Source organism: Pelophylax lessonae (genome assembly GCF_965119305.1).
Source record: "Pelophylax lessonae genome assembly, chromosome: 2".
Lineage (NCBI taxonomy): Eukaryota > Metazoa > Chordata > Amphibia > Anura > Ranidae > Pelophylax > Pelophylax lessonae.
In genome coordinates this window covers 226,803,693-226,940,650 of record NC_138769.1, presented here as the reverse complement: position 1 = coordinate 226,940,650, position 136,958 = coordinate 226,803,693, and the positions used below count along the sequence as shown (strand labels likewise).

The following is a 136,958-nucleotide window of genomic DNA, read 5'->3' as shown; positions in this document are numbered from 1 at the left end:
GGTTTGCAGGAGGAGCAAACCCAGGTATGCTGACGTGGGGCTGGCCAGGAAATATATGGCACTTTTCCACTGCAAGTACCGGCTAGTACCGGCTCGGCTCTACTCGGCCCTGCTTGGCCCGGCTTGCTTTTCCACTGCTGGTACCGCATGGTATAGTGTCGGAACGGTTCGGTACGGTACGGTATAGGTTTGCTTTTCCACTAAAGTAGTACTAAAGTTAAGTGGGTGGGATAACAACGGGGTGGGTGGGATTCTCTGACCAATCAGTGGCTAGTAGTGACTGCATGCAAAGGATTGTGGGATATGGTACCAGTTTGGTACCTGTTGGAACCACAATCGAGTAGGTACTGTTTTTTCAGAGCCGTACCGTTCGGTTCCATGCAGTGGAAAAGCAAACCTATACCGTACCGTACCGAACCGTTCCGACCCTATACCATGCGGTACCAGCAGTGGAAAAGCACAAAAGCGTGCCGAACTGGTACGGTTCCATGCAGTGGAAAAGCGCCAATAGATATTAGGTGATGGTACATAAGGACAGGCTAACCCCCCCCCCCCCCACATGCAATTTCCTGGCCAAAACTCAACCAGGCTAATAGAAATTTATTAGATCCGGTAAGATCAAGTGGTTTTAATGTTAGCTCTCACATAATTAGAGACTTATTAAGTGATTAATAACCACTTACTGGATCTAATGAATATCCATTAGCCTGGATGATTTTTGATAAGGGGGGCCAGCCCCCCCTTAATATTCACTTATTAAGTCTCTAATTATGTGAGATCTAACATTAAAAACCACTTGATCTTACCGGATCTAATGAATATCTATTAGTCTGAACGATTTTTGCCCAGAAAATTGCATGTGGGGAGCAGCCCGTCCTTATGTACCACCACCTAATATCTCTAATTTTATGTGGAATATCTCTGAATGGATGTGAGATATAATGTTAAAACCACTTGATCTTACAAGATCTAACAAATATCTATTAGCCTGAATGATTTTTAGACAGAAAATTTGATATGGGGGGGCCCCCTCATTAATCACTTAATAAGTCTTTAATTTTGTGATCTCTAACGTTAAAACCACTTGATCTTACTGGATCTAATGAATGTCCATTAGCCTGGATGATTTTTGGCCAGAAAATTGCATGTGGGGGGGGGGGGGGGAGCCTGTCCTCGTGTACCACCACCTAATATCTCTAATTTTATGTGGAATATCTCTGAATGGATGTGAGATATAATGTTAAAACCGCTTGATCTTACAAGATCTAACGAATATCTATTAGCCTGAAGGATTTTTAGCCAGAAAATTTGATGTGGGGGGCCCCTCATTAATCACTTAATAAGTCTCTAATTATGTGATCTCTGACGTTAAAACCACGTGATCTTACCGTATCCAATGAATGTCTGTTAGCCTAGATGATTTTTGGCCAGAAAATTGCATGGGGGGGGGGGGGGAGGGGGCCAGCCCGTCCTTCTGTACTATCACCTAATATCTCTATTTTTATGTGGAAATTCTCTGAAATGATATGCGATGTAACATTAAAACCACTTGATCTTACCGGATCTAATGAATATCTATTAGCCTGAATGATTTTTAGCCAGAAAATTTGATATGGGGGGGGGGCAGCCCCCATCATAAATCACTTATTAAGTCTCTAATTATGTGAGATCTAACGTTAAAACCATTTGATCTTACCGGATCTAACAAATAGCTCCCAAAATAGCTAACTTTTTGTTTGATTTTTTGATAAGGGGGGACTGATGACGGGTTAGCCCCCCCCCCCCCCCCAGCATTTACTGTTATTATTGCTACTTCTGTGTGAGATCTAACACAAACAACATTTGATCTAACCTGATCTAACAAAGATCTAACGAACTGCCTAAGTTTTATTCAAAAATTTTGATTTGGGGGGCTGACCCAGCTGAGATCTCAAACTGCCTGGTGCCCGATTTTTTTAATTTTTTTTTTTATGCTGTTTATTACTGCTTGAGCCCCCGTTCACATTGGACAGATTTGACATGTCAAGTCGCATGCCAAATTGGAGCCTATTGCGAACAACGGCACCACATCGATTCCCAAAAGTAGTTTCTGTACTACTTTTGGCGACTTTCGGGGGCGATTTCAATAGACAATTGCAAGAACCCGCACAGATGTCTGTCAAATTGCCCCTGAACTCGCACTGAAATGCGGGTTTGAAATTGTGGATTTTTGGAGATTGACTTGTAACCTTGAGATTGTCAAATCCTCAGACAGTTCTTTGCTGCTCTTTCTCTTCTCCATGCTCCGTTCAGCACACAGAGACACACAATAGAAAGGCTGAGTAAATTTTTCATCATTTTAACTGGTTGCCGGTATGATTTCTATATTATCAGCACCTGTTTATTGACAAGTGAGTTTCATTACAAATTACAGGAACATCACAAAATTGGAATGCATTTATTTCTCACAATTTTGAGAAGGTGCCAATCATTTTGTTGAGTCCATTTTTTGAGTTTTAGGCTCGGGTCACACTATTGCGATGCGGGAAAGCTGCGAATTCGCAGCCTTTTCCCGCATCGCACACGCACCCCCGGCAGTTCACACTGCCATATGCGATACGCTGGGGGTGTCAATGTAATCTTAACGACACCCCCAGTTTGATCGCATATCGCAGTGCGATCGTGCAGTTCGCACAGGATGGGATCGCACAAGTGTGAACCGCTGTGCGATCCGATCCTGATGCGGCTGCAAAAATGCCTCCTGTGCGTGTTTGCACCGGGTGCGATGCGAATTTAGCCATACAAACTGTATGGCTAAACTCGCACCGCACAGCTGATCGCATGTAATGTCGGAGCAGTGCGCTCCGACATTACATGCGAACCCGGCACTCGCATGAGTGTGAACCGGGTCTCAATGCCTAAACATTTGTAATTGCAACAATTTTCTGGGTGAAGTGGTGTAATATCTGACCGAAATACTGGGGTGCCAATATTTTTTGCCATGACTGTCTATAGACTCCTATGGTATTAACCACTTCTGGACCAGAAGGTTTTACCCCTTAATGACCAGGTAATTTTTTGTGATACGGCACTGCGTTAATTTAACTGACAATTGTGCGGTCTTGCAACGCTATACCAAAATAAAATTGATGTCCTTTTTTTCCCCCACAAATAGAGCTTTCTTTTAGTGGTATTTGATCACCTCCGCGGTTTTTATTAAAAACAGCGACAATTCTGAAAAGAAAAAAAAATTCATTCCTGGACCCAAGCAGCTCGATGCCTTAGGCTAGCCCTGGCTCCAAATAATATAATTCACCACGGTGCACCACCACCTCTCAATGCTGCCCCTTACCTCAACAATTTACCTACACAAAGGTAAGGTCTACAGCACTTGTCCCAGTAATCTGGGTATTATTCTCCACAGATTTCTTCCAACCAGCTTGTATTAGGTGTGTATCACTTTAATGACAAAGACTTCATTCCTCATCAATGCAGGGAAGTGAATAGACACACTTTCATGGTGTAGTATCAAAATATTCTTGCATTTTATTAAAATAGGTTAAATTGATTGTAAATGATCACCTTTTAAAACAACCCATTTCATTTAAAATAGAAATGAAAGGCAAAACATTTTAGTATAGTTATAAAAAAAAATATATAAATACCTTTTTTCCCTTTGTTTATAAATTATCACATTCCCTCTGTTCTCAGCTGCATAAGAGCTGGGGGAGGAGAAGCAGCAGCACACTGAGCTTCCAAAGGAATGGCTGGGGGTGTCAGCTCACTGATCACTGGAGGAGAGCAGGCTGAGTTCCCAGCAAAGCTAGAGAACTGACCACGTTGTGCTCTCCTGCTTAATGTGGTCAGTTTTTAATAGGAAAGCAGAGGGACTGGCAGGAACACCAGGGATTGTACACAAAGGATGCATACAAAGAGAACAGGATACTTTCTTATACAAGTACATGGTACTGCAGGCATATACTGTATATAAAATGTTGGGGTAACAAACACTTTAAAACCACTCACAATTAAATTGCACTTGTGTCTTTTTTTCAACCTGACTAACTGCGATACTTGTATCATTCAGTGCACCAGATAATTCACTTTAGGACATCTATGTTAAAAACGTCATTGCCCCCTAAGGATGAACATAGCCATGATTCTAGGACTTGCAAACATAAAGTTGAAAGGATAGTGAGGAAAACACTAGCCTATTTTAAATGCAGATAAGATATTGGGGAAATCCTTACCAATGTTTAAATTTAAGCATGCCCCTACTGTCAGAGATAAGGTGGTTAGATCAACATTAGATCCCCCTTAACAGACCACCCCTTTTTGTGCACAAAAAGGCTTTTACGTGTGCGGCAAGTGCTATGGTGGCAGTAGGACCACTGAGAATCAAAAGAGGAGGAAGACTTGCATTTCTGAAGTCACTAAGAAAGAGTTTGAGATCAGGGACTGTATTACTTGTGATGCAGGAGGGGTCGTCTACTGCATCAGGTGTCCTTGTGGGATGCAGTAAATTGGCACACCAAACGCAAATTGTCCAAGAGAATTCAGAAACATGTATTTAACATTTCCATAGGGTACAAAAAACATTTCCTTTTCAAACATTTCTAAAAAAGGCTCATAGGGACCCTACTAGTCTTCAGTTTTGGGTCATTTAGAGGTCCAAGGATCACTGGAGGTGTTCTAATATAATCAAGGTTCTTAACCAAAATGAAGCTAAATGAATCTTTCCTATGAAAACTTTGGCACCCCTAGGCTTGAATTTAAATTTGATCTAGATTGCTTCATAAATGACTTTTTCTATATATTTTATTCATTTTTATGGGGTGTTTTTAATTTTTTTTATTTTTATTTATCTTGGTATAATATTGGTTTATGGCTGGGGATCAGGTACGTATATACAGTGTCCACTAGATGGAGCTCGTCAGATGAGAATAAGATAGTTAGCGTTCTCACTATGTAAGATTTGTTACGTTTTAGGATGTAAAATGTATTGTGTCCACTAGATACTGTTTTATAATTGTTCTGATAGATTTCTTAATATTTATATATATTTTTTGTGTTTGTGGGATTATGGTATTTATGTAAAAGGATGAACTTCCACGGGATATATGTTTTCTCCCTTTTTTGAGCTGATTGCAGTGGTGTGATGTGCAGCCTCTTATGTGATCTATATTTTTTTCTTTGCTCGAGCTGGTTCTCTTAGTTCCAAGTTGAGGGCTTTGATTTAGCAATATAACTTTTCTCTGGTCTGCATTCACGGGCCCAGTGGCAGCTAGTGAGTCATGGTGGTTGATTTACTAAAGGTTGATAGACTGTGTACAGTGTGCAGTTGCACTCTGCAAAAGCAGTTACTCCAGAGCTTAGTAAATGAGCAGAAGCTCTGCTAACTTCCATCATCCGATCATGTGCAGGCAAAAATGCTGTTTTTTTTTTCTTTTTTTTTTCTTGCATGTTATTGGGTATTCTTTGCAAAGTGAAGGTTTACTTCATTTGCTAAGCTCTGGAGCAACTGCACTTGCTTTGCAAAGTGCACAGTCTATTTGCCTTTAGTAAATCATCCCCATGATGTCTTATGTGTGGCCTCTAATGTTTTTGATCTGGCAAAATGGCCACGGTTGCTTAGTGATTATATACAATAGGCATGCATAAATATCAGTAGATGTCAGGACCTTCTTTTCCTATGATTAGGTCACTGGTCGTGTGACGAAACGTGCCAGATGGCAGGGCCGCGTGATGTCATCGCGCCTGGAAGTGTAAGTTCGACCATCTTAAGCATCTCTGCAGGCTTGTTTATCCTTAAGTAGGCAATGACGTTTTTAACTTAGATGTCCTAATGTGAGTTATTTGGTGCACTTGGTGATACAAGCGCACTTTGATTGCGAGTGGTTTTAACCTATTTTAATAAATTGCGCGATTATTTTGATACTGCACCAAAAAATTCTCTCAGTTCTCTCTCCTACATTCATGAGAATTGGAGTACTTGTCATTAAAGTGATACACACCTAATACCAGCTGGTTGGAAGAAATTTGTGGAGAATACTACCCAGATTACTGGGACAAGCGCTGTAGACCTTACCTTGGTGTAGGTGAATTGTTAAGGTAAGGGGCAGCATTGAGAGTTGGTGGTGCACTGTGGGGAAGGATATTTTATTTGGAGCACGTTTCACTCTGGATACATATTATTTTTAAAGAAAAAAGACAAGGACACTTATTTAACCATTTAAGCCCCGGAAGATTTTACCCCCTTCCTGACCAGGGGGTATTTTGCGATTCGGCACTGCGTGACTTTAACGGACAATTGCGCGGTCGTGCGACGCTGTACCTAAACAAATTTGGCGTCTTTTTTTCCCCACAAACAGAGCTTTCTTTTGGTGGTATTTAATCACCTGTGCGATTTTTTGATCACGCGCTATAAACAAAAAAAGAGCGTCAATTTTGCAAAAATAGCAATATTTTTCACATTTTTTTATATGAAATTCCCCCCAAAAAAAATGTAAAAATCAAAATTTTTTAACATTTTCGGCCAATTTGTTTTATGCTACCTACGTTTGGTAAAAAAAATCGCAAAAAGCGTATTTTGATTGGTTTGCGCAAAAGTTATCGCGTTTACTAACAAAGGGAAAGATTTTTGTCATTTTTGTTGTTTTTTTTTAACGCGTAATGGCGGCGATCTGCGATTTTTTTTTGCGGTACTGCGACATTGGGGCGGACAGATCGGACCCTTGACTGACATTTGTGACACTTTTGGGGTTACCAGTGACATTTCTACAGTAATCAGTGCTATTTATATGCACTGTTACTGTAAAAATACCCTGGTAGTGAAGGGGTTAACTTTATTTGGGAGGGAGGGGCTGTATGTATCCCTAGGGGCGTGCTTTCTACTGTGATTGGCTGTGGCTTGAGCTGTAAGGACATTGATCAATGGATCTACATACTAGATCCGTGTGATCAGTGTCTTTACAGCGAGGAGAATGACAGGTGGCTTGTTTACACAAGCTGCCTGACATTCTCCCTCTCCCCCGCCGATCGCCGAGTGACCGGCGGACATCGGGTCCGCTGGTCACACGCGCGGGGGGGTCCGTGACCACGCGGGAGCGGGAGCGCGCCTCCGGCGACGCGCGCTCGCTCCCTAGACCCTCACAAGCTAGTGACGTAGCCCTACGTCACTTTGCCTGTGAGGGGCTGACTGCCGACGTAGATCGGCGTTAGGCAGTCGGCAAGTGGTTAAAGACTGTATTTATTCTTTTTTCACATGCACATGGAGTGATTATTTTGCACTTTTGATAATTTATATATATATATATATATATATATATATATATATATATATATATATATATATATATAAAATTATCAATTTTATGTTTTTTCATGCCTATCTCTTAAAGCACCATTTGTCTCACATTAAGTTTGGTTGCAAAGCAGAGTTACGGGGATATATTTGTGGTTGCGCTGCACTTTTTTTTTTGATTTATTGATTCATGATGTCATTAAAAAATTACCTTTTAGGTTAGTGCGGAGAGGTTTCTGTTTACTAAGGACCTTTAGAATGAATATAGATTAGCAAACACTGAAACATTTGCACCATTAATAGTTCACAAAATATAAAGCAAAGCAAACATTCAATCCATGAACTGAAAGAACTGAAAAATGAGCTGTAAGACAGGTGTTGGGGTATTCTCTTTGTCACTCTAGCCAATGTTTTCTTAGTGCAAATTGAAAAATGTATTGCATAAATACCTTCAACCAGGGAAAAGAATGCTTTTAAAGTATAGCTAAAGGCAAAACTTTTTTTTTTTTTTTTTTAAGATTTGGATAGAGTGAAAAGGGGATTAGAACACCTGTCAGTTTAAATTGTGTTTGTGTCCCCGTTAAGGAGATTCACCCTCTCTGTTTATCCTGTGTACTGTTACCATTGAAAGTGAAAGTAAAAGAAAATCCTAAACTTTGGGTTGTCCACCAGAAATGTTTTAGAGTGGGTATATTCCTCTTGTGCCCTATCAGAAAAAAAAAAAAGTTTTGCCTAAAATTCTACTTTATTTGATTGGGATGGAGGACAGCAGAAGCAGCAGAAGAATTTAAAGGCAAAGGTAGATGGTTTGCCAAGGAGAAATTAAAAAAAATGTTTTTCCGGGAGGGCACATTAGCAGTGGCAAGCTAAGACTACAAGCTAAATACCCTCTAGTAAAGGGTGATGAAGCATGAACAGGTGACATGGTTTGCAGGTACAGCTGAACCCTGCACTCCTTCCTCCTCCCCTAAATTTACTATTTGAGCCATGCCTCTGTGCTTCCTGTTTGCCAGATTATGTGCTTAGTTGCTACTGCTACACTGCTTCCACTACTTGTGTACCCACATTTGACTGCTGATTCACTGATCCATTCTTATTGCTTTCCACTTTAAACCTGATACCTTTGGCTGCTGACTACAGCTTGATTACTAACTACGCTCCTGGCATGGCCCTTTCAAGTAGCAAATTGCAGAGTTGCAAAAGTTTGGTTTTATTTACCAAGAAACACATTTCTGAACTTCAAAATGTAGTGAAAGGTCAACAAGTGGTAATCCATGATCCACAGTGACAACTACTGGATTTACGATACTGAGACAGTGCCACTGTGGACTCTAATGCACATATTCCTCTACCACCTAAATTCAATGGAGACTGCCTTTTTTATCTGGGTTTTCTTAACAAATTTTCTATATAACCTTGTACTTCTATATGAATCAGAGAAAAGGGTTTGTTGTATGGGCGCTTCCGTGGAATACAGCAGGCTTTAGGTGAGACACTGCACTTCGGCAGCACTGGAGAGGAGAAGCTGCTCTGAAAGTGATAAAGATAAACAGACAAGGCGCCTCTAAGTGCAGTAGGCTCTGAGTATTTATTAGGTTAAAAGCATAAAAACACTCACATTTGGTAAGTATGACATGGGCATAGCAAAGATCTGTCTGGAGTCTTCCTATCCGCTGTGCTGAGTGGTTGCAATGGGGACATCCGGTGATCTGCTTCCTGTAGATGTGTCCTTTCGTCTGTGTCTCAGCCTGGTCGGCATGAGATTTCCTGAAGGCAGGGTGTGGACGCAGCGGCTGGTGTCCAATAGAGCGGGTGGTGGGCGGTTACATGTTTCCCTGGAGGTCTGACGAAGGAGCTGAGCTCTGAAACATGTAACCGCCCACCACCCTCTCTATTGGACACCAGCCACTGCGTCCACACCCTGCCTTCAGGAAATCTCATGCTGACCAGGCTGAGACACAGACGAAAGGACGCATCTACAGGAAGCGGATCACCGGATGTCCCCATTGCAACCACTCAGCACAGCAGATAGGAAGACTCCAGACAGATCTTTGCTATGCCCATGTCATACTTACCAAATGTGAGTGCTTTTATGCTTTTAACCTAATAAATACCCAGAGCCTACTGCACTTAGAGGCGCCTTGTCTGTTTATCTTTATTACTTCTATATGAAACCTGCTGTGTTTATTTCAGAGAGAAAAAAACCTACTGTTTATTAATAACCTCCTGACTGAGAAAGCCTTGGCTTGGGTGTAATCCTGGATGATCTTGAAACTTATGTAACTGTAGTGAATCACGTTTTTGATGATCCCAACCATTTTGGTACTGCCGAGGCTAACTTGCACAGTTTGAGCCAGGTAAACACTCTGTTGTTGAATACACAGCTGAATTTCAATATTGGAATGCATTTACCACTTGGAGTCCAGCAACTGTAACGCTCCTGCGTTTCTTATATGGTGTGAATTTTCAGCTGCAGAAATAGTTCCACGTCAGTAGTCATGTAAGAGATATGCTGAGATACCATTCCCAACCTCAATGACTCATCATGTGTGGAAGGTCTTATTTCAGCCAGTAAATACACACAATTAGCAAGCTGGTTCCTAGAGTGACTTTATGTATGTGGTAACACAATGATGAAGGTTGAGGGATAGGTTGAGTGGAGGTGGTAGGTGATAGACACTTGAAGGTGAGACAGTAGCAGATGGATGCAGGAAGGTTTAGCAATGTTGTATGGTAGCAGATGACAGAATAGCAGGTGGACATACAAAAGAGATCAACCCAGTGCAGAAAAGTAGCAGTAGTCTCAAGAGCTAGCAATCTAGTTATGCAGATGTGATAAACAGTCTTTACTATGCAGAGCTAGATAGTGTAAGCTTAGTATAAGTTTATAGAGAATTCCCCTGCGGGGTACTTAGCACTATTAGCGATACAGCCGAAGGGTGGTTCAGGAGAGGCGGATGATCCAGTAGCGGGATACAGGGATCAGCGCAGCGAGGTTCCGTCAGCGAGGTAAGCTGGCAAGCATGGAAGCTTCAAGCAAGGTTAGCATCCAGGTAAGGGTGTTTGAACGAACACATGTGAGTGAGAACCGGCGATTTAAATAGCCATCTAGTCCGGCGCTGGGTGATGACAGCTCCAGTCTTAAAGGTGTATGCGCACCTTTCCAAAAGTAAATGGTGGGGCGCATACACTTGTGGAAAGTGTAATTTAGGGTACCAAAGGTACCGGAACATTACAATACCCCCCCCTTAAGGCCTGCTCCTGAAGGCCTCTGGAGCTGGTTTGTCTGGGTATCTCGCATGAAAATTGCGGATTAATCTAGGGGCATGTATGTCAGAGGTGTTTAGCCAGGTGTCGTCTTGGGGCCCATAGTTCTTCCATCTAACCAAGTACTGAAGTCTTCTTCTGTAGATACGAGAATCCAGAATCTCTTTTATCTCGTATTCTTCTCCACCTTCAACTTGTACAGGAGGGGGAGGTGGAATATTAGGCCTTATTCCTTGGTCCGGAACATGGGGTTTCAGTAGCGACACATGGAAAATGGGATGGATTTTTAGGTCCATTGGCAATGTAAGCTGCACTGCAGCTTTTCCAATAAGTTTCTTGATTGGGAAAGGTCCCAAGAACAGAGGTCCAAGCTTTTTGCTAGGGATCTTCAGTCTCAAGTTTTTTGTTGAGAGCCAAACGAGGTCCCCGATAGTATACTGTGGAAAAGGTCTTGTACGAAGATCATAGTACTTCTTTTGTTGACTGTGAGCGTGTGCAATGGTAGTATTTAGTAAACCCAGAGAATCCTTTATTTGGGTAAGATAGTCTGAGGCTACTGGGTTATTTGAAGGAAGGATGCGTGGAGGGAGAATAGAGGGATGGAACCCATAGTTCAAGTAGAGCGGACTCTGCTTGGTCGTACTGTGGGTTGCGTTGTTGTAGGCAAATTCTGCCAGGGGGAGAAGATCCAACCAATCATCCTGTTGGTAAGAAGTGTAACAACGTAAATACTGCTCGATGCATTGGTTGACTCTTTCAGTCTGTCCGTTGGTCTGCGGATGGTAAGGAGAAGTGAGCTTCCGCTCAATCCGTAGTATGTGACATAGTTCTTGCCAGAATTTAGAAATAAATTGGGATCCACGGTCAGACAGAAGAGTTTTTGGGATACCATGTAATCTGAAGACATGTTTCATCAGGAGTTCTGCCGTTTGTTTGGACGAAGGTAGTCTGCGAATAGCAATGAAATGTGCCATCTTTGTCAGATGGTCCACTGACACCAAGATGGTATTAAATCCTTTGGAAGGAGGCAATTCTACGATGAAGTCCAATGACAAAACCTCCCATGGAGTTTGGGGTATTGGTAGACTGCATAGTAGACCGGATGGTCTCGTAGTGTCAATTTTGGACCTGGCACAGACATTGCATGAAGAGACGAATTTTTGTATAGATGTTTTCATGTCAGGCCACCAGAATTGCCGAGAAATCAAATTGAAAGTCTTTGTCATACCCATATGTCCTGCCATAGGCACATCATGCGATAATTCCAAGATCCTGGTGCGTAGGGTAGGTGGTATGTAAAGTTTGTCGTTGTGGTAGAGGAAGCCTTCTGCATCAGTATTTAGTTGTGGTGGGGGTGAATCCAAACTTATACCATGCAGAACCTCTTCCTTCAAGGAACGGACAACTCCAATAATGCGTTTGTGAGGTATTATAGGAACGGAAGGAATTTCAAAGTAGTTTTCTTCAGTTAGTCGTGACAGTGCATCCGCCTTTTTGTTCTTATCTGCAGGTGTGTAGGTCACTAGGAAGTTAAACCTTAGAAAGAATAGTGACCATCGTACCTCTCGATGCGAGAGAGTTTTGCTAGTCTGAAGATATTGGAGGTTTTTATGGTCCGTGTATATAATTATTGGTAATTGGGTGCCTTCGAGTAAATGTCGCCAATTCTCCAGAGCCAATTTTATAGCAAGCAGTTCCTTTTCACCCACGGGGTAATTTATCTCGGGACTGCTCAGGGATTTAGAAAAAAAAGCGACTGGATGAAGTGGTGAAGTGTGGGTAGGTCGTTGGGAGAGTATTGCTCCTACTGCCATGTTTGACGCATCTACCTCCAGAATGTATTGGAGGGATGGGTCTGGATGGCGTAATATGGGAGCGGAAGTAAACCTTGTCTTTAACAAGTGGAAAGCCTTATTTGCTTCTTCTGACCATTTAAATGGTATTTTTATGCTAGTGAGCTGTGTGAGGGGTCTCACAATAGCAGAAAAGTTTTTTATGAACTTCCTGTAGAAATTTAAAAAACCCAGGAATCGCTGTAGCGCCTTGCGTGTAGTTGGTGTAGGCCAATCCTGAATGCAGGATATTTTACTCATGTCCATCTCGATTCCTGTTTTGGATATGATGTAGCCTAGAAAGAGTACCTCATCTTTATGGAACAAGCATTTCTTCAGCTTCACATAAAGATTATGTGCAAGCAATCTCGATAATACAAGTCTTACATGTCTTATGTGTTCAGACAGGGTCCGTGAATATATAAGTATATCGTCCAGATATACCACAACACAGACATCTAGTAAGTCTTTAAAAATATCGTTTATAAATCGTTGGAAAACTGCAGGGGCATTGCATAGGCCGAATGGCATCACAAGATATTCGAACAATCCGTATCTAGTTCTGAATGCAGTCTTCCACTCGTGTCCATCACGGATTCGAATGAGATTGTATGCTCCTTTCAGGTCTAATTTTGAAAAATAGGTAGCTCCACGCACCTGCTCAATGAGCTCAGGGATAAGCGGTAGAGGATAGCGATCTTTTATTGTGATAGCATTCAATTTCCTGTAGTCGATGATAGGTCTGAGACTTGAATCTTTATTGCGAACAAAAAAGAGTCCTGCTGCTGTGGAAGAAGTGGAAGGTCTAATAAAACCTTTTTCCAAGTTCTCATCCAAATAGGTTTTGAGATGGGCAAGTTCATCCTGTGAAAGAGGATAAACATGACCGAACGGCAATTTGCTATTTGGGAGTAGATCAATGCTACAATCATAGTCTCGATGAGGAGGTAATGCTTGAGCATTTTTCTCAAGAAAAACCTCAGAAAGATCCTGATAACATAGTGGTGCAATCTCATCTGTCACCACAGACAGAATCTTCCCGGAAAACGGGAGGTTACACGTTTCCTCGCAATAACAAGAAGGGAAGGTCAAGGACCGTTTCTTCCAATCTATGGTTGGTTGGTGTGTGTGTAACCAGGGAAGTCCCAACACAATGGGAAAGTGGGGTGAAGGTATTAAATCGAAGGTAGAAGTCTCCCTATGAGACTCGTTAATAGTGACTAGAAGTGCTTGTGTCTGATCGGTGATCGGACCAGAGGATAACGGAACACCGGTAATAAGACTTACTGAGACAGGTTTGAGTTTAGAAATAATAGGAATTTTATTTAAAGCAGCAAAACATATATCCATATAATTTCCACAAGATCCTGTGTCAATCATGGCCTTAGTAGTAATCCTGTTCTGGTCCCACTGTAATGTCAAAAAAACAGAAATGTAGGGGTTAGTGAATGAAGTTGTCAATCCTCCTAGAGAGACATGTGAACACTCACCCATCTTTTTGTTGACTAGGGGACAGACGTTTATCTTGTGATCCGGGGATGCACAGTACAAGCAGAGATTTTCATTTCGTCTTTTGGCTTTTTCCATAGTTGATAGCGGTGGGCGTATGGTTCCTACCTCCATAGGAACGGCCAGACTCCGAGAGGAAACGGATAATGGCATTCCCATCTTTTCAGCCTTTCTTTCTCGTAGTCTTCTATCTATGGTAATACTGAGTTGTATTAATGCATCCAGGGTTTTTGGCAGATCCGCTCGGGCGAGCTTGTCCTTAACGGCTTCTGATAGGCCAAGCCTAAATTGGGTTTTCAGAGATGCATCATTCCATTCTGAATCAAGGGTCCATCTCTTGAACTCTGCGACAAAGTCTTCTACAGGCCTCCTTCCTTGTTTCAAGGATCTTAACTGAAGATCAGCAGTACTCTGCCTATTGGGGTCATCATATAGGCTAGTGAGCTCTGCCAGGAACAAGGCATAGGAGTTGAGAAGCTGGTCGTTTTTCTCAAAAAGAGAATCTGCCCAGGCTCGAGGATCGCTTGATAGGTAAGAAATAATAGTACAAACCTTAATGTGATCAGTAAGGTAGGTACGAGGTTTTAGCAAAAAAAGTAACTCACATGCGTTTTTAAATTCGCGAAATTTTTTGCGATCGCCTGTAAATACCAAAGGGGGATTTATCTTGGGGTCAGGGGACTAAGCAGAGGTAAGTTGTGTCAGTCTAATTACCTGCTGTGACAGAGCCTGATTGTCTTCTTTTAATTCAGCAAGTGCGTGTATTAACGCAGATACTTGCTGTTTTAATTGTGTCACCTGAGTGGTTATTTCTGCTGAATCCATTTTTGGGTTCGTTCAATCTGTAACGCTCCTGCGTTTCTTATATGGTGTGGATTTTCAGCTGCAGAAATAGTTCCACGTCAGTAGTCATGTAAGAAATATGCTGAGATACCATTCCCAACCTCAATGACTCATCATGTGTGGAAGGTCTTATTTCAGCCAGTAAATACACACAATTAGCAAGCTGGTTCCTAGAGTGACTTTATGTATGTGGTAACACAATGATGAAGGTTGAGGGATAGGTTGAGTGGAGGTGGTAGGTGATAGACACTTGAAGGTGAGACAGTAGCAGATGGATGCAGGAAGGTTTAGCAATGTTGTATGGTAGCAGATGACAGAATAGCAGGTGGACATACAAAAGAGATCAACCCAGTGCAGAAAAGTAGCAGTAGTCTCAAGAGCTAGCAATCTAGTTATGCAGATGTGATAAACAGTCTTTACTATGCAGAGCTAGATAGTGTAAGCTTAGTATAAGTTTATAGAGAATTCCCCTGCGGGGTACTTAGCACTATTAGTGATACAGCCGAAGGATGGTTCAGGAGAGGCGGATGATCCAGTAGCGGGATACAGGGATCAGCGCAGCGAGGTTCCGTCAGCGAGGTAAGCTTGCAAGCATGGAAGCTTCAAGCAAGGTTAGCATCCAGGTAAGGGTGTTTGAACGAACACATGTGAGTGAGAACCGGCGATTTAAATAGCCATCTAGTCCGGCGCTGGGTGATGACAGCTCCAGTCTTAAAGGTGTATGCGCACCTTTCCAAAAGTAAATGGTGGGGCGCATACACTTGTGGAAAGTGTAATTTAGGGTACCAAAGATACCGGAACATTACAGCAACACAAAAGAGTTTGTTACATCAAGGTCTTTCTGAACATAATATAGACTAGCTCTCCAGAGTAGAGACTCTTAATGACCTTTAAACTTTCACCTGATCATGTGTCCAAATTGATTTGAAATTACCAGAAGGAGAGGCTAGGAATGTTTGGAAGTAATGGAGGCGAGCGTTTTTCTATTAGTCAGGGAAGAAGTACGCTAATGTTTTTCCAGTTTCTAACACACGCGATATGCTGAACCAAAGAGATCTATCTCTATTCATGAGAAGGAGAGTGTCAGTACCAGGATTTAGGCTGTTACAAGCCTACCTAAAACAGCTCTTACTTGGAAGGGATGGTGATCTGCTTGTTTAAACCATCTGTTGCACACCCCACCAGTTCCTTTGATAGCAAAGCTATCAAGTGTGCTCTTGCTTAACCCAGCTTGTATAAAATAAAATGTCTGTTTTCACATTTTAAGATAATTGAAGTTCAACCTATTTTTACTTCTCAGTGACACCACCAACACAAAGACATTTTCCCTCCCACCACCCACTTGTGGTTGCAGGAAAAACATTTGGTTCTATGACTTGCCTAAGCCAGGGCTTCCATACCTTATTAAAAGGCATTTATTTATCCTGCAGGACAGTCACAATTTTTTCTAAGCATAATCCAAGTCAACTTGCGTTTCACCAGAGCCAATTTGACTACAGGGCTATTTGAGGGTTAATTTCTATGGATTTTGTAGTTGATTCACTTTTAACTAAAGATGTTACTTTTGTACCAGCTGCATTCCCCCTTGGTAATCATGGGATCTATTTGGTAATTGCACTCTATACAGTATATGTGTATTGTAGGCATAATTGGGAAGCATCACTTATTTTATTTATCTCTGGTGTGGGAAATCTATCTGTCAAGAATCATCTGTTTCTTTGGAAATGTCACCATGTTCTTGTTTTCTTCTTCTTTTTTTGTCTTCTGATATGCACTGACTTGTATTGTACCTGATTACCTTTCTTCTTCATTTTCTGGTTAATTACATTACCTTTATCTTTAGTATTCATCAAACATCTCAGTAGGATGGCTAATTTTCTACCAACAAAGGGGATATCCACTGCTGAACAAACTGCAGAGCTGTTGGTTCAGGAAATATTTAGACTGCATGGAATGTAGTGTCTGACAGAGAATAACAGTTTATCTTTTAAATTTATAAGAGCTTTTGCACAGCACTATGTGTTATAATTTGCCTTCTGCCTGTAATACTCAATCTATTGGTCAAACCAAGAGGACCAATTCAACTCTGGAGGAGTACCTTCAATGTATTGTCTGTTATGTTCAGAATGACTGATTGGACTATCTTCCATTTTATTTATTTATTTTAGCAAATCTTTAATACTAACATACCTATTTCAGCTCCAATTCCAGCTGTAACTTACAGAATAACTTCCTTACAGAAGTCTCGGGAGAAATTAGTTGAAGGAAGGAAACTCAGGAATATTACAAAATGGCTGCAGACAAGAGATTATAGAGCACGTCCTACTGATCAAATAGATGATAAGGTATTGGTTATCTAGTAAAAAAAAAATCTATGCATATTCAATCTTCTAAGGTGGGCCAAAAGTTTTGGGAACATTTTCAAATTTCAGCTTAAATCAATACAGTCAATCCAATCCAGCTATTGATGTACAAGACAAAGCCAATTTTTGAGAAAATTCTTGTCTCCAGAATTTTCAGGAACAAATTACAATTACTGCTTCAATGGAAAGGATATGGCCCAGAATACAAATCTTTGGAAATACAAGAAAATGTTCATGCTCCTGACAAGAGAATTTGACTTTTGATCTTAATTTTCATTTGCTTTGCTGCTGGAGAATATAGGGGGTTGAATTCTATTTTGTGGAAGGGGAACAGAACAGCTGTTGCAAGGATAAACTGTGCTGTCTTTGCAAGGTCAGTAGCTGTTGTTCTGCACAGTAGGATCTGCAGAACATTGACCTTTGCGCAGTCACATTGGAATGTAGTCAAAGTGGGAAGCTTGGCTGAAATTCCCCAGTTTCTGGTGCCAACAATGTTGTCACTAACTGCAGTGCCAACTCATGGACAAGGAACAGAAAGCGATTCACTTTTTGGAGAAAGGGTGAGAGCTCAGGAACTATTTTCTGCAAAATTGTAAAATTTTCATTGAAGATCTTAATAGAGGATGTTTTCTGAACACATGGACACAGAGTGGAGAATCTTGCTAAGGAATTGATTGTTTGATGATTTCATCCGTATATTGCAAGGCCATTAATGGTAACATAAGCAGACTGGGGCCTTTTTTAACAGCTTTCAAATGCAGGAAAGGGTAAGAGGTACGAAGGTCACACAGGTACAAATAGTCCATGACTGTGGAACAGGACAACAAGATCTTTTCAAAACATTTGACATGGTGTTCAGGTTAATAAAACAGTGGCATAAACATTAGCAAATGGTACAACTCTTCCACGCCAACTGAATCTGCGCTGGCCGGCCTGGACCCCGCCACTCCCCCTCCGGCGCCCCATTGGGAACATACTGTGCCCCGAGGGGGAGAGCGGCCGCCCGACCCACCCAGCTCATAATACCAAAACTAACCTTGAAGGGGTCCACCACCTGCAGTCCAGCAGGGGTGCCACCTGTATGTCAGGTATAGGCAATAGCCAAGAGATGCAGTGGCCGATGACCAACATTGGTCCATGAACGTCCATGTCATTTATAGAACATTTAAAATAGAAGATGAAGAAATATAAAGAAGATAGAACATACAACGGATACACATCTGGAACCCATGACACCCTAACTAAAAGAAATCATGGCCCTGCTGTTAGGCAGACAAGGCCCACTATACATTTACTTAGCACCTACCTGTAGGGTGCTACACATAAACAGAATAAACAAAAAGGCAGTGCCAGTATATGATAAACTTAGTCCCAAAATAGTCTCTGATAGAGGTACAGTGGAAAAGGTCCTCCAATCACCAGTGAGTAGGTGGAAAACACTTCATCAATCACCACGTGGTATATACTATTTCCAGAGTTTTATTGGACTGGATATTTTAAAAGAGCTATTTATACTTTTTCTTTCAAGCTTCTATTAGTGAATATGCCTTGCTAGCTTTTTTTGGCAGCCAAAGGAGTTGAGACAATTCTTCCATATGTTAGTTAAAACCGAACTCTAGCAAAATATAGAAAATCACCAGATTATTGCAGCCATGTATTCCTTAAAAAAATGATTCAATGTTATTCTAAGTGAAACTGGTGTAAGTGCCATAACCACTTCAGCTCCGGAAGGTTTACCTCCTTCATGACCAGGCCATTTTTTGCAATACTGCACTGCGTTACTTTAACTGACAACTTTGGTTTGCCCAAAAGGGATAGATTTATGGAATTTTTAATTTTTTAATTTTTTGTTTACTAGTAATGGTGATCAGGGGTTTTTAGCGGGACTGTAACATTGCGGCAGACTGTGTGACACTCTTTGGGGACCAGTGATACCAATACAGTAATCGGTGTAAAAAAAAATGCACTGTCAGAGTACTAATGACACTGGCAGGGAAGGGGTTAACATCAGGGGCGATCAAAGGGTTAAATGTAAAAGAAAAATATCTGCGCTTGGAATCAAAAAATATGTACAGTAAACTTAAAAAAGAAAGGCAGCCAACACTATAGGTAAGATTACACACCATACATATGTATCAGGTTTTCCAGGCATTGAGCCTGATGTGGGTCTGCTATTGTTATCGGTTACCTCTCTCCAGCCCATGTGAGCTGCGACCCTGGGTGTGAGAACTGAGACATTGACAACTCCGACATCTTTGTTTTGTGGTTTTATTGTAGATAGGATAAGGGGATGGGAGAAGGGAATGAGTGGGATACTCCTTAGGCTCAACTAAATACACTTTGGACTTTATCCAGGAAAAATGTCTGTTAGCGCTGCCTTGACACCAGCAGACGCTAGCCAACGCTCACTGACTCTCAGAACACACTATAACTTGATAGAAGTGCTGAATTCTCGACTTTAAGTCCAGAAGATCCAGGACTGTGGATTATAGAACTACTGACACTGCGGTACTGCAAAGTCACTGGCTACTCCCCCCAGCCTTGCACTGGCTTGAGGTAGTTTGTTGTAGGTTCCCGTATGGCTGCAACTCTCAACTGACACTCTGTGCAATCCAGAGCCAAAACTGCAGGTGCCCCCTTTAACCTTGAACTCTTCGGGGTTCACTGACTATGTACCCCCTCGGTAACTTCAGGATCCACAACCTAGGTACCTCTTTTCCTCAGCTAGCTGACACTGGATCCTAGAACCTCTTCCGGAGTGGTCCCCTCTGACTCTATGCAGGCCCCCAGGGGCAATCCTCAGTACTCACGACCTGTGTAGGCTTTCCTGGGACTGGACCCCTCTCGCTCTCCACAGGTTCTCGGCACACCGGATCCCCTCAGCTCAACTCAGCACTCTCTAGATTCCCAGGTGACACCCGAGACATCCGCTTCCTCAGACAGGAGAAGAGACAGCCGTTTAAGGCAGACAAAATAAACCAAAAAGTAGTGTTTTGCGCCAGTCATGTGCACACATAGTGTAATGAAACTCAAAATCAGTGTCCATACATGTTCCAATGTTCATACAATCAATCAACTAAACGGTGAATCCACGTGTCCAACAAAATGTATATTTGATATTTATTTGATTAATTGTATGGACATTGGAACATGTATGGACACTGATTTTGAGTTTTATTACACTATGTGTGCACATGACTGGCGCAACACTACTTTTTGGTTTATTTAGTTTACATTGTGTGGTTTAGACACTTTTAGTGTGTGCAGCCGGTCTTTATATCATTTGTTTATTGCACCATTCACTATTGATATTTTTTTGCGCTGATAGTTTTTGTTATGTATGTAAGGCAGACAAGGCCCACTATACATTTACCTAGCACCTACCTGTAGGGTGCTACACATAAACAGAATAAACAAAAAGGCAGCGCCAGTAATTGATAAACTTAGTCCCAAAATAGTCTCTGATAGAGGTACAGTGGAAAAGGTCCTCCAATCACCAGTGAGTAGGTGGAAAACACTTCATTAATCACCACGTGGTATATAAGAACTGCTCACCAGATGGAATTGACCCTCATGTTATAGAGCAGTCAAAAATGGCAGAATTCAATCAGATGTAAACATAAACAGTTGATGTGGATATGATGATAACATATGACCTCCCTCTTCTCTCTCAGACTTACATAAAAGATGATAAAATAGGCATGTATACAGCATACGGTTAACGTCTATTGTCATAGATTGACATCACCAGAGGCGTGGCCGTCGGACGTGAGCACGGTATATATACAGTATATATATATTTATATTTATATATATATATATATATATATATATACATACACAAAAAATGGACGTGATGCACCAGGAAGTGCCGCATCATCACCTGCATTCCAGAAACACAAACCGGATGTGACGAACCGGAAATGGCTTCCATTTCTGGAGCGCAGATGATTATTCTATTGCTTCCGGAAGGGGGACCATAGTTAGCTTTCCGGTTCGTCACATCCAGATTTGTTGTTCCGGCTCTTGTTTCTGGAACGCAGGTGAATGTGGCTCCCTGGTGCGTCACGTCCGTTTTTTGTGTGTATGTATATATATATATATATATATATATATATATAGCGTGCTCACGTCCGACGACCACGCCTCTGATGATGTCAATCTATGACGATACGCGTAAGGCAGAGTTTCATGTCTGATGATAGCATGCTTGCTAACCGTGGAATTTGTATACTGTATACATGCCTATTTTATCATCTTTTATGTAAGTGCAATTTTATCAATAAATACATCTTTATTCTGGAACATACTGCACTCTTATAGTCTTCTTCATTCTGAGGTACTATTACTCTGAGAGAGAAGAGGGATGTCTATTTTATCATCATATCCACATCAACTGTTTACAACTGATTGAATTCTGCCATTTTTGACCGCTCTATAACATGAGGGTCAATTCCATCTGCTAAGACTATTTTGGGACTAAGTTTATCAATTACTGGCACTGCCTTTTTGATTATTCTAAAGGGTTAAATGTGTTCCCTGGGAGAGCTTGCTAACTGTGTGGGGAGTGCTTTGACTGGGGGAAAACAAAGATCCATGTTCCTGCTTAGCAGAAACACAGGATCTCCCTCTTCCCTATAAACAGAATGGCAATGTGCCTTGTAGACATAAGCAGATTGCCGTTCTATCTCCCTCGGGAAAGATTGCTGGGTGCCGGCGACCATCGGGTCTGCCGGACCCGCTGATTGGCTCCCACTGTGTCCAATCACAGCGGGAGCGGGTTGCCAGCGGCAAACATGCGCACTCCAAACCCAGAAATTTAAAAGACATACAGGTATGTGATTTCTCACTGAAGGGCCGCCCTGCCACAGTATATATGTATGTGGGGCTGTCCGAAAGCTGTTAAAGTGATTGTAAAGTCATTGTAAAGTCAGGGTTTTTTTTTCTATTCAATTGCAAAACATATTATACTTACCTGCTCTACGCAATAGTTTTGCACAGAGCAGCCCGTATCCTCCCCTTATCACGTACCTGATCAGAGGTGCTGAGAGGGCTTCCCTTGTGGCTAAGTGCAAGGCACCCCTGGAGGTGGAGACAGGAAGTGCTGTGCCCAAAGGAACAGGGGTCGCCGGCTGCAGCAAGCTACGGTGAAGAGGTGACTGCTGTGGTAGTAGACAAGTAGTGCTTGCTGCAATGCAGGTTGCCTTGAAGGTGACCGGAGGAGGTAGCCAGGCGTGCGACAAGAGTGAGGTCAAGGTCAGGCCAAGGGGTCAAACACAGTTCATCAAGCAATAGAGGAATCCAAAGGAGCAAGTTAGGGGGTCATACACGGGAACAGCAGACTGGAGCAGAGTAGGTAAACAAGCCGGTGGTCTGAGCCAGGAGGAGAGACAAGACAGGTGAGGCAAGCCGGGTCAGTAACAGGTAATCCCCCCCCCCCCAAGGGGCAGCCTCCGGATGCCCAATTGGGCCTGCTTCTCAGGATGCTTGTTGAAAAATTCTCAGAGAAGTTTGGGGGCATGAACGTTATTTGCAGGCTCCCATGAACTTTCCTCAGGTAAATACCCTTTCCACTTAATCAGGTATTGGACCTGTCTTCCCCTCTTTGGGTAGTCTAGGATGGCCTCTACCTCATACTCAAATTCCTCACCCACCGAGATGGGAGGTGGAGGTGGATCACCCCTTCCTGAGAAAGGGCCAGAAGAGGCAGGCTTGAGACAGGAGATTTGGAAAACAGGATGGATCCTGTAGGAATCCAGTAAGGAAAGTTCGAAGGCTACAGGGTTGATTTTGAAAGGGCCAATGTACCTTGGACCCAACGTCCGTGATGGGCAGGGTAGTTTGAGGTTTGCCGTTGAGAGCCACACTTCATCCCCTACTTTCAAGGCTGGATTCTCCTTTTTCTTCTTGTCATATGACCTCTTGTAATCTTCCTGCGCTTTACGCATGGTTGCGTGGAGGGTTAGATAGTTCTCTTGGATAAAGGTTAATCCATCCTGAACCGCAGGTACCATTGCTTCTGGTATAGAGTTGGGTAAAAAAGAGGGGTGAAAGCCGTAATTTGCCCAGAATGGGGATTGGTTGGTGGTGGCATGAATAGAGTTGTTGTAATCAAACTCTGCGCAGGGCAGTAAGGCCACCCAATTATCCTGTGAGAAGGAAGAAAAGCAACAAAGGTATTGTTCCAATGTTTGATTTGTTCTCTCCGTTTGGCCATTGCTCTGGGGGTGATAGGCAGAAGACATGCAAATCTTGATATCCAAAGCCTTGCAGAGGGCCCTCCAGAATCAAGAGGTGAATTGTACCCCCCTGTCCGAAACAATATTGTTTGGTATGCCGTGTAGCCTTACAATCTCCTTGATGAAGATATGTGCCATGTCCATGGCTGAGGGAGTGCCCACCATAGGCAGGAAGTGTGACATCTTTGATAAGCGGTCTACCACTACCAGGATAGTGGAAAAACCTTTGGAAGGGGGCAGTTCTACAATAAAGTCCATAGACAACATCCTCCAAGGCTGGTCCGAAACAGGCAGAGGTCTTAGAAAGCCCCAAGTCTGCGTGAGACTTCCTTTACTTTGGGTACAGGTCATACAAGAACTTACATAGTCTTTGCAATCCTGTCTCAGGTTGGGCCACCAATAGGACTTTTGGATCAGTTCTAATGTCTTGCGGACCCCAAAATGGCCTGCCAGCTGGTGGTCGTGGAATGTTTTAAGAACCTGGACTCTGGCTTCCTCGGGTACAAAAATCTTATCCCCGTGCCACAAAAGACCTTCCTGCCTTCTAAGTGTGGGGATTTCGGACTCGGGGCACCAGGCAGAAACCTGTTCCAGGGTGGCCCTTAGATCAGGCTGGATAAGAAAAAAGATCAGGGGAGACAGAATGGTGCTGGGGGTGACAGTCTTCGGGGTCTCAGGTAACATTCGTGACAGAGCATCCGCTTTACCATTCTTGGATCCTGGGCGATAGGTGAGGTGGAAATTAAACCTCGAGAAAAACAAGGCCCACCTGGCCTGTCATAGTCTCAAGCATTTGGCAGATCTGAGATACTCCAAGTTCTTATGGTCGGTGAATATGATAATTGGGTGTGCTGCACCCTCCAGGAGATATATCCACTCCTCCAGTGCGACCTTGATGGCCAGCAGTTCCTGATCCCCAACATCATAGTTCCTCTCCGGCTGAGAGAGCTTTCAGGAGAAGAAAGCCACTGGATGCAATAGTGCTTTAGGGCCCAGACATTGAGATGCACCAACCTCCAGTATGTAGGGCAGGGCGGGGTCGGGATGCTGCAGGACAGGGGCAGAAGTGAATAATGCCTTTAATTTATCAAAAGCCTCTTGAGCCTCCTGAAACCACTGGAAGCGGCAGTGTTGGCGGGTTTGCTGGGTAATCGGGGCGATAATGCCAGAAAAGTCCTTGATAAACCTCTGATAGAAAATTGCAAACCCTACGAACCTTTGAATGCCCTTTTTGTCCGTGGGAGCTGGCCACTCCAGGATGGCAGACACCTTCTGGGGGTCCATGGCTACCCCATCAATGGAAATGATCAGACCCAAAAATTGTATAGGGTATGATCTTTCTTTTCTACAAAGAAAATTCCGGCGCCAGCTGGAGAAGATGAGGGGCGGATGAATCCCTTCTTTAGGTTTTCATCGATGTACTGGCGCAACACCTCAAGCTCTGCCTCTGAAAGTGGAAAAATCCTTCCGAAGGGAACTTCTGCACCAGGTAATAGCTCAATAGGGCAGTCGTAGGGGCGATGAGGTGGTAGTATATCAGCCTTCTTTTTATCAAAGACGTCCAGGAAATCGTGGTAAACTGGAGGAACGTCGTGGCTGGAGTCAGAGACTGGCTGGACGGTCAGACAACTGGAAGGAGACACAGGTTTGGGCATCAGGCAGTGCTGAAGGCAGTAGGGGACCCAAAGGAGATCTCCCTTCGGATACAGTCTATCTGCAGGTTGTGTTCACGCAACCATGGTATCCCCAGAATTATGGGGAACATGGGGGAACATAAAATATCAAACTTCAGGAACTCTTGATGGCCAGAGTCAGTAATGGTAAGAATAGGTACAGTCTCGTGAGTAATGGGCTCGGATCGAGGAGTGGTACCGTCGGCCAACTGAACCTTGAGTTTAAGTTCTTTAGTTTGAAGAGGAATCCGGAAGTCCTTGGAAAGGGTAACATCCATGAAGCAACTACATTCCTCAGAGTCAATTATTGCTGGGAGTTGGACCTCCCCTTCCGATACCTGTAGGGAGACATGGAGAACAAGATGAGAAGATCCGGAGACTTGATGATACATGAAGTTGTGTGGGGAAGACTTACTGGGCCTCACAGGGCAGTTGCGGAGAAAGTGTCCGGTCTCCCCACAGTAGAGGCAGAGGTTAGCCCACCGGCGGTGGAGTCTCTCATCAGAGGTCAGGGCAGAATGAACCATGCCGATTTGCATAGGTTCTCCTTCAGAGGCGGCTGGTGTCGCCGGAATAGGTGCAGGGGCAACTGGGACCTTAGGCAGCATCCACAAAGGCCGAAAGGACTGAACACATTCAGATCGCCGCTCCCGCAGGCGTCTGTCCAGTTGGAGGTGACCAGAGGAGGTAGCCAGGCGTGCGACAAGAGCGAGGTCAAGGTCAGGCCAAGGGGTCAAACACAGTTCATCAAGCAATAGAGGAGTCCGAAGGAGCAAGCCAGGGGGTCATACACGGGAACAGCAGACTGGAGCAGAGTAGGTAAACAAGCCGGTGGTCGGAGCCAGGAGGAGAGACAAGACAGGTGAGGCAAGCCGGGTCAGTAACAGGTAATCCAAGTAAACAGGAACAGGAACCCAGGAAGCAGGAAGCTGAAGATCATCCAGCAACTACTGGCTGGAGCAGGCTGGTTTAAATAGGCCACTGGGCATCGCTGCATTAGTGTGGGCGGCAGATCCAGCTCTCTTGTGGGAATTTCCCTGACACCCCTTCTCGGGTCCTTGGCCAGGGCTCCTGGCCCCTCCCTCCTGTTGAGTGCCACCACAGCAAGCAGCTTGCTATGGGGATACCCGAGCGAAGCTGAAGCTCTGTGTATTCACTCAGACATGGAGCTGCAGTTCGACCTCGCCCCCTCTCTCTCCTAAATTGGCTAACTGAGTTTGATTGACAGCAGTGCGAGCCAATGGCGCTGCTGCTGTGTCTCAGCCAATTAGGAGGGAGAGTCCCGCATGGCAGAGACACTCGTGCACATCGATGGATAGAGAGGGGGCTCAGGTAAGTATTAGGGGGGCTGCTGCACACAGAAGGTTTTTTTATCCTAATGCATAGAATGCATTAGTAAAAAAAACCTTCTCACTTTACAACCACTTTATTTGACTTGATATCAGTCTCATCTAATATCCTGATTCTGTGGGGAGCTGATATACTGGCACCATTTTTTCTAATGGAAATGCAACAAGAGCGAGAACCTGTTACCAATTTTAGTTTACTGCTCTTGTATATAGTCAATACATCCATGGCATATAGAATTGTTGTTTTAAAGCCCCATTGAAGTAAACCTTTTATACTTGGAAAAAAAGAGCAGACAGCACCCCTTACTCATTGCTGTTAATTTACTATTTGAGTAGAGGGTGTTCTCTTTCAAAGTGAATTTTCCCTTTTCAAAGCGAATCTCCACTTATTTTAGTAATGAGGTAAAACAAAGCGAACATTCACTTTGCAAAGGATACCCAATCATGTGCAAAGAAAATGTAAAATAAAATGTCTGTTTGCACATTTTTAGATAACTGAAGTCAGCATGACTTCAACTTATTCAGTTAGATGAGTGAATTTTCATTTTGTAAAGTGAATTTACACTTAGCTTAGTGAATTAGGTGATGTTGCCTATGCTCAGGCAATCTTTGCAAAGTACATTTTTTGAAAAATGAAAGTCTATTTCAAAAGTTAAGATTCTGTTCTCCTTTAGTATTTCAGAGCCATTGTGTATTCTACTGTACAGCAACTAGACAGTGTCATTCCTTTAGGGAAGGCAGCACGGCACATCTGCTATGCAAGTCTAAGCTTATCCCACCACTTATCCATTCACAGTACAGCATTTCTCTTTGATGGCGTTTCAGAGAGCCAAATATGCCAAGTAATAATTTGCAGCACTGGTAATTAAAAAAGAACACTTTATAATAATTATAGATAACTTGATAATAAAATAAAATGTGGACAATTGTTCTGCGTCATGGGAATTTTCAGATCTGTTCACAACAAAGGTTGAAAGGATGCTTTGGTAATTTTCTCTATGCAGGTAAATCACATGGATAAACTGTGCATGCTCTCTTTTAGTGTTTCTGAAACTCTTAAAAACCTTTGTGCCACTTCTATCATGGTTTCTGCACACCTAATTAGAAGCATTCAGGTATTGCCAATTCCAGTCCTTTTGCCCCCCCCCCCCCCCCACTCCTTCCCCCTTTTGAGTTCCTAGTGTAATACATGATTTTCTAAAATAAATGGTTGAATGATTTCTCTTTTGCTCTATAAATGGCTTAGTTAAATTGTTTTTTTTTTTGTGTTTTCAAAGCATTTCGTCAAGTGCTGCACCCTCTCAATGAAACAGCAAGCCAAAATTTAGTATTTGGAAGACCGTGTTTACACTACTGGGCAACAAAAAACACTAAGTATATTTTTTCGTGTATTTTACTTAAAGTGGGAATAAGCCCCCATGTATGATTTTTACCTATAATAAAGCTTACCTATAGGTACTGTAAATATCTCCTGTACGTGTACCATTTAGGGGACATTTAAACGGTGATATAAATATTACCATGGAATGTATATTCTTTTGTTAATCATTTATTGTTATCAAACTCTTATGGGTAAAGGTTTGCTTTAAATATTTCCTCATGTTTTAGACCTGCAAGTACAGAAAAATATCTGTTGATCAGCCAGAAATATACTTAGTTATTAAGCCCTGTTGTGGACTGACAACACACAGCATTTTTGTGAACGGAGTGTTGTCAGGTCTGCCCAATGTCTTTTGCTAAACTACTCAATCACTTCTACTCTTGAAGAGCTCCATAACATATTATTATTCTATAACCCTAAATAAGAACCAGGGGGGGGGGGCAGTTTGGAGATGGCCCCTTCCTGTTCCAACATGACTGTGCACCAGTGCACGTAGCGAAGGTCCATAAAGACATGGATGAGCAAGTTTGGGGTGGAGGAACTTGACTGGCCTGCACGGAGTCCTGACCTCAACCCAATAGAACACATGTGGGATTAATTTGTGCGCAGACTGCGAGCCAGTCCTTCTAATTCACATCAGTGCCTGACCTCACAAATGCGCTTCTGGAAGAATGGTCAAACATTCCCATAGACACACTCTTAAACCTTGTGGACAGCCTTCCCAGAAGAATTGAAGCTGTTATAGCTGCAAAGGGTTTGGTTTGGGTTTGGTGCATTCCACTTCGATAGATACAAGAATAAAAGAGATGAACTATAAATTGTTAATGAGATGGTATTTTGTTCCATCTAAACTGAATTGATCCAGATGTTTCATCCCTGTGTTGGAGAGAGTGTGGAGGGGAGGGAACCCATGCCCATATATGATGGAGTTGTTCTTTGATCCAGCCATACTGGAAAGAGATATTAACCGCTTCTGGACTGCCCGCTGCAGTCATACTGTGGCAGGGCGGCCCTCCTGCGCGAACCACCATAGGTATATGTCAGTCGCGCGTCTGCCCTCCCGCCCCCACTCATTAGCTCCTATTGCCGCCTGACACATGCGATTGCTCTCCACTGAGAGAGAAGAACGGTCAGCTGTTGTAAACACAGCTGACTGTTCTTCTCTCTGGAATGATCACAGAGCTCCTGTGATCCTGCTATATATCCTGCCACGCCCCCATACAGTTAGAAACACGCCCCTAGGTACACATTTAACCCCTTGATTACTTACTGTGTTAACCCCTTACCTGCCAGTGTCATTATTAGAGTAGCAGTGCATATTTTTAGCACTGATTACTGTAGTAATGTCACTGGTCCTCCCAAAAGTGTCAAAAATGTCAGTGAGGGGTCCGATCTGTCCGCCGCAATGTCGCAGTCCCGCTAAGAAGTACAGATCGCCGTCATTACTAGTATAAAATAAAAAAAACAATAAAAATGACAGTAGTTAGCAGACGCGATAACTTTTGCGCGAACCAATCAAAATACGCTTATTGTCCCAGTCTCAGGTCTTTTGCAGACTCCATCAGGTTTTCTTCCAGAATGGTCCTGTATTTGGCTCCATCCATCTTCCCATCAATTTTAATCATCTTCCCTGTCCCTGCTGAAGAAAAGCAGGCCCAAACCATGATGCTGCCACAACCATGTTTGACAGTGGGGATGTTGTGTTCAGGGCGATGAGCTGTGTTGCTTTTACGCCAAACATAACGTTTTGCATTGTTGCCAAAAAGTTCGATTTTGGTTTCATCTGACCAGAGCACCTTCTTCCACATGTTTGGTGTGTCTCCCAGGTGGCTTGTGGCAAACTTTAAACTACACTTTTTATGGATATCTTTAAGAAATGGCTTTCTTCTTGCCACTCTTCCATAAAGGCCCGATTTGTGCAGTATACGACTGATTGTTGTCCTATGGACAGAGTCTCCCACCTCAGCTGTAGATCTCTGCAGTTCATCCAGAGTGATCATGGGCCTCTTGGCTGCATCTCTGATCAGTCTTCTCCTTGTATGAGCTGAAAGTTTAGAGGGATGGCCAGGTCTTCGTAGATTTGCAGTGGTCTGATACTCCTTCCATTTCAATATTATCGCTTGAACAGTGCTCCTTGGGATGTTTAAAGCTTGGGAAATCTTTTTGTATCCAAATCCGGCTTTAAACTTCTCCACAACAGTATCTCGGACCTGCCTGGTGTGTTCCTTGTTCTTCATGATGCTTTCTGCGCTTTAAACGGATCTCTGAGACTATCACAGTGCAGGTGCATTTATACAGAGACTTGATTACATACAGGTGGATTCTATTTATCATCATTAGTCATTTAGGTCAACATTGGATCATTCAGAGATCCTCACTGAACTTCTGGAGAGAGTTTGCTGCACTGAAAGTAAAGGGGCTGAATAATTTTGCACGCCCAATTTTTCATTTTTTTATTTGTTAAGAAAGTTTGAAATATCCAATAAATTTCGTTCCACTTCATGACTGTGTCCCACTTGTTGTTGATTCTTCACAAAAAATTTAAGTTTTATATCTTTATATTTGAAGCCTGAAATGTGGCAAAAGGTCGCAAAGTTCAAGGGGGCCGAATACTTTCGCAAGGCACTGTAAGTGAAAAATGAAAAAAAGGAATATACAGCTCGCATAGGTTGATATTGTTAAAAACACAAATTTATTGTACAATAGATAAAAGTGCGCACTCCCATGAAATACTAATGGAAAAGAACAATGATGCATTCAGGGCTTTTTTCAGCAAGAACACGGGGGAACGCAGTTCTGGCACTCCCAGCACTGAATGTAATAGCAAGGGGTGTGGGGTGTGCTGGAGTGTCTCGTAATTCTGGCTGCTGGGGGATCTGCTGATTTTCGGATTGTTAGTATAGTGCTCTCGACAGCCGATTACGAATTTTCGGACGACAAAATCGGGATGTGCAGGCTATAATATTTTTATCGTACGTCAACACAACGTCCGATTTTCATTTAATTAGTACAGTTTTCGTCTGAAAAAAATCGTAAGAGCAAGACTAGGCATGCTCAGAAACGAAAGAACACATACAAAACAATTCAACACATGACATCACTTCTGAAGTTGAATTCTGTCATACGGGAATTTTCGTATGAAAGTAACCTCTTCACTTTCGATATAAGACTAGCATGCAACAAAAATTGGATGCAAGATCGTTTGATAATCTGATCGTGTGTACGAGGCTTTATGTTGCTGGTAGAGATCTACTGTTGATGGAGAAGTCTATTGTTGCCAGCTGCTGGAGGGTCTATTGATACTGGCTGCTGAGAGATCTTTTGTTGCTGCTGGGTTGGTCTAATGTCGCTGAGGTGGATCTTTTTGTTTTTGAGGGTGGTATTTTGTTGTGGGTGGTCAAATGTTGCTGTGTGGGGGGTCTATATTTTGTGTGGGGAACTATTGTTGCTGGATTGGGATCTATTGTCGCTGTGGGGAAACTATGCTGGGTGGGGTCCATTGTTGATGGGGTGTCTATTGTTGTGTGGGGGGACTTTATTGCTTTCTTGTTATTAGACAAGAACAAATTCCTTACAAATTATTTAGGATGATAAAGTAATACCTAGGGCAGTACTGGGAGGTGGGTAGGGGGTGAAACCAAGGGATGGCGGGGGCGGAGACAGGGGGGAATTCCTGGGCATATTCGGTGAGAAAAAAAGCCCTGGTTGCATTACATGCATCCAATCCGCAAACAGTCTCATCCCATCCGACATCCGACAGAAGCGTGATGAAGACATGTCAGTTAGCCCCACCCACCATGTTTCTTCGTAGTAGACTTCATCAGGGACCAAGCATATACCACACCTGTGGGATCCCCTGTAAGCTGAAAATAACTGTAGAAGAAACCCCTATCCCAGTGATCTTCACTATATTCCCGTGTCCCATGCCTAGCGGCTGCTCTGCTGCCTTCTGCACATAGGAGGTTGTGCCTCGACACTGGCACAATTCAAAGAATGCTTTGCCTGTTCTTAATAAATGCAAAGCGTTCTCTGATTGGATGAGGTGGAGGTGTGATGTCACTCCCCGACTCGCCAACTTATCCAATCAAAGAATGCTTTGCATTCACTGTGAAAATTTAAAGCATTCTCTGAATGGCACTTGTGTTGAGCAACCCAACCTCTTGTGTTCCAAATGCAGCCTGGCAGCTGCTCAGCATGGGACCTGAAAGCTAGTGGAGGCCACTGGAGTAGCTGTGTCTACCACAGTGACTTCCAGCTTCTAAATGCATATACCATACCACAGCTATAGTATATGCATACATACATTGGTCCAAGCTGGACCAATGTAACTATGTAAAATATGCCATAGCTGAAATTCAGCTTTTAAACCCAACTTTAAGTATGATAGTTTATTGGAATATTAGGTTGTTAAAAAAAACAATTTTACTTTGTTTTGTAGCAGTATGTTGCTTTTGTACTTCTATCAATTATCAAAGTGAAATCTTGCTCCTGTCGAGTACTGTAACTCTGGCTTGCTGCTGACATCACTGCTCCTCATTCTTTAGATGCCAGAAATATTGTAGTATCTTCATCCCTCTCTCAACTTGGCCATTCACAAAATGCAAAGCCACAGACGACCTTTTTTTAACAAAACTAACAGGCCCTGAGTTGGGGTTTAACAATCCCTTTGATTTATCATAGGCCCTAAACTAAATAAATAAGCATTGGATTTTTACCTTACACTTAAATTCAAATAATCCTGAAATGTAATTCTTGTCATTTAACATGACCTTAAAATTTAGGGGCATGTTTACAGTCAGGTCCATAAATATTGGGACATCAACACAATTCTAATCTTTTTGGCTCTATTCACCACCACAATGGATTTGAAATGAAACAAACAATATGTGCTTTAACTGCAGACTTTCAGCTTTAATTTGAGGGTATTTACATCCAAATCAGGTGAAGGAAGTAGGAATTACAAGTTTGTATATGTGCCTCCCACCTTTTAAGGGACCAAAAGTAATGGGACAGATTAACCATCATAAATCAAACTTTCACTTTTTAATACTCGGTTGCAAATCCTTTGCAGTCAATTACAGCCTGAAGTCTGGAACGCATAGATATCACCAGTCGCTGGGTTTCATCCCTGGTGATGCTCTGCCAGGCCTCTACTGTAACTGTCTTCAGTTCCTGCTAGTTCTTGGGGCATTTTCCCTTCAGTTTTGTCTTCAGCAAGTGAAATGCATGCTCAATTAGATTCAGGTCAGGTGATTGACTTGGCCATTGAATAAAATTCCACTTCTTTCCCTTAAAAAACTCTTTGGTTGCTTTTGCAGTATGCTTTGGGTCATTGTCCATCTGCACTGTGAAGCGCCGTCCAATGAGTTCTGAAGCATTTGGCTGAATATGAGCAGATAATATTGCCCGAAACACTTCAGAATTCATCCTGCTGCTTTTGTCACATCATCAATAAATGCAAGAGAACCAGTTCCATTGGCAGCCATACATGCCCATGCCATGACACTACCACCACCATGCTTCTCTGATGAGATGGTATGATGAGATGGTATGCTTTGGATCATGAGCAGTTCCTTTCCTTCTCCATACTATTCTCTTCCCATCACTCTTGTACAAGTTGATCTTGGTCTCATCTGTCCATAGGATGTTGTTCCAGAACTGTGAAGGCTTTTTTAGATGTTGTTTGGCAAACTCTAATCTGGCCTTCCTGTTTTTGAGGCTCACCGATGGTTTATATCTTGTGGTGAACCCTCTGTATTCACTCTGGTGAAGTCTTCTCTTGATTTTTGACTTTGACACACATACACCTACCTCCTGGAAAGTGTTATTGATCTGGCCAACTGTTGTGAAGGGTGTTTTCTTCACCAGGGAAAGAATTCTTCGGTCATCCACCACAGTTGTTTTCCGGGGTTTTCCGGGTCTTTTGGTGTTGCTGAGCTCATCGGTGCGTTCTTTCTTTTTAAGGTTGTTCCAAACAGTTGATTTGGCCATACCTGATGTTTTTGCTATCTCTCTGATGAGTTTGTTTTTGTTTTTTCAGCCTAATGATGGCTTGCTTCACTGATAGTGACAGCTCTTTGGATCTCATATTGAGAATTGACCGCAACAGATTCCAAATGCAAATAGCACACTTGAAATGAACTCTGGACCTTTTATCTGCTCCTTGTAAATGGGATAATGAGGGAATAACGCACACCTGGCCATGGAACAGCTGAGCAGCCAATTGTCCCATTTCTTTTGGTCCCTTATGGGAGGCACATATACAAATTGTTGCAATTCCTACACCTTTCACCTGATTTGGATGTAAATACCTTCAAATTAAAGCCTGCAGTTAAAGCACATCTTGTGTGTTTCATTTCAAATCCATTATAGAGCCAAAAAAAATTAGAATTGTGTCAATGTCCCAATATTTATGGACCTGACTGTATAAAGCAGTTAATGTGACTTTTACCATTTACTCTTGGTGAACCAATCACTGTCAGTTAATAGGTGTGCATGTAGAAAACTCACCTGAAGTCAATTTTTGGTGAATATCAGATTCATGTTTTAAAAAATATGCCCCTTAAATTACATTTAGATCGAAAACTTTTTCGTTTTTGGTAGAGTAGGAAAGGGGTAAACCTGGGGGGTAATTTTATTTCGGTTTGTGTCCCATTGGGGAGATTCGCTTTCACTCCCATAGACAAAACAGAAAGTGAGAGGAAATTTCACAGAAAAGGCTTTTTTAGGATAGGTGTGCATTAAAGTACAACTATAGACAAACATTCTTTTTTTATTAGAGTGGAGAGGGATTGGAACCCCTGTCAATTTGTATTGCTTTCTGTACCCTGCGTTAGGGAGATTCACCCTCACTATTTGTCTTGTTTACCATTATCAGTGAAAGTAAAAGAAAATCCCAAATTTTGGGTTGTCCCCAGAAAAGTAATAGAGGGGAAATCTTCCAATGGTGACACTAGTTTTAGTGACTTGGGATTCCCCAAAGGGATTCCCTTAATTTTCAGGGATTTCCTCTCACTTTCTGTTTTAGCTTTGGGATAGGAAGTGAAGGTAAATCTCCGCTATAGGACATAGATGGCACAAAATAAACTGACAGGGGGTTAAAACCCTTCTTTACTCCATCTAAAATGAAAAAAAAAAAATGTTCCACTTTAACCCAAACACCCTCCTGCTATTAGACTTTGGCCTTTCCTCTATCAGTTTCTCAGCACAGTTTTTTGTGCACTATACTAACTCCGCAACTGTGGAATTCCAACGCTGTGTATACAGTTTCTCACAAAAAGTGAGTACACCCCTCACATTTTTGGAAATATTTTATTATAACTTTTTATGCGACAACACTGAAGAAATTACACTTTGCTACAATGTAAAGTAGTGATTGTACAGCTTGTATAACAGTGTAAATTTGCTTTCCCTCAAAATAACTGAACACACACCCATTAATGTCTAAACCTCTGGCAACAAAAGTGAGTACACTTCTAAGTGAAAAAGTCCAAATTGGGCCCAAAATGTCAACATTTTGTTTGGCCACCATGATTTTCCAGCACTGCCTTAACCCTCTTGGGCATATAGTTCACCAGAGCTTCACAGGTTGCCACTGGAGTCCTCTTCCACTCTTCTATGATGACATCATGGAGCTGGTGGTGCACTCTTCCACCTTCCATTTGAGGATGCGCCACAGATGCTCAATAGGGTTAAGGTCTAGAGACATGCTTGGCCAGTCCATCACCTTTACCTTCAGCTTCTTTGGCAAGGCAGTGGTCATCTTGGAGGTGTGTTTGGGGTCGTTATGTTGGAATACTGCCCTGCGACCCAGTCTCTGAAGGGATGGAATATGTGAGTATAATGTCACTCGCGCCTCTGGGATATTATGTATAGGATGGAAAGCCGCAAGTTCAAACTATGGGTATAGTTGAAAAAGATGGATGATTAGAAACTCTACTGCATATATAGTGTGACAAAAAACTATGTTTAAGATGTTATTCAGGCTACCTTACCACCCGCAAATACATCACTAATGAGTTCTGGAGGGAACAACAATTTAAAATAATCCACAGAGCGTATATTCCTCATCTCCGATGGTCCCCGGACACTTTTCACCATCATTGTACGCATTGTAACGAACTCCACCCTTCTCTACTTCACAAGTTTTGGACCTGCCAGCCTATCTCCACCTTTTGGGACAAAACTCTGCGCTATGTACAACGTTATACTGGAATCCAACTCCCTAAGGATATTTACCTCCTACTGTTTGGATATACCAATCATAAGGCTTTGTCTATCCCGAAGAGCAGTTGGAAACACCTAACTGGCCACACGCCTTGGCTGATGACTTGTCTAATGATAGCGAGAAGGCTGATATTAAAACATTGGATGGAGGCGTCCCCCCCAACTCTTACAGAGTTAACGAATAGCCTACATATTCTCCGTGACATAGAAGCTACGGGCTTGCTCCTTCACCCCACGAACTCTGCCACCCGTTTCACTAAGAAATGGTCTAGCTTCCCTCCCAGGAGGGTGGCTCCTTCCATAGCATCGACCTAAGACCCACTACACTACTACCTGCAAGTGAATGTGATTGAGGATAGCACTTGGTTTCCTAACTAGTGGTGTACCCACCCGAAACCGAGTGCTATCAATAATACCTCTGAAGGTGTCTTTTATGCTTGACTTTTTCATGTTTGCCCATGTGACGCACAGTTTTCCCCCATATCCAGGTTACATATGTAGTATATGGCAAAGGACTTCTACTGTATGCCACAACCTTATTATCATTAACCTCTACCTCTCTCCTCCGTACCCGAATCCATTTCTCCCTCATACCTTTTCGCATCTTCCCATTCACCCTATCCTCCCTCCCCCCCCCCTCCCCTCCCCTCCCCCCCCCCTCTCTACAACTCTTCCTTACCCGCCTGCTCCCTCCTTCTTATTCCCCTCCTGCCCCACCCCTCCCCCTTTTTATACCACTGAAAATTTCATATCATCCCACAGTTTCTTTGCAGTTCATTCTATGCTCTGAAGTTCCTCGTGATTCTATTACATTAATTGTGAACAATATTCTGGTCGCAATTACTTCTATGTTATCACATCATCTCTGTGGTTCAATTTTTGAAATTGTTTGTAAAATGAGTTTTCTTGAACTTCAATAAAATGTTATAAAAAAAAAAAGATGTTACTACCTTGTGCCCATATAAATCATATATATTAAATGGTAAAAATATCACAAAAAACAATTACTAATAAAATTATAAATCCAAATCAGCAAAAAAACTCAGCAATAAATTCCACCATCAGTGATAAATAAAGTGCAAATATTAATCAACAATGATCTCTGGGTGAATGGATAACATCCATAAAGTGCAATGTATGTGCTGGCAATTATTCATATATTATTCCGCAATAACCATAAATAACGTCCATAAAATGCAATATATATTCACAAGAAAATGTTTTTTATATTTTTTACAAATTCATATAATGTATTGATATATTACTCTCATCTGGACTCATGGTACCACTTAATATAGTATATAACATTTTATGTACATAGAATACAAAAACATTTATAATATAATTTATTATTCCTAATAATTTATTGTCTTATATACAGGTACAATTTAAATATATGCTTCCACTCTAAGTGCATACACTAAGCACTTTTAATGAGGTTAATATATTTATATACATTCATAAGATATATGCCAAAATGCAGTAAATCACATCCCTTTAACACCAGAGGGTAGCGCAGTTTCTAATCATCCATCTGAAGGGAGGGGATCATGCTCTTCTTCAGTATGTCACAGTACATGTTGGCATTCATCATTCCCTCAATGAACTGTAGCTCCCCAGTGCCAGCAGCACTCACGCAGCCCCAGACCATGATACTCCCACCACCATGAAAGTTTTTCTCAGACCACAGGACATGGTTCCAGTAATCCATGTCCTTAGCATGAATGAGTAAAAGATAGACCATACACAATATGTATCCATTACCTGCACATATGGTTAAAAGTGAAAAAATATTGTAGTGAAAAAATTGTAGTGAAAAATTATATATTAAACTTAGCTGCTGGTTGTAGAACGTCAAAAGACTACATAACTTTAGAAATATCAGAGAGACCGGTCAGCCCTTAAGCTGAACAATTAATCTGACAAACCACGCTAAATGTGATGTGTCAGGACTATTGGGAGGCTAAAAAGGAGTCATATAAGGCCCATACATATTATTTAATACATATTGTTATACTGGGCAGCCTAGCAGCCATTTTGTCATGAGGTGAATGAAAGTTCATCTTTCTTTAACCTCTTCAGCCCCTCCCACTGTACATTTACTGCGGCACTCTGCCGCTGCTTGGCAAAGCGACATAGCCCTACATACTCCTACACAGGAGACTCTAGGGGGCAAGTGCGCGCCGCCGCCGATGCGCTCCCACCCTGCTCGTTAGCTGGGGAGCCAGCGCGTGTGGCCAGCGGCTCCAATGACCGCCGGCCACTCGCGATCTCCCGCAGCAGAGAGAGAAGGACAGACGGCTGATGTAAACACAGCCGTCTGTCATTCTCCCTGAAGTGATCACAGAGGCTATGTGAGCCTGCTATATAGGATCGCATGTCTCTGTGATTACTTCACAAGCCACGTCCCCTGACAGTTAGAGAATCACACCCTAGGGACACATTTAACCCATTGATCATCAGTACAGTTAACCCCTTCCCTGCCAGTGTCATTTTTACAGTAACAGTGCATATTTTTAGCACTGATTACTGTAGTAATGTCACTGGTACCCCCAAAAGTGTCTAAAATGTCAGTTAAGAGTTCAATCTGTCCGCCGCAATGTTGAAGTCCCGCAAAAAAAAAATCTCAGATCGCCGCCATTACTAGTATAAAAAAAAATAAAAATGACATAAATCTTTCCCATAGTTATTAAACGCAATAACTTTTGCCCAAACCAATCAAAATACGCTTATTGCGATTTTTTTTACCAAAAATATGTAGCAGAAAACAAATTGGCCTAAAATGTTAAAACATTTCGATTTTTACATTTTTTTTGAGAATTTCATATAAAAAATGTGAAAAATATTGTTGTTTTTTCAAAGTTGTCGCTCTTTTTTTTATTTATAGTGCAAAAAAAAAATAAAATTGCACAGGTGATCAAATACCACCAAAAGAAAGCTCTGTTTGTGGGAAAAAAAAGGACATCAATTTTGTTTGGGTACAGCGTCGCACGACCGTGCAATTGTCCGTTAATGTCACACAGTGCTAAATCGCAAAGTCAGATTTCTTTACAGACAATTTTAAAGTCCAGCAAAGACTGTTTTTTTTTTTTTTCTTTAAGCCATAAATAAAGAGGCCCTTTTGACATCTCACCAAGAGAAGAGTCCAGCCACGGTACCAGACCAGGTTCTAATGAGGGTGATGTCATTCTAGTCTTGTCTGAGTTTCAATGAACAATAGATTAGTATATTTTTTTTAGGGCTCATTTAAAATATGCTTGAGGAAACATTATCATCATGTATAACAATGTAACAACAATATCTTTATATCATTGATATAGTAGGTGTGAACTTTATATATATATATATATATATATATATATATATATATATATAAAATGTTGGGTAGATATGTATACCATTTTTTTTCTTATGTGTAAAGAACTAAATTGTGTCTTGAACTAAATTACCTCACTTTTAGGGTATTTGAAGAAGGGTTGGGTATTGCTGTGGTCGTAAACTTTATCCAAGCAAACATATATCTTAAAGCTAGACATTATTCTTGACAGAAAAGTGACATGAAAGTATACATCCATGAGATTTAGATTTCTTTTCTAGACTTAGGTCAAAAGGTTATCTTTGAGAAAATAATGAAATTAAATTCAATGTCCCAAATTCGTATGTAATCCAACAGTGCCTCCTGGTGATCTTCAAAGTCATATCAGAGTTATAGAAATTAAGCGAATAAGTCCCTTTTTGAGGTATTTTTTTTCATATGGAAGACAAATTCCCCACCTATTTTACAAGGGGATAAAAGTTTCATGTCCGTTAAAAGAAGAGGAGAGAATTGAACAGACCAAGAAGGGAGTGAGATGCTTTGAAGGAGGTTCTGGGACACTGATGGGTGACATTTAAAGCTGAAATTATTCCCAAAAAGTTCTGGCGCTACTCCAAGATGAGGAAGTCCTGGAATGTCCCTTCACAGAGAATACACGAAAATCTGTAAAGTTCATGTGTTGAAGGTGTATGGGAATAGCAACACTGTTCGCCCAATTCCTGATGTAAGACAGCATAGAACATGTAATGGAAATTAGATATAGGAGATGGCGCTCAGTGTGCATATAGTAACAAACCCCAATATGGACTTAGATGGGTAGTCTCATAAACACTTTATTATGATGATCCAAGGGTAAAGCATATTATGAATAAAACAAGGTCAGTCCTACCACCCTTTGTAGCCTCTGGACATTCACACCGATGGTAATGGAATCCTGTAGGAGACCGGTGGATGATGTTAAGAGCCGGTTGTCAGATGGGGTCGCAGGCAGGAGAGCTCGGTTGGTCTGATGTGCGGCCGCTTCCTCAGACCGGAGGTTCTATGTTACACTCCCTCGGCACCCGACAAGAGCCTCGGGAGTCGCGCTTTGATGACGTCACTGCACGGGACCGAAGATCCACAGCCAGCCGGCTTAGAGGAATACTAGGATGTCAGCACGGATGGGGGACTGTTTGAGTTTGCTTCAGAAGAGCCTCCCGATCGCCACAACGACATGTTTCGCTACAATAGTAGCTTTATCAAGTTGTGGCAAGAGGCGATCGGGGGCTCTATAAAGCCGAAAAATGGGCGGGGTTAGGCACAATGGCCAATAAACTGACCCCAAACAGCTGAATCAGGAAAAGCATTAAGAGATCAATGAAAAAATAAAAAATGGAAAAAAGGGGAAATAAAGGTGTAAAAAATCAGGAAAAAGGTGAAAAAATTGGAAAAATAATTAATAATTGAAAAACAATGAGCATGTAAAAAATAAGAAGTATATATATAAAAGAACATATATGACGGTATATTGAAGGTCCAGAATGCTACAGGGGGCTAACAAGAATTGGTATATCACAACTAAATGTATACGGTTATAATACCTTTGTTGTTATATATGAAACGATCTAAAAATTGATAAGATAATAAATATGTGTAAATCAATAAAAATACATATCTATATGATATCTATCTATAAAAATTATATATATATAAATATAAATATTATATATATATAAAAAAATATTATACATTTACATATACATTTAAAGCTGAGGCTACACAGCGTGACATCCCAGGCAACAGAAATAGAAGTTTGTTTGGTAAAGTATATATTTCTATTTTTCCTACAGGCAATTAATTTGCCTTATGCACCTAAATGAACCATTCTTATACTTAAACTTGTAGCATCAAGATTTTAATTTAGACCATTCTAACTGCAATATGATTGGTTTAATATTTCTTATCTTGTAATTTTAGGCTAATTTTGGCTATATTAAATGGGCCAGTTATGATGTATTCTTAATAATAGATTAACCTTATAAATGTTTATTTTATCAAAAACTATCTGGACTTTTAACAAGTCTCAGTGCATGGTGTAACAAGTTTTGTCCATGCATTTTTTTTTAACATCGTGTTGTGAACATCTGTCACATGTTTAATCTGTTAGATTTGTTGCCATCTTTTGTGTACTCTTGGTAGGCTATTAATCATATTCTAGAAGTCATTGGTTTTGGTTACCTTGATATTCTGTAATATATTCTTTGATTACATGTCTCACGTTACCTGTGTGATACATTTTATTGAATTTGTTCCACATTTTGTGTTTATTGCCAATTATATTTTTGACATTTATTCTGCACTGTTGTATTTAATATATATATATATATATATATATATATATATATATATATATATATGCACAAAATTGTATTCTTCTTATCTTCAGGTTAGTGCCACTTAAAACGAACTCGTATTTTTGTTGATTTATGGAAATAAGTTAAGAATCTCCTTATTTACAGATCTTTGCTTATTTGCATAAATAGACACTGTAGATCAGAGCAGTATAAACATTCTGACAGATGTATATGTATCCCCATTAAGGATCATACATATGGGCCGTATATATTCATATCATATGCACAGTATCCAAACCTAATACTTATTACTATATGAATCAATAAAAATGTATGTAATAAAGGTTTGTAAAGCAAAGGAAATTTTATTATTAAAGGAATTTATTATAAAAGGGGGGATGGCTCCCTCTAATGAGCATGCAAATGTTTAAAGAACCAAAAATATCTAAAAACCACATCTAGTGGCAATTAGTCTACGCTACACCTAGGAGAAAAATATATCCCCCTCTAGTGGGCATACCCGGTATTGGCCAAACCATTAAGAGTTGTCAATAATGCCCTCTAGTGGCAATAAAAAATATAAATAAAATACAAATAAAAAATGTTAAGGACAATAAAAAGGGCAATAAAATGGGGGCCAATACACCCTCTGTTAGCAAATAAGAGGAGGTGCCAATACTTCATTATAGATTTCCAATAAAGCCTAACAATTGGAACACCTTTTACACATTCAAATCAATATCCACATTTATTCCATTTGGACACAAGGTACATAATTCAAAAATCCATTCTCTCTCATTTCTTGAGACTTTTTGTTTCATATTTCCACCCCTCCAATGGGGTTCGATTTTGTCAATTCCATAAAAACCTGCCAAACTTGGATCTCTATTCTGGTGAATTCTAAAGTGATTGCAAAGACTATGTTTTGAAAACCCCTTCCTGATAATGTTTAAATGTTTATTTATTCTAATAGCTAGTTTCCGTGTAGTGCGCCCCACGTATTGCAAACCACATGGAAACATAACCGCGTAGGTTACATACGTGGAGTTACACGATATGAATTTATTGATTTTATACTCTTTCCCGGTCCCTGAATTTTCCTTTGATTGACTCCTGTTGTTCTACATGCCTTGCATCTATTGCAATGAAAAAACTCTTTCCTATCTAGAAAGGTGGAAATCCTTTTTTGGAGTGGGTTATAAACATTGGGTGCTAGTTTGTTCTGGAGGTTAGGAGCCCTCCGGTATATGAACTTAGGTCTGGTAGGAAGTAGGGTTGATAGTGTTTTATCACTCAAAAGTATCGGCAAGTGTCTTTTTATAATATGCTCAAAGGCTTTAAAGCTTGTTAGGAAGGCTAAATTACTAGTTACATCTCTCTTTCTTACCGTGTCCTTTAGTAATTCAATCAGTTTGGATAGAGGTTAATGTTTTTTTTTTGTATCCCTTTTCGTTAAATCTTTCTATCAGTATGTTGGATTGTAAGATGTAATCTTTCGTATTGGCGCAATTGCGCCTAATCCGCAAGAGTTAAAATAAACAGAGGTGACCAGCGCTATGGAATTTCAGTAAATGTGTTTTATCCTTTATCACAAAGGTGTAAGCTGCCAACAACCAACCCCGAAGGGTTAAGAAAGTGAAAAGTGTGCAAAGGATTGAAACGGCGCTACCTTATAGGTGATAAAGTGCCAAGTGTGCATATAAATATTTAAAACCGTGATACGATAAATTAAAAGTGTAGATATAAATATAAACACAAGGTGCACTGGTGATTATGGTCGATGCTGTGACCAATTATTAATCCCACAAAGCGTGCAATAATCAAGTGAACATACGCTGGTGCAAATGAAGCAAGTTAAATGAAATGAATAAATAGTGATTTTTATTATAATAAAAATACTGAATATCTTACAGTGTGATGATACCAGTGGAAAACATAAATAGAAATCCTCTTGGTGAAAAACAACCAGAAAGTTCCACCAAAAATTAAATTATCAAGTGAACAAATGAGTGAAATACAAATGCAAAAATTCTTATGGCTGCGATCACCAGTGTGCCCACTAGATGTCGCACCTTTTATACAACCTGCTGGTGGTGTATTAAATGTAATGTTTCAGGGTCTCTTCCTCTCTTAGTTCCTCAGAGACAAAAGAGAGAGAAGGAGGACCTCTTGGTTCAATAAAATTGGCTATTCAGGGAAGAAGCGGCAGTAGTAACTCACGGTTAGGCTGTCCACGATCAGTGTGGAGTCATACGTCATTGCGCCACTTCCGGTAGTCGGAGCCAGGGCCGTGGAACGCGGAAGCTTCCCGGTTTCCTCTAACACTGATCGTGGACAGCCTAACCGTGAGTTACTACTGCCGCTTCTTCCCTGAATAGCCAATTTTATTGCACCAAGAGGTCCTCCTCCTCTCTCTTTTGTCTCTGAGGAACTAAGAGGAAGATACCGAAGAGACCCTGAAACATTACATTTAATACACCACCAGCAGGTTGTATAAAAGGTGCGACATCTAGTGGGCACACTGGTGATCGCAGCCATAAGAATTTTTGCATTTGTATTTCACTCATTTATTCACTTGATAATTTAATTTTTGGTGGAACTTTCTGGTTGTTTTTCACCAAGAGGATTTCTATTTATGTTTTTCACTGGTATCATCACACTGTAAGATATTCAGTATTTTTATTATAATAAAAATCACTATTTATTCATTTCATTTAACTTGCTTCATTTGCACCAGCGTATGTTCACTTGATTATTGCACGCTTTGTGGGATTAATAATTGGTCACAGCATCGACCATAATCACCAGTGCACCTTGTGTTTATATTTATATCTACACTTTTAATTTATCGTATCACGGTTTTAATTATTTATTTATTTGCATACTTCTCACTTTATCACCTATAAGGTAGTGCCGTTTCAATCCGCAAGAGTTGTCCCTTGGGGATACCCCCAAGCCAATTTGGGTGATGGCAACTGGCTGTGGGAATAGAACTATTCCTGTCAGTGCTTTTAAAAAGGTTTTAGTATGGATCTGTCCATGATCTTTCAAAAGTACAAGGTCTAGAAATCTAGTTTGGTGCAAATCCTATTGCCCAGTGAACCTCAACCCATATTCATTAATGTTAAGATCTGATAGAAAGTTCCTAAGCCTTTCAACTGACCCATTCCAAACAGTAACTTTATCATCAATATATCGTTTGTATAGGGTGATCTCTGGGGTCTCCTTACCATTTATATTGTTGATATTTATTGGATTTATTTTTTGGCACATATCACTTTATATTTATCGCGGTTTGTCAGATTAATCTTTCAGCTTAAGGGCTGACCAGTCTCTTTCATGTCTTTAGTCTGCTTGTCTTCAGCAAATTGTTTGCAGGCTTTCTTGTGCATCATCTTTAGAAGAGGCTTCCTTCTGGAACGACAGCCATGCAGACCAATTTGATGCAGTGTGAATCGTAGGGTCTGAGCACTGACAGGTTGACCCCCCCCCCCCACCCTTTCAACCTCTGCAGCAATGCTGGCAGCACTCATACATCTATTTCCCAAAGACAACCTCTGGATATGACGCCGAGCACGTGAACTCAACTTCTTTGGTCGACCATGGCTAGGTCTGTTCTGAGAGGAACCTGTCCCGTTGAACCACTGTATGGTCTTGGCCAGCGTGCTGCAGCTCAATTTCAGGGTCTTGGCAATCTTCTTATAACCCAAGCCCTCTTTATGTAGAGCAACAATTCCTTTTTTTAGATCCTCAGAGTTCTTTGCCATGAGGTGCCATGTTGAACTTCCAGTGACCAGTATGAGAGAGTGAGAGTGATAACACCAAATTTAACACACCTGCTCCCTATTTACACCTGAGACCTTGTAACACTAACGAGTCACATGACACCGGGAGGGAAAATGGCTAATTGGGCCCAATTTGGACATTTTCTCTTAGGGGTGTACTCACACTTCCCTGCAGTTTAGACATTAATGGCTGTGTGTTGAGTTATTTTGAGGGGACAGCAAATTCACACTGTTATACAAGCTGTACACTCACTACTTTACATTGTAGCAAAGTGTCATTTCTTCAGTGTTGTCACATAAAAAGATATAATAAAATATTTACAAAAATGTGAGGGTGGTACTCACTTTTGTGAGATACTGTGTGTGTGTATATATCACACACACACACACACACACACACACACACACACACACACACACACACACACACACACACACACACACACATATATATATATGGTTCTGCTTTTCTTTCAGATTTTGTCATAGATCAGCAGCATTTTATAAAAAAGCGAAATGCCAAGAAGGAATATATGTAATATGTTAACCTTTAATGACTTGAAAATCTACAAGTTTACAAAAGAATAACAGTATAAAAATATATTTACATATATTTACAAATGTACACCAATCAAATTAGAAAGTATATATTATAACACAAATTACCCTTTGAAGACATCACATAATGTTCTTCCTAGAGTCTAAATAGTAGTACTTCATTAACCAGCTTGGAAGATCCTGCTGGATTAGAATATGTAAAATGGGCATTCCACATGTACTTCCTGATACATCAATGTGTGATTGCTTTGGATCTACAGTGAACACATGCTAAAAAGGAATCAGCTGTAGAGACAGTTTACTTCTGTGGTGGCTATGCATGCGATTCTTTTAGGTTGCAAGCACAACTGAAGTATGCAACCAGTGAGTATGGACGCTTTCAGTCACCACAAAGATAAAATATATAAAGCTCAACTTTTGTCCATCAAATGCAGCAACACTGTAATGCACAACAAACTGCACCCTAAGTTCCATAATATGTACTTAATGTGGTCAATCCACTAAAGTATAAGGTATGCAGTATTTACATAACTATGCATTGTTACCTTATTTTTACAATTGTTTCCAATATAAAGTGAAACTTTAGTCAGAAAATGAGGTCCTGCAAAATCCCTTCAGGCTAGCCCTTTTGCACATATAGCTATGTAAAACTTTAAAAAAATAAGTGCCTATACAGTTTTAAATCCAGTAATACACAGTCTCACCCTGTTCTGGACATGCTCAGTTGCTCTCCATTTTTGCCATTGTGCTGAAAATCAGAGCCACTAGAGGCCAATTTACTGGATAGCCCAAAGATTTACTGTTGCTCATGGGCTTCAGTAAGATGGCAGCCTGCGGCAAGAAGAAATTAGGAGCAATGCTGGAGGCAATTTGCAACACACATTCATTTTGGTAGCATTAAATTATTAATGTGGAATGAATGTTCCTTGCGAAAGAAAATTATTTTTTTATCAAGTTCTTAGGAGTAAGATTACACTTTGTTTTTGTATGCAATTTCTGAGAATCACCAGTTTGAAGTACACTAAAAAGGTAATTTACAGCACACACTAATTTTGTTAGCATAATTATTAATGTGGAATGTTTGTGCCTTGCTAAAGAACATTATTTTTTAGCAAGTCCTTATGGGTAAAATTCCACTTTAGGCATTTATCATTTAAGTTCCCAAAATTTACATTATACTTTTTTTTTTTTTGTTCTGTATAGAACTATATGTAAAATCAAAAATGATATATGGTGCAGTCTGTCAACAGCATTAACACAGCTATTCAGTCCCCTACACAACTAGTTTTTACCTATTGATCCTGCCAGTAGATTCAATAACTTTCCACTTCCTTTAACAGCTTTTCAACAAAAGTGGCAGGTACAGGGCTTGGGACTTGCCATTAACAGAGGTGCTTATTATGTTGGTGTTAGTTGGATTTAGGCTTCAATATATGTTTTTTTTCCCCTAAACTATATTTAAACGTATGTCTTTCTAAGACTACCTTGTCCACAAGGTGACAATGCTGTTGAGTGATTTTACTGCACAACAAACACTGCCACCCCACTGCAGGAGTGGAAAAAAAACAGATCTGTCTGTAGGATCAACATATTATAATATAGATCAAAACACCCTTAAAATAAATCATACAGCTTGGTAAACTGACCCCAGTGTATTTTGATTGACCATCGCAGATGAGTATGAGGTAGGGTACCCTAGACATAGCTAAGTAAAGCAGAACATTTTAAAAGCCAATGGTGCAAAATAAATTTGCTAATCAGATATAACCATAATAAACAAAACACCAAAGATACAGTGGGACAGATTTTACAAAAAATACCTCAACTAAAAATTCCAATAGTGTCATATAATTCCAGATAACCACTATTCAGTCTATATAAAATGACAACTGTTAATTACAGAGTCTCTGTATTGTTATCAAATAACAATATTAGCTGATCATCAGTATATTCATATAAATGTATTTTACTATTTGTTTATTCAAATAGAATAACCAAGTAAAAAATAGGTAATGCTGGGCTACAAACAAAACAGAAAAATCCTGACAAAATGTCCCGCCCTTTAGTGGATCCTCCATAAAAACATATGGATATTTTTTCCAAGTAACATTTTATCCTTTAGCTTAAAACAGCACAGCATGTAATGCAAATCCCTGCTGGGTTTCAGAAACCTTTAATCCATAAGGCTAGGTGCCAACATTTCCATGCATTTTTTGCACATTTTTCATGTGGTTTTTGTGTGTTGCCATTAAAGTCTATGGGGCCAAAAAAACAAGCATTGATCTATCAAAAAAAGCACCTGTGATATTTTCCCAAATGCAGGGCCGGGCAACACACAGGTGTGAACAGGCCTCCTAGAAAAGAATAAAAATCCTCTTGTCGTACGTTGTTGGGCAATGCATTTTAAATTGCACATATGTCAATGGAGACTTAAAGTCCAATATCAGTAGATCTGAAGCCCGGTAAGTTGAACCTTAAAGCAATGGAACATAGATCTACACTAAAGCATATGTTCTCTATCATACAGCATTAATAATTACAGCAAAAAATTATCTCATAAACATGCACATAAGGTTACATATTAACATTAACTGTACCCTTGGTGTGACTAGGCTGTTACCAACAACTACAGGCACAGTGAAGGGGCTTTGACCCTAAAGCATTGACTCCTAACTGGTGAAGACTAACATTTGACAATGATGATCTGAGAAAAGCAGCGATACCCCTTTATGATGAAGGGGCAGAGAGAATGAAAGCTGGACTGTTACACTGTGCATGTGCATGAAAACTTTGCAGCTACCCGAGAAAAAAAATAAAAATTAGGAAAGGGCTAACTCCATTTGACCACAACCTCTCTGGTCACAAGTACCCCAGTCAAGGGGTTAATGATCTGGTAATCAAACTCAACTTTACTCTTCCTAAAAATAAATTTTCCTGCTGTAATAAGTTCAGAAGCAAAATAGGCATTCAGGAAAGGCACTTCAATTTCTAATTTTTACAAGGACTAAATAAAGTGCATTTCTAAAGCAGCTATCTTTTACAGTAACTTTTGAAGGCTCATAAAACCTTTATCAACATTGTTTTTTTTTTTACAGAGTAGTGTATATTATAGTACAATTCACAGTGATTATTTTGCAAATGGGAAAATATAAATGTAAAAGGTGTTCAACACACCAGTATGGCATCTTGAAATCCCAGTTCAAAATAGATGTGTATATCTTCTGCGGGATCAGATAGCATTACAATATACAGTATACAAGCATCGTTTTTTTTTTCTCTCCTTTAAAGTCAGAAATTCTGTATTTACACGTACATTAGTGAAGGAGAGCTTTCTTGATACCTTCAATGGATCCTTTTCATTATTAACATCTGTAGACATATTTCAATTTTACATCCAGTCAACAGTAATGTTGAGACATTGGTAGACAATTGTTTATATCTCTGTAAATGTTCACTAATACTCAATCTTTGCAGAAAACTCAGAATTCATCAATGTCATAAACATATTTTGTATTTATGGACAAATACAAAACACATCCATAACTGCAAAGCCATTAACTCTACACACCACTGCCAATGTTTTTTGTTCAATAAGAAAACTCCAAAGCCTTCATTTTTTCTTATCTGAAAAAGTCATTCCATTTGAAGAAGTTTTGAGAATCACGCCATAACTGCCAAGGTTGAGATACCCAGGTTTCAATAAATCTTTTTTTTGTTTTGGCATATGGAGTATTTTAATGGCGTCCATCTGTTTTCTTTAATAATCCACTGAACAAGGATTGGTTGCAGTACTGAACACATTGTCCACATTTCTCCTCTAGGACTTTGGTTAAGGCAACGTAACAAAGAAAAATCTCTGTCCTCATTTTCCATATAGGTATGAAGCTTTAACCTGCGTGAAGCGATTCAGCGACCACAACGTTGTGGTATATCCTCAGATCATGTATATAACAGATTTTTCAAAACATTTTATTTCTTTTGAAGGAATTTCATTTTATTACCTGCAAGTAAAAGCACAGAAGTTATTATCTTTGCCTTTCAAACTGCTTAAATAAAACAGGCAAGTTTTAATCAGAAACGGAGAGCTGAGAAAGCTTACCCCTCAGCTGTAGAAAGCAGGTTTCACAGGACTCCAGTTTCAGGGCACGTGACTTAAGGCAAGCATGTTAGATCATGTGGCCTACCACACCTCATTACTATGGTCTGTGAATATCAGCAGAGTCCTCTTTTTTTTTTTTTTTTAACTATAAAACTCATTGATCTTAATGAGCCAGTGACTCTAGGAAAGATTACCCAAAACACTGCACAACCTGCTTTCTACAGTCCATAGGTACTGTACAATTCTGTTACTTTACACACCTTACAGCTTTAAACTACTTAACTGCAAAATAGATAAAATAAATAGAAAACTGGTATGTATGTACCTTGCAATTATCTTTTTTTTATATTAAAATTGAAAATTTATTAAATAACTCAACGTACAGTATAAAACACAAAAACAAATATATATGTGTATGTATGTATGAAGAATTACTATAGTTGCACTTTAAAACTCTAATAATTTGCTCTGATTTGTAGGATCATAGTGTGTATAAATTATCCATACCTATTCATCATATGGCTAGTACTGCACAGTGTAGCTGCTCTATATAAAAGCTGTAAAGGCAGCTTTTCATATCTGACAAGTCCCCTCAAATATTATTAAAAGGACTTGCTAAATTTCCAGGAATCATGAAGGGTAATATACCTTTCTTAAATTTTGACTTCTGCAAATCCTACTGTATTATTAATTATGACAGTACAGAGACATGTATACAATACTATCAGTGAGGAGTGTGTGTGGAATTAAACTATTGTCACCGTATTTTACCCATTAATTCAGGGCCTAGATTTGTGATCATCATAAATTCTAATGTCTGTTCCAGTAATGATTATTTTCTAGATTTGGTAACATGGTTTTCTAAATGAGGGAGATATAGCCGAGTAGCTATACTTGCCAAAACTCTTTGAATAAAAGATGAGTTGTAGTATTGGAGGGGAGAGAACAGACTTGATGCGTACATTTATCTATTATATTCAGGATTAAAAATCATTATTTTTTATTTTGTTTAGTCAGGTAAATATATATTCAGTCAGTATGTGGCGTGTGTGAGTCAGATATTCCAGGGTTGTATATTGGTGGTATACTGCTCCGCTGAGAATACAGACCAGAATATCAGGATCTCAGGTTGCACACACACATGCTGAATGAGTCATCTGAATGACTCAGAGGAAATACACACCTCTCCTGTCTACAACATGTGCGGAGCTACTGCTGTGCTCTGTTATTAGAAATCCCATCATGCTCTGCACACCCAAAATCAGGGGAGCACCCTGTTTTAAATGTTTATTATAAAAATAAAGTAAAAAAAATATGATTGAGCAAATAACATTTTCCTTTAAATCAAACTTACTTAAGCCTTTCAGAAATTTGTTGACTCCACTGGGCTCTGTCTCAGGAAGCGTCTTCAGGTATTCGCAGGCTCGTACCTCAAAGAGTCCTGAATTTGGAAGCACACAAAAGATCAAATAAACATAAATTCATATATTTATACATTATTATATAGAAAGTTACCGGATCATAAAACTTTCACAAATATACAGAGAACTCAATTGAAAGACCCTCCTGAAAGATTTGCCCCTAAATCCATTCCTTTGCAAAAAGCTGTAGGGTGAAGAAGGGATAAACCTGTTCAGGTTTTAGGATCTAGACAAGACTGAGGTTAAATTTAGTTTGAAAACAGTAAAATAATTTTCATGTCAAGTGTTACTCATACTACTTCTTATCACTCAAATAAAAAAACAGGATTTGCATGAGCTAGCAAGAGTTGGGATGTAGAAATTAATTCACACGTAAGCGTTGAAACATGTGATAGTTCTAAAGTGAACTCAGTGAGCACATGCTTACACAATAGTGTTTAAGATTTCATTTTTAGAAGCAAAAAGTCATTAGTAGCTCCTCATCTGCTCTCCTACGTTACACTTCATTAAAAAAAAAAAAAAAAAAATGTTCAATTCAGTTGATCAGTTGAACTGTCAAAGTAAATAATTTAGTCAAGTAAGGAGATCACTGCTTTGCCTTCTGACCCATGTGGGAAGCTGTTAGGAGGACTTTTGCTGACCTTTTGGCAGATTTTTTCTTGACTACACATTATTCATCAACGAGAGCAATTTTGTTTGGTAAAATAAACCATTTTGTCATATGAAAGCTGTTACACAAAGCAGTAATCGTATGGCAGTATCTGAATGCATTAACGCCTATTGTGGTATATAGTGATTAATTAGTATTCTAATTCTGGCTTTGGATGTTACCTGAGCTAAAATTCCTTCTAAGTAATACAAGACTGTAATTGGGCAAGGCAAATCCCTTGGTGCAAGATACCTATTTTACTATGAAAATGAACAACAAATGAAAAATAATTACCCATCTAAATTTCTGTGAAACAATCTATAGTTATACTCTTCTTGTAATATGTATGTTAATGCTACATTTTAGGTGCAAAGCCATTTGAACAAAAGCTACAAGACACCACAGGTGTTCTCCTTTACCTTTAACGACACTTTTTCGTAACTCCCGATCCTGTGTGAATCCAGCAAACATCTGGGTTTCCATAAAGAGATCAAGGAATTGCCGTACGCTTCTGGAAGTGTGCGACTTGCGAAAAGGCTCTCTTTGGAAAAGACGCTCTCCCTTCTCATTCACATACATGTGCAGAGAGTAATGTCCAACAATCTCCATAAAGAACCACACAAAGGCTTCTGATACCAGGGTGTTCAGAGAGACTTCTTCTGGGGGAGAACAAAACATAGTAAGTACATTTGACTCTTTTTGGGATAAACTTGAGTGTCAGCGTCATATCACTGTAAGATTGATTGCAGTCATATGACAATCTATTTATAATATAATTTGGTGAGGATAATATTAATGCATGTCAGGTCTAGTAAGCATAAAGCAGCAGCGGTATACTAATTACATTTTATAATAGATCTTAAAAAACATTTAAATTGACTTTCCATCCAGATATCCAGTTTCAAAATGTAAAATTGTCAGGAATATAAGAAATGCTACATTTAAAGTAATGCCATACCACTATAAACTTTAATGCAGCCTAATTGAAAGTAAAATTATCACCCATCCCTTTTATGCATTTATTGCAATGAGAACAGTTGTTAGATTAAATTGCAAGATTTAGGAGAGGGGATACTAAAGTTTTCAGAAGTACTTCTTAAAAAACAGGATGGTCACTAAACATAAGTACAGTATAAAAAGGCTGGAACTTAATGTTTTATTATAAACATTGTGTATTGGGTTTGCACCTACTAAATGGAATAAGGAGTACCAATATTATCACAAGGCAGTTACCAAAATCATTATTATTTACATATTTAAAATTCATCCAAAATGTCCACACATGTTAAAAATATTTTAAAGTATGTGGATAATGAAGATTTCAGTAAGAATTGCATATGTTCAATTATATAAAATTAAGATAATATATATCTTTAAATATTGCTTAACATACAAAAGAAACCAATAAAAATTTGGTGAGAGATAAGAGATGAAGGAGGTTGGGGCCCCTTTCCATATTACTACACACAGTGATCAGAAGTTAATGGTGATCGTTATATTTGTATAAAGATGGGAGTACCATCTAACTAATATTTATAGGTGTACAATGGGGAACATTTATTAAAGCGGAGTTCCAGCCATTTACTCACCTGTCCAACGGTCCAGCGATGCGGCCGCCGGAAGCCTCGATCCTCTCCCTCGGCGCCGGCATCACTGCTGTGGGCACCCGGCTGTTACAGTTTGCGGCTTCACAGCCGGGTACCCACTGCGCATGCGCGAGTCGCGCTGCGCGCCGTGATTGGCCGGCAATCTTCTGGGACCTCTGACGTGTCCCAGAAGATTGCAGGGAGGGAGGGAGGGGGAGAGGAGAACTTCCGCTCAGGGCGCCGCGGCGCTCCGAGCGGAAGTGGGAGCGGGTACCTGTCAAAACTAGGTACCCGCTCCCCCCCCCAAAAAATGACATGCCAAATGTGGCATGTCGGGGGGTCAGGACTCCCTAAAGCGGAAGTTCCACTTTTGGGTGGAACTCCGCTTTAAGTTCTTGTACTTTTTTTGGGCGACAGTTGTCCTGCTATTCTGTTTGCGTGATTTTACGATTTTTACGATTCCTTGGGTGAAAATCGTGGCAAAATCACGTCGCATTTGGGGTGCTATTACAAGTCACGGGAATCGCATGGGCGTCCCGCGATTTGCAATGATTCTGGATCGCGGGCAGAATCGTGGTGATTCTGCCCGCGATCCGAGATGCCTATATGTGAATGGAGCCTTAGGAAGATCAGAGTACGCATTACTGCTCACCTTCAGTGAAATTGTGATCATGATACAGGATGTCATTTCTCTGCTCTAGGATCTGGACCAGTGCAGCTTGGAGCTTGTGAGGTAAAATGTCATCTTCATCTGATAACTAATTAAAAAAAATGAAAAGATAAATATATTTGAAATCTGCATACTTAGAAGTAAAATTTAGGGTACAGGTATATGGATACCAAAAATCAGTTTATTTATATAGAACAGAGTAGGATTAAAACTGGGGTTGCCACCTCATCCCTTTAAAACGGAAAACATATTTAAGGATACGTCAAGTCAAAACTTAACTTCACGCTAAACCTGCTCTTTGCCACATTCTAAGACTATTCTATCTAACCTTGTAAACAAAAAAAAATCACTGTACTTACCTTTTCTACACCCGATCCAGTCCAGTCTCCAGCGATGGAAGCTCTGTGCAGGAGAGGACCGACAACGGCTGTGTAATGAATGGGAAATGACGTCACCCATTGACTTACTATGAGGCTTCCATTGTTGAGTGCCTCTCCTGCACCTGCTTCCACGCTGAAGCCGCCGCTGACAGATCAGCGGTGGACTGGATCGGATGAAGTAAAGGTAAGTACAGTGATTTTTGCTTTACAGGGTTAGATAGAATAGTCTTAGAATGTGGCACAGAGCAGGTTTAGCATTAGTTAGGTTTTGACTGGACTTATCCTTTAATTACACAGGTTCTGTGGCCAATTTAATGCAAATAAGGCACTAAGTGAGTTTATTTACCACCTTAATCAGCCACAGAATTAAATGTAATTAATTAGTTTTATTAATATTTGTTTGGTTTTAAAAAGGATGAGGTGGCAACCCTAATTAGAACCCCTATCGCGTTTTTATTGTTGTCTGTGTCTCCACTGGGTAGATTCTCCCTCTTTTGTTCTGATGACCATTGTTGCCAGAACAGAACTTGATGTGTAATCCAAAATTTTAGAGTTGTCATTAGAACAAAAAGTAAGGTGAAATCTTTCAATAAGAACACCTGTTCTGATGACAACTGTGTAGGAGGAGAATTCTCCTTCTTTGTAGACATTTCTTCTAACTTGAATCTCCAGACAGGAAGTGCAGTGAAATCTTCCCAATAGGACACAGCCAGCACAAAAATGTAATTAAGCTTTAGCCCTCTTCTTCTCAATCCAAATGAAAACAAAAATGGCTATACATACAGTAGACCTTAATTAATATTTTCATCAACATAAAATTAAATGTATATACATAAAGCTTATTTTTAGCTGTTACTCTTATCTCTTTTTTATTATTATAATTTATTCCCTGGTAAACATGTTAAACCTGATAATGTGTCATTTAGGTGGCAACCTATAAGCAGGTGTCCAAATGATAATCTTGATATGGGCAGGTCAAGTTTAAGGACAAAAGAAAAACGTGCATTGTGCACTCGGTGCTCTATAGAAAGGTGGAGAAGTTTGGAGGGAAGCCAGATGGTAGATCTATGAAACGCCCACTTTGTGGCAGAATGCCCCAAGCACCAGACTGAGTTGTCAGTTTGGAAATCAATTTACAATAGATTGAGTATGTAATCACAGGGCAGGGACTAAAATTCACCCGAACTCAGGTGAATAAAGATGACCTAAATGTATACGCTTTTCTAGTTCACAAAAGCATACAGCATACACCTAGAGTGAGTATCACCGCCCATAGGTAACAGACTTATGGTCTATTTAGCAACTATCAATTAATACGGCTAGCTCATTCTCACATAACATATGAATAACATAAAAAGTAAGTCATTGATAATGCAGAGAGTCTACATAAAGAGTAGAAAAAAGCTCACCTGTTGAATGAACTTGTTGCCACAGAGATCAACAATTAAAACCTAGAAGAAGAAAAACTTTTATAAATATGTTTCACACATGGAGGATAGGAGGCATTAAACAACTTATACAATGACTGGATATAATGATTTGTAAAATTCACCGTTTATTTGGTAGGACCATGATCTGAAACACAACCTACTATGTAGTATTAAAGTAAACCTGTGTTTGACCGTCCTAAACTGCAAGGAGATATAAATAGCATGAAAACCTAATAGAGCTCCCTTGGAGTTCTGACACCTGGGGGCTCTAATATGCAAATAGTGACTGCCATTCCCAGGATTTTTGCTTCACCCTACCCCTTCCAACACCTGGTGTCTACACTAGTGGTCAGTAGAGATGTCCATCACAAGGATGAACAAATAGTAAGGTGCAGGAATGGGGGGAGCCAGACAGGGATGCAGGGGTACTTATAGAGTGTTATATAGTATGTGATTCTACAGTGCAGACAAGGGCCTGCTATACATGCCTGCCTGCATAGTGAACACATATTTACAGTAATATTATGGAGTATGCACCAGAGGGACAGAGAATAGAAAAAACAAAAAGGGGGGGGGGGGGGCAGCAGTAAATAAAAAATAAAAAAGTAGCCAGTGAGTAATTGGTGAACAATATGGGCTTTGGGTTGACTGATATTCTAAGTAAGGAGTAATACTTAATAATTAATTTGTATTTAATATGTAGTAGAATGGTTGTGATTTAATATGAATTGATGTGGCTTTTATACAAGGTGCCTGAAGTATGGTATTAAAATATGATAACCTATTTTATATATATATATATATATATATATATATATATATATATATATATATATATATATATATATATATATATATATATAGCCCTCTAGTTCCTCCTGTTTTGAATTGTATTGTAACTGTATTGTCTTTCCTCACATTGCAAACTGTTGACGCTATATAAATACTGTAGAATAATAATAATATATAAATTTTAAAGACAGTATTATCAGATGCAACAATCTGACATGCTCAGATGCACCAATCACCACCATTTGATATTATAATGGTCTCTTATTTGCGACTACAAGACTTGAGATGTGGGCAATTACAAAATTAATTTTACTAATTGAAGGGAAAAAAAAACCCCACTAGTTTACCCACCTCTTCAATAGGGAGGTCCCTTAGCAGAGGCAATGAGCACGACAGAATACCAATAAGGAATGGAGTGGGCGAACACACAATGTCAATCATGGAAGCTGGAAGGACAGGGATGTAGGTGTGCTGCCAGGTGAATGGATAAAGCATTGCAACCACTGCATGGGCACACTTGGATAGAGTGCTGGAGAAAAAAAAAAGTAATATTATGACAATTGTCTCACAAAGATATGCATATTTTTTTTACTGATGATATAAAAAATAACCATAGTCTCAAGGAAATTAACAGGATGGCAATGGGGAAGGTAAAAAATATAATGTTGCAGAAAAGTAAAGGTTTAAAAAAAAAAAAAAATGCACCAAAAAGTAAAAAGCATAATTTTTATTTGCTCTCTCACCTAAGATTGTCAGCTACAAAGATAACCCGTCTCTCAAGTAGAAGAGAAGCGAAGACTTTAATAAGATGGCAGACACTGAGACACTTAAATAAGCAGTCAAAGTCTACATGTTCCAGACGGGAGTCCATTGGCCGACACAGCTCAATGACCTGCAGATAAGGAGGGGCATACAGACACATTGTGAGCATATATATTATATATATATATATATATATATATATATATATATATATATATATATATATATATATATATATATATATATATATATATATATATATATATATATATATATATATAGTATTTAAAATGTTTATTTCACGCTGTTAAAAAGTTATTGCCATAGAAATGTTAAAGAGTATATTTAAAGAGGACCAGTCACATTTAGAGAGGCTTTTACTTTAGATAATATTGCTGTGTTACAATCTCTATATTCATTGTATTTTTCATCTACTCTGTATAAAAGGGTTGAAGTCTGTGATGTAACATATCATACTATGCATTAAATGAATATCACATGGAGATACAAGGTTTCATTACACTGCTGTTTATTTCTTGTTCTTCAATCAGTACAATATGATTGCTAATTTGTATTTTTTATACAGTGGAGTAGTTGTAATTGCAACAGGAATTTATTATGAATATACTTGTTTATTATACATGGTGCCTGATCTAATGTTAATTATTTATGATAAAAACTTTAAGCATATCTGTATGTCAGTAATTCTGGGACCGAATACAGATTTACTACATTTTACTTTATATTTGACATATAGGCTCATGGTATATATTGGAGGACTTTAAAATACTATTTCATTTTAAGGTTGGTCATACACAGACATCTCCCAGACAATAAGGGATCTGCCCATTCATCTGTGTGCCTACACACATCACTGCTGTTTCTCCAAGTTGTCCAACTTTCTTGGTGTGGTAGTAGAGTGCTCTATTTTTCTGTATAGAAATAACAATGTTTGCTGAGAGTTTATTCCAAAATGTTGTCAAGTCTTGTGTCATAAAGAGCACTTTCAACATTTTTTTTACTCAGGTTCTATCTTATACCAGTAAAAATACTTTCCAAAAGGAGTGCTTAACTTAATAGATTACATGTGAATCACAACCGTGTCTATGGCCACATATATAGCCCAATCTCTTCAACTAACACAGCCAATCTATGGCTGGCCATACAGGAGTAATTTTATTTTTTGGCAAACCACTGTGTTGAACAAAAGAAAATGACTCGATTCCCCAATCCACACATTCAATGTGGATGGGGTATCCCTCCCACTGCAATATTGTATTCTGGCAGCAGGGAGGCTTCCCTGTCATTGAAACACACTGATCAGCAGTGCCAACTATAGCCTGCAGCACTGAGTGAGGCCATCTTAAGTATCACTTACAACTGTTAGAAGTGCTCATTAACACACATACAGATTTCCCAGCTTGATAGAAAATCTCTGTTAATGCAAGCATTGGTCACCCCCCTTCTATGGAGAAAGGGAAACACAGCTGTGTACCACATCAGTAAATCAAAAACAGTTGGAGTGACTATCTCTTTGGTCTCAGCAGAGCAGGGATGCAGCTGTGTTACTACCCATCTTCCTGTGTTAGAGATATCTGCCTTTCTATAGCGAACCCTAGAGTAAACAGTTTTAAAAGGTAGAAATACCTCATTTCCTGATCCTGGTAACAAGCTCTTTACTGTTATGGTTCGTCCAGGTGCAGGGAATGGAGCTTCCATGACGCTGTGCATAAATGGAGACACCAGAGCTGGAGACATTTCTCTCCTCTTTTCTACTTCATCTAAGATCTAATGGAGGTTGAAGGAGAAAGTCATTTTTATAAAGCTTATAGAAAAAAAATTAGGACACTGACAACAGGAGTAAATCTTGTGATTTATGGCAAAACATAATGCATTTGACATGCAAATATCGGAAAAAGAAAACGCAAGCATTCAGGGAGTCCAGAAGGTACTTATATGAATGGTTCTAATCTAAACCCTTCTCCACTCTATGCAAACATTGTTTAAAAAGATTTTGTTTGCAACTGGGCTTTTCGTTTTATACTGATGCATTTAAATATAGCACATGAATGTTTTACTACAAATTTATTCTTAAAGCTGGCCATAAATGGATCAGAATTCCTGATGAATCGGCTGAATTTTGATCCATCTATGGGCAGACTGGTGGTACAGAAGTCAATCTCTCGGTTGACTCATGTATAACCAGTCTGTTTGCTCGATCAATGCCGCTGGAATCATGTATGGCATGCCTAAGACTTACCTTAGAAAACAGATTGAAACAGCCCAGACGGCTTACTATGCAGTAAACTTCAGGCAGACGTTTCCCTTTACCTTGAGGCTAAAATAGAGGAGAACAAAATGATTGCTTTTATATTTTTTTCTTTGAAACATAGCCTATAATAAAATTAAAGTGGTACATACTAACATGGACAATGGTATTATTGCATAATTATTGGGCCAGTTTTTATCTTTTTCTTTGGTGACTTTGTAAGCCTGAAAACAACTTCCTCTTTAAAATGTATTCTACCAGTGCATGTTACCATGTTCTATTATGTGAAAAGCCATTAACAACACTTACAAAATTGTAAAATGTCATAGTTTTTCCACTTATAATACATTTTACCATATCTACCCCCGTGTTTTGGCAACAATTCAAACCTTCAGCTGTGTAAATCATAGAATTAACACCTATGAAACCTTCCTGACACCTCAATGGGATTATGTAACAAGAACATAGTTCCAGAATTCTCACAGCTCGCTGTTCTTGGACAAGAATATCAAGATCTGTCCCTCAGGACAAAGAAGGGGCATATGGGATTTTTAAGGTCTATCATCTATTAAAAAGGCAGTATACACAAATTGTGTTAAAATCCAAAAACTTGCATTAAAAAGAAAAGATAATAAAAACATGCATAGTATTTCATCTTAGTGAATAAAGCCCCATGAACACAAACCCAACCACAGTATAACATCAATCTCTTTAGTCAAGCCCAAAAACAGCCATATTTATCACCATCTGAAGAAAATGTATGCATTATATATTACGTAATGAATCAAAAGGTAGGCGTAAGGATAAAAGTGTTTTAGCGTTACTCCTTTTGGGGATGTATGGGCTTATTATAGGTTTTCAGAAATATTCCTTTCAACATCTGCCACAGGAGATCTACCCTGCAATAGTCTTGGGTTTACATCTATGAGCCTGTTTGTTTCCCCCCCCCAAAAAAACCTTCTCCCTATTTTGGGATTGGGTTTAGCGCCTGTCCTACCACCCTTTTTCCTTCTGTGTGCATGGTTTTTGAGTTCCTTATGGTCCCAACAGGGTGATCACTGATATTTTTTTGTTGAACACCTCACTCCTAAAGAAGCAGTCAGTGAAACAAAAAAACTCTTCTAGAGCCTTCTTTTCATTAATTAAACTGGCCATACACTAGGCAAATTTGTTAAAATTACAACCTGTTTTCAATTAAAAAGGTAATCTAATGGATTACAGCAACCTACAACTAACACTGATTGTTTCACATTCATGATAGACACTGTTGGTGGCATTAGGCTTGACACAGAGAATGCTTGTAGGAAGTCAGCTACTACATGGCTAGCCACTCACTGAACAAGTCAGAATTACAAAGTAATAGGCACTTTTTAAAGGGGGCAACTGTCTGTGTTCACTAACTATTCATTTCTAGTTTCTAAATATTAGGAACAGTTTCCAGGCATATTTTTTATATTTATGTTTCCATATTATTTCTTACAGAACTCAAAGAAAACACTATATAAACATTTGTTAGGCAGTTAAATTGTCAGCCTTATAGGAACCAATATTTCCATTTTATTATAACCAACACCCATAAAAGGAAAGTGATTCTTACCAGAAGCTTCCTACAATAGCCAAACCACCTGCTGCCATCTTCACCAGTCAGTACAAATGAAAAGGTTTCACTAAAACAAGACATTTTTGTAATGTTATACATCTGAATCTTTTTTTCACGTATCTAAAAATACAGTAAATGTGCTGATATGTACAGGGTAAAAAAGAATATATATATATATATTTGTTTTCAATACCATCACCAAAAAATTTATTTCAAAGCAAAACAGATTATAGATTTCAAAATGATTACCTCTTAAAATTTGATGCAGGAGCCCAGTCTTTTGAATCAGGAAAACAAAACTGTGGGATGACTTTTAACCTCTCCTCTGTGTCTTTAGATTGCTTCAGTGGATGATCATTCTGTTGGAAATGTCAAGAAGCATGAATAATATAAATATAATAACAGGTAGTTAAAAAAGGCTGACTTTATAAAAATAATATTAGTACTCTTTATACTATAAAGGTAAGACAACTCCTCTAGGGGTGGTAAGAGAATATGCTCCCGAGCTTCTATTCTTGCTCTGAGATATTGCATTTTGCATTGTATCACTGTGTAGTAAAGCAGTTAAGGCTGCACTGGTGAAGAGAACAAGATGAGTACTGGTCCTATCAGCACTAAAATAATAGCTAAGCCCACAAACAAGAATGCATTTTATTACAGCGTACTGTCCTTAAATGTGGTGGCTGCATTGGTTTTCTTTTTTTTTTTTTTCTAAACCAAGAATGCTTTCAGCAAATACAGAAAATACTTGTTGACCCTGGCATACATGCAATGCCCTTGTCACTTCCTGTGAGCTGCACATAAAAATATCTTTCTTCTTAGCTATCTTCTGTAAATTACCAATTGCTCAGCCCCTCCCCCCCCCCATATAATGGATATGAAGATGAAGAGATACAAACATGTTTGTAGTCCATATCAGGAGAGCAGACTTGGGTGGCAACATGATTTTCCTTAATAGATAAAGTGGAGAAGTGACAGTCAACCCGGGACAGGAAAAAAAATGTTTGAGGAATTAGAACAAATGCAGCCACCACACCAAGGACTAGTAAGCTCCTATATAAATTACACTTTTTTGCGATTGCCCGATTTAATAAGGAATCAGCTGGGCGAATTGTGCCTATATGCTTGCCCAACCTCTTAAGATAGGCGTTCTTAACTGGGGGTATCCACGCTCTTTGAGGATATGGGAATCAAATGAATAGAATAATAAAGAATAAAATAATCTGAAACAAGATTCTATGTACAGTAATATTGAACCTGAAATCAAATTAGAGAAATCAACTTTATGTATTAAAATGACATGGAGTAACATTCTCAGTAACTTTAGTTGAATTCCAAGTTTTAATTGCAAAACACAAAAATAAAAATCTCTCTAGTTGTAGCCAGCTTCTGCATTTATGATTTGCCATTTAAAATAATAAAATAGAATAAATGTTTATTTTTAAATCCTTAGTTTTCTTTCGGCTGTTCTAATCCTATCCTTATTTTTTTTTTTCAGCTGTTCTAATTGTAGCGTGTTGTGTATTGATATGTAGAGATAATCAAGCTATCTTTTGAAGTCATACTGTAACCTAATCATAAAAAAGAACCCCTGTTTTAGGACTAGGGCCAGTTATATTTAAATCCCATAATATCCACCTCTAGCATCTCCTGGTGGCATAGTGAAAATTGAATGCATGAGACTTTGAACGGATATATATTATGATATTCTTTAATAGCTAAAAAAAAAAAAAAAAAACAAAAAAAAAAAAAACTTTACCTTACTGGGGTACTGCTGTGTTATATAGGGAACATAGGTATCTCCCGATGGCTTCTTCTGCAGAGAGACAACCACGAACAGCTCAAATAGTTGCTGCTCTTGGAGTTCGATTAGGTCACGTTCCAGAGTCTGGTAGTGGGGGTTACGCTTCAGGGAATTCTGGACATGAGCCAAACGCTTATTGTGTTCTGCATAAGACATTAACAAACATTGATTCAACTTGGTTTCATGCTTAACATTTTTTTAATTTTTATGAAACTGTTAAAATGGAGCTTCCAATATTTTAAGCTATGCTGTCCTTTTTAAACCATAATTCTTGCTTAAATACCTTAGAACTTAAGGGAGTGTAAACTTTATTTTTTGGGCTCTCAGTTCCTTGTAAATCAGCTATTGAGAAACGTCGTTATGGGCGTCATGAGATTAGTAAAGATGGCCTAGGAGTCCTGCCCAGTCATCAAGTAAACACATGTTCAACCTTCTCATCTATGATAACTAGGCTGGTCCATCAAGAAAGACAAGGTTTTCTGGATTTATAAAACCATTGTCCTGTTTAGCTTTTGATTTTTTTTTTTAATCAAAAGAGATTGGTTGATTTCATTAATAGCCGGTTTTCAAGTAAGTTATGGGAAATCTGTGACAAAGCCGAATGGCTTTGCTTTAAAAGGAAAGGGAGTGCGTTAAAAGGAAAGGGAGTGGTGGAGACTTCATACACAAGTACTGATTAAAAAAAACAAAAAAAAAAAACATGCTATTCTGGTTCACACACATAAAAGGTTTTTATTTTATCCTAATATAAAAGGACAAGGCAAATTGAATTAATTTTTTCAGGATTACATATTGCCAGCACCAAAATAGCAACTGCTTAACATTTTTATCTGGCTTACCACCTGTTCTCCAGAATGCACTGCTCCAGACTATCAAGGATATAACGAGCTCATCATCGGCCCGTTAGTTGCCTTTTTCCCTATCTGGCATCAGGGGATCCTTACCAGAAACGCTGCCTTGTGCCCCAATCTGACTTATGACATGGTCTTGCTGTTTTTAGTACTAGTGTTGTAGCCCACCACTCAGATGGTTCACAATCATATGAACTGCTAGCAGACGCAAGTGGCAATCTGGCTGAGTTGGTTGTCAGGCAACAAAGTCCTTGAAATCTAAACCAAATTTGAAGTACTGCCTACTTAGAAAATAGGCAGAGTGGTCCCCTAAAAAAAAAGGTAATAAAACACTAATAGAAAAATATGGCTATAGAACTTCTAACAAAAATAATACAAATTCATATAATTCATTAGCGTGAAAAAATATTTTCCAAAAAGTAAAATTGGTTGACAAGGTAAATGCTACAAATATAAGCCATAAAATAAAAGGTGTAGAAATATATCCAAGGACAAACACTGCAACATACTCCCAACAAATGCATATCAATGTATATTTTATAAACATTAATTAATTAGAGAAAATACCTGTGACGTTTGTTAGATAAAAAAAAAAATTTCCTCAAAAATGGTTAAAAAATTTTCTTTTGTTCTGTTGCAGAAAAACAATGCTTTATCCTTCCTCTTATTTCCCCCCAGGTTTTGTCTTCAATTTGCTGCATATGTCCCCCTTAAGGGCCAATTCACATATGTCTGGCTGCAGTTTCAATGTGGTTTTTTAAAAGGAATCTGGTTCAGTTTTGTTCCCCGGTTCAGGTGTGATTCAGGTGCAAATCTTTACTTGAAAAACCATCTAAACTGGACTGAAAAATGCACACTTTTTTTTTTTTTTAAATGGACTGCAGCCAGCCTAGACATACCATATATACTTGAGTATAAGCTGACCCGAATATAAGCCGAGGCACCTAAATAAATATACCACAAAAAAACTGGGAAAACTGACTCGAGTAAAAGCCTAGGGTGGAATGTGCAGCAGCTACTGGACCCAACTGGACCACCACGAGACCCAAAACAGGGGCTGCGGACATGGTACAGGAGATGCAGGGCTGTGGGCATGGTACAGGAGATGGTACAAGCATAGTACAGGAATGGTACAGGCATGGTACAGGAGATGCAGGGCTGTAAGCATAGTACAGGAGATGCAGTGCTGAGGGCATAGTACAGGAGAATCTTCTGTACCATGCCCACAGCACTTCATCTCCTGAGGAGATGCAAGGGCTGTGGAGGAGTCTCACTTACCTTTCGGTGAGGCGCTTTACATTTAAAAATGGCGCCGCCCTGCGCCAACACATCACAGCACATGCGCCGTCTGCCCAGGAATAGCCGAACGTACATGGGCTTTCCCAAAAGGCACGTGCACACTGCACCAGAGAGAGGTAAGTGGGGACACTGACTCGAGTATAAGCCAAGGGGGGCTTTTTCCGCATAAAAAAAAAAAAAAATGTGCTGAAAAAGTTGGCTTATACTCGAATATATACGGTATGTGAGCCAGCTGCATAGAAAGCCGGTTTGGTTCACATATCATGCGAATTGGATGCCTAAAAAAAAAAAAAAAAAAAGTCCTAAATATGACCAGCGCAGGTGTGCCAATTTAAAATTTCCCCTTTATTCCTGTACTGGAGACAACTCAAAATATTGGATTTGGGTTTACTTTCAGCCCCAGTGACAGTGATGGCTAAGAAAAATAGGGAGGAAAAATGAGGACACAAGACAGCAACAAAAACCTGGCAAGGGTTCTAATCCTTCCTTCTTGATCCAGAACCTAAGCAAATGTTTTTGCTTTAGATACACTTTAAATGCATACGTTTTTTTGAGATTACACTTCCTTTTTAATAATTACTTTGCTTACTTTTTTGACGATCCTCTGCCTCACTTTCGGACTCACTAGCTTCTCCTGCAAAATAAGAAATGGCAACAATGAACAGTAAATATACAACATTGTTTCAATGCATATCTTACCATATACAGTAACCTAGATTATACGGTTTTCAACTAATGAACGTTGGCTGTATATGGCAAGGTCAACAGAGGATGATCTTTTAATAATAGGGCAGATATCTTTAAAAATATAAATTTTTATACAAATGTGCTAATAATGGTGTTAAAAATCTCTTCTATAAGAAAGCAGGCATCCCTTCTGAGCAAGGTTAATATGACTTATAAACAGCATTCTGTGACTCTACGTTGGTACTATGAAGCTGTAAATCACACTGCTTAAGTGGGGTACACACTATAAGAAAATCGGGCGAATGATTGTCCGATTTTCCTCGTTGCACAGCAAATCGGATCCGATGAACGAAAATTCTTACGAAAATTCTTACAAAAATTCTCGTAAGACAAAATCTTTTTTTGTTGTTTATGGTTTCTGATCATGCGCAGTCTTTCTTTTCAGATTTTTCACATACAAAAAAACGTACTGAAACGGTACACATTAAAACGAAAATCATTTGTTTTTTCCCGTACAAGAGTTTGTGCCTTCTAGAATTGTCTGTAGAAAGTTCTGTACACACTATATGAAAATCGTACGAAAATTCTTTAGACGAAAATGTTCGCCCGATTTTCTTATAGTGTTGTACGAGCCTTTAGTGATGCGGCAAGGATTAAATAGTAAAGAGACTTACCTTTGGATGAAGTTGTGTCCTGTCCATTAAATGTCTGGACTTTGACCTTCTTTTTTCCACGCTTTGTATCAAAGATATCTTGTATTTTCATTACCAGCTGTGTCAAATAAATGAATAAATTTAAATATAAAAATTCCAGATTGTACCATGTTATTGTCAATCTACACAAAAGTACCCAAATACCGTGTTTTAGTTTGTATGTTTTTAAAGTGGATCCAAACCCAAAATCAAACATATAATACATTTCAGCTTACCACTTCTTAGGTTTGATGGCTGCATTTGTTCTAATTTTTCTGTTTTTTTTATTTTTCCTTTTATTTTTACCTGGTGATCCTAAAAACAACACACTTTCTGCCCTAGGGTGGCAACACTCAACTCTCCTGTATCTATAGGGGAGCCGTAGTGATCATCCTAGGCTGCTCACTTGATTTGGACTACAAAAACGTACTTCTCACTTCATTCGTTACATGGGATGAGGTGGGAAATTGGTAGTTTACAAAAGATAGCTTGGAGGGAAGATAACATTTTTTGAGATCTATGTTCAACTCAAAGAAAGGGACAAGGACATTGCACTTCTGACACGACCAACAGGTATTTTCTGTGCTTACTGAAAAAGTAATTAGCCAGAAATAAGAACACTACTACATCCACAATGTATAAGGACCGGTAAGCTAAAATATAATACATTTTTTGCTTTTTGGGTGTAAATATACTTAAAACAAATTACAATGGACTGAAATGTGATGCAAGGAAATAGAACATGAATTACACACCAGTAAACAATTTGCTATTGGCCTGAAGCTGTCATTTTTTGCCCCTTGTCTTGATTCTTTCTAGCTATAAACAGTACTCAAAAGAAATGTCAGACTGATGTATTGCTTCCTGATGGGAGACCACATAATAGCTTGTGAAGTCTTTTCCTTCCTGGAATGAAAGTCGAAGTGATGATGCTAATGGTCTGTACACAGGATCAGAAAATTGTACGAAAAATACCACTTTTGAAGCGATCGTACAATAATCGGATCGTTAGAACACAGATTTCGAGAGCCTATCACAACAGTTCATTCAATCTTATCTAATGGGACAAGCATGACATTTTTTCTGCTACGATACCAGATTGTACCATTTTTGTTTACGCAGTACAGTTGTCGCTCGAAAATACACTACAACATATTACATCACTTCCGAATTTTTATTCTGACATACGAGAATTTTTGTAAGTTTAGTAAACTCTTTATTTTCGATATGAGATCAGCATGCAAAAAAAAAAAAATGGTCGATCATTCATCCAATAATCTCATCATGTGTACCAGGCATTAAGCTTCTCATGTGTTGGTTTTATGTGTAGGCTTCACATGCACTTAATATCAGTAATATTAATGCAAAGCAATTACAAGGGTCAGCGGTACTCCGTGAGAAGTATTCCACTCTCAATTAAATAAAACTACAACAGATACTAGAAGCTGGCAAAAAGAGGAATATATTTAGTAGAGCCCACACATTGCATCAATGAGATAACCAGTTATGGCAGGAAGGATTTTTTGTGTGTTTCCTTCTTTAAAAAATTACATCCTGTGCAGTTGACTTCATACTTGTAAACACAAAATGAAAACCTATACTGTTACAGGGCATTTCCAATGATCATACATGTTAGTTAGTTAAGTATTGTTAAAGACATAAATGCTTTAAAATCACTAAATGTGTTTTCTAAAATACATCCCTTAAGAGTGAACATGAAAAATATGGTTTATTCAAAATCCAGGGGACAACAATTTACTTATTTTTCGCAGTGATTCCTGCCCATTTATCTTTCTATAAGGAAATGGGATGTGAAAGGTTACATCCCCAATGCCATGGTACTGCTGTGTACTTGGATAGTTTGTGCAGTTGCCTCTAGTGGTCTCGGAAAACACCGACAGGAGCCAACAGAGATTACAATACAGTAAGACTAATTTCAAAAAGCGAACACAAAAATGTTTATTTAAAAAAAAAAATGAGTTTTTTTTTTTTATATGTGTCCTATAAGAATGTAAATGATGGTCACAATGTTAAAATCAAAAGCGTGTTACGTTAATCTCAATAGAACTACCAGTTTATCATGGTTAATGCACATTTTCCTTGGAGATGTGCGCCCATATATTTTATAGAACATGGATGACCTTGTTCATTCATCTGATCTGGCTTAGGTCTTCATGCAGTGTCCAACATTATTTCATACAATGTCTTAAAGGAGAAGTACAGCCAAAGCTCATTTGGCTGTGCTTCTCCTGTGGATCACATAAGTGCAGCACGTTCTGCACTCCTGTGACCAGATTTCAGCAGACAGTGGGCCGAAGCCCATTGTCAGCTGATGTCACAGTGCTGGCTGGGGCAAGATCTCAACAATAAAGTCGGGATCTGCCCACAACCCTGGACCGGCACCTGGATCAGCCTCTCACAGAGCAGCTGAGAGCCTGAGCTAGCTGCTTCCGCCCTCCTCCTGACTGTCACCAGCTCTCTGCTCATGGAGCTCTGAGAACCAAGCTATCAGTGGTCTTTGATCGCTCGATTCCCAATCTTAGAGCTAGTGGGGGACAGGTGCAGCATCAGACCAATGCTGCATCCACCTAGGTATGTTTTTGAAAAAACAAAAAAACAAAAACCCAAACTTCTCTTTTAAGCCTAGTACACACAATCAGAAAATCACCGCTGTCAAAGCAAACGTACCATAATCGGATTGTTGGTATACAGCTTTCTAGAGCCAACCATCTGAAATTGTCCAAAGGGACAAACACAAAATTTTTTCTCATAGGATATCAGATCACACAATCTTTGTTTAATCAGTAAAGCATTTGCCCGAATAAAAATCAGAAGAGCAAGAATACGAATGCTTGAAAACGCAAGAATACATTACATCACATCCATAGTTGTTATCTACCCTACAATATTTCGTAAGTTTAGTAACCTCTTAATTTTTTATTTTTTTTTTGTCTCATATCCAAAAAAGTAGGACGGTCATTTGTCCAATATTCTCATCCTGTGTATGAGGCTTTACAGTTTTATAGGAAGCTCGTATCCATCCTATTGTTGCTTAATACATGCTGTATAGTCTTTTCCAGAAAATAATTAAATATATATTCAACTAAAAAAAAAAAAAAAAAAAGCATGTTAAAGCTTTTTTAATTAAGTTACTGGTCAATTACTATTCCATCTATTCTCTGGCATTGGACAACGATATTCTGAAGCATGGAGGAAGAAATCAAAGTAATTCTGGCTTGGTAATATTTAAAGCAATAGTTGAATTCTTTTTGTTTACTTTGTGGTTAGTCAGGCCTGTGCATTTATCTTGGAATAATAATCCCTTTCATTTATTACCTTAGAAGATAATTATTATTGTAATAAGGGAAAGTGTATAATTACAAAGTTTGTCTGGAGTAGAATGTATAAGATTGAATAATAAGCAGAAATTATTAATAGGCGTTCCTTGTTTCATTAGCTCTGACAAGAAGATTCAGCTTTGGCCATATTGGATTTTTCTTTGTGCTGGGAATAATACAGCTTTAAGGCCTTATTCACACGCAAAAAACCTGCAATTATATGCCTTCATTTCTAAAGGCAAATAATCATTTTAATGCCATAAATTACACTTTGCACATTTTACTTGCATTTAGGTGCATTCAGTTTAGCTATGTTTAGGGAAAATAGAAATATGGGTGTCCAGGGGCAAATTAGATATTCTGAACACTCTTCTGAACACATGCATGTAAATCTGCGTAAAGGCAAAGCACGCAGGAGACGAAGTTTGTTTATACTTCCCGGATAAACTATGTAGACTTAAAGTCTTAGTAAATCCTTTTTTGGCACTTTTACCTACAGGTGAGCCTATAATAAGACTTAGGCTGGGCTCACACATGCTGCAGCCGCTGCTCACAGCAGGGGGTCCAGTGCGTCCCTGTTCACCAATTCAGGTGCAAATCCGGTTCAAATTTTTGCCTGAATTTGCACCTGAATCAGAACCAAAGATGCACAGGACTCTTTCCAAATGCGGACTGCAGCTGACTGCGACTCTTTCCGACTGCGGGAAACCCGCATACAATTCACATATGTGTGAACCCAACCTCACGTGTAGGTACAGTGAGTATCTCCTAAACTTGCACGGTTCAGGAGAATTTCACACTGCATGTAGTCAATGACATCACCGGCACATACGCTCTGAAGGGACAGTATACTCGTGCCGTCCCTTCAGAGCTCCGTGACTCCCCCGTGCACACTCAGGAGTGACGTTCTTCGCAGCACGGTCAATCAGATGGCCAGAGAACGCAACCCTGGAAGGAAGACCAGGTGATGATGGAAGCGCCTGTCAGCGCTGACCGCACGGCACCAGAGGGCATTGTTCTAAGGTAAAGTACTTCATGATGTGCTAATATGCGATGCATACTAGCACATTATGCCTTTACCTTGCAGGGTTTAAAAAAAAAAAAAAAACTAGTGTGGTTTACTACTGCTTTAAAGAAAAGACGGTAAAGGAGACTGTATTACAAAAAGGTATGATGCTGTCTGACAGTCAAGCGTGCCCTCTACTATGTATGTAAACAAATGTAACAGTGTACCCTAAAGCATATATAAAATATAAAAACTGAATTTTTTTGACGTGCATTGCTGCATGCTCTACTGCAATGTTAGTCCGTCACCAATGTGCATTGGGGTGCCTTTCAGAATGAATGCCACTGCAATACGCCAATACAAATATTGTGCATTGCAGTAAAGCGTGCAGTAACACGTGTATTACTGAAACAACGTAGTGTAAACGGGCCCTTAATATATCATATTGCATACTAGGACATATCAACAGCAAAAACACAAATCATACATACTCTAGGGAACTTCTTTTTCTTCTTTGCAGTCTCTCCTCCGCTTTTGAACACTTTCCACTCCATCAATGTTACCGGTAAGGTAGAATCCTTTGCAGACTTCTTGTGAATATACAGCTTGGTACTTTTCAGCTCCAATGTCTGCCTTTTCAAAAAGTTTCTTGATGGCATCTGAAAAATGATTGGATTTTCTAGTTTATCATTATCAATATTATAGATTATCATTTATAATACTATACAGGTGCCTAAAAATCTGTACTATTTAACAAATTGAATTCCCTATTTTGTTAATATGTAAAAAATTTTTTTGGAGATATACTTTTTTGTAAAAAAATGTAAACCAATTTAATTTTGTTACTTGTCCTCGGTTAGGTGTGCAATTTACATGTTAACCTTTATGACTATAGCACATTAAAAATGTCAATGTAATGTAAATGTGCACAGTTTATATCATCATGTACTCTAATAGGAACAACCCAAGGCTTCATCTGCTTAAATTTTTAAATATTGTATTCTGTAGTTAAGAACATATAATCTGTGACATTCATTCATATCATCATGGTGACGTGGCAATGTTCAAGAACCCTTTCCTAATGTGTAAAGGTGCGATCTTCATTTCTTCTCTATACAAAAACTTACTGGATATTATAGGTGCATGTGAATAAACTGACTTAGTACTTGAGCTCCATGGCCACTGGGTGGAGTCCTTGTTGCAGAAATTACACGTTAAGTCATTTAACGAAAACTTTAAAAATAGACCAACCTTTGGTGCTTTTATCGTACATCGTGGAGGTGGGATCTTCCATGTGGTTGGGACCCGCCATAATGGTAAAGGAGAGATTTTGATATCTTCGTAAGGGTTATCCTTCTGAGGATCTGGAGTAAACAAATTATTACTTTGAACGTTTCTTTTATCTTGGTGTTTTCAAAAACTTTTACTGAATGAGAGCATATTTGTGGCAAAACTTTTAGAGCCCAAATCCAGGTTCAACACTTCACCCATAAGTTGTCCCCCTTCTCTGTCCTGAAGATCCCACTGCTATTTTTTAGGTTTTCTTTTTAAATATTCTTACCTACTTTTTAAAAGCCTTTAGTCAGGTCATGATGCTACAAGCCCTTTTCCTCTTCTCCAGGCTGGAAGGTGCTTGCTGATGCACAGAACTCTCTGCACCAGTACACTATGAATGAAGGGCGCCATCTTGACACCCCTAAGGGGCCAACATTTATAACAGAATCCTCAATCTCCTTGGTTGAGTAACACTACTTGTCATTCAAGCTAGGTGACTGAGAAAATCGTATGGCAAAGAAGAAGTAAAATGAATAATTTAGCCTTGAGTTGGGCTTTGAAGGACATTTTTACAAAGTCCCTACTCGGTATTTCCCAATAACATGCCAGTTATAAAGAACAGTAGGACATTTGCTGTGCTGCATATTATATTTACTTGTAGACTAAAATCCAACTTAAATCACTTTAAACAAACTTTATCAATAAGCTATCAAAAGGTTTAGATTTTAATAGGGCAGTAGTAGAAGCACAAAATCAATTATTAAAGTACACCTGTCACGGTGGCAACAACAGATACAGGTCTAATATTATACATTTAAACTTAGCACCACCAAGGAGTTCCTCGTCACCTACTCAACATTGTAATATACTTAAACATGTTGCCAAGCTCAATGGAAACCTCAAGTTTTGGGCCCTCTAATATGTAAATTACACAAAACTTAGTGGTGTCTTTAGTTGCCCCTTGCCATCTTGCATCAATCATCAGACCAATCATCATTGTAACAACTTTCAGTTTACTGTAGTCAGGTTTCACCTGTCAGTAATGACAGCTTTTCCAGAAAGTTGTCAATAATTGTTGCCACACCTTTCATATCCGCTAACTTTTTTTCAAGTACTTTGTGAGGCTTGGTCTGTCCATTACTGCACCTTCCTACTTCCTGCACTGATGCATGGCCTTACCCTTCAGAAGAAGGATTCAACAATGAGAGTATCAGAAGATGTTGGTATTGATCTCAAAGATTATTCTCTGTGGGAAACATTAGGTCAACTACACTACAGCAGATGAACAGATGACACTATTCCTGGTATTCAAATATAGATATCAGCCTGCCTATGGCTACCTAAAGTGAAAAATCGAATTGGTCCTTATAAGTCAATGCAATCTGCACATGCTCCTAGTTCTGCGCACTGTGTGAAGCATTTATGAGTGAGAATACAACATATTTCACCATAACATGACACTGGATATGCAATTTTTGGAAAACTGGGTGCGGATTGGGGAGGTAGGGGGAGAAGTGGATCCTTTTTGATGCTTAAGATGGCCATAGACAGCCTGAATTTCAGCAGATTCCCACTGAATCGGCCAAAATTCAAGCCATGAATGGCCCTGCAAGCACCACTTGGCTCGACAAGAGTCAATTAGAAAATTACCGAGCCAGGTGGATAATTATCACATGCACTCATGTTCATCAGCACCACTGTATAAAGGCAATCGTGGATGCTGCCATTGCCGAATACAGACCAAAAGTGGAGGTTTCTCCATCCACACTATTTAGCAAGGATAGTGGAATAGAGCAAAAACATGTCATGTATGGCTAGCCTTAGATAAAAGGGACACAAAGATGGAGAAAATTACAATTAAAGCAAATTTATCATGCTAGAATAACACACAGAATGCTGTGGAAAACCTACACATAATGTCCTCATAGATGTTGTCTTCAGACAGTGTGTGATAGAGTGTAGATTGTGAGACTTCAGCTGGCTCCTCAGAGATCCGAGGATGGTTTGTTTGTTGTATTAGACGCCTGTATGTTTGAACATCTTCATATTCAAAGGACTTCCTAGAGACAAACAAATGCCATTAGATGAGCCACATCACTATGTAGGATGGATTAAAAAGGATGAAGATGGAAAAGATGAAAGAAAGGTTTACACAGGGCAGGAGCAGTTCTTTGAAGACTTCTGCATGATACCTATACATCAGAAGTTTTTCTACCACAAAACAAATTACTTACGGAAAAAAAACATGCAATATTATAACCTCTCTGTTCAAACCCTGTTTACTTAGTTATGTATACATGTTTGTATTTTTTTTTCACTTTGTCATTCTATATGTACCCTTTTAGCCATAGCATTGAAAGCACAACTTCTGAGGCAGTCTATGTCATGATAGCTTATTTTACTTTAAGGCACAGACTAAAATCTTCCAAATGATTGTACTAAAAGGGCCCTTCCTTAAATGAAGACTGGTAAACCAAAACTGATATGTTTAACATTGGTGGATGCAATCCATTAGACCTTAGAAGAAGGGCAATAGCCCAAAAGCTTGTCATGAAATTGAATGGATGTTGCAAATAAAAAAAAATAAGTCGTTTAATAGACAGTACTCAACTGTTTTAAAATAAAAATGCAAAGAAAAAGGATAAAACACCCTTTTTTGCATTAGAATAGCAATAACGTGTGGCAAATTATGGAAATCTTGCTGAAGGATCTCTGCTGTTGCTTAAGAGACATTGATTTATTTGCAAGGGAATTTTAATTTAAACTGGGTATCCATGCATCCAGCCAGCAGCCAGGCTGAACAAAAACAATTAATTCCCCCATCCACACAAGCGAGGCGGATGGAGAAATCATCCCTGCTGTGCTTTTGCTATCTGACAGTGGGACTCTGACCCTGTCAGAATACACTGATCAGTGATGCAGCTCATTGGCTGTAGCGGCTGATGGAATATACGCTTTCCAACAGTACCGTTTGACAAAAGTTGATCTACCGATTCAATTAACTTCTGTCGAACCGGGAGAGCCACTCACAGATTGAAATTTGGCTGGCCCCTGCTGAACTGCCTGAATTTTGTTCTGTATGTACCCAGCATTAGCTTAGTGAATGTGGTGAATACCCAATCACGTGCAAGGGAAAAAAAATAAAAAATTTTGCTTGCACAAGACTGGAAGTCAGCAAAGTGTCACCTCATTAACTAAGCTAAGTGAAAATTCCCTTGCAAAGTGCTTGTGGTGATTATACCTCTGTTAAGTGCACTTGCAGCAAAAACAATTGAGTACTGTCTGTAATAGCTTTTTATTTCCACTAACATCTACATTTTTAGGACCAGCTTTGGGGTGTACCTCCTTTTTCAAGGTCCAAGCAGTACTGATACACAAGGGTTTTAGCAGAATTTTAAGTAAAACAATCTCTAAAGGAAAAATAAAAACACAAACATACTATACACAGCAATAAAACGTAAACTTGGAAAGTTGTGAGAGAAGGAAAGGAGAGGGCTATTGACTGGTAGGGAGGAGAGAGTCATCAGAGATGAGATTGATCATAAATCTGTTTTATGATTTAGAATACCGAGGTCCATGTTTAGTTTATTATCTTTTGTGTCAAATAGAGTTATCATTTTTAGTTCCAAAAATGTTCCTTTCCTGAGTAGTTTTGAAGTTCCCTTGAAAAGTGAACAGACTATTTGTCTTTAGTAAAACAATAAAACAACCCCAGTAATTTCACTGATGTGATCAAAAATGGACAAACATTTATGCAGGCACAGCCTTTAACAGGCATTTTACCATAGAACAATTGTGAGGGTTTTTTTTTTTTTTTTTTACACACATACAAGTCATGAGATTTCATGTACCTTCCATTAGAACAGAGTCAGCATTGTCATTCTTAATAGAAATGCTGATGTAGTACACTAATTTATATGGTTTTAGCTGTTAGAACAGATGTTTTGAAAAGCCCCTTTTTTATGTTTAATGGAAAAAAAAATCTGTAATAAAAAATCTGTAATAATTCATTCTATGACAAACTATTATCATAAAACATTTTACTTCATATCTCAGTGGCACATTGGTTAAAAAAAAAAAAACAAACACGCATTGACATTCTTTTTACATATAATTACAATTTTCCTTAAATTTTTTTGTCTAGGTAAAAATATGTTTTCCTAAAGAAATTACACTTCCATTTTGCCCTTGGGGCCATTTCATTCACATATCCCCATTCTCCCAAAATCCTCAGAAAAAGACTCAGGTCCTACCTGGTCTGTGATATGCCTTCACATGTACAACAGCTTGGCACACCTGATTTACATGACCACTAACTTATCATTCAGGTGGCCAATGGGCGGCTTCTGAGGTTCATGTGAAAAGAAGGCAAATTGGCAGAATGGCCCCCAAATTTGCTCGTTCACCGAGAAACTGCTCTGAATGAAAGCATAATCTGCAATAGGAAGTATGATACTAGTCAGAGCTAGTATTTTTTTTAGGAGACAACCTTTCTTTAAGCCTAGAATCCTGCTAAAATGTCAGTAATACTCTTCAAAAATCCCAAACCAGATAGAATAAGGAAAAAGATGAAAACAGGTCATATTCTGGATGATTATGTGATCATGGATGATCTGGATGAAGTATTTTACGCTCAACTGCAGAAACAAGACAACGATCAGCAATTTTCTACCTAAGGCCCCTTTCACACATATGGTCCGTTCAGTTCATCAGTTCAGTCACATCAAAATGTATCAGTTTTCCATCCGTTTTTCATCCGTTTTTCGTCAGTTGTCATCCGTTTTTCATCCGTTTTTCATCCGCTTTTCGTCCGATCCGTTTTTTTGATGGATGAAAAATAGGGCATTCATCCGTTCAAAAAAATGGACATTGACAGAAGCGGATGAAAACGGATGTTAACTGATGATCATCCGTTGTCATCCGTTTTTACATAGAGATACATTGATGTCCGTTTTTCATCCATCAATTGATGGATGAAAAACGGACAAACGGACAGCATGTGTGAAAGGGGCCTTAAGTACTACCTTAAGTACTGTCCTAACAAATAAAGCAAAAAAAAAAAAAAAAAAAACTTACAAACACTAACCAGGTCCACAGTGCTAATGTTTTTAGAAATACTAAGAACGGAATAAAAAGATAGTAGATTCCTATTAACCATAATGTAGCATTTTGGACATACAGTAGTATTCTGTTTTTTAGATAATAGGTTTCAAGTCTGTATTAGGAACAATTCCCCTCCTTTGTCATTTTTTAGCCTTTTAAATATCTTATAAAAACACTAGTTTAGGGGATAAAGAGCACGCATTCATCTTATGGATCTTATACAGTTAGTAGATATTATGGTTGCAAATCATTTTTGTTCCTGAAAGAGGATTTTGTTTTTTAGAGGAAGGAACCCTCCTATTTGCACTTTGATCTAATTATTCTAAAGTGACCCTGTCACCACACCATTCATTTGAAAAAAAATCCTCCCATGAGATAAAACATGAATATAATGTATTTTATGCATGTTATTTACCTGTTAAAGTCTCCCTTGTGTAGACATGCAAAAGCCCGGAGACTGCTGCTGGACGCCACCATCTTGAATAAGATGTCAGCAGCCCCAGCAGACTTAAAGCTGTCACTCAAATGACACTCTATACTATTTCCCTTGACTACAACTCCCAACTACAAAAAGGTTGGAGACCACTGCATAAAACAAGGGATAGTTTCCAAAATTGTACATTTTTGGTGGTATAATACAACCAAAAATTGTTCAACAAAACCGATCAGATTATTTATGCAATTAACAATAATTTCTTTCTAAAAGACTAATTTCAAAACTTAAGAAAAATCCCACCAACCTTTTTGATCTTGGTCTCAGTTTACGGTTTGCAGGTTTCTTTGGCTCAGAAGGTGGAATGGATGGATCAGATGACTCTGTATCACTTTCATCTATGGACTTTCTCCTCCTGTTATTACTGTCCATATATTTTTCCAGGCGATTACAATTGGCATAGCGAAATGTTCTTCGTGGCTTAGGTACAGGGTTTATAGATGGGCCATCATTAAATGGTTCTGTATCATAATAGTTATCATCTATGCCCTTCATTGCAATGTTTTGATCTGATGAACATTGCAATTCAAGTTCATCTGAAATGCTCTTAGCTCTTCTTTGCTTAAATTTTAAGGCCATTTCTCTTAAGTCTTCAGCAATCAAATTGTTCTTTTTAAACATTTCTGGAGAAGTATAAAAATTTCCTGGAGGAAGGTCTATTTCCGGATCTGAAAATGAACTCTGATTTTTACTAAAGTAAGGTGGACTTTCTAGCTGGTCCTCATAAATATTGTCTTTATGGTTTGCTTTGTTGTTTTCATCATCGAACAAGTTGTCTCTGCTACCTTCCCTGAAATCCAGGCCCATGTTCTTGTCATGATTTACTGCTGTCTTTCTGTTATCCAGTAAATTTTCTGTTGATTTTGTAATTCCATTTGGCTCAGTGGAAGTTCGTCTGGGTTTTATGTCCAGGAGGTTTCCACAGGAGCCAGTGCTGGTCCGGCATTCCCACTGGGAGATCTTCTGCCTGATATTTCTGCAGTGACTCCTTGACATTGTCTGTTGGGAAGACCGTGTTAAGCCACATTCTGGGCTTCCCACAGTATGCATGACAGGCATCTTTGTAGTCATACAAGCCTCATAGTTTGTTGGAACATAGAGCAAACGGTTTTCGATCTAAAATTTAATGACCATGGGGCCTAGTTGTGTGGTCAAAGTTTCCACTGTCTTTCCAATGAGTTATCAAATTCAAAAATAAAATTTTAATCAGTTTGTTTTAAAACTGGCCTTCCGCCAACAAATATAGGATACTCCAAAGTGATTTGACGCGTGGGCTTCTAAACTACATCTGAGGAGCAAAGAAGCCCATACATCGATGTCTTGCATTCAGTGTCAGAGCTGGAAAACAAAAGCATCTGGTTACAATAAGTCTTACAGATAAGGCTCCACTAGAAGTAACAATAACAGCAGTGTTCAAGAGCAAGGGAAAGACGTCAAGTTCAACAGATTGTGAAGGACAGAATTTGAAAAAAAGAAAAAAAAAAAAAAAAAAAAACACATTGTAGAAACAAGAACATAAGCACTGACTGTTAGAAGGATGTGAACTATTAAGAATGCTTCCTCCGTCTGTTTGTTGTATTATATATGGGTAGAGAAATGAATGCATTTTTGTTTGAGGACTGTTTTATTTATAAGCTCTAGCTATGTAAACAATTGCAGGCTTAACTTCAGTATGTTACGTACATACTTTAAAATATAATGGTTTATTGGTAAGGCATTGCGAGTTAAAAACAGGAAGAAAATATAAACCCAAAAAAAACATATACCTACCCACTGGAGGCTACCTGTCCTATCCCACAAAAGCCAAGGATTAACATGTAAAGGAGTTACATACTCAGTAAGTGATTAAATCAGCTGCTCAAACTGCTTTAAAGAGGAAGTAAACCCTCCTCAGGAAGTTGTACCTATAGGTAAGCCTATGATAAGGCTTACCTATAGGTACTGTAAATATCTCCTAAACTTACACCGTTTAGGAGATATTTACCTTTAATGCAGCCAGTGACGTCACTGGCGCATGCGCTCTGAAGGAACGGCTGATCGTGCCGTTCCTTCAGAGCCCCGTGCCGTGACCGTCGGCTCCCGCGCGCGTGCGCAGGAGTGACGTCACCGCGGCTCCGGCCAATCAGATGGCCGGATGCCGCGATCCCGGAAGACGGGCGACTGAACATGTCGCTCGTCATACAGGTAAGAGAGCGGCACGGCGGGGGCTCGTTCTAAGGTAAGTATTTCATAATGAGCTAGTATGCGATGCATACTAGCTCATTATGTCTTTCTCTTGCAGGTTGCAAAAGAAAAAAAAAAACTTTTAACGAGTTTACAACCTCTTTAAGGTAAAAAACAATGTTTGCCTTTATAAACTTTAAGTGATACTAAAATCACAGTTTTTTTTTTTTAACTTACCTCCTATGTGCAGTGGTTTTGCACAGGGCAGCCTGGATCCTCCTCTTCTCGGGTCCCGCTTCGCTGCTCCTGGCACCTCCCTCCTGTCGTGTGCCCCCACGGCAAGCAGCTTGCTATGGGGGCACCCGAGCCGACCCACAGTTCCCTGTGTGCATTCAGACACAGAGCCACTGCCATGCCGAGCCCCCTTTATCTCCTCATTGGCTGAATGACTTTGATTGACAGCAGCGGGAGCCAATGGTGCTGCGTTGCTGTCTTAGCAAATGAGGAGGGGAATCCCGGGTAGCCGAGACACTCCTGCAACATTGCAGGATCTAGATGGGGCTCAGTTTAGTATAAGGGGGGCTGCTGCACACAGAAGGCTTTTTATCTGAATGCATTCAATTAAAAAAAAAACCTTCTGCCTTTACAATCCCTTAAATGCATTCTCTGTATGAGGCCCCTTTCACACCAGCGAACTGATCGGGTCCGTCTGTCTGTTTTTCAGGCGGACCCGATCGGAGCACCCAATGTTCTCTATGGGGCATTGTAAGTCAGTGGACATGTGTCCCCTGTCACCTTCCGGCGTCCAATCCCGAAAAACAGACGGATGGGGATAGGTTCACCATCTGTCCAGCAGATCGGGTGACAATCAGATGGAAACGGACTGCATGTATAGAGAGCAGTAGGCAAAGCAGAGCGGACATAGACCTGTCATCTGCCTGCTCAGCGGGGATCAGCAGAGAGATTCCCCCACTGAGCAAGTGGATCCGCTAGGACGGATTCTGCCCCGTGTGAAAAAATGGGCCTTAAGGTAAAAAAGCCTTTCAAAAAAAGTGTTTTCCCCCCAGCCCCCTATTAAACACTTACCTGAGCCAGATCTCAATCCAGCGCTGTGCCCATCTGCAGCAACTCTTCTCCCCTCTTTCTCTTCTCACGGGAGACTCGGCAGCAGTAAGGGGCCATTGGGGTGGGACTGAGCTGCATTATGCTTATCTATAGACACACAGACAGGGCTCCAGATTGAGCCTGCATGTCTACCCCCATAGCAAGTAGTTTACTAGGGTGAAGATGTAGGAAAGGAGGAGCCAACAGCACCGGCAGGGGCCCCCATAAGAGTTGATTCGGGGCTGATCTGTGCAAAACATTGCATGATTGTTATTTAGGAAAAAAAATGTTCCCTTTAAAATCTCTAAGGGTTTAATATCACTTTAAGGCAAATAGAGTGTGCATTTTATCTTTGCACAGCTGCATGTTTTCTTTAAAACATTAGCAGTGTCCCCAATTCTACTTATTGCATGGCATGGCTCCTTAAAGCGGAGTTCCAGCCTTTTCTATGTTTATTAAAAGTCAGCAGCTACAAATAGTGTAGCGGAAGCGGGTACCTGTCAAAACTAGGTACCCGCTCCCCCCCAAAAAAAATGACATGCCAAATGTGGCATGTCAGGGGGTTAGGACTACCTAAAGTGGAAGTTCCACTTTTGGGTGGAACTCCGCTTTAAGGACTCTTTCACATGCAAGAGCAACCTGCATTCAGATCACTTTTTGTTTGACAGGAGGTGAGGAGGGGTTAGATCACCTCCTTGAGGTCTGATTTAACCCTATATTGCGACTCTACTACGCCTCAGTTATGTGCATTGCACGTGGTTGCGGTGCAGCCCCATTAAACACAATAGACAAGTTTGACAGGTGGTACCGCCTGTCAAACTATGCACCAGAGTTAAAAAAGCTGCAGCCCCAGCATGTGTACAGCCCCATCTGGATATATAGCTGTATTAAGACAGATGGGCGGCCAGGAGGCAGAAAAACCGTAACTCACCACCTGTTTTTACAGTGCCTTGGCCACCAATCTGAAAGAGCACTAATGCTCGTTGTAGCATTAAATGCTCCTCTTCTATACTTATGAGAAAGTTGATGCTCAGTCAGTAAATTATTTCTCAGTATATGTTTGATAACAGAATATTATTTAGAAAGTAAAACAGTAATGAGCCATCAGTTTTTTTTTAAGTCTGGCTCGAGTTTTACATTCGTGGAAGTTTTAGCTAGAGTTCTGCTTTAAGGGCTCATGCACACAGGCACTTTTTGGAATACAGTGGAAACAGTGGGCATATGCATGACCAGGGTACAACTGACCCTAGTAATGCCTGTCTGCATACAGCTGTATGTGGGTTTATGACACTACTTGTGTAAACCCACTCATGCGTAAAGATGAATGCCCCTGGATACAGACTATCTACATCCAGGGCTGTACACCCATGGATTTGTGCAAGTAGGGGCTTAAGTAAAACTATAGGCAAAACTCTTTTTTAAAAATGTTGGATAGAGTAAGGGCAGGGCTGGGACAAAGGGTGGGCAGGAGGGACAGTTGCCCTGGGCACAGTAAAGCAAAGGGGCAAAAATGGACTCAGGGTAATACACTCTTTCTAGGGCATACATAAATAGTAGGAGAGGGGGGCGTAATTCTGGGTCATTGCCCTGGGTGCTGGACAACCCTGTCCTGGTACTGAGTAAGGGAGTGTTATAATCCCGGTCAGATTTATTTTCGCCATTTGTGTCCCGTTCCGGAAATTTCCCTTCTCTTCCTGCCCCGTAGCCAAACAGGAAAGGAAAGGAAATCCCTGAAAATGAAGGGAGTTCCTTGGGGACCCCCAGGTAACCAGGACTAGTGTCCCCATTGGAACATTTTTCCTTTATTACTTTTCTGGGGGCAACCCATAATTTGGTAAAATGGGAATAGTAAACAGGACAAAGAGAGGTTAAAGCTCCATAACGGGGGCACAGCAATAAAAATTGACAAGCGTTCTAATCCCTCTGTACTCTATCCAAAACTAAAAAAGAAGTTTTGCCTTTAGGTATACTTTAAACCCATGTACAGCAATTCACAACTATGACAGCTATACATGGTATCCCAAAAATGCACCCTGTGCATGAACCCCAATCATTATTTCTAACATAGAAACTATAGAAAAAAAAATTCTTTTAATGATAAACTGAAACTTGAAACTTGAAAACCAATCTATATACAGGTAACGCTTTGTCTGACAAGCAGAGACCTGTCATTTCACAAACAGTCATTACATTTTTAAACATAAAAAGCTACAAACACTATATTGTCAAAAGTATGGGGACGCCTGCCTTTACACGCACATGAATTTCATGGCATCCCAGTCTAAAGCCCCGCTGTACACACGCAACGATTATCGGCCGACCAATCGTCCGACTTTTGTCCATCCAGAGTTGTGTTTTGTTGGTTGGAATGCGCCTAGACTGCACACTAATTTTTTTGGCCAACAAAATTCTACTTCAGAAGTGATGTCATGTGTTGGTTCGTTTTCTTTGTGTTTTTTCTTCACTGAGCATGCCCAGTCTTGCTCATCAGATTTTTCCCTGTCGAAATCTGTACTGACTGCACGAAAATCGGTCGTTATGTTGACGGCCAACAAACATTTTATAGTCTGCACACCAGATTTTTTTTGGCCAAAAAGTCAGAGTTGGTTGTTGGAAGCATCATACTAACAAGCCGAAAATCGGCAGATCGGACGTTGGCCGAAAATTCCCTGCCAATTTTCGACGCGTGTGTACGGGGCTTTAGTCCGTTGGGTTCAATATGGAGTTGGACCACCCTTTGCAGCTATAACAGCGACAACTCTTCTTGGAAGGCTGTCCACAAGGTTTAAGAGTATATCTATGGGAATGTTTGATCATTTTTCCAGAAATGCATTTGTGAAGTCAGGCACTGATGTAGACGAGAAGGCCTGGCTCGAAGTCATCGCTCTAATTCACCCCAAAGTTGTTCTATCGGGTTGAGGTGAGGACTCTGTGCAGGCCAGTCAAGTTCCTCCACTCCAAACTCGCTCATCCATTTCTTTATGGACCTTGCTTTGTGCATTGATCCAAATTATTTGGTGGAGGGGGATTATGGTGTGGGGTTGTTTTTGGTTGGGTTTGGCCCCTTAGTTCCAGTGAAGGGAACTCTTAAGGTGTCAGCATACACAGACATTTCGGCCAATGTCATGCTTCCATCTTTGTGGGAACAGTTTGGGGATTGCCCTTTCCTGTTCCAACATGACTGCGCACCAGTGCACAAAGCAAGGTCCATAAAGACATGAATGAGCGAGTTTGGGGTAGAGGAACTTGACTGGTCTGCACAGAGTCCTGACCTCGATCCGATAAAAACACCTTTGGGGTGAATTAGAGCAGAGACTGCGAGCCAGGCCTGCTCGTCCAACATCAGTGCCTGACCTCACAAATGCGCTTCTGGAAGAATGGCCAAACATTCCCATAGACACACTCCTAAACCTTATGGACGGCCTTCCTAGAAGAGTTGAAGTTGTTATAGCTGCAAAGGGTGGGCCAACTCAATATTTAACCCTATGGACTAAGACTGGGATGCCATTAACCACTTGCAGACCAGCCGTCTTAGTTTTACTGAGCAGGTCGGTTATATTACGCGAAACAACATACAGTAAAACCTTGGTTTGAGAGTAACTTGGTTTGAGAGCGCTTTGCAAGACAAGCAAATTTTTAAAATAAAATTTGACTTGATATACAAGCGATGTCTTGATATACAAGTAGCGTCATGTCACAACTGGGTATAAAAGAGAAGAGAGGCGCCTCTAAGTGTAGCAATATGGTTACATTTAATGAAGGTTCAACATTTAGCAGCTCACATGGTTGATGATTAAAACAGGCACATCTAAGTATGCAGGCATCCGGGGTAAAGCTTCCCACATAGACCATCCTCCGCACTGCCATCTTCAACACACCCTTCCACGCTGAGCTCCACGAGCGATTCAAAGTCTCGCTTTCAGATCACTCTACTGCAGGATAGTCTTCCCAATCACAATTGCAGACTGACATCGGTGAGAGCCAGTGGTTCAGAAGATGGTCTATGTGGACAGCTTTACCCCGGATGCCTGCATACTTAGATGTGCCTGTTTAATCATCAACCATGTGAGTTGCTAAATGTTGTACCTTCATTAAATGTAACCATATTGCTACACTTAGAGGTGCCTATCTTCTCTTTTATACTCTGTAGCTCCTGCTGGATTTTGCTTCTAATCCCCTTGTGGTAGCGGCCATTTGTGGATGGACATTTTATGATGACACAACCTATCACATTGCTATAATCTTTTTATATGGAATATAAACTGAAAGACTTATGAATAAATGGTTGTGGAACGAATCATCTGAGTTTCCATTATTTCTTATGGGGAAATTCGCTTTGATATAAGAGTGCTTTGGATTACAAGCATGTTTCCGGAACGAATTATGCTCGCAATCCAAGGTTTTACTGTACCTGTATGTTGTTTCTGTTTCGTGCAAAAGTCAGTGAGGGCGGCAATCAGCAAGTCCGATAGACGCGATGTCTGCCGGCCACCCGCAATCGCTCCCCATAGAGACAGAACAGCGGTCTGCCGATGTAAACAAGGCAGATCACCGCGTTCTATCAGTGATGAACACAGGGATCCTGTGTTCCTGCTATTTAGGAACACAGATATCTATGTTCATTTAGTAAGTGCAATCCCCACACAGTCATAAAGCACTCTTTAGGGACACAATTAACCCTTTGATCGCCCCTGTTAACCCCTTCCCTGCCAGTGTCATTAGTACAGTAACAGTGCATATTTTTAACACTGATTACTGTAGTAATGTCATTGGTCCCCTCAAAAGAGTCAGTTCGGTGTCCGATCTGTCCGCCTAGTAAAAAAATAAAATAAATAAATCTATCCCCTAGTTTGTAGACGAACAAATCAATATACACTTATTGGGATTTTACCAGAATAAATATTGGTCTAAATTAATGAAAACATTTGAATCTTACTTTTTATTGGCTGTGTTTTATAGCAGATAGTAAAAAAACATTTTTTTTTTTCAGAATAGTCGCTCTTTTTTTGTTTATAGTGCAAAAAATAAAAATCGCACAGGTGATCAAATGCCACCAAAAAAAAATCTCTATTTGTGGGGAACAAAAAGAACATCAAATTTATTTAGGTACAGCGTTGCACGACCGTGCAATTGTCAGTTAAAAGTAACAGTGCCAGATAGCAAAAAATGACCTGGTCATTAAGGGGGTAAAACCTTCCAGTCCAGAAGTGGTTAAAGTTAACGTGCGTGTAAAGGGGCAGGTGTCCCAATACTTTTGACAATATAGTGTATCTCTGAAATCATACTGTAAAAACAGGACAGATGGCTGCAGTTCTAATTTCGAAATGCACAAGTACAGACTGCTAACCAATGTCTGCAAGTAATAACAGGGTCTGCTCCCACTGGGGATATGAGAGGCAGGAAGAAAGGTTGGAGTATGAACAGAAGATATTTTCTCTCCGCTTCCTGCAGCGTTAGCAGCACCCACACCCTTAAATAGTTTCGAATAAACTGCTTTCCTGGCATTACGAGACAAAAAGGTCTGAACGTGTCGGCTCAGCTTTTCTTTCCTAAACGCAGGAGAATTTCTCTACCACAGGAAAATGTGTTTGGCAGCCGTGAATCCTAATGATGGGGAATCAAAGAACCGTTGTCATTAAATCGACGTGATTAGGTTTCACTACTTTATTACAATGCAAATATTAACTAGTAGAGGTTGCTGCGAGTGGGATTTCAACAGCAGGATTATTCAAGTATATATATTTTTATTGTACACATTATATATATTTATTATTATAATTTTTATAGTTAAACCATTTTCATTTTTTTACCATCTATGGACTATTGGGGAGATTTCTCTTCATTTCCTGTCCTGGAGGCATAAGAGAAAATTGCTTCAACACAAAGCAAATGCTTTACATATATATCCTAAATTCATTTTTTTTCCTAAACATCAGCACAAGGGATGGTACTTCCATTTAAAAGAAGTATAGGATACAAAAATTAAACAAACCTATGTAGATGCAGCATTGATCGGATGCTGTTGCTATCCCCTGTGGGCTCTACACTGAGAACTGAGTGATCAAAGACCGCTGATCGCTCAGTTCTCAGGTCTGCTCTGAGCACAGAGTGGGGACTGTCGGTCACTGCTCTGTGCTCTGCCCCTTCAGCGCTCACTGGAGCGTCAGTCTGTTTAGGGGGCAGGAAGCAGCTGGCTCAGGCCCTCAGCAGCCCGCTGAAACAGCTGCTGGGTTAGGGATCTGGGGGGGATCCCAACATTATTGTCGAAATCTCTGCAGAGCCTGAATTGGCATTGTGACATTAGCCAACAGCAGCTTTAGCACTGTCAGCTGAATCTGGGGCACAGGAGTGCAGAACTAAGTGCACGCCTGTGATCCACAGGTGAAGTACGGCCAAAAAAAGCTTTGGCCATACTTCTGCTTTAATGAAAAGTGTCCCTTGTGCTGGTGGCTACTGTCTTACTTATTTTAGGTACTTCTATAGCGCTGTCAATTTAAGCAGAACTTTACATATCCATTGTATGTACATTCACATCAGTCCCTACCCTCCTCAAGGAGCTTACAATCTAAGGTACTCTTATGGCGCTTTTCCACTGCATGGAACCGAACCGTTCGGCTTGCTTTTGTGCTTTTCCACTGCTGGTACCACATGGTACGGTGTAGGAACGGTTCGGTACGGTGGCGCTTTTCCACTACATGGAACCGAACGGTACGGCTCGCTTAAACAGTACCACCTCAGTTGTGGTTCCAACAGGGCCGTACCGGTACCATATCCCACAATCCTTTGCATGTAGCTTTTGACTGTTTGTCACTACTATCCACTGATTGGTCAGAGAATCATTGTTATCCCACCCACTTACTTTAGTGGAAAAGCAAACCATACCAAACCGTACCGAACCGTTCCAACACCGTACCATGCAGTGGAAAACCAAACCGGGCCATGCAGAGCGGAGCCGGTACTTGCAGTGGAAAAGTGCCATTAGTTGAAATCTTTAGTCATCTGCCCCCTCTCCCATACGTCTGCAGCAGTAATCTTCCAGTGAAGCAGGGGTGCATACCAACTGCTGGACCTATCATAGGCACTCATTAGGAGTGCAGACTTTGCTATGTCCACTTTTCTGATCTTCACACCCCCTTCTGAAGTCGGCATGGGATGTCGTGGGATAAAATTTACCTTCAGGCTGAAGTTCCGGGTCTTTTTCCTACCTAGCAACACCCCATGTTCATTTATAAATGCTTTACTTTAGCTACCAGCAATGAAAAAACGATCTACAGTATAGATTGAGGACGGTTAGATAGATGCAAGGTCTACCTCCTCCATTCATAGTGCGCTTTTCTTTGCTGGAAATTATAGTACAGCTTCTATAAATGGAGGAGGAAGACAGAAAGGGTGGGCATAGTAAGCACTTTTGATAGGTCCTTATGACAGGTCCAACAGCTTTTATTAACGCCCACAGTGCTGGAAGATTACCTCTACAGGGGTAAGGTGGAGGGGGAAGACAAAGGATGGAAGATTTGAACTTTAAAAAAAATTAACAAAAAGCTGGACAGTTTTTTAGGGGGTCCTTAGAATTATCACTGGGCACACTGGCTCTGGTTTATCAAGGCTCCACAAAATGGGGATACCCCCAAAAACAGGGGGGGGGGGGGTTTCAGAATTTAGCATCTACACATATACAGTCCAATAACAGCCAAACAAGTGTTCAAGAGTCCAAAGCATATTAAATCGGAGTTTCCGGCCACAAAATCGACATAAATCGATTTTGGGCTATCCGCTTGCTTTTTGTCACCTGAAAAAGAAATAGATAGCTACGATTTTTTTTTTTGTTTACTTACCTTGTTATTGAAGAAAAATATACTCACCTTTCTTCCACTTCCTCCCTCTGCGGCCATCACTTCATTTTTGCATTGATTCCTGGGAGCTGAATGTCATGCCCAGAAGCTGTGGAGGGATGATGCGCCCTCACCGGAAGTGACGAGCGGGGCCGGTGCAGGCACATTCTGGGAGAAGAGGACACGGAAGAGGACGCAGAAGAGGACGCAGAAGAGGACATGCTGGCTTCAGCTGCCCACATCCAAGATGGCAGCGCTGGAGAAGAAATTTTCAAGGTAAGTGTTTCTTCTTGCAGGTAAGTGCGACCCGGGATAGTACAGAGGCTATCCATTGTGGAATGTACTAGCCCTGTCCCGGGGGTATTTTTATTGAAAAACATTTTCGTGGCCGGAACTACGCTTTAAGGATATAATTTGTTCACAGCAGGAAAAAAAAGCCTACATGTTTTGGGGTCCAAACAGACCTCCCCCTTCATCAGGCTTTAGATATGTAGATAGTTACCACAACGATCTGTGCTTTTTTTCCTGGAATGGTTTAAAAATGGGACGGTTCATGACAGTGTTAACAAGTGCAGAAAAGGTTTTGGCTTAACCGACCCCTATTTTGAAACCGTTCCAAGTGGAAAACCACAGATCTATTCGTCATTTTTAGAATTTACTGCTGGTTACCTCATGATTTCCAGTGATTTCATATAGCTACGCTGGAGTCATTCAGAAAGTGCCAAAATCTGCTCTGCATTACTACCCAATGGCATGAAAAAGAAAAAGAAAAAAAAAAAAACACTCATATTTATTCACTTTATACAAGTTGCAGAATGAAAGAAATCCTGTATAGAGAAAATATGGAAGTTGCCAGTGCTTTCTGAATTCTGATTGCCTTATTCATGGCTTTTTTTTTTTTTCAAAAAATAGGTGCAGGAACTCAATCATGACCCCCTAACCCCCCCCCCCCCCCTCTCCCCTCACACCCTCCAAACTGCATCAAATAGTGGGTGAGGTCAATTTTCACTAAGGCTCCATTCACACCTGAGCGTATCGTTTTCAGGTGTTTTTATGGCATTTATTTTGGCGTTTTTTTTGCAAGTGTTTTGAGGCAGGCATTGACATCGAACTAATTTGCCAAAAAAGAAGCTTATGTATCTTTTTGAGCTTCAGGTGTTTTGCTTCAGGCGACAAACGCTCAGATGTGAACAGGGGCCATTAAAATTAATGGGATTTTGCTTGTTGGGCATTTTGAGACTTCAGAGATGAGCGTTTTACGAGCTGAAAAACGCTCAGGTGTGAACAGGGCCTTAGAGCCGGTTCACATTAGAGCGACATGACTCCTTACTACTTCGGGGGCGACTTGTGCATTACATTGCACCACGACTTCGGAGCGACTTGCAGGGACTTCACATAATGGAAGTCTATGCAAGTCGCTCCGAGGTCGCCCCGAAATAGTACAGGACCCTTTTTCTAAGTCGGAGCGACTTGTGTCGCTCCTATTAGAACGGGTCCTGTAGCGGTGAATGGACCACGAGGGAGCGCGACTTGTCAGGCTGACAAGTCGCCTGACAAGTCGCGCTAATGTAAACTGGCTCTTACAGTGAGAGGGTCCCACAGGGGCATTAAATACCAGGAGTGCAGAGTTGGGGGGGGGGGGGGGTTACATACAGTGCAGAGTTCAGCCTTCTTCCACAGCTGCCTACCTCTGCATCCCCCATTGACATCTCACTTTCATTCTCTTCACCCCAGCTCTGACCTTTGCATGCAACCCCCCCCCCCCCCCCCATCTTCTTCCCCTCCTTAAAAGATCCACCATCTTCCACAGGGAGCAGTGGGCCAGAGCCAGAGGTAGTGGAACTGAGTTTCAGCTGAAAAAAGCCCTTACTGTAATGATAGGTTGGCAATTAGCTAGGTTATCCAAATTAGTAATGTTTCCTTTGCTTGTTAGCTTTTTTTATATTTTTATAGACTGCTCAGACAGGCAGCTCTGCTGCTAGGGATCCTGCCACTAACAATTTGTCAAAATCATCAGTGGCAGAGAGTCACAGGTAGGCCTGCTCATCCCTGTGGAATCACTCCCTTTGTAGCTGAGGCAGCAAGATATTGCTCCCAGTGCTAGCAATTGGGATTCAGCAGTGTTCAGGCCAGCAACAAAGTGACATTTTGGTGCACCTGTCTAGAGAGTGATTCCATAAGGACTTTTAGGCAGCGATTCTGCAGCTGGCGATTTGTCCCTAGCGGCAAAATCTCCTGTTTGATATGAGCCTAAAGCCTAGTACACACAGGCCGAATTTTGGGGGCAATTTAATAAAAGCCGGCCAACATGCGACCCGTGTGATTAGCAGCCAGTCCAACAGAAGCTGGCCTTTCGTCTGGCTTATGTTGGACTTGCATGCTGGAAAACCAGCAGTCGACCGGCTCCCAATCAGCCATTGGCTGAGAGCGCAGGCCGAAGTGTTCTGGCGGGGTGGGGGGGGGGTCCTTCCCCCTATCAGAACACAATAGCTCAGCAGGTAAAATCACTGTACTAACAATGGAATTAAACTACTTATTGAAACAACTTATTGCACTAGGCTTAAGGCCCCTTTCGTGTGGCTATTGTCGGTGCAGCAAAACCAGATGATTGAGGCACGTTTTTAAACAACCCGTGAAAGTGCAGCAAAAGCCACCAGTCAGCCCAATAAACATTGCCACAGCCATGAGGCTTTGCATCACTGAATGAAAGTAGAGCAGGTTGCTTTCAGAGGCCATTGATGGAACATATTGCCTCCTGTTCGCCTGCTAACCACAGCCCAAAAAAGCAACAAAGCAATTCACTGTGGATCGTGGATTAGCAGCATTGCATATGTGAAAGCAACCTAAGCATTAAAAAATAAATAAATAACACACAACCTGCTATGCGATGTACCAGAAACATTTCAGCATCATAAGAAACAGCACAAACTGCAGAAATATACTTCCGACAATATAACAGTGGCTTTAAAACTGATTGGAATGTGCAATATATATGTAACCCACTGCGTAAATTGACGATGCTATATACTGTAAGTACCCGCAATAAATAAACAATAACTGCCTAAACTGGAAAACAAAATTTTGTATTTATTTTACATTTAAAAGAGAAGTATGGATTTTCTTTTTTTTAGAACCATACTTACCTAGGTGGATGCTGCATCTGTCCCCCGCCAGCTCGGACGCTGAGAACGGAGCGATCTAATACTGCTGATCGCTCGGTTCTCACAGCTCCCGGAGCAGAGAGCTAGTGATTATCAGTCACCCCTCTCTGTTCTGCCCCCTCCTCGCTCACTTATGCGCTGGGCTGTGGAGGGGTGGGGGAGCAGCCGGTTTAGGCTCTCAGTAGCTCGCTGAGAGGCTGAGCCAGGTGCCGGTGCAGGCATGTAGGTGGATCCCGACTCTGTGGTCGCGATCTTGCCCGAGCCTGCCAGAATGAACTGCACTCCTGTGATCCACAGGAGAAGTACAGCCAAACAAGCTTTGTCTGTATTTCTTCTTTAAGGAGCTATGGACATTTCATACATGGTTACATTGGTCCAGCCTAGGCCAATATAACTATGTATAACATACTAGACCTGACCATACATCAAAGCATTCTTTGAAAGGCACCCATGCCTAGTGGCGGACCTCCTGTGTTAAGAATGCAGCAGGCAAGCCGCTCAGCACGGGACCTGGAAGCAAGAAGAGATCATTGAAGTAGCAGTGTCTACATCCGTTTTTTCCAGCTTCCAGGGGCATCAGCCAGGTAGATCATCCAACCTAGGCCAATGTAACTACATAGAATATAAAATATCCATATCTAGAATTCCTCTTTACAATAAGTAATAAATGTAATAATTCTGGAGTACAATAATACCAAAAGATACCCTTTATTGTCCGAAGCAACTTCCCCAAGTAACGACAGTTAGTACATTTCTGCTATGGGCCTACTGAAGACCTTATTTTGTCCCCTATGGATTTAACAGGTTTGAGCGCTGAAATAGTTAAGCCAATACATTACACATTCCTGCAAAAACATTTTTCATCTCAAAACAGATTGGCCAAGATGCGATGTGACAACCAGCAAGCTGTCTCGTTCGTCACACACTACAGGAACTGCTTTCAAACTGTTTTTCAGCAGAAAGTAATAAAACCAAAACGTGCATAAACATGATCAAAACTTGCAGCTAATTCTACGGAAATAATACACAGGCGTGGCAGGAGCATTTTACAGATTACATGAATCAGTCAATGATACTGAAAATGGTGCTTAAAATGATTTCCGTCTGGGGAACAAAGCGCATTAAATTAATGTTTTAGCTTAAACCAACAACAAACTAAATACCTAAATATGTAATAAACTCCTCTACACCGCATAAATAAACTGGGTAGAAATTAGCGACACAAATCAGGCTGCTTTTCATTTAACGACCATCTTTGTATTTGCCACCATTGCGTCTGGGCAGTAAACAGACAGATTTAGCACCGAGGATGAGACAGATTTCCACTCCAGGCACATAGTTAAGATGTGGTCAGGGTAGGATTTATTCTGTCACAGCACTACTATAGCACAGCAGAGGGAGGCGTTCATGAATAAATTTACACTTTTATAGCAAGGGCTTATTCACACTAAGACGGGCCACCGTGGTGCGTTTGTTAAAGCATACCAACCAACTTTCTGAGATGGGAATGAGGGACAACTATTAGCAAAAAGTATGTAGGCATAGGGGACACCCCATGCCATGCCCCTTTAAAAAGGAGAATTATACAAAAAAAAATTATTAGTTGAACCCACAAGTGCTTTTTTACCACTACTATTCCTTTATCCTAACTTTTGAAATAAACAGATGCAGCAATTTAGAATTTGAATGAAAGGTTTAGCACTAAACACACACTTTTGAAAGGTAAAAAGTGCATTTTATATACAGGCGGTCCCCGGATTACAAACATCTGACTTACAAATGACTCCTACTTAGAAACGAAGGGAAACAACAGGAAGTGAGAGGAAATCTACCCCTAGGAAGGGAAATGCACTCCTGATATAAGAGATATTATGGGAAAAAGGTGTCCCCACTGAAGATTAATCACCAATCCTTGTCTCCACAAAAACCTGACATTTTTGAAAAATCCAAATTGTCACAGGGACAGAAAGTGAGGTTAAATCTTCTAAACAGGGGCACAGACAGCAAAACAAACATTACAGGGGTGATAACTCTTCCCTATGCTATCCAAAAAAATGTAAAAATTATTTTTTGGCTGGAGCTACACGTGAAAAATATATAAATGCAACAAAAAGCGGACAACTCAGTGCTTTTCTTAAAAGATCTTTTATTGATGCACAACAGAAAATACAATGTCCATTGATGCTAACACATTTTGGCCTCAGCCTTCATCATAGCATGCTGAGGCCGAAACGCCTTAGACTCAATGGACATTGTATTTGCTGTTGTGCATCAATAAGGGATCTTTTAAGAAGAAGCACTAAGTTGCTGGATTTTTGTTGGATTTACCTATAGTGGACTGGTTGGCCTGAGCACCGGCACTCTTTCTTTTCATTACTTATATGGCAGTAGAGCTTGGGTGAGTTTTGTTTACACTTGAAAAATATACCTGTTCCGACTTACAAACAAATTCAGCTTGAAGCAGAGTTCCACCCAAAAATGGAACTTCCGCTATTTTTCTTCCTCCCCCCCTCCGGGGCCACATTTGGCACCTTTCAGCGGGGAGGGGGGGAAATAGGTACCCCTTCCCCTCTTCCGGGACACGGGGCGCGGCGCAGTGTCCCGGAAGTTCGGCCCCCTCCTCCTTCACGCTTCACGCATGCACAGTTGGGACCAGGCCGTGAAGCCGCAAGGCTTCACTGCCGGGTTCCCTTTCCGAGAATGGTGGCGGCAGCACCCGGGAGCCGTTACCAAAATCGGCTTCGGGTGACGACATCGCTGGACTCCAGGGCAGGTAAGTGTCCTAATATTAAAAGTCAGCAGATACAGTATGTGTAGCTGCTGACTTTTAATTTTTTTTAGGGGGAAGGCGGAACTCCTCTTTAAGAACAAACCTACAGACATATCTTGTTTGTAACCTGAGGACCACCTGTACAACTATATAGATCAGAACAAAATGAGGGACAAATGAGGATGAAAGATGAACAGAGGGAAAGTTGGGAGTTATGGTTAAAGTAGTAGTAAAAGATAAGTGTCACTGCCATGCTTTTACCCCCCCCCCCCTCCCAACTTGAGAAGAGGAGACAGTGAGGGAGAAATGGGCTTCTCCAGCTTCCAACGCAGTCTATACAAAAACGCTATGCTCTTACCAGAAAAACACACTTAGTATGAGAGCCGGTTCACATGAGCGCGACTTGTCAGCCTGACAAGTCGCGCTCCCTCGCGGTCCATTGACCGCTACAGGACCCGTTCTAATAGGAGCGACACAAGTCGCTCCGACTTAGAAAAAGGGTCCTGTACTATTTCGGGGCGACCTCGGAGCGACTTGCATAGACTTCCATTATGTGAAGTCCCTGCAAGTCGCTCCGAAGTCGTGGTGCAATGTAATGCACAAGTCGCCCCCGAAGTAGTAAGGAGCTGTGTCGCCATAATGTGAACCGGCTCTTACATATGGAGGGGAAAAAAAACAAAAACAACACATTTGGATGATGGTTCACAACAGACTTTATTTGACCCATATGTAATAATAAAAATAATCACCAGTCGCTATTACGCTCAATAAAAAACAGCAACCTTTTTAAGGACAGCCTTGGGCATCCAATAATAGGCAGATCACCAAAGCTACACAGAACTCTCCTCCACTCCATCAAAGAGATTGTAAAGTGTAGCTACACATACGCCAATATCTTCACTTTCCATCCAGTGAGTTTTTAAACATAAGGCCCAATGGCATTTCATTTTGACAAGATTCCAAAATAATGATGTCATCCAATAGAATTTCTTGATGGCTTGGAATCTGGAAGTCATAAAACGCCTTTTACCGTTACATTTTCCTGAACAGTTGTAGTCTTCCGACACACTGAAAGGTTTACAAGTGAGTGAAAAGTGCCAGGTTTGTTCTACAGCAAATAAAATAATGGACACTTTACGACTTCATTGCAATTATGCTCACCGTGTTACTGAAAGGTATTATTGCCCACCATAAATGGTTTAAAATCCTTCAGAAACCCTTTAGCTACTACATTTAAAAAACAAAACCGATACTGTATGGTGACAGCAGCATGAAATTCCCCGTTTAAAAAAATCTGCAGAAGTCATGATAATACAAAACAGGGTGTTAACGGACTTTGAAATTTTCCAGCGGTCACATGGCCTTAGAGCTCCCTGCTGGGATCCTAACTTTTGTTCTAGCCGGCAGAGGAAGCTCTCATAAAGCATTGTGTTTATAGCATTTACAAAAATAGGTCAACACTGAAATACAGGCATTTAAGACACTGAAAAGACTTTGAAGCTCTGACAAAATCTTTGTTTTTTGCACCTATCACACAGATATACCAAAGTACTATATAAAGAGAGCAAATGAGACATTTCATTGTTCTGGTTCACATATACTTTAACATGTGTCCATGCACAACAGTTCCTCGTACACTTTCATTTCCTTGCAACGCTTACTATTTCAAGAACTAGGTTTCCCTATTTCAGCACATGTTTTTAAATCCAGACTTGATTTGGTCATACCATTGATTATAAAATAGTGGCATTGCAGCAATCAGTGGTTAAATGTCTGAGCAAGCTGTATTCATTTTTAAACATTTCAAAACAACTCTAAAGGGCCCGTACACCTGATACGAAAATCGGAAGTAAAATTTCGTCAGACTAAAGATCTGCCAATTTTCTGATTGTTAGTATAGTGTTTTCAACAGTCGATTACAAATTTTCAGACGACAAAAACTGGATGAGCAGGCTAGAAAATTTTTATCGTGCGTGAACACAACGTCCAATTTTCGTTTAATTAGTACAGTTTTGTCCGAAAAAAAAAAAATAATAAGAGCAAGACTACGCATGCTCAGAAACGAAAGAACACATACAAAACAATTCAACACATGACATCACTTCTGAAGTTGAATTCCGTCGTACGAGAATTTTCTTATGAAAGTAACCTCTTCGCTTTCCATATGAGACTAGCATGCAGCAAAAAACAGACAAAAGATCGTCCGATAATCTGATCGTGTGACCGATCACATCTAGGCATTGCTATTTTTACAGGCGTTTTTCAGGAGTTTTTAGGTTGAAAAGTGAGCAATTAAAAGAGGTAAAACGCCTGTAATCTGCCAAAAAAGAAGCTTATGTACTTTTTTGAGCGACGGGCGTTTTGCTTAAGGCAACAGAATGCTCAGATGTGAACAGGGGCCATTGAAATGAATTGGATTTGTCTTGTTGGCTGTTGGATTTGTCTTTTTTAGAGCTGAGGCTTAAGGGCCGTACACACTTTACAAAAATCGGACGAAATATCCTTAGATTTTTCTCTCTCATGCTCGCGTTCTCAACCGTTTTTAGTTGACAGTGCATAAATGTTCACGAAATTTCTCCTCCGATTTTTTTTTTTTTTTTGGGGACATTTGTTCCTAGACTTCTCGGTCGTCAGCAACTTCAGATCATGCGCGGTCTTTCGTATCCGATTTTTCACGGACGTACTGCATACACATTAAACGAAAATTGGTTGTCTGGGGACAGACGATAAAAATTTTGGTGTTTGTCCCTCCGTTGAAAATGTTGGGATCGGCTGCTGAAGGTTGTGTACACACTAGCCGAAAATCTGACGATTTCACCTCGGGCGGGAATTTTCGGCAGATTTTCTACTAGTGTGTACCCCACTTTAGAGCAGAAAATCATCCAAAAATGCCTAGATGTAAACAGAGCCTTAGGCTACGTTCACATCTAGGCACTGGTATTTTTATAGGCGTTTTTGTGCAGGCTTTTTTAAGGTTGACAAGTGACCAATGAAAAAAATAACGCCTGTAATCTGTCAAAAAAAGAATCTCATGTACTTTTTTGAGCGACGGGCATTTTGCTTAAGGCGACAGAATGCTAAGATTTGTACAGGGGCCATTGAAATTAATTGTATTTGTCTTGTTGGGCAATTGAAGAGCTGAGGCTTAGAGCAGAAAATCGCCCAAAAACGCCTAGATGTGAACGGAGCCTAAAGCTAGACATACACACACACACACACAGAATTCTTTTTTTTCTATCCTGCAGGCTTAACAAAATAAATAGAGCAAAATTCTTAATCCACGCTAAACAGCTCGGATGGACGAATCTCCCCTGCTAGCTATGATTGCTAGCTGTCAGAAAAACCAAACAATGGCCACATTTGATTCTATGCAGTCACTATTTGGCTATCAAATTTTCACCTGGCTCTTTAAAAAAAAGTCGAATGACCTTTGTTGAGCCTGGTGGTGCTGACAGAGGCACCCACATGCTTGAATTTTTCAGCAAGCATCAGATGAATCTGGAGCCATGTATGGCAGACTTTACATTTACATATTACGAGGCTGGTGATTCTTTCCAAAGTCTTTGATAAGAAAACATTATTGATCAATTTATGATTTGCAATAACCCTTATATTAAAAAACAAAAAAAACTTGGATCTGTCCTAATGAATGATTCACTGAATGTCTTAATAATGTCTGTCGAAGCTGGTTGATCTATAGGAAGGGCAGGGCATGACTTATATCCACCTATAATTATGGGCCAGCCCTTTCCTAAAACGCTCGAGTGCACGTATCAAACAGGTTCCAAATCATTATGCAGATCATAAAACTAAACTCATTTTTTACAAAAATGAGCAAACACTACTCCTTGCCTTTATTTTACATACAGTATAAGAACAGACAGCCTACCAAACCCATTAAAGTTGAAACATTTTACAAATACTATATATCTTACAAAACCCTCACTTTGTTTATACCTGGACACATCCTGCCCAATTTAAAGTAGAACTAAAAGAAAAAACTTTTTTTTTTTTTGAAAGAGTAAGAACGATATATAACCCTATCAGTTTTTGCCATCTTTGTCTCATTGGGGAGATTTCCCTTCACTTCCTGTCCCACAGCCAAAACAGGAAGTCAGAGGCAATGACTCTAAAGTGAGGGACAGCAATACAATCTTGACAGGTGTTCTAATCCCTCTTCACTCTAACCAAAACTAAAGATAAAAAAACTATTTGCCTTTAGACATACTTTCGCCCAATTTAGGAGTCTTACAAAGAATCAAGAGTAGATTAGTTGTTCTGAATAAACAGGGGATTACAAATAATTTGGCAGGTAATCCAACACCATCCAGAAACCCTGATTAATGGCAGTAGGATCATGGATGCTACATTTTATAGGATGTGATGGCGGAATGGTTGGGTAAATTCGTAATGGCATTGGCTGCACACTACAAACTACTTCATTGCCATTTGTATGTGCTATGCAGCAGATATAAAAAGATCTACAAGCTAAAACATTCAGGGGTAGGCCAACTTCAGCCCTCCAGTTGATGCAGAACTACATGTCCCATCATGCTTCTGCATCTGTCAGAGTCATGCAATCCCTCACGTAGCTTGTAGAGGGCCACAAATCGCCTACCTCCGACTGTAGGCTGTAGACTGTAGGCTGTTATTGAAAATGTCCAAATTGAACACCTGCGGTTTTTGTGTTCAATCTTAGTTTATTAAAGTTTTTCAAATACAAAAGAGGATAGTACAGATTCAAAAATGTACAAATGTACCCTACAGTGTAGCAAAAACATATAAAAATAAAATAGAAGATAAACAAGAAAATAAACATGCGTACCATAAAAATGTGGGGTGTTTGAGATACTCCGACCATCTGCTGTATTTGACTCTCAAGTAGGCCTCAATGAACAGAGAGGCACTTTTGCATTTTACAAATAGTTTTAATACAACTACTCAAAAAACTTCTAGTGAAACTGATCACATTGAAGGGCATATGACCAGCAGAACTTAAGGTCTCATGCACATGGGCACATCAGGAGTGTACGATGTAAAATTCTGACTTCTTTCTGCACCAGAAAAACCCAGGTGTTTACAGCCACCCATAGACTTGAAAGGCTATGTGCGGCTGTACTTGGATATAAGCTGTTAAAACCACATATAGAGTACAGATATTTTACATATCAATTCCAGACAGTCATACAATATATGTCTATATTAAATAATACATATTGTATGTGGGTTTATGCAAGTACCAGTGTATACTCTCGTACAATCATTCATGTCTATGGTCAGCTGTCTACAGCAACTGAGCTGGAAGAAAGCCCAAATTTTACATTGTACACTCCATAATGTGTTGGGTTGTTTCACTCAAGAGCAACACTTCCCAGTAGGTACAGTCCATGCCAGATGTGCTTGTTGGCATGCTTTTAAATTAAACAGAATAAAAAAAGTCAAACAGAACAAATGGTTTACCTTTGCCTTCCACCAGTAACAAAAGATAAGCTAATATTTATCCTCCTAGCTCTCTTTAGCAGAACCACTGCTTAGGCCTTGTGCTTAGGTCTTCCTGACCATCTAAAACAGTATCCTGTGGGTGACATAAAACCCTTTTAACACCATGAAAGGGCGCTAACCCTGTCACAACTCCTAATGCACCCTTAGGCCTAACCAACTCCCACTGTTTCCTTCCTTGCTATGTGCCACTACCGATGTAGGTATTGCCCCACCATGGAGTACATGTTGGGAAATACGAAAAAATATAAATATATTCACTTCAAGGATGAGATCAATAGCAGTCCATCTGTGTGAGTCTCTGTAGTAGTCGCTAAGGCAGTACTTGACGTCAGTATGTTATCAGCTGTTATCTCCGTCTCCAGTTTTCCCATTTGCTACAATGGAGTTCTACTGAGAAGCTTTCCCATGCTATAGAAAAACAAATACACCCTAAAAAATGTCATAGAGAAAATAAATAAGTATTCCCAGTTATTACGGTACTCTGAAGAGGCAATATACTTGGACTACACTGCAAATACAGCATATGACCTGATAGAATAACAAAAAATATGGTAAAAGCACATTGGTGGCCCTTACCCATCATTTTTGCCTTTTTCCTAAATATTTTCAATTTCTCAACTTACTCCCTCTTCTTCTTCACCCCACGGCTCATTCCCCTATTTAGGGTTTGTTTTTTTAGACACCCCCTTAATCCTACTTGAGCAGACGGTATATTGGTTTTGCCACGTTTCATGCTTTTGGAGCTTCCACTGCATGGCTAGATGAGAAGTACGCTGTGTCATGGGGTTGTACTGTTTTCTATGACCACATCATTTTTAAGCAAATAATAAAAAATAAAAAAATAAATAAATAAAAGTACACCGGTGCAGTAAAAGAGGCCACACGCCCAGACCAATCCCACTTTCTCACGGGCACTACTTTCCAAACCCATGTAAAATATTCCCAAGGATAAAGGCTAAACTACCACTGACTACACATTTATATAGCTGAGCTCTGTGCAGATGCATTTACAATAGAGCTGAAGCCAAAAAAATAAATACATAGCTAAAATGCATACGGTTTATGTTTTTGGTTAGCCCGTGAAAAAGATCTGTAAGTTGTGCTTTGCCAGATTTGTAATTCCCACAGCTCTGCCATACTATAAAGCCAGGCTGGGGACACTGAGATTTTCTGATTTAGCTTTGCAGCTCTGTGTCACTTGCTCACTGATCAGTAAGGTGGCTAATGGACATCACAGCAAGTTAGTGGTTAGTACTTCATCCTTGCACTACTTGTCTTCGGTTCAAGGTCAAGCCAGAACTATCTCCATGAGCTTGCGTGGCTTTCCTCCTACACTCCAAAGACAAGCTGGGGGGTATATGACTCCTGTCCAACTGGGCCATAGTATGCATGTACATGTATGTGGGATAGGGACCTTAATTACATGTATGTGAGATAGGGACCAATTTAAGGTAAGCTCCTTGAGGACAGGGACTCTAGCATGTGCCATCTGAACAAATAGTAACTCCAACCGATTATGAAAGGGCTTCAAGGACAAGCAAATAGTACAGTGCAGTGCAGACAGAGTCCACAGAAAGACAGAGTCCACTACATTTCTGGTAGGATCAACAGGTAACACTGTTCACATACCAAAAAGGTAAAAACTTTTTCAAGGTCAGTGGCTTGAAAAATGATTAGCATTTACAGTAAGGGGTTCCTCCATATTTCTTAAAGTTACATGGTGTTCCCTCAACAACTTCAAAATTGCTCCACATGATATAGACTGTGACCCATTCTGTTCATTTGCTTAGTTAGCTAGTTGGATAGGATCCTATTTTATTTATATACGGGGCAATATGCTACAGTTGGGGGATACATTGTAATAAAACTGAGAACAGCTAGCTATACAAATATAGATTTTTTTTTCTATTCAGCCTTCACCTGGCCCCTTTGATTCTTCAATTGAGGGATGTCAGACAGAAAGGTGGCGACAAGACCACCTATGACGCAAATTTAGGCAGGTTCAACTGGAATCAGGTAAAATTCAGTGTATCAAATGTGAAGTAATCTGTTTATATAGGATTATCTATAGCGCTTGCTTAATTTATATCATTACAATATTAAGAAGATGTAAAGTGCGTATAAACCCCGTGGTCAGATGCAGGTCAGATGCAGGTGGTATATAAAAAAATATATATAAATGTACTTAAAATAAGATTGCAATAATTAATAAATATGATAATAAGTATAAATATAAATTATGATAAATTAAAAATGGTGCAAGTTCATATATAGTGCAAGAAGTATATAAGTACAAAAGGTTTATAATAATGTGACTTCTTGGTGATGAAAGTTCAAAATAAAGTGCACAGTGAGTAGTGCTTGGTGCTTTGTGATAGGTTTTCCACTCTATCCCTGGTGTCCCTCCTTGTGCTCCACCGTGACAAGATAGACGAATTTCACACTCACCGGATTACGTGGGTCCTATGTGCCTTATGACACTAAGACCATAAGAGCTTTGGTGACCCCCCAGGGCCGGGATGCGTTCCCTCCAGATAGGTACCTTTTCCTGCAGCAACGCTCCTCCTGTCATCCACCTCCAATTAGGGATGTGTAAAAGAAAGGGAAGGTCCAGATAGTGCAGTACCGTTTTTTCAACAAATGTATTTATTGCACAAAATCCAGATAAGCCATAACAAGGTCCCAATGTAAAATAAAAATGAGTAGAAACAAGAAAAATCGAATATAGCGCCGTCACATGTGCGAGCTACGGTGTGGAGAGCGGCACTTCCGGCTTGCGTTCCACCGAGCTCATGTGATGTCACGACGTGCGTTCCATCTAACGCTTTTCGTCATTGGCTAGACGTCTTCAGACCATCCCAGTTGACAGGCATGGTCACAAAAATTACAAACTCTGGGATTAGGTTTAAAGCTGAAACCTGGTGTAGTGAAAGATCTGAGGATCCATCATTACAAATGAACGAACAAAAAGCTATTAAAATCACTGGCCTAGTAAGCATCAAATGGTACTTTGACCTGTATGTCACCCTAAAGCTAGCCATAAAGTACCTATACTAAAATGAACTAAATCACTTGATACTCCCATCTACGCTAAACAGTGCAGATGCGGGAATCTCCCTTGCTAATGTATCCAGACAGCTGCAGCACCCAAACAGTCAACTTATCCAATAGGATGCAGTCACTGTTTGACCACAACCTTCCACCCAGCTTCATCGATTTTTTTTCTCTCAAAGTTTGTCATGCTATGTGGTGCTGACAAGGCCGTCCACAGCTCAGGGCTCTCGATCATGTGACTGCTGCAACATCCAAACTCAGTGGTTACATGATCAAGACCTCTGCTCCCTGACTTTCAGAACCCATTATAGGGCCGGTGGGAGTTGGTGTCAAGGGATTAAATGAGTTTTTAGAAATCGGTTATAAATACAGTATATTTTAATAAAAGGAGTCCCTGTGTATGACAAGCTCTAAATTTCTTGAAAGAGAAAACTGCTGATCCTTGTTATGTTGGCAGCACCACACCATAGTCATCATATGTGAATACACTGCTGCTATTAAGTCATTTTAAAAATACATGGTGCATCTGGCTATCCTTGGTAGAGACATTGGTCTACATCTGAAAATTACCAGAAACGTCTACTGACTGAACTAAAGGTGCAAGTGAATATTTAGGCTGCCATTGCCGACGGCTTCTGAAAATGACTCACTGATCCAAAAACAAGCATGTAGATCAGAACATCTGACTTTACTCTGACTTTGCTTGCTGCATGCTTGTTTAGGTCAAAGAATCAGAAAGCTAGACAACTAGCATATTCAGAAGAATGAAAACATGGTAGCCTCTGAATTTCTCCCAGTATTGGTAGACAGAGCCTTAAGATGGATACACATTATACAAGTTGTATGGTGTGTATCCGGCTTTATGGCCCGTACACACGATCCGAAAATCGGACGAAAAATAACGCTTGTGAAAAGATCGGACGATAATCGGATCGTTAGTACACAGCTTACGAGAGGCGATCACGACAGTTCGCCCGATATTATCCGGTCGTGCAAGCATAAAAATTTTGATCGCATTATAACACATCGTACGATAATCGTATTTTTAGTATGTTGTTCGTCCGAAAAAAATGGTGAGCAGTAGACATCACATGAGCGGAAACGAAAGAACGACCCTTACACGCTACAGCGTGGTTACGCATACCGGAAGCTTTTGAATCATCGTCCGAGAAAATTCGTATGATAAGTAACCTCTCCCGTTTGCGAATATAATTGAGAGTTCCTAGCAACCAAACAAAAACGGACGGAACGTCGTCCGATTTTCGGATCGTGTGTACTGGGCATTAGAAGTCCTTTTCAAGATAACCAGCTCTGGTAAAGTTTTTTTTACCACCTTGTATTTTTATGAGCACTGATAAGGGGAAATGGTAATGCCTCAGAAACATGTTGTAACCCAACTGATACTATTATTACTAACAAATGGTCTTGCATCTTAACTTGCTGCAGTCTTTTCTTTCCAGGCCACATGCACGCTGGATGTTTGCCCAGCTTTTCTGAATGTCTCTTCTTCTGTCAGGAGAAAATCAACGTAAAAAACACGTTTAGGCACATCAAACTTTTGGGTGTTCATTCATTCCATTGACCAGAATATTAATTTATTCTAGCCATTAAAATGAATGAGCGCTCAAGTGATAAACGCACCCAGCATTTTTTCTGCCAAAATACTCCTCTCCTGAATGCGCACGTGATTTTTTTTCCTGCCTCTAAACACATATGTGTGCATGGGCACATAGGTTAACATGGAGGGGTGTTTGAAGGCAGAAAAAATAAATGTCAAAGGCCCTTAAAAGTGGCATTTTTGATGCCCGCCCTGTGAGCATGAGGCCTTACTGTACACATTGCTGTTGTCCCAAGGACCCATCAGAGCTCATCAGTGGAGCTCTATCTCTTTTTCTTAACTATAGGGGCATTTATACTGTGGCAGGAATCTCCACCAACACTTTATTTGTATATTTCACAGCGCTTTTCTTGAGAGAGGGATTGGGGACAGCCAATGTTGACCTTTAAATGATTCGGAAAATGCCAGTTACCTTACCACACTGGTTGGCCCCTTGGAACTGATCAAGAAAAGACCAGCAAAGTCAGAAAAAAAGCTGAATTTGTTATGTGCATACGTACCTGTTCTCAGTTAGGATCCTACAATAATCACTGAGTGCGTGACATGCAGATGATCATATCAGGAGATAGTTACAAGCAATGTGTTTAGATTTGTCATCTGATTTTCTGTTCATCTTTGCGGATAAAAGAGCAAATAAACATTCCAGCATCTCTATCAGCCAGCATACACAGATAAGTGGAGGTGAGGAGGAATGATTGTCTTGATGTTTGTTCTAATCTTAAAAATCAGATCCCAAATTCCAGACCAGCAACAAAGACAAAGGTAAATGCTCCATTTTGCTACACCCTGATGTCATAAAGAAAGCAAAAGAAGATCACAGCAAAAATATTCCTTGTACATAAACAAATACATGGAAGTGTCAACTGGGGAATCATTTGTGGACCACTTAGCTAGTTGCCTGGCTATTTTGCTGACCCTCTGGCTTTGATGTTTCCTGGGTCGCTGACCTGGAACAAGTAAGCAGATTAGAAATACTAGAGAAATATACAAGTCTTGATTTGTGTTTAGTTTGATTAGCGTGCTGTTCATTTGGTTAGCGACTCAAAGTGCTGGATTAAGAGGGTCAGCATGACAGCCAAGCGAATAGCATTTGTAGAATGAGAAATCAGCAGTTGTAACCTTCACGTTCTTCTTAAGAATGGTTTTCTTTAAAATGCAAGGGCAATTTAAAAAAAAAAAATATTCATGTCTTAACAGTTTATCTAAAGTCAACATGTATTTTACATTTTTTGGACAGGGTGTCGAAAGGTCAGACCCCTTATCAGGTTTTTTATTGCCATCTGTATCCCAGCTAGGATACCGCGCTCTGTTTGTCCAAAAGGCCACTGTCACGGAGACTGAAATGAGGCAAAATCCAAAATTTTTAATTGGAGACACTTGTTTTACGGACAAGAGGAGATTTTCCCCTCGCTTTAGAGAGAAACGGGCCTCATGCACATAAGGGTATTTCGGCATCCAGGAGACAGGGTTATAGCATAAAATCAGCCATGGTAATGAATGGCTGTATGCTAGTTGTATACAGGTATACTCTGTGTGGGTTTAAGCCAATAGGTTTACCTGTGTATAGCCATTCAATTCTAAGGGAGGCTGTACACTGTAGCTTTTTCTCCCAGGCCCTGAAATATGCCAGCTATTAAGTTGCCGCCATGGGCCAGTGACATTAGGCCTTACTCCCCCTTCCAGTTATATATGTACAGGACAGTATATAGCAGTGATGGCGAACCTTGGCACCCCAGATGTTTTGGAACTGCATTTCCCATGAAGCTCCAATAAATTGCAGAATGCACGAGCATCATGGGAAATGTAGTTCCAAAACATCTGGGGTGCCAAGGTTTCTCATCACTGGTATATACTCTCCTGAATGGGACACAATTAAAATAAAGTAAAAAAAAAATAAAAAAAAAAAGCTACCTAAAAATGAACCCCATAACGCAAGTTGTACACATATGTGGCAGAATAGGGGTGGGCCTTAACACCAAGCTGCCACATACATGTATACAGCCGGTATCTCTTTTTTGTGCTTGGAACGCGCTTCACTTGGCACCCTCAGCACAGTGATCGCCCTATCAGCAATAGCTCCCAGTCGATATTTACGATCAAGAGCTGGCAGGACGGGAAAGCCAGGAAACATCTCCAGTTTTGAGCACCCCTTAGAGGGCTGGTGGGAGCCAGTGGTACAACATACCAACTTGTTCATGTCAAACAAAGAACGTCATATCAAAACAAAGACAAAATATCAGAAAAGCTTCTACATTTCTGATACTATTTGGGAAAAAGTTGTATATAGATGTTCAGTCATTTACAGGAAGCAATTAACAGTTCCCACTACCATGACAATAGTCCTCACACAATTAGGATTAGGCCCGGCTTCAAGGCTTTTTCACAGATCAGAAGCTGTTTACATGGCCACAAGCAACAGTTTCAAAGTTCTCGAATAACAGTTCAATGATCAGTGCTCTGAGGCATATAGCAAGCACAAAAGAAAGATATGTGTAGAGAAGCAAAGAAGTCAATCTAACCAAAGTGGCCATTGCCAGTTTAGACAAGGAGGTTCACTGAAAAGGCAAACAGGTTCCCCAGTAGGCCAATTTCAAACAATAGAACAGAAGGGCTGTGGTAAAGGTAAGCAATCGATCCACACACAGCCAGATGCAATCCTTGACATCAAATCACACGTTGATTCTTTTTTATGCCACAAATGTTGTATTAAAAGCACCCAATACTTTTTACTATAGTGGCCTTTTATTTACCTCTCTAATGCCCCACAGATGGCTTTCCCCATTACAATGCAATCACAAATTACGAATACAAGCAATCAGTAATTGGATAATCCTTTGTGGACAGGGTGAATCAGCATGTATATATTAAATATTAAAACACAATGTGTAGAATCATCAACTCTGCTCAATTTTACTCATTCAGGACACTCATAAATGGCTCCTAGATTCAAAAGGAAATGCTTCATAAAGCCGAATATCCTTTTTCTGACACCTCGTATTGTATTCTGAACAAATACACAAACCGGATTAAATCACGTAGCAAGCCAATTATTTCATCTCCTTTAGATTTACAAACTAGTGCTAGGCCCAGGTAATTGGAATAGATAACTCAGGTAGGCCCTTGTAAGAAAACAATTCTTTACTTTCTCACATTTTGGCTAGATAGTTATTTATACTTTTGTAGTGGATTAGCTTTGTGAATTGAGCCTTCTCACCAGGGCACCAAAGCTGCAGCAAGGAAACACCAATGTATCAATTAGGACCAGTTATAGCCCTCACATCAAGGAGGAAGAATCCAAAATTGCAGGCTTTAGGCCTCATGCACATGGCTGTTTCTTAGCTTCTTTGCCCACAAACATTCAAGGTAGGATTTAGAGATATAATGCAGTAAAATAGGTTAGGTTGCCATCATCCCTGGTTAGATGCAAAAGAAAAGGTTTGAGGAACCAAACCTTTTCTTTTGCACCTTTGCCCACAAACTTCCCAGGCCCATGTGCTGCCAATACCATTGAAAAACTGCACCCAGGCATACACATGTAAAGGCAGATCGTTTCAGCAGTAGCAACTACCCATACATGCGTGGCATATTTCCCTGAATGCGAAAGTGGCTCATTTGGGAAATACGCTGCATGCACATGCTCGGGTACACGCCAATGCAGAAGTGTTAAGCAATTACATGAAAGTGATCAGCACTTACATGTATTGGGAAATAATAAACATCTGTGTGCAAAGGGAGAGAGATCCTATTATCTGCATACACAATCACCCTAAAATGCATTAAGGGCTTGCTCACACCAGCTGTTGCATTATATGGTGTGCGCTTTGTCTAGAGCAATGCCAATGCACCAAAAACAGCATATCGCACTGTAAACTTAATTTCTACTTTTTTGTTTAAACTTTATTGAAATGTCACATGGGGAGATTTCGTAAACCTAGAGTGTAAAAATTTGGTGCAGCTCTGCATAGTAACCAATCAGCTTCCAGGTTTTATTGTCAACGCTTAATTGAACAAACTGAAGTTAGAAGCCGATTGGCTATCGTGCACAGCTGCACCAGATTCTGAGTGCTCCAGTTTTAGTAAATCTCCCCCACAGTGATATTGCATCGCAACTTGTGACCGATTATTGCGCAAGGTGATGCATACACTATCTGATTGTACAATCTCTTTTAGATCTGTCATCAACTAAGTCTAAAAGGTGACTGTACAGAGATTTTACAATCAGATTGTGAAGTCATCTTCAAACTGCAGCCAATGGGCTGGATTTGGCCCTTGGGGCACTATTCCTCCTATTGAAACAAAAGATTAGGCACCATTATTTCCGCTGACACCATCAGTGGGGCACTATTCCTCCCATTGATGGGGCACTAGTCCTCCCAATGATGGGGCACTATTTCCCCTACTGATACCAGTGATGGGGTATTATTCCTCCTTCTACTGATCACAGGTGCTATGTAATTTATTTACACCCTCTGACCACCAAGTTTGAGACACGGTCTACTACCGCTGGTATGGTAAGTCTAAGAGACACCATACACATTATAATCTGTCCATATATTCTTCGTACAATCAACTGTAGATTTACAAAAACGATGTCTAGAATCTATCCAATTAGGTAAGCCCTTGCACTTCATAGTTGGAAGATCTAAAGGATAATCAGATTGTAGCATGTGTGGCAAGGTGAAGTCAAAATCTGACAGTACTGCAACAAAATTTACTCCCAAGTCCCACAATCCATATTACCGATATGGCAGGATTTCTTTATGAATTTGCCACATTAGTGCCATACAGTAAAAGTGTTGCAAAGAACTACTTGAACGCCTTGATTCGGGACTATCATGGAAAACGTCACCGGTTTTCAAAAATATGGCACAAGGCTTCTAACTACATACACACCACTGAAAATGTGCTACAAATGCTTTAATAAATTGCCCCAATATTTTTTTTTTTATGCTATAGTGGTCCTTTAATTTAACTCTCTAGCCCCACATAGCAGTCCCCGCAACAATGCGATAAGAAGTGCCCTCCGCCTGCTCTGCATTTGAAAAGTTCTGTTTGTGTGTTTCGAGAGGCTATTGAACAACAACAACCACCACACCATTATACTAACAAAACCTGAAAAAGCCTATGTGCACTGAGCAGGGGATGATGTGACAACATTTTCTCAATACCTGCATTGATGCAGTCAGCCGTTGCTGAGAAATATATATATATATATATATATATATATATATATATATATATATATATATATATATATGTATATATACACACACACATATACATACATACATACATACATACATACATACATACACCTAAAAAAAAAATACATATATGTGTGTGTATATATATATATATATATATTTTTTTTTTTTTTAAATTTGGTTATTTTTTTATTTAACTCTTAATTTATAAACAAAGAGAATATTACTCCTTTTGCGACCAGTTTTTAAAGCTTAGATGTCAAGTTTATCACCAGTGGTATGCGTCCATAACTCTAGGACTATTTTTTTCTGATTAACAAGGGGTCTGAGAACTAGGAACACACACAGTTGCACACTCCTAAATCTCTGCTGCAAGGATAATTACATTCTCAAGGCAAATAAATTCAAATTGCGGTTACAACGGCATCAAAGAGTAGAGAACAGGGCACTTACTGTACAATAGGTTCAGAGGTTTCACACAAGACAATCCAGGTTGGTGCAGGCTGTAAATCCACGCTGCTCTCCTCTGGCAGTCTTCAAGCTTGTGCTGGATCCAGTATGATTGCTCATTGAGCTCCAGCAGAGGAGAGGAATGTCCTGTGATGACACATGGTTTCACAGCAGTGTAAACAGCTCAGTGAGAACAATCCCTTTAGCTGGCTCATTATTCAGGAGTGGAGTGTGGATGTGCAGGGGCATGTTGTGAAATGTGTGGGGTGGGGACATATGGTACATGGGCTGCTGTAAGGGAGAGGAAGGCTTCAAGTGTGACTTTCTGTTTGTCATCTACTCCTCCTCCACGCGAAAAGCTATAAAGCTTTGATACATGTGATTAGAATAAACTCATGACCCAATCCCGACCTCTAATATTAGATCACGAAGTGTAGTAGACGCACTTTTCACTTAAAGTGAGCGATTGTGCATCACAATGGAGGACTGGGCGGCATGGCCGGACTATTGCTATGCTAAATTGCAGAGTGAAGCCTTTTTTTTTTTTGTGTCTTTGGAGTTTACATGTGAACAGTCTTACCGCTGTTTTGTTAAATATCATTGCATACAATTAAAGTGGAACTCAATTTACCTATGAAAAGTGTGCAAAGGCCCTCTGCAACGCTCACTGCAAAGCTAGCCATAAACATATTTAGGCACGGGACAAAGTTGAGAAATCTTTTGGGCCATACACACTATACAATTGTCTCTTTCTGAAGACTTTTTCCTTCAGATTTACCTTTTCTATGTAGTGCAAGGGCCTACTAGATTGCATACAAATTGAAAGTGTTTAGGTTTGACCTCATATTATATGATTTTGGTAAGTCTAAAGGAAAAAGTCTTCAGGAAATCTTATAGCGTGTATGGCCCATAAGAGAGAAATGTTATAGACAGATCTATAAGAAAGCTAATGGTATCCCGCATTTTTGTTAAACAGAGGAACATTAAGGAATCTTCTCTATTGTATTCTTAAGCCCCGTACACACGTACCGATTGTCAGCCGCAAATATTCGGCCGCCGAACGATCGGCCGATTGTCGGCTTGTTAGTATGATGCTTCCGACAGCCGACAGCGCATTTTCAGCCGAACAGAATCTGTCCTGCAGGCATTAAAATTTATGTACGCCGACAACAGAACGGCCGATTGTGCGTCGGTCAGTACAGATTTCGGCCGACAATCAGCAGATTTGCAAGACTGGGCATGCTCAGAGAAGAAAAAAGACACGGAAAGTTAACCATCACATGACATCACTTCTGCAGTCGGCTGTTGTTGGCCGACAAAATTCGTGTGCAGTCTTTTGCACTTTTCAGCGGACAGGACAGCCCTGGACAAAAGACGGCCGATCGTTTGGCCGACGATCGGTACGTGTGTACGGGACTTTACAGCTGGCAACTGTGTTAGAATACCCGAACATGATTGGATGTAGCCACTGTTTGATCCACTATTTTCCTTAGACAAAAGTCAATTGAAAAATCAACTTTGGTTGTGCTGATGAGGACCCCAATGCTTGAATTATGGTCAATTTGGCAGTAATTAGCGTAAATTAGCACCATCTTATGGCAACCTTTATTAGAAATACAGACCTGAGATCAGAAGCTTTAGAACACCCACTGCACTGTTTGCAGGGATTTCTCCAACTAAATTTGCACAGTATTGCACAAGAGCAAGAAAGCTGAATATACTTCTGTGGAAGGTCAAGGAGATAATGTGACCAAAAAGCTTTTAAAAAAAGATGAAAAAAACAGACACCTTGTAAAAGACGAGGTATAATACTGACCGGTCCCAATGTTGGTGACTTTGCTCCTCGTTCTCTTGGAGGGCTTCACCAGCCGAAGGATCTTCACCATCCAATATTACTGTGTCCATTCAGAGCTGTAGTGACGTAGCGGCTGGTAAATTGAACCAGATTACACAGTAGTGGACACAGGCATCCCCCAAATCTGGAAGTACATGGTTAGCAACCAAAAAAAAATTTCCTGGGAAAACATTTTTGCTGTGCCTCCAGCAAGCCATTTTAGGCAAAGAATGATGAAGTTTAATTAGAGGTGGGACATTCATTTTAAATTGGGCCTGGTTCTACAAGAAGAATATTGTTATCCTAGTGCCATCATTTAATTAAAGATGAATTTAAGGTATGGCTATATAGTTACAAAGGTCCAGCTGTATATACCATACGTGGCCAATGCCCCTGGAAGCCACAAATCACTGAAGTAGACAGCACTACTTGTAATCTCTATTTGTTTCCAGGTCCCGCATGAGCGGCTGCCCTACAAAGCATTTTCTCATTGGACAAAGTGGTGGCGTGGTAGCGATGCATGGTGCCCGCGCCTCATGGCTGACCTGTGTTTAGAATGCATCAGGCCAGCTGCTCAGCACTGAAGCTAGAAGCAAGTGGAGATACAGTAAGTGGCGTGTCTACTTCAGTGATTCCCAAAGCTTCCAGGGAGATCGGCCAGGTATGGAATTAGGGTTGCCACCTGTCCGGGATTTACCCGGACAGTATGAGTTTTGAGTCATTTTGAATCATGTGTCCGAGTCTCAGTCCACCTGGACCTCGGACACATGATCCAGACCGGAATGTGGCTCTGGGCTCCATCTGCTCAGCTGGGGCCAGGGGAGGAACATGATGAGTAAAACTGGATGCACACTATACAACTTTTGTTGTTCGATTTCCTTTAGATTTACCTTCAAATATGTAGTGCAAGGACCTACCTGATTGCATACAAATTGTTGAAAGTCTTTAGGTTTGACCTCAAATTATATGGTTTTGGTAAATCTAAAGGAAAAAGTCTAAATAAAATTTTATAGTGTGTATACAGCTTTAATGTTTATCAGGCACAAGTGTTCTTATCCTTATGCAGCAGTTCTGACAATTTAATCAGAGTCCCGACAATTTAATCAGAGTCCCGACGACGCCGACGTCCACTTCTATACCAATCCACTGGGGCTTGTAATTGCCGGGAAATGCAACCCAAGGAATACTCCACCTGGACTATTTGATGATTTTCGGGCTCAGGCAGAGTAATCTATGTGCTGCGATTCCTGGCAATTACATGCCTCGATGGATTGGTATAGAAGTGGACATCGGGACCCTGATTAAATTGTCTGAACTGCTTCACTGGTGTCTGATAAACATGAAACAGTGCGAAGAAACACGAGAGATAAAACGCTTGAGTCCGGCGGTTAAAAAATTCTGTTCCTTCCCCTGGCCCAACTGAGCAGAAGTTTTTTTGTAATTGCAGCAATAGTCCTGTTCCTGACCCCAGTTCCCTGCTGATTTCACAGAATATACTGGGATGGCTGAGCAGGGCTCATTTACACATGTGGTTCCCGCTAAAGAGCAATCAACGTTTGGATTGCTTTTTATAGGGTATTTGCAGGCAGTGAGGAGGTGTTATATCGTCTCCTAACCACCTGTTTAAACCCCACAGCCGTGCCCCACAACTGAATGCATTGCACACGGATGCGGAAAGCCCCCATTCACTTGGATGGGCCACATTTGGCAGGCATTACTGCTTACTGAACACACTTTTTGCCGACATTTTGCAAAGCATTTTGGCTGCGGCATGTGTATACCCTCCTCTGCTGCCTTTGCAGCCTAAAGTGATTGTAAAGTTTTGTTTAAAAAAAAAAAAAAAACATGTTATACTTACCTTCTCTGTGCAGTTGGTTTTGCACAGGGCAGCCCCCTCTCTCTCCTGATTGGCTCACTGACTTTGATTGGAAGTCGCGGGAGCCAATGGCACTGTGGCTGTGTCTTAGCCAACCAGGAGGGAGAGTCTCAGACAGCCGAGGGACTCGTGGACATCGCTGGATAGAGATGGGGTTTAGGTAATTATTAGGGGGTGATGGGGAGGCTGCTAAACACAGAAAGCTTTTTATCCTAATGCATAGAATGCATTAAGATAAAAAAAATCTTCCTGACTTTACAACTCTTTTAAGGGGGACGGTTGGGTATCAGTAAAAACACAGCTCACCTCTCATTTCCACTGTCCTCCAACCACAAGTGTTAACGGAGTCGCAGGGCACTCTGAAGAGTGGTCCATGGTGGATCATTTTTTAGAGGTATTAGGTGGTGAAGAAGTGTTATGTTTCCTCCTCACCACCTGTTTTTAACCCATAAAACCCCAGGCCACTCTGCTGTAGCCATGTGCATTGCACACGGTTGCAGCGTAGCCCCATTCAGTTGAATAGGTTGAATTAAGAAAGCGCAGAGCCGGTCACCACAAAAGTGTTTGGGTTTGGTTTGAAGGAAAGGTGGCAACCCTATATGGTATGTAGCACTACTCCCATGGGAGCTGCTGGTTATGGGTTCCCCTGGGTTACCCATAGCAACAACATCACAGTTTAGCATTTTCAAAGTGCTTGGCTCAGTCAGAAAACAGTCTAGGAGTTTTGTTTTTTTGTGGTTTTATTTGAGAACTTGGATAGGGGAAGGGATGAATGGGATACTCCAACTTGAATAACTATGCACAATTTGCTGGGACTGCTGAATAACTGAATGTGGCAAGGCCGCTGCTTCACCTTGACTATGCAGTGAAGAAGTATTTAGATAAGCTGTACTGTAATGTAGAACACTCTTCAGGGTCCTTCCTGGCACCCCCTTTGTACCTATTCTTCAGGGTTCTCTACACGGCACCCCCTTTACTTTAACTCTCTGTGTGAGCTGCCTCCCTCATCTCCTGACTTCTCTGGAGTGGTTCCCCCTTCCTGGGCAGACCCTTTGGCAAGTCCCTTAGTACTCACTGACACTTTTTTTCCAGAGAGACTCTGCCAGCAGCTCCACTGGATCCTCTGCAGCTCAGCTCCACACCTGGTTCATTAGGCCGACTGCCTAAGACCACCTTCCTTATACACAGCAGGAGGAGAGACAGCCGTCTGCCTCCACCTGGGACTATGCTTCCCGCCAGAGACACCCTGTCACATGTTCCCCCCCCCCCCCGGCTTTTATGAGCAATCCCAGGATGCATTGCAAGAATACCCCCCCACTGGGACTCCCACAAAAGCCAATTTGTGACTGGCTGGGTCTCCTCCACTGTCCAACAAGCTCCCTCATTCGATACAGTGGGGACACTCCCTCAGACCCAGTGAATCACACCTGGAAACATGTGATAGGCAACCTAATAGATCAGGCTCCCCTGATAAGCAGAAGGAGCAATAGATGATTTTACCAAGCACCTACCTAGGAGGATACTACAGGTATATACAGTTACATTGGCTCAAGCTGGACCAATATAAATATGTATTAGGTATTCATACTTGGAATTAGTCTTTAATCGCTTGCCAACCTGCTGCTGTACTTTTACTGTGGCAGGTCGGCTCTGTCCCGCGAAACAACATACCTGTACGTCGCTGTGTAAGACAGCTAGTGGTGGCGTGCGCTGATTGGCCACAGGAGGAGCCAATCAGCAGGTTTTGTGGATGCGATGTTCGCCAGGCACCGCGATTGCTCCCCATGGAGACAGAACGGCGGTCTGCTGATGTAAACAAGGCAGACCGCTGTTCTGTCAGTGATGAACACAGGGATCCTGTGTTCCTCCTATTTAGGAACACAGTTCTCTGTGTTCATCCAGCAAGTCCACCCCCCACACAGATAAAAAGCACCCCCTAGGGACACACTTAACCCTTTGATCCCCCCTGGTGTTAACCCCTTCCCTGCCAGCGATTACTTTAGTAATGTCACTGGTCCCCTCAAAGTGTCAAAAGTGTCAGTTAGGGGTCTGATCTGTCTGCCACAGTGCCGTAGTCCTACTAAAAATCGCTGATCGCCGCCATTACTAGTGCAAAAAATAAATGTAGCAATATTTCCAGGCCTGGGTCTGCCATAAGTACCGGTAACACTTCCAACACATTTAAGTTGTGAACCCAGGTGTGAGAACTGAGACAATGACCATTCAGGCATCTTTGGTTTGTTTTGTTTTATTGTATTTAGGGAATGGGAGAAGGGAATGAGTGGGATACTCCTCTGGCTCTTCTAGGCTTAACTGGGACTTTATACAAAAAATGCTCACGAACGCTGTCTTGGTGCCAGCTGAATGCCGGCCAGCGCTTCCTGACGCTTCAAATGCTGCTTGACTGACTTAGTGCTGAAACCTCGACTTTAACTTGGATTGTTAGCTCAGAAGCTCCAGGACTGTAGAACTCTTGATTCCTGATACTTAGTGTAGCTCAAAAGTCACTGAACAGCTCTCTCTAACCCTTCACTGGCTGAGGTAGCTCCTTGTCGCTACTTGTGCTGCTGCAACTCTCAACTTTGTACACTTCACACTGTACACTGACTCTTCAGGGCCCAAACTGCAGGTACCCTCTCTAATGCTTCAGGGTCCTCTGACTAGGCACCCCCTTTAACAGTTAGCTGACTCCTGGAACCCTAGAACCTTCTCCGGAGTGGTCCCCCTCTGACACTAGGCAGACCCTCACGGGCAATCCACAAATTATCGATAAGGCGATATTTATTGGTACAGCAGTGCCAGGCTAATGGCAGCTTCCAAGTTCGGCGGCAGGGTCCGGTGAGTGCACACACACACAGAGGAGAATCAGACTCGACTGTCCTGTGTGTGCCTGTTCCCATGGAGGTGGACAGGCATTCCTGCAGTTGTTGGTTCCCCCTCAACGGCCCAAATGGCCTAACAGAAGCACAGGGCCGACAGGCGCTTGCCACCTGCTAAGTTCGGCGGCAGGATGCACACGGGAATCTGGACCAATACTTGGCTGGGCTGGGTCGCTGGGCAGGTGGGGCCCCCAGGCAACTGCCCAGCGTGCCCACTCGGTAAGATGGCCCTGTTTCCAGCCACATCTGTTTGCGTAGGCTTGTAATTGTGAACTTAGCCTTAAAGAAGGACTGCAGAGATTAACTATGTGAACAATCATTCTGCACAGTATGACAGTTAAAAAAAACCTATCCTTGCTCCCTGTGGCAGCCATTAGAAGGGAGCTGTGATTGGCTGACTGCACTGAGTGCCAGCTACTGTGTTTATTCGTGATATGAAAGCAACAGAGGACAGGGCTAGTTGCTGAGACAAGGACACTGCAGCTGTCTCCATCAGGACTCCCATTAAAGATCATGGGGTCTCGTACAGCCTACAGTGGGTACGGAAAGTATTCAGACCCCCTTAAATTTTTCACTCTTTGTTATATTGCAGCCATTTGCTAAAATCATTTAAGTTCATTCTTCTTCCTCATGAATGTACACATAGCACCCCATACTGACAGAAAAACACAGAATTGTTGACATTGTTGCAGATTTATTAAAAAAGAAAAACTGAAATATCACATGGTCCTAAGTATTCAGACCCTTTGCTGTGACACTCATATATTTAACTCAGGTGCTTTCCATTTCTTCTGATCATCCTTGAGATGGTTCTACACCTTCATTTGAGTCCAGCTGTGTTTGAATATACTGATTGGACTTGATTAGGAAAGCCACACACCTCTCTATATAAGACCTTCCAGATCACAATGCATGTCAGAGCAAATGAGAATCATGAGGTCAAAGGAACTGCCTTAAGAGCTCAGAGACAGAATTGTGGCAAGGCACAGATCTGGCCAAGGTTACAAAAAGATTTCTGCTGCACTTAAGTTTCCTAAGAGCACAGTGGCCTCCATAATCCTCAAATGGAAGACGTTTGGGATGACCAGAACCCTTCCTAGAGCTGGCTGTCCAGCCAAACTGAGCTATCGGGGAGAAGAGCCTTGGTGAGAGAGGTAAAGAAGAACCCAAAGATCACTGTGGCTGAGCTCCAGAGATGCAGTCAGGAGATGGGAGAAAGTTGTAGAAAGTCAACCATCACTGCAGCCCTCCACCAGTCGGGGCTTTATGGCAGAGTGGCCCGACAGAAGCCTCTCCTCAGTGTAAGACACATGAAAGCCTGCATGGAGTTTGCTAAAAAAACTCCTGAAGGACTCCAAGATGGTGAGAAATAAGATTCTCTGGTCTGATGAGACCAAAATAGAACTTTTTGGCCTTAATTCTAAGCGGTATGTGTGGAGAAAACCAGGCACTGCTCATCACCTGTCCAATACAGTCCCAACAGTGAAGCATGGTGGTGGCAGCATCATGCTGTGGGGGTGTTTTTCAGCTGCAGGGACAGGACAACTGGTTGCAATCGAGAGAAAGATGAATGCGGCCAAGTACAGGGATATCCTGGACAAAAACCTTCTCCAGAGTGCTCTGGACCTCAGACTGGGCCGAAGGTTTACCTTCCAACAAGACAATGACCCTAAGCACACAGCTAAAATAACGAAGGAGTGGCTTCACAACAACTCCGTGACTGTTCTTGAATGGCCCAGCCAGAGCCCTGACTTAAACCCAATTGAGCATCTCTGGAGAGACCTAAAAATGGCTGCCCACCAACGTTTACCATCCAACCTGACAGAACTGGAGAGGATCTGCAAGGAGGAATGGCAGAGGATCCCCAAATCCAGGTGTGAAAGACTTGTTGCATCTTTCCCAAAAAGACTCCTGGCTGTATTAGATCAGAAGGGGGCTTCTACTAAATACTGAGCAAAGGGTCTGAATACTTAGGACCATGTGATATTTCAGTTTTTCTTTTATAATAAATCTGCAACAATGTCAACAATTCTGTGTTTTTCTGTCAGTATGGGGTGCTATGTGTATATTCATGAGGAAGAAGAATGAACTTAAATGATTTTAGCAAATGGCTGCAATATAACAAAGAGTGAAAAATTTAAGGGGGTCTGAATACTTTCCGTACCCACTGTATCTAACAAGGCCTTCCCCCCTCAATATTCGAATTGGACAAGTTTTGGCAGTGAGTCAGATCTTGAACCGCTCCTTCCCCTGCTTCAATATCAACGGGTCCTCAAAATTCATCCACAGATTCAAAAACATACACACCTTATTTCTTTTGAGATGCAGGTGCATTTGCTTTGGCAATGAGCAGGCGAGGCCTACTCCTCTTGCATGCGGGGTATCTCTTCTTGTGTATGCGCTCACTAATGCCCAGCAACGGGCAAGGTCACGGTCAGGTGAAAGTCAACATTAAGACGAAACCCCAAATTAGAAGTGAGTCGTACGCCTTATGCAGCTGTGTAGCAACATACAGATCCCTTCTGTGAAACACACTACTGAGCCCATGCCCTGCTCCACCAGTCCAGCTTTCCTCTACCACCTCTTCCTACTGACAGAATTGGTTCCCGCCGTGCACCAAGCATGGACCTTATGCTTGAACGTATTAACTCCTTCATTTCTCCCATAGCATGTGGCTAGGTTCAAGGGGTCTCTGTACCGCAGGATTGATCCCGACTGCTTTTGGGGCACCGATCACTAGGAAGGAATTCAGAGCAGCAACCCCCCTTTGTTACTGGAGAACCTGTCACCCAAGCCTGGTACCAGTCCATGGTTACCCGCGTAACCTGCGTTCCAGTCTTTGGTTACCCGTATCAACTATATTCTTCCCGCCAACTCCTTTGCTGAGTTAACCCTTCGTAGTGAACTTCCATTCATTACCCCGAATGAGCTTTACAGGTCTTGTTCTACTTGATACGCCATGTATCTCCATGCACCCCTTTGAATAACTACAGACCAGGCATGACAACAATTGAACAGACTTTACTGAACAATTCAGAAAATACAGTCCAACAATTCAATGCAGTTCATTCCTGTCTAACTAAACCACGGCCCCTAGCTGAGTACCTTCCCAGAGGTAAGAGACCTTAAGAGGCAAATTCCTTTTTCAGGAAAGCTCCCTTAGTGCGGCCCAGGTGTTGCTGGCCACTACACGCTTTGCCTCCTGATTCTTCTCATGCAGGCTGCTGGCAAAAAGCCCTCTGATCAGAACTACCCCCTTTTTTATTTAACGCACAGGGTGAAGGGTAGAGCCCAGAAAATGCCCCGGAAAGTGCAAAAGAAGGTTTAATTCCTTCCCTCCTGATCAGTCTGAAGAACCAACAGCCAAACCTGCCTACAAATGCATACATGCTAGGTTACAACTGAAAATGAATTGAAATGCAAAGCATGTACCATATGTGTCCTATTGGGGATATTTCCCTTCACCTCCTGTCCCTTATATGACAGAAAGTGAGAAGAAAAGCCAGCTTCCAACATTTGTATTGCAGTAATGTGTACATTACCAAAGATTAGTTCATTGTAGTGCTTTGAATGGCAGCAACACATGATAATATACAGTAACGTGCTACTGGGAATTGCTTTACAGTTCATTACCAGAAAAGAATCAGATCCAGCTTGAGTTTGCTGATGTGTGTTCAAATTGCCTTATTGTAATGCATGTTAACATGCGTACCGTTCCAAAATTTTCCCAGTGTAAGGGAACAGACAACAGTTTTCACTGCAACAAGGTTTCCCATTGAAAGACTTCTCCTCGATCACAGTTCAGATGACACCTCAACATTTTGGAATATCCTCCACTTACACAGACAATAAAAAAGGCTTGACGGGGTTGCTAACCCGTCCCAGCTCTAAAAAAAAAAAAAAGCTTTGGCTTTTATACACTTCAAAGATATACTCCAGACATCCAATCACCCAGAAGGTACATGCAAATCCATGTATTATTGACACTATTTCTAAAAATTGTAATTATAAGTACCATTTTATTTTACCAATTGTCTACATGATGGCTTGTTGCCCCATTATCTTTTGAAACATTGAAATTTATAGGAATTTAAACACTGTAGATGCTACAATGGTGGTAAGGGAGCTGGCTGTGTGCTACAAATGTATTGTTCTGAGATGGGCAGGAGACAGTACGTACGGTATAGGCTTGGTTAGGCCACATCTGGGTAGAACACAGTAACCATATGTGTGTACACTTTAGATCAAGGGTCTCCAAACAAAGGGCCAGTTTACCGTCTTTCAGACTTTAGGGGGAGTTGGATTGTGCCTGGTGATTGTAGAAAATGTCCCGGGCCCAGCATCCGTGAGAATAAACATGGCCTTAGGCTTGGTGGTCAACAGGAGGAGGAGGAGGAGTGCCCTATCATTGAAATCAGTGGTAGGAATAGTGCCCCATTCTTGGTGTAAGTGGAAGTAATAGTGCCCAGCCATTGGTATCAGAGAGAGAAGATAGTGCCCCATTGTTGTTCTCAGTGGGAGGAATAGTGTCTCATTATTGACATCAGTGAGAGGAATAGTGCCCCATCATTGGTATTAGTGGGAGAAATAGTGCCCCATCATTGATGTCAGTGGGAGCAACAGTGCCCCATTGTTGGTGTCAGTGGGAGGAATAATGCCTCATCATTGACATCAGTGAGAGGAATAGTGCCCCATCATTGGTAGCAGTGGGGGAAATAGTGCCCCATCATTGATGTCAGAGGAAGGAATAGTGCCCCATCATTGGTATCAGTGGGAGGAATAGTGCCCCATCATTGGTGACAGTGGAAGAAATAGAGCCCTATCTTTGGTGTCAGTGGAAGGAATACTGATTTATCAATGGTGTTAGTGGGAGAACTAGTTCCCCATTTTTGGTCTCAGTGGGAGGAATAGCGCCCCGTCATTGTTATTAGTGGCAGGAATAATGCCCCATAATTGATATCAATTGAAGAAATAGTGCCCCATTGTTGGTGTCGGTAAGAAGAAATGTGCCCCATTATTCAGGTCAGTGGCAGGAATTATGCCCCACTGTTGGTGTCAGTGGAAGAAACAGGGCCCAATCATTGGTGTCAGTGGAAGGAATAGTGTCCCATCATTGGTATCAGTGGAAGAAACAGGGCCCCATTGTTGGTGTCAGTGGCAGGAATAATGCCCTATCATTAATGTCAGTGGCAGAACTTATACCCCACTGTTGGTATCAGTGGAAGAAACATGGCCCAATTATTGGTGTCAGTGGAAGGAATAGTGTTCCATCATTGGTATCAGTGGAAGAAACAGGGCCCAATCATTGGTGTCAATAGAAGGAATAGTGCCCTATCTTTGGTATCAGTGGAAGGAACAGTTCCTCATCATTAGTGTTAGTGGCAGAAATTTTGCCCCACTGTTGGTGTTAGTAGGAGGAATAGTGCCTCATATCGTTGGGAGGAAAAGTGCCCCAAGGGCCAGATTAAGGCTAGCAAAGGACCACATCCGGCCCTCGGGACGCAGTTTGGAGACCACTGCTCTAGATGGTCAGTGGGGTGTGTTGGAGACCTCACTTTCTCAAGTGAAAGGCAGCTGTAGATTGATAATATAGTGCATATCTTTGCAATACATCTGAGGTATTGCCTTGGCAATCCTACCTTTCTATTGACCCCTGAGTTCTCTGATTTTTGGGAAAAGAGTGTTTGCCACATACAAGTGGTGGCTTGGCAGTCACAGAGTGGAAGGCTGACCATACATTATGCAATTTTCTTTTCTTCAATGTGGGAAGAAGGAAAGAAAATCGCTCATTTCTCCCATCAACAAAACATTTAAAGAGCCTGGTGGAAAGTTGTTTGCTGAACAATTTAATGGGATGCAGTCTAAATACAAAAAGCAGAAGTGCAGATTCATCCATCCTTGCTGTTTAGAGTGGATGGGGGAATCAAAGAGAATTTAAAACGTGTATAACAAGAATAGGATATGTCCACATTGTTGACTGGCCTTCATTTGCTTCGTGCTTACATGTGCTTGAATGTGCTTACATCTTGCCAGTAGTCACGGACCTAAACTGAAAGTTGGAAGGTAAAGGAGGAAGTCTGGAGCAATAAAATATGACACCCTCTCACTATCTTGAATCTTTTACAAGTAGCTTTTTGAGTAATGGCCGCACAGTTGATGTGTAAGGACCTGAGGCAATACCTTGTAGTGCTAAAGTCCACGTTTTATTGGGCATAATAACTGAATAGAGTTTCTATGTACTCCCTTTGTTTGCATGGATTACATCTAAATGCTCCAATTTTCTCTTACAATCCAAAAATACATGACTATAAGTGTCCACTGGTCCAAGGGTATATGTCTGTATTTGGCAGAGAAAAAACTTATTAAAGTAGAACTCCAGCTAAAGATAATTATCTAAAAAGGAATAACCCATTAAATATTATATTATATAAAGGGGAGGGGGAGGAAAGAAGGAGGGGGGGGGGGGGACGATGGGGAAAAAATAAGGAATAAATGGGACTTTAAATGAGACTCTTGCCATTTGGTCTCCATCCCTATGTATACATAAAGTATAGAACACATAGTGTTCAAAAAGAGTTTGGGACTTTGTATGAGATGTGGCCAATTTGCACATGATGTTGTGAATAGTAATTCATATACATATGCTGGTAAGCACAAAACAAGTATAGAATCAATTAACATCACGTGTTTATTAATATGTAAGAATGGCAGCTAACATCATTGTACAAATACAATACAACAGCAGTAAATAGGAATAAAAAGGTATGTATATATCAAATCTGATAAAACCATAAATAATGTATTACAGACAATAAAGGAAGTATTCCAGTTAATAATAATTAAGATGAATGAAAAAGAAGTATATGCATGATGAAGTTGTAGATGAATTGTTTGCCTCATAAGCTCGATGCGTTTCGTGAAATACATTTTCACTTCCTCAGGAGCAGGCATGATCATAGTATCTAAAAATACACATATACATAAATGATATTGCATCCAAAGAAAGGATATTTTGTAGTTATTGCGTAAGAAATATAACTTACACGTGAATATTGAATGTCAGTGAGGTTGTGAAATCGCCCGGAAACAAGTCCAAGGTGGGAACTGAGAGAGCAGTGTCCCCGCACATGGTCAGAGTGTAAGGTCCATAGTGTAATAGAAATCTTAATAGGAGGTCTTGAAGGGCTCGGCTTGGTAGTAGCATAAAGCTGTACAAAAAAGTATGTGTATATATATATATATATATATATCAAGCCAGTAGTATATATACAGAGATCATGAACTTATATTGGTAACAAAAGTGAGCCCAGACCAGGTAAAGAAAGTGAGACCCAACCAAAATACCAGAAAAACAAACAAAAGTGTATGGCTATGAATCAGCCAATCCGGATAGAGGAATAGGTGAAACATACGTGAAGATTGTGAGACTAAACAGACAAGTGACTCCCCTAAACCACCAAAAGAGGGTGCTGAAAAGATAACAGGAGTAAAGTGACTAACCAATTGTTGTGAAAAAGGATTCCTTGCTGACCATGTCCATACCTTTATAACTACAGTGTACCCATCTTCTGATGGCTACTTCCAGCAGGATTATGGACCATGTCACAAAACTCAAATCATCTCAAATTGGTTTCTTGAACATGACTAGTGATGGGACAACCCCCCCCCCCCCCCCCGTTCGGTTCCTACCAGAACATCTCGAACAGGGAAAAAATTCCAACGAACATGCAAACTCTATTAAAGTCTATGGGACATGAATATGAAAAATCAAAAGTCCTCATTTTAAATACTTATATGCAAGTTATTGCCATAAAAAGTGTATGGGGACCCGGATACTGCCCTGAGGGACATGTATCAATGCAAACATTTTTTTTGTAAACAATCGTTTTTACAGGAGTGATTTTAATGATGCTTGAAGTGAAACAATAAAAAACACTTAATGTGCCTGTAAAGTGGCACATCTGTACGATGTATGGAGCCTGCTGCAGCAATAATGACATTTCTAAAGGAAAAAATGTCATTTAAACTTGCTCGCGGTTGTAATGTATTGTCGGCTCGCGGCAATACAGATAACCCCCCCCCCCAGTCCATACCAGGCCCTTCGGGTCTGTTATGGATTTTACGGGGGAAAATGTAAAAAAATAATCCACACCAGACCCTTATCTAAGCATGCAGCCTGGCAGGTTAGGAAAGAGGGGGGACGAGCGATTGCCCCCCTCCTGAACCATACCAGGCCACATGCCCTCAACATGGGTGGGGTTCTTTGGGGCTCCACCCGATATAAATCCATCGTCAATCACGACGACCCGAAAAATAGAAAAGAATAAAAAAAAAGCTTCACCTCTTCAGAGGTTACCTGCCGTCTGCTCAATCTTCAGCTTTGACAGCTCTTTTATAGGCAAGGGGCGGGGCCACCCAGTTATGTCACCCAGTGGCACTGCCCCCACTATTTTTTATTTTTAATAAAGGAAAGTAAAAACGGTGTTCTGTGGTTTTTACTTTTTTGGTGATTGGGTCAGGGTATTATGTACCCGATACCCATTCACATGGGGGGTGGGATCTGGGGGGCCCCCTTATTAAAGGGGGCTTCCAGATTCCGATAAGCCCCCCCACCCACAGACCCCCACAACCACAGCCCAGGGTTGTCAGGAAGAGGCCCTTGTCCTCATCAACATGGGGACAAGGTGCTTTGGGGGGCACCCCAAAGAACCCCCTTCAGGAGAGGGGGGGGCGCTCGTTCGTTCCCCCTCCCTTTCCTGGCCTGCCAGGCTGCATGCCCAGATAAGGATCTGGTATGGATTTGGGGGGGGGACCCCACTCTTTTTTGTTTATTTAATTTTGGCATGAAGTTCCCCTTAACCACTTACCGGATACTAACGTAGGACTACGTCGGTAAACTTTGCGGTAGTGTACCGGGATGATGCCTCTAGCTAGGGAGCCGCTCGATCGTTACCCGGGGGGGGCAGGAGGGAACGTTCCCCCCCCCCTCCCGCCGCCTTCCATGGCTTTTACCGGGGCTCCCGTCCCACCGGGAGCCCCGAGTACCCAGCTGGCACGTCCGCCAGCTGGATGGAGTCCCGATCAATGCCAGAAATGGCTTCGATCGGGTCTCCGATGACCTAACCCGGAGGCGGCGTCCATGACGTCACTTCCGGGTTACTGTGCTGCAAAAGGCGGCAAATTTGAAAAACGGCTGTATGCAAAAACACAGTTTTTGATGTTTTGCATACAGGGAAGTGTAGTGGAGGGGTCTAGGGTCTTTTAGACCCTCGATCCCTCCATAAAGTGTACCTGTCACTGCATATTGCTGTCACAAGGGATGTTTACATTGCTTGTGGCAGCAATAAAAGTGATCAGATTTTTTTTTTTTTTTTTTAAACTGTAATAAAGTTAAAAAAAGAAATAAAATAAATGGGAAAAAAAAATTTAGCCGCCCCCGTCACCGTTAGCTCGCGCACAAAAAAAAAAACGTATACGGAAGTCGAGCCGCAAATGAAATCGCTGTTCAAACCACACATGTGAGGTATCGCTGCGATCGCCAGAGCGTGAGCAATAATTTAAAAAAAAGAGCTACACTCTAACTCTAAACTGGTAACCGTTAAATAAATTTAAAGCGTCGCCTATTGAGATCTCTATTGACCGTAGTTTGTCGCCATCCCACGGGGGGGGGGGGGGGGGGGCGCAATTTTAAACCGTAAAATGTTGGGTATCTAGTATCTATTTACTCGGCGTGACATCATCTTTTACAATATACAATAAAAATGGGCTAACTTTACTGTTTAGTATTTTTTAAATGCAGAGAAATGTGATTTTTCAAAATTTTTCCCAAAAAATGGCGTTTTAAAGACCACTGCGCAAATACCGCGTGACAAAGAATATTGCAATGACCGACATTTTATTCTCCAGAGTCTTTGCTAAAAAAATATATATAATGTTTGGAGGTTCTAAGTAGTTTTCTAGAAAAAAATACTGGTTTTAACTTGTGAACAAAAAGTGTCCGAAATAGGGCTGGGGCTTAAGTGGTTAAAATCTGTACAAGACCCAAAGGGCCTGGTACAGATTTTGGGGGGGGGAACCCCACTTCCTTTTTTTTTTTACATTTTGGCATGGAGTTCCCCTTAAAATCTATCTTAGACCCAAAGGGCCAGGTATATATATTTTGATGGGGGACCCCACGCCTTTTTTGTTTAAAGCCTGTCATAGGGTTCCCCCTAACCACTTAAATACAGGGCACTTTCACCCCCTTGCTGTCCAGACCAATTTTCAGCTTTCAGTGCTTATTGATGTCTATGGGAAATATTGGTCAGCTTGACTTGGCACTGCCCCCTGTCTTTAACATTGGCATCTATAGGAAATATTGGTCAGCTTCACATGCACGGCTCCTGAACTATAAGTGACAGGGACACAAAACTTGGGGAGCACCAAGAGGGGACCCAGGACTACAACATATTCATACATTTTAAAAGTGGAATATGCCTGTACACTGCACTGACTGACACTAAACTGACTGAAGTCACTATCCACTAACTACCTGCCTAAAGTCTATTGTAATACACTAGACGTGGCTGCCGTGTAAACGGCAGCCTTTTATAGTGTGGGGTGTGGACTTAGCCCCTGAGCCATTATTGGCCAAAGGCACCCTGCCTTTGGCCTGTCATGGCTCTGACAGGACATTGTGCAGTGATTGGCCAAAGCATGCAGGTCAGGTGCATTCTTTAGCCAATAATCAGCAATCAATGCACTGCAACAGTGCAGTGCATTATGGGGCGCTCATCGGTGAGTAAACTTCCCGTCGAACACCCCATTTGTTTGTGTGTTCTATTTGGACACGAACAGCTGATGGTCGAGTCGAACTCATGTTCGACTCGAACACAAAGCCCATCCCTAAACATGACAATGAGTTCACTGTACTCCAATGGCCTCCACAGTCACCAGATCTCAATCCAATGTTTCCAACACCTTGTTAAATTTTTGCCATGATAAATGAAGGCAGTCCCGAAGGCAAAAGTGGGGTCCAACCCGGTACTACCAAGGCGTACCTACTAAAGTGGCTGGAGAGTGTATTTCAACTTATTAGACTTCAGCCTGGGTTCACACCTGTGCATTGCGGGACATCGCATGTGATTCACACAGGAATCGCTCCGCATTCCTGTGCGCATTACATACAACGTCTGTGCGGTGCGTTTTGAGCCATATATTTTGTATGGCTCAAATCGCATCCCATTCACACCAGAATGGTGCAGGACCCTTTTTTTTCCAGCACCTGAATCTCTTTGCATGGGTGTGATCCAATTCTGGCAATCACACAGCATTTTGTGATCTGTTTCGGGTGCCGATAATCTAAAATTGACACCCGCAGCAGATCACCTGGAGGCCGCATTGTGAGAAACGCACAGGATTCGCTGTGTTTCCCACACCGCATCAGTGTAAACCAGGACTCGTCTATTCTAGATGATCTACTGTACGTTTTATATGGAAATTTTGTGCTTTTCACATCACGAAACTTTGCACTCCTTTACTGAATGAGGACTATTGTTAATAAAAACAAAATAAAAAGGGTTTTGGAAAAACATGGATTTTTTAAAGAGCACCATGTTTCACATTTTTTTGGAGTAAAAACAGTCCCAAGGATCAGTTTAGGTAACTGCCAATTAACTTACCAATAGAGTCCCAGACATAAGCCCAGGACCCCAGCGCTGGCCTTTGAGCCTCTGAACAGTCATTCACTGTGATAAAGAGAGAATGTGTGAATGCGTGTTGAATTGCAGTTCCTAGAGATATACAATGGATACCCTGTAGCTCAGAATTACAATTCCAAACTCGTGTGGCATCTCACAGTTTGTAGTTTACCAATCTTTCCCATCCTTTCACGAAATTAAACTGTCAGTTCTGAATATTCCTGAAGAATTAAAAAACTAGCATTATTTTTCCTGTTATTAAAATGTGAAAGAAGTTGTATTTCTTAGTGGATTATGTGTGAATCCTGAGTATGCAAATTACTTTTTTACTATAGACATTTTCATTACGATATACTTAACATATCAAATATATGTATTTCCCCTGTGCAAGTTTTTGAAAGTTTGGTTGCACTGAGAAATGCAGACTGATATACATCAGATTTAAGAAGTGCCTTTATGTTTGTATTACTCTGCAATGGGGAACATAGCAAAAAAAGCCAAGATAGTGTGCAGTTTCACCTATAGCAGCTAGCGTTCACTTACAGAAGAACTAAACCAACTGATTTTAAAGTTGTTGTAAACCTCTACATATACCCAGTGAAGTGACTGGCCTCAGATGATAGAGACATGAAACCAGGGCTGGCCCAAGACATTGTGCTGCCTGGTTTCAAGAATGAAATGCTGCCCCCTCCAAAAGGCCCCCACATCTATTATATTTAACCACTTCAATACAGGGCACTTTCACCCCCTTCCTGCCCAGGCCAATTTTCCGCTTTTAGTGCTGTTGAATTTTGAATGACAATTGCACAGTCATGCAACACTGTACCTAAACCAAGTTTATGTCATTTTTTTCCACAAATAGAGCTTTCTTTTGGTGGTATTTGTCAGCAAGTTTTTTTTTTTTTTTGCTACACAAGTTTGAAAAAAAATAATTTTTGTTTATGTTATAAAATTTTGTAAATAGATATGTTTTTTCCTGCACTGATGAGCATTGATGAGGCCGCACTGACAGGCACTGATGAGGAGGCACTGATGGGGTGGCACTGATGGGGCGGCACTAATATGCAGCACTGACGGGCACTGATAGGTGGCACTGATATGCAGCACTGATTGGCACTGATATGTGGCACTGATAGGTAGCACTGATATGCAGCATTGGTAGGCACTGATAGGCAGCACTGGTGGGCAATAATGGGCACTGGTGGGATGCACTGATAGATTGCAATGATGGGCACTGGTGGGCAGCACTGATAGATGGCAATCATGGGCAGCTCTGATGGGGAGGGCACTGAAAGGGTCCCTGAGCCCTGATTGCCATCCCTCGTGGTCATGGGTGGGCATCTCTGGTGGCCATGGGTGTGTAATCCCTGGTGGCTCTAGTGGCACCCCCCCAAGGGTCTGCACTGGTAATCAATGCTCTGATTACCAGCTTAGACCCCCCCTGTCAGGAGAGCCGCAGATCGGCTCTTCTCTACTCGTGCCTTTCAGGCACGAACTGAGGAAAGCCGATCAACGGCACTTCCTATTTACTATGTGACCAGCTGTGATAGGACACAGATGGTCACATGGTAAAGAGCCTATGTCAGAGTGACACACCACAGTACCAATCGCCGCTCTGCGCGCCCCCCAGGGGCATGCAGAACGCTCTATCATGCTGGACGTCATATGACGGCCAGTCAGGATAGTACAAACACTTTGCCACCGTCAATCCGCTATAGGGCGGGCGGCAAATGGTTAAACCTTGAAAATATTATATATACTGTTATCTTCTTTCATAACTCGCCACCGGACCGGTCCACCAAACACCCACCATCTGTCCTCCTGTCACTTCTGTGTCTGCCGCACCCATCGCCCTAAAAGATCCAGCCTGCCCTGCATGAGATGGAGTGCGCTGATGTCTGACATCATTGCACACACCATGATTACGTGAGGGACGTTCCCCGAAGGAGACGCTCCACCTCCTTATACTCGTCAGTTTGCACTACAGGCAGCAGTATGAACTGGGAAAATGCCGCCCGTAACTCCCCGCAAACTGATGACACACAAAAGTACTGAAAAAAAAAATCTTGGGAGTCAATTTGCTGACTCTCTCAAAGTTCTGCCTGAATCTAATGGACCATGGTAGGGCCAGCCCTCCATGAAACAAATCCTCCTTTATATGTTGTACCTGTCTATCTGCAGTCGTCTTTTCCCTACATTCGTGCAAAGTCTAGAATCAATAAAGTTTGTCTGAGCGTTCAGAAAAAAAGGGGGCAGAGAGCTGAAGTTACACTCTGCAGAGCTCAATAAGGAGAGCAATGAGAGCTGATTGGAGGGAAGGGACACTACCCCATTCACGGGGCCCTGTACAGCCTACCTGACAGGGCCCTCCTGAAAATATAAAATCAACATTTTCACTAAAAATACACTAAAATCATTAAAAGCAGACACCCACATAACATAACTTTCAAAATTCCTGATGAATCTAAAAGATAAAATTGTATTGATCTAATAAATAAAGTTCTGTGTGTGATCACAGTGTATTATCCTTCAGTTATGAATGAACACAGTACTGATCACTCACTGTGTTCATTCACAAAAAGAAAGAGGCCGGTAAATGACATATTTACCTGCCCTTTTCCCAGCTCTCCATCCTGAACACACTCCCCCTATTCTCACCCCTCTGTGCCCACCCCAGCCGACGGGAGAGGGAAGCCGGTAGCGCTGGAGGGGAGCGCACAACAGATGTGGGCAGGACAGGGAGAATGATCTGTGCGGCGGGGGTGCAGTTACAGGAACAATGCCCTGTGTGTCTTCCCCTGCAGCAGCTGAAAGCAGGCTGGAGGGAGAGGAGGAAAAAACTGACTTTCAGCTGCTGCAGGGAGAGTCACACTGGGCATCGTTCCTGTAATTGCACCCCCAAACTACTGATCATCTTCCCTGTTCTGCCCACATCTGATTTCGCCTGCTGCCCTGGCCCCCCTGTGTGCCTGGGCCCGGTACAGGAGGAATGGTGGTACCCCCTTATCAGCGGCCATGCACACATGAACAGAGTTGAGGCTCCCTCCCCTATCCCTTTTTTTCTCTTGGGTTCAGGAAAACTTGTCAGAAGTGATTCATGCTAATAGCAGAGGAATGAAGCAGCAGGCAGAGATGACACTTAGTGCTCAGAATTGGAACAAGTACACATTATAGAGGGATATGCTTTGTTCATTTTTAATGTCTAAGGTTTACAACCACTTTACCTGTCTCCCAAAACAGTTACATTCAAGGTATGTAGTGAATGATAAATTTTACATATGCTTTTGCCTACAACCGAACTGTCAAGCAATCAAATGGTTGGTGTCAGGGCCATCATACCGAATAGGCACGCTGGGCAGTTGCCCGGGGGCCCCACTTGCAAAGGGGCCCCACCTGCCCAGCAACCCAGCCAAGCATTAGTCCCGATTCCGGTGTGCATCCCTCCAACGAACTTAGCAGGTGGCAAGCGCCTGTCGGCCCTGTGCTGCTGTCAGGCCACTTGAGCAGGCACACACAGGACAGTCAAGTCTGACTCCCGTCCGTGTGTGTGTTCACCAGACCCAGCCGCCGAACTTGGAAGCTGCCATTAGCCTGGCTCTGCTGTACCAACAAATATTGCCTTATCGATATTTTGCAATTTTATTCTCGTGTGCGATTGTGTAGGCAGGGCCCCAGTGCACTGCATTGCCCGGGTGCCTTTAATACTCTTAAGATGGCACTGGTTGGTGTCATGACTAATCACATGTGCAGTACCATGGCAGCTGCAGATCAAACAGGGGCTAAGAGGGACAGCTTCCATGACTGTAAAGTATTGAATGGTTTAGTTCTGCTTTAAGGCCTACCAGTACTTGGATGCCCCCCGGACATGAGGCATGAAGCTATATTCGCAGAACAGGAATGATCCTTAGCAACCCAGAGGGAGAATAACGTACTGTGTCATGGCAGGTACAATAAGGAGGAGAGAACACGACCAGTGACTGTCAGGACACACAGAAAGCAGTGGTCAGGACTGGCTAGCAGCAGGCAGAGGCAGAATCTGTTTTCCAACCTCAAGTCCGGGGTGGGCAGCAATCCGTAGCATATCCATTATCCAAGTAAGGATTGCAATCATAGAGTATTTTTTTATCTAAGCACGGGGTCAGCAACAGGAGAATCCACGTCAAATCGAGCCAAGGCATCAGTACAGAGCCAGGAAGCAGAATGCTGTCACAAGTCCAAAGCCCTGGGCTTTTAATATTCAAATACAGCACCACAGCCAGGAGGGAGAAGCAGAACAGGAAGCACCAAGTCAATGTCTAGTAAAAAGGATTCCTTTTGCCCCAGGCCAGCGTCCCATTTTACTAACAATTGGCATTATGTTTTAGGTTATACAACTTCTTTTAAAGGATGAGGTTGAAAGCACCATGTTCAACCTCCAGCCAAGGGCAAAGGTATCCCTGATACCCAGCTCAAGGTGTATACAGCTTGGATCATGAGTCCAGGGTGGATATGACAGATTCTCTTTAAAGAAGACTTATTACTATTTTTTAACATGATTCAGTTCCAAAAGGGACAAAATACTTATTAAGTGCCCTATAACGCTAGCTGCAATGTCAGTGCCCATTGGTGCATGGCCATCCAATACCACAGCTAGAAAAGAGATGGCTGCTGTCCCTGATTCCAATTACTTGCCTGGGAAAAGCACTGGCAAGAGGAATGCAGGCAGGAGGGAATTATGTCAGCCTCAACTCCTTTGGCATTCTTTATGGCACTGCTTGCCTCGGGCAATTGCTGGGAACCAGAGACAGGTGCTCACTATCAAAGCAACTGTCTCTTGCTAGTTGCAGTGTTGGGTGCCAAGGGGGGAAAAAGGAGCGCGCTATCTGAAATCACAGCTAGTGTACAGGTGACCTAGGTAGATGAAGCAAAGTACTACATGTATCTTTCCCCATCTAGAATGCAATAATGTTTAAAAATGGTAATAATTCTTCTAAAATAATATGGTGTTAAAACGGTAATAAATACAAAAACAAAAAAATTTAATATATTCAGTGTTGGGGGTAACTAGTTACAAAGTAACGGATTACAGTAACTACATTACTTTTTTTGGTAACAAAGTGATGTAACGAGTTACAATACTAATATTGGTAACTACACTACTTTACTAGGCTACAGGAGGTAACTACACTACTTTACTAGGCTATAGGAACGCGCTTTCCTGCGTTACCCAAGCCGTGCGATACAATCGTAATTTCGAAGAATAGAGAGGGATGAAGTTTATGACTTTTTGTTGCACTTTATGTTTTATTCTGTTTTTTCAGGTTTTGTTCTCATGTTTCCCAAAGCCTGTGTTTATACAATAGACTCTATGCAGAAAGAGTGTCATGTATCTTCTTCTACACGGTCAATTAAGAAAGAGGAAAGTAAAGTAATAAGTAGTGAAGTTAATTTTCAAATGCAGTAACTAGTAAAGTAATCTCATTACAATTTACAGAAGTAACTAGTAACTAGTTACATTTTTTGAGTAATTACCCCAACACTGAATATATTGCAGCTCATCGCTCCTTATATGTGCTAGCTGCATTTTTTTTTTTTTTTTTTGCTTCTTGTCTGAAGGCCCGTACACACGTACCGATCGTCGGCATACAAACGTCGGCGGACGAAAGATCTGCCGATTGTACGCGTGTTAGTATGGTGCCTCCGACAGATGTCTGCGCACAATCCGCGGACAAAAGTCTTTCTTGCAAACATGAAAATTTTTGTCTGCGGACACCAGAACGGACGATTGTTCGCCTGTCAGTACACAATTCGGCCGACACACAGCTACAAATCCCAACACGCATGATCAAACCAAATGAGTTCCCGGAAGAATTTTCTCTAGTAAACTCAACATTTTATTCAGAAAGAACTTTCGGCTCGCGGAAGTCCAAGAAATAGGTGAAATGCGGAGCACATGCTCATCTTGATAAATGTGAGAAGAAGGAAGATGCTGCTCATAATGCCATACTTTTCTAATAAAAAGGCATGTGTTCTGTTATGATGAAGATAATGTTTGTCTATTCTATCTGTTCTATCAAATTTTATAATTAAATAATTTGAACTCTTCACCATTATTTTTGTATTTTCACACCAAAGATCTAACTATTGATATGACCCTTTATTCTTGTATGAATTAATGTCTAAAACATATTTTTCAGGTTATGCACAATATTAAACATGTTAACAAATTCAGATAGGCCATTTTTTATTTTCATTTTCTTTATTTTTTGTATCTCAGCAAAAAAAAACAAAGAAAACATCAATACTTTCCGTATAACTAAACATAAAAAAGGTCCATTTGGACAAAATTAAAATAGAAACTGGCAAACAGGGGTAAAATAAATAATAGGGGGTTACAAAAATTAAAGTTGCTGGTAACTGAAATCAGGTTGCCATGAGGGCAGGTTTGGATCCTGCTGGCCATATTGCCACTGGCCATGTGGCATTTGGCGAGGTGGTGGGTGTTGTGGAGGTGGAGGTGGAGGGCACGGGTGCTCCTGGCATGCATGGCTGTGCTCATTAAGGATCCCGTTTTCAGCCTTTTGCAGCACATCGAGGATAATTTTTCTGGCATACTGACACCGCCTGAGGTCCACCTTATCCAAAATTTTTGCCGTCATGTTGCCGAAGGACTCATTGGCCTCCGGTTTCCGACGTAGGGCTATGGTGGCCTCCTGGATAAATTCGTCTGTGATATCATCCACGTGCTTCCTCTTTTGCCTCCGTTTGGCAGGAGGAGGTGGTGGTGGAAATAGTTCCACAGGCTCCTCAGGCTCCGCAGGCTCCCCAGGCTCCTGGCTGCAACCTGGCTCCTCCTCAGTGACACTTCCCTGTTGATGAAATGAACAATTGATTAGAATGTTAAAGTGTATATAAAAATGCATGTTTGTTATATTATTGTGAACAAATAGCAGACTTTACATACAGTGGCGTATCTAGGGTCTCCAGTGCCCTTGTTGAGGAGCTGTATTTGGCAACAACCCCCCCCCCCCCCAAGATCAATGTAAAACTGTAACCCACCCCCCCAAAAAAAAATTAAAGGGCATTAAAAGTTTCTAATTTGCCCCTTGTTTGCCCAGTGTAGAGCTCTCTAGTGGGCAATCATTGTCTCAGGTGTGAAAAAGAAAGAGAGGGTTGAGAGCTAGAGAGAGGGAGAGAAAGAGGGGGTGTGAGAGAGAGAGGAGGGGGTTGCAGAGAGAGAGGGGCCTGAACTTGCAGAGGGCTTGATGTAGGGCATTGAGGGTGAAGCAGTGCAGGGAAACAGGAATAAGGAAGCCACCTGCCTTGCTGACCCAGAGTGAGAGACCAGAGACATGGAAGCAAGGATGGATGGATCATTTGCAGGAGCTGTTAGTTTTGTATTAAAAAAGGTTGAGCCAGAGGAATGCTGAGGCTACAGCAGTGTTTGTAAGACCAGAGGTGTGCTGGGGATGCAGCAGTGTTTGTAAGACCGGAGGTGTGCTGGGGATGCAGTGAGAGGCAGTCTCAGTCTCCTGGTCTTTTGGCTCAGCTGCTCTCAATGTTTTACAGACGCATTAAGCAGCTCTCAATGTTTTACACCTGCATGAATCCGCCTGCAAACTGGGGGTTCTGGGGTGTGCAGGCTGAGTGGATTGTTAAAATAAACAATAAAACAATGCCAATGTTTTTGTG

At 41.0% G+C, this 136,958-nt stretch overlaps 1 protein-coding gene across 2 annotated transcripts; it reads right to left on the bottom strand.

The window, feature by feature from the left end:
* Nucleotides 1–49,031: 49,031 nt before the first annotated feature.
* Nucleotides 49,032–111,283, bottom strand: DENND2C (DENN domain containing 2C). Of its 2 annotated transcripts, none has more exons than XM_082247739.1 (19): nt 111,024–111,283; nt 78,410–79,500; nt 74,478–74,626; nt 72,543–72,655; nt 71,783–71,950; nt 66,930–67,026; nt 66,158–66,202; nt 63,374–63,561; nt 61,864–61,973; nt 61,612–61,681; nt 60,006–60,083; nt 59,393–59,533; nt 57,727–57,875; nt 57,335–57,512; nt 56,171–56,212; nt 54,364–54,469; nt 52,545–52,784; nt 51,410–51,496; nt 49,032–49,957 (listed from the first exon to the last, which is right to left on the bottom strand). In XM_082247739.1, the coding sequence occupies exons 2-19, from the start codon at nt 79,231–79,233 to the stop codon at nt 49,926–49,928; spliced, it is 2,817 nt and encodes a 938-aa protein (XP_082103865.1). In that variant the 5' UTR covers nt 79,234–79,500; nt 111,024–111,283; the 3' UTR covers nt 49,032–49,925. The 2 variants fall into 2 exon arrangements, with proteins under 2 accessions (XP_082103865.1, XP_082103866.1); XM_082247740.1 differs by having other exon boundaries at nt 52,545–52,781.
* Between the last annotated feature and the right edge of the window lie 25,675 nt (nt 111,284–136,958).

Bases quoted from the DNA above. Each gene is read 5' to 3' on its own strand.
- DENND2C (XM_082247739.1), bottom strand. From the start codon at position 79,233: ATGACTACAAAGATGCCTGTCATGCATACTGTGGGAAGCCCAGAATGT. The intron at 57,513-57,726 runs GTGAGAGAGCAA...TTTTTTCTCCAG, and splicing joins TTTGTAGCTGACAATCTTAG to CACTCTATCCAAGTGTGCCC. The intron at 52,785-54,363 runs GTGAGCAGTAAT...GTTCTCCCCCAG, and splicing joins TGATCACAATTTCACTGAAG to AAGAAGTCTCTCTGAACACC.